Source organism: Dicentrarchus labrax, unplaced genomic scaffold (assembly GCF_905237075.1).
Source record: "Dicentrarchus labrax unplaced genomic scaffold, dlabrax2021, whole genome shotgun sequence".
Lineage (NCBI taxonomy): Eukaryota > Metazoa > Chordata > Actinopteri > Moronidae > Dicentrarchus > Dicentrarchus labrax.
In genome coordinates, this window is record NW_026136703.1 from 10,316,208 (window position 1) to 10,439,276 (window position 123,069).

Below are 123,069 nucleotides of genomic sequence, written 5' to 3' on the forward strand. Positions count from 1 at the left end.
AAAAGCAGCAGATAATCATGCTGATATCCTCATACAAACAGCGGCCTTGTCTGTAAATCTAAGTGATTAAAAGGATCCAAGTCAGTGAGAGGACTCAATTGTTTAACAAGGGGCTTATCACACCAGTTGGGCACAATTTATTTATTTTTTATTTTCAATTCAATAAGGTAATAAAATGAGACTTTTACTGCCTTTTTTCTTGTGGAGGTCATTGGTGTATTTTTTCCAAAGCAAAAAAAAAAAAGACCTTCAGGCAAAGTCATTATTTTGAAACCTTGAGAATGCGCTATAGAGTAGCAAAATGTGAATTTGTTGCACTGTATTATGATTTGTGGATGAAGCAAACTGCAAGCAAAATCACAGATTGGTTGGATGGGTGCAGCAAGGAAAGAAAATCTATTTGTTTCTGTTCATTTGCCCTACCTCCCTTTGAAGTTAGCTCTCAAAGCCTAATTTCAATCTTCCCTCAAACCTTTGGTAAGAGTCCTGATAACAGTATAGTCTAGAATATAAATGGGACTCAACATAATGCACTATTCATAGATTTCACAAAATGCTGGACTGTCCTTTTCTATATTTGACTATTCTATCAGCAGCAAGAATGTGTTAATAAAGTTAATTTGCGTCAAAGAAAAGTGAAAATGGAGCATCTAAGTTAACCTCACAGACCTCACATGAATAACAGTGGCCGTGTTTTTCTCCTTGAGTAATTATTCTGTTCAAACAGCATATATTTCTCTCTAGGCAGAGAGTGCTTGGGCTGAATGGATGCTGCCACTGCATAATGGTCCTCAGACGTTTGTTTCCAAGGCAACGTGGGGAGGGCATGTGGAGAGGGAGGTATAAAAACACTGGCAGCTCCTCTCTGAGTCTTACTCTGAGGTAAATGCACTCACTGTCAACACGGAGAGCCTCGGAGAACTTGCAACACACTTTCTCTCCCTATTTGTCACCTTCTTTCTCAGTTCACTTGAAGGCTCAGCTCCATAAGTAGCTGTTCAAGAATGATGCGACCTAAAGATTTACGCCAGGGCTCTGGCACCAAGACCTTCCTAGATGCCATGCATGGTGGTAAAGTTCATCTGGCACGCTTCATCTTGGATGCCTTAGACGGACGCATCATCAACTCCAAGACAGAAAACGGCCGCACTCCGCTAATGTATGCTGTCTGCCTACAAGACCCCGGGACCAGGTCCAAGTTCACCCGTTTGCTGCTGGAGAAAGGGGCTGACGTCAACTGCCAGGATGAGGACGGTCGCACGGCCCTGAGCCATGCCTGTGAGATGGGTCACCTGGATGTGGTCAAGCTTCTGGTGCAGTTCAATGCTGACCCAGACATCTCTGATGCCTGGGGTAACAGCGCTCTGATGTATGCTGCCTTTTCTGGGCACAGCCAGGTTCTGGAGTTCCTGGTGCGGGCTTTCAAAAGACTGGGATTGAGGCTGGACAGAACCAATAATGCTGGTCACTCCGCCATCGAGGTGGCCAACTTCTTTGGACACAACCAGTGCGTGCAGATTCTGAACTTTCCTTGCAGGAGGGGTGTTAGCACAGATGATTCACTGGCTGATTCAGGTACCAGTGGTGAAGGACAGTGCCGGCTGCCCAACAGGCTCCCCAGGCATGTTTTGGAGAGGTTCTCCAAGCATCTGAAAAGCAATGAAGACCAACTGCCTGGGGTGTTTCAGAGACAGCTGAAGATTGGAGACAGCAGCGGGCTGTGGAACCGCTTCAGGTGTCCCAGGAGCCAGTCTCAAGAGGACAACCATCGCCACAGCTGGGGTCTGCCTCCTCAGATAGAGAAAAGCCAGACTGAGGGAGATCACAGCGTTCTCTTCACTGCCAAACAACTCCAAAACTGCCAGCTTCGGGAGTTAAGAGGGGCTAAAACACTGAACTCTCTGCCTGGGCCAAGCCAGAAAGATGTCAGCCAAGACAGTGGACTTCAAGAGCAAACACCAGTAAGTTTTCCTCTCTGGGGAAAAGCAAAGTCATTTAACCTGGACCTCCTGAACAGCCGAAAGCAGTCCTATCAGGGTGATGTGCGTGACATGAGCCTGTCAGCCAGCAAATTAAAGAGAGCCTCGCTACAGGATGAGAGATGCCTGATAGACAAGATGGAATGTCAAGGGAACACCCGGGGCCTGACAAACGATGCTGACAAAACTGTCTCAGTGCCAAAACCTCTTTTAAACAGCAAGAGTCAGCCTGTGAGAGCGCTTGAGGAGAATGTCAAAACACAAAAAGAAGAGTCTAAGGACATAGCTTCATCAAGCAGAAGAGAGCAGCAGAAGAGGGGAAGCTTTGGCCTGACCAGCAGACACAACAAACTGCTGTTTGCCAGGGAGGAGATAGAGGCGGGGAAGATCCCCAGCCACACGCCTGGGTTCATGGGTCTGGGGACCAGACTGCTGCGTCGATTCACCGCACCAGAGTTCATGAGGATGGTGATAGACTGTTCATCGGGCTCATCAAACGGCCGAGGGCGGATGTCCCGCTCCGAAACCTTCCCTCTCTCGCACACACATCAGCAGGTCAACAGCCAGCCGAGTGTTGACAGCATCAGTGGAGTGAAGTGTGAGTTTGAAAGCTGCTCGTCTCAGTTTGTCCTCAATTAGAATAAGGACAATGTCAAGCGACAGAAATGGCTAGTGGGGAAATTTTTACAGCACTTAAAATTCTGATAATGCTTTATGATATATTCTATTTATTGAAAAGAATCTGTTGCAGTTTTTTCAATAGGTTTTGAGGCTTATTGTTCAGTTGCATACAATTTTGCTATTCTATATTTGAAATAACTAATTATCCATCTGTGAGCTACTTAAAATAATTATTTTTGTTTTACATATTTAAGATTTATATTGTATGGAATTTAATGTATTTGATATTGCTTCTGTGTTAATAAGAAATATTGTATGTATTTTGCTTAAAGATATTCAATTATTGTGCACTGTATGATTCATGCTACCTAATAAATACCTAATAAATAATTTAAAACACCAGCTCTTCAACCTGTATTGATGCGTGCATATGTGTGTGTGAATGAGGAAAATGCAGGATCAAATTAATTCCGCTTCAATATGCATCATTTATTGATTTATACAAAATTAAAATGTGTAATTCTCTTTTTCATGGATGATCCACACAGAGATAGAAATACATGAAACATGTCAACATGTATCCGTGTCAGAATACAAAGACTATGTGCAAAGTGTTTCTCAGCAGGTGGACGTCCTGCAGCATCACATGCCAGGCCTGTGTGCTTTATCTAGGCAAACAAATGCAAATACAGTCATACACATCTTGTTGAGGAGCAACACACACATCTTGTGGTTTTTAAAAAGTTTGTCACAATACAAAGAGGGTTGTATCAGAAGCAAACACTGAGATTTCACCTCACACACACCCATGTGCCCATGTGCTCGCACACACATGCACACGTACATACAACTATACACTCACATTTCAGTAAAGAAAAGTAAAATTTTAAATTCATCTCATATAATTTACTGCAGTAGATCAGCAGGGATAAGGACCTAATATTCAGTATTTTTATTTACATTATTCATTTATCTGCTTATGTTTCAAGTCCATACTTAATAATGAAACCTTATTTGCAACTTCACATCATACAAACAACCCACAACACCTTTTGGAAATAAAGAATAAATATGAAAAAGAGGAATATGGTAATGGTGATTTTCCAATAGCCCAATAGTAGCAGCTGGGCTTTCATCTACCCATTTATTATGCTAATAAAGGAGAATTGTCTTTCACATCCCAGTTTGGTTCATATTCAAGCATTCACATCAGGCCAGGTGTGCCTCCATTTGGCCATGCAAAGAGTCTACTGTCAGTGTTTGTGGCTGTGGAGTGTGCTGACCGGGTTGTTGTCCAGTTTCCACAACAGGGAGTGTGAGTGTGCAGAGGTAACATTATCCTTCCTTAATAATGTCACAATGAGCTACTGTGGTTTGAGCCTAACACCAGCTTTATAAGCTTTACACGGCTAGCAATAATGCCCACTATGAACACTATAAAGGATCTTTAGAGTAACACGTGTTCATTACATATAGTTACATGGAATATTGATTTTTGCTATCAGTTGAAATGCACCATGTTGTGTTGTGTTGAATCCCACTGAATGTTACAGGAAGCCAATCAATATTTGGATCGAACCGAGCTGAGAGGTGAGGAACTGCATGCTGCCTTTAACTCACTCCTAAAGTGCTTCTCTCATGCCCGAGACCATGCGATGTCTGTCATCCAAACTTGCCGTCCTGCCACAATCACTCTGGCAGCAACATGCTGTCTGGGTCTGCTACTCTGGAGCTGATCGCCCGTTGGCTTGGGTGCTAGAGGAGTTGGACCCTGGTGCTGGTCCACGTCCAAGGCCTGGAAAGGTCAGACTGAAGGTGGGAGTTGGGAAGCGGGAGCCCCACGGGGTCAGCAACGGGACATGCGCTTGCGGTACTGCTCCACCAGTGGGACCAGGCACTGAGGTGAGCCGCTCTGCAGCAGGAAGGGGTGCTCTAGCAGGTCAGTGGCACTGGCCCGCTCTAGAGGGTCCCGAGTCAGCATACGGTCCAAGAAGTCTTTTAGAACTGGGGAGATCTGAACCAGAGGTACATGTATTTTAACTTCAAGTCAAATTGATGCAGTACTTATTATTATATTATTATATCTCTAGAGCCACGCTGCTAGCATGGAAAAGAAATCTACACATAGCATCTTTAAGGAAATAATATAATGTGGGCGTATGCGAGTATGTCCGTCTGTTCTCCTACCTGGCTGACATTTCGTACAGTTGGAGCCAGCTCATCCCTCAGTCTCTTCATTGCTGCTACAGGGGTTTCACTGAAGTACGGGGGCTCTCCGTCCACCATCTCCACCACCATGATACCCATTGACCAAACATCCACCTGGCGCATCATCACACAGTGAAATTATGTAACAGATTTTATGGCACAGATTGCCACTATTGGCATTTACCCTACATGTGACTGATCACCACTGTTGCTCAGCATGAGTGGATTTGAATGTGCTGCTCCTCACCTCAGTGCCATATGGTGATTTGGAGATGACCTCAGGAGCCATCCAATAGGGTGTCCCCACTAGAGACTTCCTCTTAGGGATGTCCTTGCTGATCTGAGCACAGAAGCCAAAGTCTGAAAGCTTGACCTGTGCGGAACAAAAGAAAGATCTTAATATCAAGATAGAGAAAGAAAGATAGAACAAAAGAAAGAAAAATAACAACATATCATACCCTTCCATCTAATGTGAGCAGTATAGAGTCACTCTTGATATCTCTGTGGATGACTCCCTGCGAATGGAGATAGGCTAGGGCTTGCAGAACAGCTTCACACACTGTGGCAATCTGCTCTTCACTCAGCCTGCAGGGTAACACACACACACACACACACACACACACACACACACACACACACACACACACACACACACACACACACGTTTACACAAACACACAAACAGATTTTACATTAACATTTCACACTTTTCCATTACGAGTTGCAACAAATCAACAGCTGAGAAAGTCAAAATTCATGATTCACTGCACATTAAAGGCAATGATAAAGAGTGCAAGGTTCAAAACAACAACTCCCACACAGCAGAATGACCCGCAAAACATGTTCATTCTACTACAATGTTAATGTAAGTTTGATATTTAAAAAGTGCAACAAAAAGACATAATTTTCAAACAGCAAGCAAGATGCAAACTGAAAACAAACTATAAAACTATATAAGGAAAAAAAATGCAGTTTAGGCAGTTTAGGCAGTTATTTGGCTTCTTAATTTAGAGAGACTTTAATGAGTCTAAAATAAATTAATAAAATAAATAAAATGCTGATAATGATAGTGTTTGACAAACAGTGGCTATGACAGCTGGCTCATTTTACATGTAATCTGGCTTGAGAGAAATTGTTTCATCCCTTTGAGTCAAGTGATCTAACCCTGAGGTCATTCCATGGAGATCGAGCCAGCCATCTGTTAATAATATAAAATACATTGACAGCCTAAAGCAAATACACCCCAACAAAATTCAACTCCCTTCTGCTGGTCGATATGTTTTCCTTATTTTTGAAGCATGTGCCACTAAACAATATGACAGCATCGGGAAATCCAATTTTCAACCAAAATGAACTTTCCACATGGCATCTAAACATGCACATATTCGATTATCTTATTAAATTATTAATTTTCCCTAGAGAAAATCAGTTGGCTTGGAGTGAGAGAGGGGGCTGAATGAGTCTTTGTGAGTCTTTGTGCTGCTGGCATCAACACTGATCACTCACCAGTCAATACCACACTACCCCCTTGTGGTTGATTCAGTTATTAAAGATGATATCATAACTTAACAGAATGCACCAATGCAGGAACCGAGATGATCTCTCGGTGGTGCTCATACCTGGTCTCAGACACAATGTTGGTCAGTGCTCCACCCTGCAGGTACTCCATGATAACCCACAGTTCCTCCTCTACCAGGGCTGACTTAAACATCTCCACCACATTCCTGTGCTGATAGTCCCTCATGATGACCACCTACAGCACAAAACATTCATGTTAGAACCCAAATGTTTGGAGACATAACCAATAATGTGGACACATTTTGGTTGTCCGATATTAAAAAGATACTCAAGCAATTTAATGTAGCATTTCCATAAAGTTAGGGAACTTGTGAGGGACAGTTTAAAAAATAATAGTCAAAACTGGTGCTGCAGAGGCCAAGATATCCTGACTTTTACTCTTTAGTATGGATCAGGCTCCCAACTACCCAACTCAATAGTGTCTTTCATTAGAGATCCTCCCTGGTAAACACCCATGTCTTTCAATGTCTCCAGGCCTAAGTCAAGGTAACCCTGATTGGGATTAGAGAGTTCCCTCCAGAGCCAAAGAACAAATTATGCATCTGTTTTAGTACTCCTGGCTACCAACGAGCAAACTTAACGTAAAATCATTGGAGTAGCCCTTTAAGTAAGTATTTCATGTTTGTTTCAGTCAGACTGTGAAACAAGCATTTGTAATGATTCATGTAGAATTCACTTTTTGGAAAGCTGTCGAAGGGGTATGTAGCTTGCCCTGATATACATTGTTTGTTTCCCAGATTCTTTACAACGGAGGCAGCGGTTGCAAAGTCAGCATGACCAACAGAGCCACAATAGCCACATTTATGTGAAATATGGCAGGTTGAACTGGAATTATCCTTTAAAGACTGCAACGAATAGCACACCTGAATCCTCAAATTTGTTGCTGTAACCTTAAATACATTGTCATGGTGATTTGTGTTGCGATTGTTTGTGGTAATAACTTTGTACCTAGTTGGACACCGTACCTCGTTAAAGAGCAGCTCTCTCCTCTGTTGCCGCCGCAGGTCCATCATCTTCACCGCCACCTGCCTGCCGCTGTGCTTTTCTGTAGCAATACACACCACCCCCGTCGAGCCCTCCCCAATCTTCACAAAGTTCTCTAGGTAAGACCGTGGATCACCCTTGTCTACCACCATCTGCAGAGCCGCCTTGAACTGTTCATGGGTCACTTTGGGTGGGTCTGGTGGTGGTCTGGGGGAAGGATGTTGTGGGGGTCTAAAGGCAGGGGAGCAGGTGCCTGGAGGACTGGTGGCTAGTGAGCCTGTAGGGGAGGGCCGAGGTTGGGAAGGGCTGTCTTGCCGGGGGTAGGGAGGATTGGGGCATCCAGAGTGTCTGAGGAAGGGGTCAGGCCCATTGGGCCTCAGTCCCATGTTAGGAGACAGGCCCAGCGTGTAGCTAGCTGAGGAGCGTACAGTCCTCTGAGGTCTGATGCCGCCCACAAGAGGACTGCTGTTGCCAGTGGGCAAGAAGCTGGAGTGGTACCTCACTGCAGACTCTGCCTGCACGATAAGAGAAAAAGGGAGAGGGACATTAAGAGAGAGAGCAGAAAGAGAGTTGGCCACCTGCCTGGGGTTCAAGACCCGCTTTAAAAGTGAATGTAAATCAAGTCCTCCACTCTCACTCTGAATCCACTTCACCTGATATGACCCATGTAAAGATGTTGCTATATGGACCCAAGTGTCCCACTGAGATCTTGCCAAACACACCATTTTTAAACTTTTACAACCCCACTGGCACTTCGAACCCACATTTCATATTTTAATACTAGAATTAAATAAAATATTCAACCCCAGAACTTTAATCACCTTTAGTGTAAAGCCAATCAATATGCTGCCTCGCCAAAAGTTTCCACAACCTAAGCATGAAAATGATCCCCTATGATTTCTTGACAACAAACTTGTATTTAATGGATTCAGAGCTTGTGGAAAAACATGCCGAGTACTAATAATAATATGTACATACACTTAGCAGGAATATGCATATATTATGTATACTGTGAATAATGTATTATTAGTGCACTTAATGGCCACAAAGATGTGCAAAGAAGCTGCACATGTAATGTCTGTCTCAGGCTTACTTTCAGGTCATAGGAGGAGAACGGCCTCCCAGGGCTGTTCGGGGGGTGCATGTACATTGGTAGGTTGGGCCGGAGCTCCGTGGTGACTGTCGCTTGATCTCCATGGGGCTGCTGGACAGTCATAGCTGGGCTGTAAAAACAAGCTATAGGTCTCTGACTTGGTGGCATTCCCCTGGGCAGCTGGAATTCTCTCTTCCATATCACTCTCTCCTGAGGGCTGCCCACATCGCCACTCATATAAGCCCCGTGACTTAACATTGGGATGTTCTGGGACTGAGCTGGTTGCGAGGGTCCCTCCAGGGAGCTGACGCTGACTTCGTAGGTGGACTTTGCCTTTGGCAAGATCCCATTGGGCTGCAGAGTGATGCTCTTCTTCATGCCCAAGTAGGGGGTGTTAGTCTCACTGTGGATGTTCCTGGCCTTCTCCCTCCACTGTTCTTGACCGGCATCCTCGTTGTCTTCATCATCTTGGGTCAGGCCCTCGTACTGGTAAGTGTCCCCCTCGTTCACCTCGCCCAGCCTTCCCAGAGACTGGGCCCTTTTCCTGGCTGAGGGGCTGCTCTTCCTCAAAGAGTTAGAACTGGTCACAGACAGACGGTTCATATCATTGATCATGGCTGTGATGTAGTCCCCGTGACCGATCATGCTCCCACGCACAATGGTCTGAAAGAGGAGAGGAGAGTTTATCTTTATCACATTGCGCATGCCGTGATCACATTATAGAAAGATTTCAGACTGAAAAGAATAATGAGGGTGACATAATCATTGCTCAGAGGCGAGTTAAATTTAGGCTTCAGAATCTGTAAAGGACATCTTTGTAATTCTTCAAAGACTGTGACTTAAATCATCTCCCCAGTGGCTTATTCTGACAATACACTGACAAATATACCAAGCAACTGTTTCAAGAGACACATTACAAGACAGAGCCTCTACAATATTCATATGTTGCAAAATTACAGATAACTATGACTTTTCAAATGGTATGCATAGTTAGCAGGCATGCAAAGGCAAAGGGCCTAAACTTGCCCTGACAGAAAATGTTCAAACTTTTATCTTTTGCCAGTGTAGCATTACTGTTGCAACTGTAAGAGAGAGTGCGTGGTGGCTCATTAGTCACTCTCAGGGAAGAGTCATGTTCAGTTCACAGCCAGTCAACAGCCTCTCCTGTTTCTCTGGTTCGGTGCCATTACATCTGCACAGGGGGTAGAGGTCAGATGACATTTCACCTACTGCAGCACCTCTAAGAGAGGAGAGAATGGCAGGTGATAATGGCCTTGGTGACATATCCTATTTTAGAAGATGCTGTAAGAATAGTTTGAAATTGACTTATTTTTCAGATATCAAATCACATTTTCCTCTTTTCCTCCTCAGAGCAATAATCTGGAATGCACTGTTTTCATCCATATGTTTTTTGTATTGTGAGGTTCCTGTGGGTAACACCACACTCATCTTGATGACGCTATTAAAAACAAGAACCTGACCTAAATGCTGACATGATGGTTCTCATATTGATCAGCACAAATCACATTAATGAAATGTTGGTGTTTTCTATATTTTTCTTTCTGGAGGGTCACAAAAAGCATCGACAGTACGCTCCTTGTAGCGTGGAAATCCTTATATTTGCAGCCTTTATCACTCACTGGCATTTCCTTTGCTGTACCTGCACTTTTTATCCCTTCTGCTTGACATCTGTGAGAAGGCACCATGGACTGTTATTAATTGCCTGCATGGAGTAATAAATCTTGTGGCCCCTCTGAGTATTCAACATTGTATAGTCAGTGTACACAGCAGGGTCATTAGCCAAGCCCCACGATAGATAAGAAAGCAAAAAGATGGGGAGGGGAGCAGGCCCGCTTTCTATGTTGTCATCAGAGGATTATGGCATTTTCTGATACAGCAGGATCTCTCTGCAGCACTGAAGGACTCTTCAGCATCAATAAAACTAGCAGCATATGTTTATGTATCAGTCTCTCCCAGATTAGAAAGCTAAACATTTAGAATGACAGCTCATCGTGATAGCTTAATGAGGGCCCGGTTGAGTGGTGACATTAGTGATCAGTTCAAGGTAAGGTTAGAGGATCAATAAAGAGTTGAATGGAAGGTGTGGTGTACCTTCTTTGGCCTCAGCTCCACCTCTGTGATCCGGGAAGGGTCCACCATGGGTTTGGGCCTGCGCAGGTTCTCTATCAGGCTTTGCCATTGTGTCGGCAGGCCCACAAAGCAGCCATGCTTGGCGTCAAATGAGGTGTGGACGCGGTGCTCAAAGTTCCTGGGAGCTGATATCTCAGGCCTCTTCTTTTTCTTCTTGCGAAACATCCTCAGGTCCACGAGGGCAACAGCTTGCCCGCTTCAAAATGTCCCTGTGGAGAAGAGTATTCCTTTAATAAACTGCACTCAGCATTTCATACAGCACATGTTCAAATAACTGTAATCTTGACATTTGAATATAAGCAAATCTTTTCTGCCCCGGTAATCAAAAAGATGCTGCCACTGACTAACCACTCTCCTTTACTATCTATTCTCTGACCAGGTGTATTAAAATGAAATCAGACGTCAGATGGTCTCTCCACGTGGGACAAAATATTCAAACAGTGCATCTAAAAAATGTTCCATGTCTGAGATGTGTGTGTCTCACGCTGCCTTGCTGGCTGTCACGAGCTTGTGCCTCTGAGAATGGCTCCAAGGAGAGTGGATGGATTTCTAAGCACATGTGTAATGAAGAATATCTGGTCAATTAAGGCTTATTCATTCTCTGTGCCATTTTACTGATGAGCACGTGGCCGGGCTGGCCTGCGCCCACAGGCTTTCAGTGCATTAGCAGGACAAGGAGTACAACACACAGACACAAACACACACTAATGCACACAAACACAAACATACTATGGCAGGCTATCCTTCATAAACCCTCTATAACCCTTTCATATCCCATCCTAATTAGTAGCTTGTGTGCCTTTGATTGGAGGGAGGGTAACCACTTAATCCATGGATGGTCTTGCGTTTGGCGAGCCACTGACTCGGGTTATGTTAAGCTTTATTTTCCATCCAAGTGTAGAGAAATAATTAAATACATACATCTCATATCCTCATCTGCACAGCTGTACTGGGAGATAATCACTCAAATATAAGTCTCATGATTAGTATTAGTACTGTTTCATGTAGTTCGCAGTATGGAGGACGTTCTGACTAGCCATGGTTGCAGAGTGGCTCTAGGGATGTCAGTGCTGGTCTGTTGGTATGTCTGTCGGTCGTTCCACCACAGGACATGAGAAGAGACGCCCAGTGACGTAATAAGTTGAATTCAGTGACATGGAATAACACGTTGCTGCCATGCATATTTCATGCTAGTGGTCTGATACATCATGCACGACAAAGTGCTTAGAATACAAGGAAGCTTAGAGAGCGGCACACATCTACTCCCTCTACTCTCTAAAGCCAGCCATTGTGCAAATGTGGCTATAGCTGTGAGCACAGTTTTGCTTTTTAGCCCCGCTAGTAGCTAGTGATGGTAATGGTGGTCAGTCGATTCATCACTTTGCTCCAGACCGAAATATCGTCAAGTATAGTATATTGACAAGTATGGGATAAAATACTAATAAAGATGATACATTACTTTGGTGAGCCTCTGTTTTTTCCTCTATTGCCAACAGCAGATTAAAGTTTTCACTTTTTATATGAAATATCTCAACACCTACTTCAAAGGACTTTGGTGATCCACTGACTTTTCCTCTAGTGCCACAATAAGATTGACCCTTTTTTTTATTATTGAAATACCTTGACAACTATAGGATGGATTGTTAAAAAATTTGGAACGGACATTCATGGTCCCCAGAGGATTTATTGTAATAACTTCCTCTTTTCTTTTATCTGTTGCCATCATCAGGTCACATTTTAATTTGGTCCAATACTTCCATTTTTGACCAAATACCTGCAAAACTAAGGGCATTTCCATCCAAGAAAAAAGTGTTCTTTTTTACAGTTTTCAATGTCAGAGACAGCCTTCTTAATTGTGCAATAGTCATCAAGTAGCCACCTGTAGTCAGAGGCATCTGGCTAATAAGCAAATGATAGCATGCTAACAATTGAATTCACCGCTGTGCCTAAGTACAGCCTCACATAGCCACTAGCATTATTTTAACAGACTGCAGCACTTAAAGGCCCTGATCTATGTGACCAATGCAAGATGCCCCAAGAATATCAGATACAATCTCCCATTATGCACTGTGAAATGGTGGGAGTTGAGTAAATGAGTTTTGCAGTCGCTCGCTGCTCAGCAGGCGATCACGCTGGCAGCATCTCCTCTCTCCACCTCCGTCCTCAGGCCAGCCCGGTTCTAATCAGCATCAACGACGCCTGGTTACGAGCTGTATCAGTGACTACCACACACCACTTGCCCCGCCGCATCACCAGAGGGTAGAAGGAGGTCAGGTCCACTGGTCCTATCAGCTAATTTCAGGAAGGTAGGGTAAGGACAGGGGGAGCGGGGAATAATTCAATCACAAGGCTAATATGCTAAGTGTTGCATAAGTGCATCACTCTGTGCTCTCCCTATGTACATGATGTGGTGCTGTGAAGGACTTAATTCTATCTGACAGCGACATTATGGTGTGAGGCCTCTCAGGAGGTGGGGAGAGAGGAGTTTGGGCCCGAGATTACAGTCAGACCTGGATGTATTAGACAGACAGGGATCTAGTTTTGTCCCCTTAGACACAGAAAGGCTTTCTAACCACCAATTGTGGCTGCTTTTTAAATAACGAAAGCCTGGGAAAACAAGCTGCAAAACAGAAGATTGTGATCTCTGTTGTTTTTTTTCTTCCGCTGCCTAGAAAAGCTGTTCAACGTGCAGATGTTGGCACCGACTGAACAAATATTTACACATGGCGCTCATGTATCCTTTTAGAAGCAGATTAATCAATATTTACTCATGAGTCAAATGCAAACTGCTGCAGTCCTCCACTGCCAGCAATAATGGGGTGATGCAAGCTCAAATAGGATGGCTGCTTTGTATAGTACTTTATCAAGGTTCATCAGTTCAAAGCAACAGAGAGCAGAACATATCACAATATTATTCATTATTCACAACACTGTTCCCATTTGAAGACTCTGGAAATAACTACTGTGATATTAGGGGCAAGTAGATAACACACACACACACACACACACACATAAACTTTGTTGATTCATGCCTGGGCAAAACAAATTGAAAAGTTGATTCAGTTATTGATTTACAAGCTTTAATCACATGCAACTGGCCTTATGTTGACCTCTCTGACTCCGCCAAGCTTATGACTGTCTTGATAACAATATGCTATTGATTTCTAAGCCCATCGTATAATACATATGCACAGAGCTGAACTTGCACAGTGAATAATCACGCTTTCTTGTCACATCCCTCTAAACTGCAGGGACTTGACCCTATGCCTCAGTGGCTTGTCTTGAATCTATCAAAGTGCTGAGGCAAAACTAAGCCAGCTGCTGTCAGGGATATGAAGAGCTAAAGAGGATGAGGTCATTCCAAAATTGTGCTACATTATGTATTTTCATTTCTATAACTGTGCGCAGGAGCAAAAAAAAATTAAATAGATCCAAATGCATGACCTGAAAATCCACAAATCACATCACTGAGAAATAAAGTCTCACTCACCGAAAATCACATGAGCATAAAGCTGTTTGTGACAAGTCTGCTTGTGAAGTCTGACTCAACACAAAGCTTTAAAAAAAGATGACGGAGCACACAAATTGTGTAAAAAATGCAAATAGATCCCATTTTCTCTGCAAAATCACCACTTAATCACAGCAGGACATCCCTTATGCCATGCAGAAATGCAACCAGGCAATCCATATGTTTCCCACAGACAACATACCAGAAGAGGAGAGGGCATGCTTGCATTCCTCTCATGTTCAAATCACCCTGAGCAGGAGTTGTGGATGAGTGGGAGGGGGATCGAGAGATAAGAGAGATATTGGATTTGCTCAATGTTGGTGCTCCGAGCTCTGTTGAATGATTTTTTTCTATTTGCCCTGATTTCTGCTTCTATCTTTTTTGTTGGCATGCATGCAGAAATGTAGCGAGTGTTCAGGTGACTGTGCTCGCAGGATTAGTATGGTGTTCAGTCCTTCACTGATCTAATTTTAGGACACATCATGCCCCCCCCTCTAGCACCAGACGCATGTTTATTTTGTACAGGATTCATGTCAAATAGTGAGGTGAGGGTGGAGATGAGGTAATCCTCTTTTTGCGTTTGTCAATGCATGTAGAGGCTTATACTGAATTACAGGGAGCTACATCTATTTCATAGCGGCATAGATACCATCAAGGTCTTAACTGCTGTTTTTGGACTCTGCAGTGCAGTGTGGGGGGCTTAGAGATTGCTCTTCTATCAGCTTCATTATGATGACCGTTCTGCCCTTTGAGTATAATGAGAATGCCTCACTGGGGGCGTGGGGTGGGGGGTGGGGTGTCTTGGTTGGTCATATCTTCCTTGTGCTTTGTAAAACACACACATGCACGTACACACGCCATCTGAGGACATGAAGAAGGTACCCAGGCACTGGACGTGACTGGACAGTACAACAGCTGTGTTTATGGTTTAAGTTGATGTCTGCTTTCTCTTTGAAGTCACCTCTGGAGACATGGAAGGATTGTCAATAGGAGACGACAAGTGATGTAATGAGCTGCATTCAATGACATGGAATAACACGTTTCTTCCATGCATATTTCACGCCAGTGGTCTGATCCACCATGCACGACAAAGCACTTGGAATACAAGGAGGCTGGGAGAATGGCACACATCTACTAAATACCCATTGTGCAAACGTGGCTACAGCTGTGAGCACAGTTTTGCTTTCTTATTCATGCTAGTGACCAGGTATGGCAATTTCAGTTAGTTGGTCGGTTGGTTTATTGGTTTACCCCTTTGGTCCAGACTGAATTGCCATGACATTTTGTATGAAATTCATGGTCCCCGGAGGATGAATCTTACTGACTTTGGTGATCCCCTGACATTCCCTCTAGCACCACCAACTTTATGTCCCCCTCAGGATAAAATGTTATCATTTTGGTGACCTCTCAATTTTTCATGTAGTGTCACCATCAAGTCCAAATTTCAGTTTGCCCTAAATTTAGGTTTATGACCAAACACATACAAAAACATTGAGATTCCCATCAGCCTCAGCTGCGTTTTCTGTTATCTGTTCATTAGCAAATATTATCATACTAACATGCTAAATGAAGACTGTGGTCATAATAAACATTATACCTGCTTAGCATCAGCGTGTTAGCATTGGGGTGTTATTATTTAGCTCAAAGCACTGCTGTACAGCCTCACAGAGCCGCCAGCATGACTGTAAACTTTTAGTCTTGTTTGAAAAACTACTGTAAAAGTAATCAATCTCAATATAAGGATGTAAATATAGGATGGGCCGGAAACTGAACAGGCTATTCAGAATCACTGGAGGTGAGGTTAGGAGAAAAGACGGGTGATGTGTGCCATTTTTTTCGGACAGTAGTTTCAGTCCTCAATGTATTTGTATCTCTAATAAAAGCTCAACTCAGGGGTAAGGACACAATGTAGAGCATACCCAAGGGCATGTGCAGTGAATGGACTAGTTTCAGTATATAGTTTGTGAAAAGTTAAGCGCCAAAGCAGGTAAAGGTTCAGAGGGAGTGTGAAGGATGACAGAAATTGTTTGAGGCAAATAATATTGAATGAAATAGCCAGTTATATCCATATTCTGCATTTACATTTCGTAAAATAGGACATTAGGCAGGGATGACCCATATTCACACAGAGAGTTCATTGATAGTGACATATCTTGGGGTATTTCAAATGTCACATAACTCCCAGCAATGCGTCATGTGTAGGCTTTCACTCAAACCTATGTATGAAGTAGTGCAAGTTGGAAATCACAGAGCACTGCGATTTTGAGAAAGTAAAAAATCAAAGATCTTGTCTGTCATTTTATCTCTGCGCCGAATGAGTAAGAAAAGGCCCCAGGATTGGAAGTGTATGGTGAAACATGATGTCCATGCCCAACAATGCGGGCTGTCAGTTCTTCAAGGGCAGACATCTGCGCAGGAGTGCAGTCTTGTGTTAATATTGACAGGAGGAAACAAGAAATGAGAGGTCGAGACAGGAGGAGAAAGAGCGGGGGAGGAAAGGAGAGTCTGGACACTCAGATGTAGTGACAGAAAAAGAGATGGAGAAGATGAAAGGCAAGAAAGTGAGAGGGCAGATATGAAAAGAATAAAGCAGCTGAATAGATGGACGTAGATTTAAAATGTCAGTGCCCTGAAAATGACTGTTCTCATGTTTTTTGGTCTAACGCAGTGGCACAGTGCTGTGGATATTAGCCTTCTGAGGACGTGACCTCTTTTCTCCATCATCTTGGGCAGCTTTGTTTGCAGTATCCATGCCACAGCAAAGGGGATTTGAGGACAGGCCAGTTGCATCAACCGAGCGCATACATCATTCTGTCACCTGACATATTGGCACTGATTCTCCCGGATGGGAAAGTGGACAAGAAAACTAGTTTGTCCTGCCCTGAAGCGAGGAGCGTGGACATAAATGCACAGTAAAAGCTATAGTCTCTATCTACTCCAAACACCTTAACATAATGACATTGTAAAAACAACACCTCTAGTGTCCTGGGGCTTTTATGGGATGTTCTATTGATGCTGACACATCACTAGAAAAACACACTCTTAACTCAGGAAGTATGCCCATCTATGCAGTGTAACAATATGTATACTAAGGGCTAGAGTCAGGAGAGTAGGGAAATGCAGCACTGACCAACACTCTGTTTAATTAAAGATCCTCTTGGCTCTCACAAGTGCTTTGAACAATTTGACGCTGTGCTGATAGAGACGTATGCTCAGCCTGGACCAATGGTACGAGCCCAACTCTTCTCTCTTGGGTCTAATTTATTGATGCGCTGAGCCTCGGTGCAAGCTTTACTGTACGCGCATGTGCTTATGAAAGCTCTGATTTATATTTTTTTAGCCCAGGCCTCAGCGTGTCTCTCCCAGGGACAAAGCGCCAACCATTTTTAACCTCAGATTCCTTTATGATATCAATCTGCACTGACTCTGCTGCCCTCCTCTGTCACCCAGCATGGGTGCTGTTTCAGCCCAGAGAGGGGAATCGTGGCATGCTGTCCTAATTTGGGCTCAGAGCCTGTTTTAATCCTTGGTGCTTGATGTCTCATGGCCTGTGGCGAGGCTAAGCTGGTAATGCACACTGTCCCCTCCGTCAGCTGACATGAACATGACACGAGCATTCCTGAAAACAATCACAAACACAGCAGGCAGCGTGACAATGATGTACCGCCTACACCTGCGTGCTGCATTTATGGAGTCCCGATCACTTCCTGTCCTGTCAGTGTACATGTACAAGAGTGCACCGTGAGCCTGTAAGAGCACGAAAGCAAGATGGGCGACATGAGACGGCCTCCAAAACTAACGTCCTCAAAAGTCGCCGGAGTGTACACATCATCCTCACTAAAGCAGATGTCCAGCTGTGTGTGTGTGTGTGTGTGTGTGTGTGTGTGTGTGTGTGTGTGTGTGTTCATGCACCAAAGAGACCTTCTCTGTCACCTCTTCTACCCTTTCCCTCCTCCTCCTTCTTGAATATCAATGAGTAACTTGAGACACAAACACATGGTCGTTTAAGAATTGCGGAGCCTCAGTTATATCATCATCAGACTTATGAAACAAATGATTGAAAACACTAACACAGAGAATGCAGCTTGAGTCAAAAGTCCTGTTGATCTGATATAAGTCCTTTGTGTTGATCATTTACAGTATATGTCTGGATAACATCAGGTGCAGTCACCACTCTTAAGCAAGTGCATAAATGTTGTGATTCTGCAATGGCGATAATAAAGCACTAGACTAAAACTAAAATCTATACACTTCTTTAAAACACCTTAGCCTTGAATTGATTCTCACTGTGGATTTAGCATCCAGAGAGACTTCTCAACAATACGGAGCAGATTTCTTGCTTCTTGGTGTTTAAGTCAAACAGAGCACAGTTCAAACATCGCCTCCCACACTTATGCAAGCTCTCATACAACAGGTTTGCTAATGATTACATTCACCGATTGAACGTAACAAAAATATGTCACATGTCAGTCTCTCCTGTGCCTGTTTTCCCACAGCATCAATCTACTTGAATCCTCATGCACTGGTAGGACCAGAAAGATCACCTCAGAACTCAGCCTACACACACACACACACACACACACACACACACACTACACAATGGTAAAAACAGGAAGCCTCTGTCCACAGTGCCCATGGCAATGGCACGGTCTGTATTTGTCAAGTGTGGTCCATCTCAAGAAAGACATTTCAGGGATTGTTCCTTGAAATAGAGGTTGAGGACAGAAGCGACAGAGACACCGACAGGGGGGATTTTGATGAGGAGAGGTGAGCAGAAGGTGAAGGCTCCTTATTCATCATCACTGAATACATCCAGCACCCCTCTGTTGTCTTCCCTTATTCTCCCTGTCTCCCCCACATCAGCACCTGGCTGCACTGCATTCTGCTTACAGCCTCTCCACCTCCTTCTTCTCTCCCTCCACCCGGCTGATGCCCACCGACGGTATACACTAGCCTGCTCTTTATCAATGACGTTAAGCTCCCCCCCCCCCACCCCACTCTCCTCACCGTGGAGAGCGGAAACGGGGCTCTGGTAGAGATAAATCATTGTTAGAAGAGGGGGGGGGGAAATCAGTCATCCCCCTTACCTTGCCGTCTAGTGAAGAGGAGAGCCTCTCTCCTCCAGGAAGGATTGGAAGCCAGGAGTGCGCACACACACGCTCACATACACTATTGTACACCGCTCACTCACATTCACACACACATGCACTCACACACGGACATACACGCTCTCTCTCATACACACTACGACGAGGAGGGCTGGCTCTCAAGCAAGCGCACACTGCAGGCTGCCGCTTGCCTGGGAAAGCCTGATGCGTTCCTCCCTCCAGGCAGAAGCACACACTGCCATCTCAAAGGCTCTTTGTTGGGGCTGATTCATCCCCGGCTCCGTGGCTGAGTGCTGGTCCGCTTAGCCGTGCCTGCTCCTGGGGACACAGGGTGACGGTACAAAGGAGGGACAAAGCCATGAAGAGGAAAGGCAGCATCCAGGAGGAGAGAATATCACGGCCCCATACAGCTCCTTCCATCCCCCCCCTCTCCCTCTCCTTCTCTGGCTCGCTGTCTCTCTCTCTCTCTCACACACACACGCTCCCTCCTCCCTTTCCGTCTCTCTCTCTCTCGCTCTCTCTCTCTCTCTCCCTCTCTCTTTATCACTTCCCTCCTTCTCCGCCTCCTCCCACTCCCTCATTGGGCTGCAAAAGAATTGATAGCAGCGTGTCCATGTGTCTGTGTGTGTGTCAGTGTGTGTGTGTGTGTGTGTGTGTGTGTGTGTGTGTGTTTTAAGCTGGTTTCCAGTGACTGTAAGGAGAGGAGAGGCTCCACTACACCTCATCACCTGGGATACCTTTCATCCACCTCCCTGCCCTCCATCTCTCCCTCTGTCTCCTTTACACGCAATGTGGGTGACATGAGAACACGAGGGTGCTGTATTCACCCAGTGTGCTGCTGTTCAGTCAAATGCATTATCCAGGGAATGACAGGGTCAGGGATGGCAGATGGCAGGAGGGGTTGTTGTATCTGTGTAAAAAACACATTGTGAAGCTATTTCTGTTAAGGGTGCAATCCTCATCCTCACAATCTCTTTTGAGTCCAATGTGAAACAAAAATCTTGAGGGCACAAAAAACTGAAGTTACAACACTGCCCCAGTCTAGCATCCTTATTATTTGACTGAAAAATTCCCCTCTCTTTTCACCACAATCATTTCCTGAATAATTCATACAGCAGCTAAGACCAGACACAAAGCAGGAAAATGTATTAGGGTCAAGTCGTGCAGAAATTGCTTGCAGAGTGAGCCAGATTTGGGGCATACATGTAGTACATGGCGTTTTGATATGAGAGAAGCATGCAATGGCACTATAATAGGCTTAAATAATGATGTTCCTCCTCACATCAAATAAACTCAAGTGAAAAAGGCACCACTGAAGCAATCTGCATAACAATGACAGATTTGCCTGTTGGGGGTATAGCAGACATGACCCCTCCCTCTCTTTCACTCGTAGTTGTCAGCATTACTGTCACAGATACTTATTGGCTTGGCTATATTTTACTGCCTTGCATGACTGATTCTCCCGATTTTCTTTGGGTTAAGAGCTGTGAACACCAATAAAATGCTCTAGTAATGGGTGTCTTTATATGCTAAAAATTGGCCTGTTTTCTCGGGCTATCTGCTGAGGCATTTATGTATATATTATTATATAAAGACTCATATCTCTGCTCGGCCAGTATGAGGGGAAACTGGAAGGGTCAAAAGGTCAATTCAACAAATCTAGCACATAATATTCAATACAGTGGGTAAAGAAGAGTATATTTATTTATTTATAAGTTTGACTTTTGCGCTTTTTCCTTTGTTAATCAGGAAGCTTTCTATTTTTATGGGCATGATTGCAAATATGTAAGGGAAATTGTGTCATACATAAATAATTTAGTTATGAACTGGTAGTATATAGTCTCTTTAATCAGATGTTTATTTTTTAGTATTTTTTTTGTATGTCACTATGGATAGACATTATAATAAGAACTAAGAGTTCTTTTAAATCAGATGAGACTAAAAGGGTTTATTCAAATTCATTTGTCAGCTTTACTGTCAGACTTAATGACCTTGCTAAAGCAGCTCCTGAAACATTGACCCCCCATTTGGATAAATAGTGGAAAATGGTTTGTAATGTAAAAAGGGCTTACAGTGACAAGAGAAGGTCTTAAATCACTGTCATTAAAATGAAAGCCCGGGGGCCATATAAGTGATACTGCCTTAATTGTTTGCATTTCAATTCATTCTATTGTTTAGGATGAATCTGTGAGGATTACACAAGGGGTTATCAGGGTTCATCATATACAGCTAAAGCAAATGTAATTTCTTGTCAAAATCCACTGACATTTCCAGATGACCTATAAATCCATTTTAATTCTGTAAGAGTGCGGCAACTACAGTAGAAACTAAGACAAAGCTTGTCTTTTTCTCCTGATTGCCCACCTATTGTGTTTTTACATGGAAGCTAATTTCTGCCCCGAAAAGTGAAAAAAAGTTATAATAGAAACAAATATGTCAGAATTACAAGATATAAAGTGATTTTTTAAAATTATCTTTATTTTATTTTACAATTTTGATTTATTAAGTAAAAAACTATGAGATAGTAGATCAAAGTTATGGGACAGAAATTCAAAATTAAGAAATAGCAATTCACAATTATAATATCGTAGGTAATAATTATTAAACAATAAGCCGGTTCTGAGAGTGACATTTTTATAATCATGACTTTTCATCTTTCTTTTTTTTTCTTGGTTGAAATGATCTTCCATACAATTTTCTTTTCCTAAGAAATTGTTCTCATGATTTGCTGCTGCACTTTGCGAGGCTCTTCCCTCACCATGCACGGCTGGCCATGTGTAATTCACCTCGATGCAAAATCTATTCTGACTTCTAAGGGAAGGTACTGTAAAGACTCGGGAAGAGAACTTTCAGTGAACTGGTGCATGTAAATAAACCGCATAAATAGGTTAAGAGCTCTGTCTGCAAAACATGGCCCATACAGAGCCTGAGTGTTTCTTGTCTATCAGAGCAACAGCGGTGGACAAAAGCTCTTCTCTGAGGGCCTGTCCAAAGCACATTAAGGAAAAGGTAGCTTGCTTGTCCACTGCAGTGAGAGAGAAAACTATAGATTTTGTGTCTGAGGCGCTATCGGAGTCACTGGCTGCTTGCTTCCACGGGATGAGCTTCTAATATCCTGCCAAACAGCGAGCCATAGAGGATGCATTATGATGTGGTTATGCTGTGTTATTATGATGGGAGTGCATCATATTGCCTATCATTTATCACTGAATTTCAGCTGCTCTCAATGCTAAGCCAAAAATGTAATGCAGACAGTTTTGGGAACTCACCAGTTGAGAGGATCTTGGCTGGTAGTGTCATATTTCCAATATGAGATTAAAGTCTGTTCCTCCAGTGCTCCGTGCGCATGTTGAAAGCAGCAACACTGTGCGCCATAGTACATCAAGATACTGACCTCTTGGGGATAATCGAGGCTTGTGCTGCCCACCACTGCAACAGGGTGGATTTCACTTGCTAATGAGCCGACCACCTATCTTCCAGCCATTCATCAAAGTCTGCCCTGCGAGCTGCCTGTGTGAAGTACATGCCATCATCACAGTAGATTAGGTTTACTCCCACCACTTTAGTCAGCGGGCTTCTGGGTAACCTCTACTGGACAATGATTAACATTCAGGCCAGCTGGATGCATGATTTGCGAGTAAGAGTCTGGCAGATATTGGGGGTTCTTTAAAAAGTACAAGGATTTTCCTTCAGTGAGGTGGTTAAATTAAGTCTCTTCATTAGAATAAGTAGCAATAATGATGGCATTCATGACTATTTAAATGCTGTTTCTGATTTTACTCATGCCCACTCTATAAACTGCAGCAACAGATTACAGTCAACACTAAATTGTTGTAGTGCCCCATTAGTAATCCAAATACATTACAAAGAATACATTCCATGCTTTACCTTGCATGCCCCCTGCTGACAGTGCAATACTATAACCACCTCCATCTTAAAATAACACACAAAAAAATCCAATAGACATCAGCCAGACATTAAGTTTAATGAACCTCAATGACACATGGCCTAGAAGGGACATTTTACTCAGACATAAAACCCAGTTGAATCACCTCACTGAAGCCATCTTTCAACTGTGTTGGAATGAAACACCCATTCAAGAAATACTGAACTTAAAAAGCACACATAAGAGAAAACCCCAAAACAAAAAACAGAAAAATAGACAAGAGTAGAAAATCAGAGTAGTGAGTGTGAGTAGTATTTCATCTGCAGAGACATTAGCTGTGGTAGACTAATGTGTTTAGTATTTACAAAGAGTGGACAGTACACATAACATAGATACAATCCAGCAGCCCTTCAATACTGCTGTGAAGCCCGATGTTGTTTTTGTTGAAATTGTGCAGATGTTTATTCCCATGTTTTTTTTTTTATCAGTTTGGTATTTTCTACTGAATTGAAATGCCCCTTGTCTTTTTTTTTTACCTTTTTAAGATAACTGGATCTCTATGAACAAAATATTTACAGTAATGACATGATACTTGTGGATACAATCTCATCTAAATGAAGATAAAAAAAGATACAATTCTCAGTCTTCTAAGATGCATCAGTTTGAAGCACTGGCACTAGGTTGATCCTTTTGACCTCCGACCTCATGTGATTTCGGTACCATCTTTTTAAAGTAGCGTTCAGCGCGCAGTTCCTCAAAGCAGAACTCTGTGGCGCCACTGAGCAGCAGCTCTTTACAGTACATGCTCTGCTCCTGTAGTTTTCCTGATTCTGCTTCCTTCTGTTGCTGACGGTGCTCCTGCAGTCTCTTTAGAGGGGTTTCCTCTCTGCCCGGCTTACGCGATGATAAAACTGTGTTCACTGCCGGGTTGATCTTACATGGAGTCCTGAGGATGAGAAGGAAGATACCAAAGAAAATCTAAGAAATCTTACAAACATAGCCCAAGAAGTATTAACTTAAACTCATGAATAGGACTTGAATAATCCATTCATTATTCAATTGTATGTATTAATTGTGTCTATTACAAAGGCCAAAACTAGTAATAACGGTTAAATGACCGCAAACCAACACATGGTTTGGTTTGTTTTGCTATTATCCTTTAAGAATGATCGATTTTTAGTTAACTTATAATTATATGAAACAAGAAAAGTAGCAATTTATTTAATTTAAAGGTTGCGCTTTACTTAAAGGTCCAGTGTGTAACATTTAGGAGAATCTATTGGCAGAAATGGAATATAATAATCATAGGTCGATTTTCATTTGTGACTGATCACCTGAAAATAAGAAGTGTTGGTTTTTGCCTTAGAATGAGCCATTTCTATTATCTACAGAGGGAGTCGGTCCTCCTGTAGAGTCCAGCATGTTGAACTGCCATGTTTCTACAGTGGCCCAGACCGGATAAACCAAACACCGGCTCTACATAGGAACTTTCGCAGCCATGGTAGTTTCTCCTACCCTCTTGGAATGGCAACGTGAGGCGGGGGTGTTGCAATCACCAACTACACTGCTAAATGCCACTAAAGGCAACACTGTGGTGTTTTAATTTTCAAAATTGTTGATTGATTCACTTCAGTGCTCACTTCATCAATTTCAGGTATATTTTGTTTCTTCACAAACCTGAATGTGATGTAAATGAAATATTCAGCAAATAAAAGTAAGTAATAAAAGTTACGATTCTTGTAGTCACTCACATTGTAGGAGGCTGGTCTGACTCCTCAACAAATGGTTGGAAGCTGGGTTTGGGAGGTGGTGGGGCCATAACAGTATGCCCGAATTTGTTCTTCTGGGGCATCTAAGGTACACACATATTACATTTATATCACTTGGTTAAATTCCATTTCAATCAACAAACACAATTTGCTACTTGTCGCGTACCTTTACGTCACACCATCTTTCAGGCCTCTGCTCATTCTCCTTTGCCCTGGAAGTTGGAGGGGCCAGCCATGACTCTAATTTATGCTCTGAAGGGCCAGCACTTTCAATGTTGTTCTCATCAAAGATCACCATCCGACTGTTTGAAGCATTGCCAAGAACGGGGGTGCTGCGTGACTGCAGGCCTCCAGAAATACCTGTTCACAAAACCCATCAAACATCACATAATGCTGATATTTAAAGGTGCTGGTAATATCAGCTTAAAATAGTAGTAATTATTTGTATATTTATGTACTTACTTCTGATTGCAGGCCCAGCTCTGTTGATCGGGGCAATGGCCTTCTTCTTCCCTCTATGTTTGAGGTCAGCTAGAGAAACTCTCTCAGCTTGTCTAGCCTCTTCATCACTATCGTCTTCCTCGACCTCCATCATCACCTGTCGGGACACACGTGCCTGCAAAGCCCTACCAATAACAATACAAAAAAAAAAATGTGATTATACCAATATTTAACATTTTCAAACTAAATCTCAAACTTTACTGGAAGACCACGTACTTGTGAAACTGCAGGAGCTTATCATGTGGCTCAGCAAACTTCTTGAATCCCTCTTGGTACACCAGGTCTGCTTTGCGACAGTTGCCCTGATTCTCATATTCCTCAGACCAAGCGATGTAAAGAGATGCCTGTGTCACTCCAATTCCCTGCACTTGCATGTACCTGTATATGTCCAAGGGCTCGGGACAGTTCTCTGCCTGAGGACACACAATACACACATATGGCAAAAGTTATTACTGCTGCATTAGTCTGTCAAAGCAGCAAAAAAGGTCAGGTTAAAATATTACACGTACAAATTTGATCCAGATATCAACATAACGAGGGTCGTTGTGATATTTCTTTTCCTCCGTGAATTTAGTTGCGACTTGTTCCAACAGCGTGGCGAGGTTGCTCTCCTTTCCTCCCTGAGGGAAGGTTTGCTCTGTCCACTTGATATACCTGTGAAAGACAGAACCATGTGAGGATTAAACGTAAAACCTCTCAGATTTAGGAGCAGCACATATAAATACGCTGTTTACAAATTTGACTCACCGATCCCAAACATTAAGTGGATCATCTCCGTCATACATTCGCAGTTCAGACTCAAAGGCCCTGGAGACACAAAAAGAAACAAAACCTCTGTCATTGTGTGAAAACTGCAAAGAAAAGTGTTCAGCAGAAATTTCTGTCACCCAATCCGGGTGCAATGTTTGAAAGATCATACTGTCTCTGCTGGTGGATGGCAGAGCTGAGTCCATCCTGTTGTTGACTGAGTGCCTGATGTAAGGCTGATATGGCTCTGCCTCGCCGCAGTGGCTGGATGTTTTCTTTGCTCAGCTCCCATTCTACATCTCCTCCTTCTGCCATTGTGACAACTAGGTGCCTACAGAACAACAGACACACATAAACACATAAGATATCAGTTAAGTTTTAGATTTTTTTGCTTATAATGATGATCTTTTCACTGAACATTATTTTTGGTAGAGCACACACTCCCTCTGACTTCTACCTTTGATAATGGATTAGTCATAAAAGCCATTTATCAGGGAAACATATGGCATTCTGTGGTTCCAGATTTCCGTGGTTTGTCTGTTTTATATAACAATATTAATTAATAATATGAAAACTGAGTATCTTTGGATTTTGGACAGTTTGGAAAAAAGATGAATTGATAATAACATTAGTCATAATCTAGACTAAATTGTCACCGTACACCTTAGTCTAACCCCCTATATATTCAAATGCTTATGAAGTATCATAATTATTCAACCAGAGAGTTTTTGGGAAAGCCTTATGAGTTAACATACTATTAAATGTATTTTGCGTTATAGTTCATCCTGTGCTTGGACTTCTAGCTTCTTATGAGGGCACTCCACCACGTAGCTAATACACTTTAAATTGTACATATAGATATAATTCATTATACTCATTACTGTAATAATTACTATCTTTATTTAGGGCGTAAATTATTGTTTGAGTATTTAAGCTGAAATAGAAACCAAGGGCAATACAAGTGACAGATTATTGGAGTAAGGGGATGTAATAATATAACTACACATATTGTACATGAACATGGTTTAACAACTAATGAATAGCGTTAGCTATATCACTATTTACTGTAATTATCATCATCCATCCATCTATCTATGACTGAAGGACAGCTGTGGTGTCTCCAGTGTCCTAGCTTTGCTAACTGTCTTACGTTAATGAGTGCACGACGTGGGGGAGCTAACGCACTAGCTAGCTCACATTCGCTTTAGCTCAGTCGCTCCTTGTTCGCTATATTAGCGAAATGTAGCTGTCACGTATTACAATAAAACTGTCGATCTACAAAATGGTGAGTTTTCATACCGCTTTCAAGCCTCCTTTTGTCCTTTTTCCAGATTTCTACGGCGACAACGTTTTCAGCCAGAACGAGGTTCAGCGGTCGCCTCTGTGTTTGAACAAGGACCGCGAGAGGATTTGGAGAAAGCTGATTGGACGAACCAGACACAGGATAACGCAAATCGACGTCACACTGCCTCTTCCGGGATGGTTCCTGTTTTGATTGTAGCAACGTTGAAAGGTTGAAATAGGTAGCTAGCTGCCAAATCATTGTTCTTACAGTCGGTTTTATTTTTAATATTTACCAGCTAGAGCAATATTAGCCAATTATAATTCCCTGGCTCATGACTCTCTACACGTGTCGACATGGACAACCGATGTTATTGTTGTGCATCAAAGTTCAGCCTCTTCAAGAAGGAGGTAAGACCATGCTGGCTAATATCTGTCACATAGCTATACACACTGGACGTTTTAAGGAAAGTAAACGATGTAATTTACGTTTCTATATCCTCACAGCTGGGCTGTAAGAGCTGCGGCCGCTCCTTCTGCTCCAGCTGTTTGACTTCCAGTGCTGTGGTGCCTCGCTGTGGCAACACCCAGCAGAAGGTCTGCAAACAGTGCCATGCTAATCTGACCAGGTAAAGGTCAAACAATGCAAATTAATATAATTGTGGTTATTAATTAGTATTAATAAGAATTCTTGCTCATTTGCATGTCTCCATTTTTAGTGGGGAACCTCCGAACAGTGCTGGAAAATGGTCTCCTCCTGAAAATTACAAAAAGTCAGTATAGGATCAAATTAGAAAAAAACGACACTTTGCCAACACAGCAGTTTCAGGATATCTAAAGTTCATGTTTCTTCCATAGACGGGTCGCTGCACTTGAGGCCAAACAGCAGGCACAGTCGACGCAGCCTTTTGCACATGGAGGCAATAGAAACAGCAAAGCAGGCCATCTACCAACCAAAGGCCTGAGTAAAGAAGATCAGGCTATTGCAGAAAGACTTCAAAAGCTGAAGGAGGACACTGCGCCAAGTAATGAAATTAGATTAGTAACAGCTACCATTTTGATTTAATCTGACAAATACAGCAAGGATATCTTTTTCTCTTGGCAAAAGCCATTGTAACCTTTTTACCCCTTCTCCAGAGTCTATCCCATCTGAGAAAGAGCTTGAGTCTCGTCTTGCTGCTCTGAAAGCTCCCAGCCGGCCAGTGCCTTCTACAGGGGAGATGGAGGACCGTCTGGCAGTTCTACGGGGTCAGCTTCCACCATCTCAAGCTCCTCCACCTGTGAGCAAAACTCCTCCCTACTTATTTGTATCGTCTTACAATGTAGGGCCTTATAATGTGGCTCATGGACCACTTAAAGTAGTTAAGGCTATTTATAAGGCACTGTATGCTAAATAGCTGTTCATCTGTACAGGTGCACCAGCCTCCAGATAACAGGACTCAGACTGAACAAGCCAATGATCTGATTACTCAGATGACTGAGGAAGTTGCCATAGACAACCAACAATCAAATCCTGAATGCAGTAAGATGTTACTCGTCTCCTTGATTTCTCCCACATTCAATTAATAATTAATGATGCACTCATATCACAGTCTTATATAATCGTAATAATATATCACAACTGCATTTGACACCAAAATATGACTTTGTTCAGCTTTTTTAAGAATATCCTAAATATACTCAAACCTATTAATCCCTCTGCAGGTGTGGATGGCCGTATGAATGATCTCAACAAGGGGGAGGGGGGAGCATTGGATGAGAATTTGGAGGAGAACCAGGAGTCGGTCAAGCAGCTGGAGACAGAGAAGGCCCATCTGCTGGAGGAGGCCATGGAAGAGCTGAGGAAGGAGCACCATTCCCAGGATCAAGTCCTCCACATGGCCAAGAGGCTGGCGCAGCTGAAGGGGCAGGACCCAGACAAAGGTACATCATACACAAAAAGCTTGGTGGATCACTTCATTAAACTAGTCTGTTATCCTTAATTTCACATCAGGAAGGCAGAAAATATGATGACTGTAAACATTGTGGACATAACAGTGTAAATGTCTTAGAGAAATCTGTCATTGTTGTATTTGTCATGTCACTTCTAGTCACTATGGAGGACTTTCAGCATCCTGACAGTGATGAGGAGACTGAGGAGGAAGCTGTGATGAGAGTGTTAAAACAGGTCTGTGGCTGAATGCAAAATTAAGTTCATACTTTAATGTAGTAGAAAATCCATTACTCCTGACTGCATATCACACCCATAAAGATTGCTTGTGAACTAATCTGGACCAGTGCGAGAGGCCACAAGGGGCTGCTATTTTGCCGTTTTAATAATTTGTATTGTGCATTGGAGGACGTGTTCTGAAAAATCTCGTATTTCTTATTTTTGTTCCAGCTGTCTGAAGAGGCTGCTTTGGACGAAGCCAGTGGCTACAACATACCATTAGAACAGAGTGGACCCAAGAACACAGAAAAGAAAAAAACATCTAAGAAACCGGTACTAATCAACAGCCAAGAATACAAATTCATACATACTTCAAGCTAGTAGAGAGAATAACGTGACATGTAATCCCTTGTTGATATGGTGTGTGACCCAGGCTCCAAAGAGTAGGATTTCACCGGCTGCTGTTGCACATCAGCCATCAGATAGTGATGAAGAAGAGCTTCCGTGGTGCTGCATCTGTAACCAAGACGCCACCCTTCGTTGTCACACCTGTGATGGAGACCTATACTGCAACCGCTGCTTCAGGTAGCCTAACATACACTCTTTATAATAAGTGCAATCAGAATTCTTGTTTTTGTCTCACAGTAGAGCTTTGCATGGGAATCTTTTCTCTGATGCTCAACAAAGATGGTTGTGATTTGGAATGCATACCATGGCCCAGATAAATTGTAGGCAGGCTGCTGCCATACTGTTAAGCAGCATGAATATAAAGTATTTAGTGTGATGAATTATCAATCCACTCTCCATTATCTCCCCAGGGAAGGCCATGATAAATATGACAGGATGGAGCATCGCACCACTAACTACACTGCACCAAAGAAGAAGAGGAAGACATGATAGTGAGACTATGCTGTAGGTGTTTGCCTTATCAGGCTCTGGTCAGTCCTTGCTGTTAGACTTGTGCTTTAGACTTAAGTGACCTATTATTGTTATTAAAACAGTGTCTCAAAGGATTTAAACACTACCTATTATCTAAAGAAAGCCAGAACCCTTAATCTTAACCTCACCTTAGCCAATTTGCCCAAAGTGGCTACAAAAATGCATCTAAGTAGACCACAGGAGGAGCAGCATCTGCTTTCTGTAACTGCTAACAGGGCTTTAGATGAACTGAACAAATCAAAAACAATCTGTAACATTTATGGCAAAGCAAAGACTAAAAATAGACATACACCTTAATGTAAATGTAATACAACTTGTATAATATGAAAAACATAGCTCCTATTTTTTCTGTAATGTATAAACTAGATGTAAGTAAATCTCGCAGAGGCTGCTAAACAGTGTTGGTATTTGGTAAAACACAGCACAGCTTCTGCACACAGAAAAGTTTTAAACTGTCCCATGAATAAGAAACTGTAAGGTTTTTTTTATGTCACTTGTCCTACTTCCCAAAGGCAACAAAGGCTAATCTTAGATGCACTTCACACTTTTTTTTTAATTTTGACATCACGTACAGAAAGCAGACACATCATGAGCTCATCTGGGATGATGTACAATCCCAGACTGCTGTCAGCTCTGGACTGAAGAAGTACAGAGGAGTCAGTATAAAAGGATTACTGAGGGCTTTGTTTTCTTTTGGCAGGCACTGCAGTCACTCTTGTAATCTATGTTTGGCTGCAAGTCCAACACGAGTATTGCCTTTCTCGTCCTTGTGTGTAATTTTATTATAAAGGATGCAAAAGTGTTAGGCACTATGTCATGTCTTTAGGGAACGCTGCATTTCTTTTTAGTTATATTTTTAACACTAAAGCCTTTTTTTGATCACTTAAATGAAATCACTGAAATGTCCCCGGCTGGCAGGTCTTGTCAAAAGCGTAGTCTTACAATATGGATGTCCTCTGCGTAAGAGAAGCAAACGTGCAAGTGGGGGGTAAACCAAGCAAATTACTGTAATGGAACATTCGGCTGAAAGACCCTATATATGTGACAGACGGAAGGCCAGAGTGCAGTTTCATCAGTGTGCATTACTGTCAGCTAACTGAGGAGAAGCCATAATTACACTCCTTTGGGGGCTCGCTCCATTAAGGTTTGCATTGAGGCCGTTACTGTGTTTGCCTTTTCTGGCCATGTCAGACACGCACCACAGACAGGAAATGGATGAGGATAATGGATGCATACTTAATGGACCTTCCTGCTGCTGATTTCACTGTGTTTACTCCTAGACCAGACATGTCAACGTCTCCTTTGTTTCCATCACGCTGTTGAAAAATGTACACCAGAAAACAGAAGCTTGTATTCTGGGAATGATGTGCTGACAGCTGTGCTACAGTAAGGCCTTGTAGTTGTCTCTGGACAGTAGGACATAATCATTCTTTAAGGGTGTTTTAGAGCAGTAATAAAGGACAATTGTGGTAACATGATAGTTTAAATGGATAGGTGTAATGGACATGTCAATATTTATTTGTATGTGTTTAATGAATAATACCCGATGATACGGTACTGTTGGTCACTTTGTTGGAAATCAGGTGTCACCATTTTTTTTATAATTCATGAACAGCCTTGTCTTGAAAATGTTCAATTTTATTTGGACATACAACACTGTTATCAGAACAAAAAAATATTTATGTACATAAATAGGCAACCGAAAATGTACAGTCGTACACAAACAAAACAGTCCATCTGAGTAATAGTCAGTACAGCTTTTATCACATGTGCATTATTGGTATGTTTATGGGAGACAAAATGTTATAGCAGTCCATAAATTAAAATGAAATAATAAAAATAAAAAAAATCCATTCAAAACCCGACTGCTGTGTTGTTAGAATGTTGCTGCCCCCAGGAGGGGGCAGAGGGCAGACAGAAAGTCCCACAGACGTGTGAACCGCACATACAGGCATCCAAACAGATAACGGATGGGAGGATAAGAGGCTCCACATTCTCTCAATTCTTTATTGACCTATAATTATTTCTTCAAGGGACCTGACATTTTGCGTAGACCCTTTATCCTGTAGAGCAGCCCATTGATAAAATCCTGTGGGGAAGATGGAAACAATTGATTTTTTTTTTTTTTTTGCATGTAACTTTTACAGGCTTAGACAAGACAACAGTAACAGCAAACAAGTATTTTCTTTTCTGTCAAATATTGAAAACGCTATATGCTTGTGTGTAGTCTCATGTAAGTATATATTTTTTGTCTCACCTCTTTTGGCTTTCCACATTCCTGCAACAACTCCTAACAAAGAGAACAAACAGGTTGGCTCACTAACAACATTGGACATTGCTTTTTCACTGCAAACATTGCAACACTGGATTCCAGCAAGGGTCGAGTGCTTGTTAAGCTATTACCCAGCATTGCAAATAGTTAGCTATGTATTCAGGTGTCAATTGGGAACAAGGTGTTAAAAGGTTCAAATTTTGCCTGAATGTTGGACTCCTGGGACTCAGGTTGTCCTTTGAAAAACAGTTCCATTAAGCAATAAATTACTGAGTATATAATGCAGTGTGAATAATGTTATTGTTTTTAAGCTAACTTGCACAATATTACCTGCAGCCGGGTTCTCTGCCCCTCGTCTGTCAGCTCCAGGAGCTCATCTATGTCAATCTCTAACTCTGGAATCTCTTCCTCCTGTAAAAGCATTAAGAAACAAAAGTTAGGCTCTATGGTTAATATTTCTCTATTATTATATTGCCCACACTTGTATTTCTGCATGCTACAAAGGCTCTTGTATAATGTGGGCTTCTTGCCATCCTTTCACACACAGTGGTAAGACTATCCACACCACTGAGCAAAGTCATTCAGAAGGAAAAGAAAGTGTAAGATATGATCCATAATGTGATGCAACATGGCAGGGGTTTCATTTCAGCACAGTAATGAAATTGTTGCCGCTGTAGTACTGTATAGAGGCTGTTGAATTGTCAAGAGTTGACACTGTACTTTTATCAGTAGGCAATTATCTGATTTTATAGTGTTGGCTGTATTGTTGGAATAAGAATAAACACTTCCTTAATAATTTCCCATAACAATGATGTGATTGATGAAGTGCTGTACACATAAGCAAAGCTGAAGAGCACCGAGGCATGAAGGCAAAAAGGCTCCCAGGCTCACTTGCCTCGTGCCATCATCAGATTTCATGGATGGTTTAGCCAGATAGTATTTAGCTCAGCTATAACTGAGAGATTATTTCCTGTTGAAATGTTTTCTAAAGAATATATTCCTCTAGGCTAGGTTGTCCCACAATGTATATATACCTGAATTAAAATACATATACACGAACTGGACCTCTTATTAAATCCATGCAAACCCTTAACCCCTTAAAACCCCCCTTAACCAGCTGGCAGCACAATGAAAGACTTTTTTCCAAACTAATGTAAAGACTGTAAAAAAGGGCACAGAGTCTCCAGTTATAAAAAGCAAATACAGCAGAGTAATCAATTCATATCCCAAGCTCTTATCCACACCATTTAGCTACATTTTCACAGGGAATGAACGGTGCTCACTGGAGGAACCCTGAACACTAAGATATCTAGAGTCAGCAGGTGTACACTCATATTTGACAAGTGGGGCCTCTTTTTAAGAGGAATATTTTCCGGTTGGGGAGTTTTCATGGCTGGTGAAGATGGGGCTCGCACAGCTTTCTGGATGAGGAGAGAGCTAATCAATGTGGAAGTGCTGAGTGGCGGAATAGATGGGCCCACCTTCAGTCCCTTGTGCCCCCTCTAATTGATACATGCTGCCAGTTTGGACCCCTGTGTGATTTTGCTGATGTCTGCAGGACAACATGCAGGGCTTTGTCCAGGCTGTGCGTTTGTGTGCTGTGTGGGCTTCACTTTACCAGCTCGGCTGTGGGTGGTTGTGTTGTGCTTTTTGGTTTATATTTTGTGCGTCACTTGGTTAGGCCAAATACTTCAAACTCTTTGTCTTAGTATACTCTATATAAGGTTATATTTTTGTAGTAACCATTGTTTTCTTTTTTCCCTTTACATGCGGCTTTAGCTTGCATCTACAGTCTGCCAGTAGTGCAGAGCTAACATGATGCTAGAGCAGCCCACCTAATGAATGTGAGTAGTTATTTCAAAGCTTTATTGTCATGTCTGCTGGGAAATAAGTTGTATTCTCTTTACCCTATTAGCCTCCAACTATACATTTTGTTACTAACCAGAGTTGCTATATAATATTGCTATAATAGGCCGATATATACAATAATGTTTGGTTGATCTTAGAAGCATTTACTTGCAATAAACAAGGATTAAAGATATATTCACAATATTGCCTGGAACCTTAAAGGACTATCTAGTGACATGTTCAGTAGGTAAAGGATGAATGTGAAAATGAAACCTTCCTGAGTACTGCATTAGTGATGAGTATGAACAAGGATATACCTTTTGAGCTTAAATCAGAGCACAGCTGAACATAAATGAGAGAAACGTGTGCATTTACATGAAGAAATGCCATGACCCTTCCAGTACCTTTTTAGTATTTCATATACGCAGTCGCAATTTTCAGCTTGTTGAGAGTTACCTTCATTGTCAGAGGAAAATGGCATTTTAATGAGGCCTCTGGGCAGAAATGTCTCAGCAGCACTTTTTGAAGTTAAAAGCAATAGACTGAAGCTAAAATGAATGTTGGCACTAATACTGGAGTTCATGAATATCAAAGTGGTTCTCAGAGGATTACAGTTTTAGACAGGCAATACAGATGCAGTCTAAATAGCAGTTGGATTTTGTCAAGATAAGGTGACCTCCACTGGATTGTATAATTCTGAATCAGGAAAGTTTCATCAGTGTTATGAGGTGACCTCGTTTTTCCTGTCAGGTTGTCTCAGTAGCAGCCTGATCATTTGAATGTTTATTCATCCTTTTTTACATATTTTATTTATTTTGATTACCACAAGTACTTAGTACATAGTTATTTGTCTTTTTGCAATTCTTGAGTGGTACTGTTTCATTTAATCCCTTTTGTTTAGGGTTGTGCTTTATAAATGAAGGTCACTAAAATTGCTTTTGACCAGAGGGAGATTTGCTACAAGCAAGGTTGTCATGAAATGGAGTATTGATATTAATGGCCCCCAGTGAATGGGTCCTAAAGATTTTGTTGACCCCCTGACCTGTCATCCAGGGCAACCCTCAGGTCAAAATGTGTGCTTGACCTTTGCAAGGTATATTGAAAAAAAGGATATACTGGATATTCATGAGCGAGGACCATGGGGGTCCACTACCAGGACAACATTTCCAGTGCAAAGTCCAGAACAAACTCTTATGAGCAGGTTGAGCCTGATATTTACTCAGGGTGTTTAAGCTCCTCAGAGGATGGACTGTAGTGACCCATTGACCTTTACTCTATCACCTCACATCGGGCTCCACTTAGTATATAGTAAATAATAATGGACGGATTATCATGAAGTTTACTGAACACACTTCCCTATGAAAGGATGCCAGTTCATCTGGTCATTATATAACCTGTAGCCCCACCCTTAGGTCAATGTACCAACTTTTAAAACAAGACATCTAAAAGCCATATTACCATAAAATTGGCTGTAGACGTTCATGTAAGACACTTGCTTTTGACTTTTATGATTCCGTGTTGTTGGGCCATGTTGGTTTGTTTTTCTGTTTAACTCTTCTTTAATATTGTGGTTATTGTGGTTTTAGCCTTACATTCTGGGACATAAGCTCATATATGAACACCAAATATGCTAATATACATAATATATACACCCAGCAGCCAGTTAACTTAACTTAGCATAAAACCTGAAACAGGTTATAAACTAGATATAACATGAGCTTTAGAGATGTTAGTAGACAGATTTTGTTGCCTTTTTTTTTTTTTGGCCTTTTATTACCTTTATTTGATAGATACAACTGAAGATAGACAGGAAAGGGGGGCAGAGAGAGAGGGGATGACATGCAGCAAAGGGCCGCAGGTCAGATTCGAACCCTGGCCTCGGTACATGGGTCGCCAGCTCTACCCACTGAGCTAACTGGGTGCCCAATTTTGTTGCCTTTTAACAGAGCCAGGCTAGCTGTTTCCCTCGTTACCACCCTGTTATGCTAAGCTAAGCTTACAAGCTTCTGAATGTGGCTTCATATTGATAGACAGATATGATTGGTCGATTTTGGACCAGGAGGCTAATAAGTATATTTTACAAAAATGTGGAACTATTCCTTTAAAGGTTTTTGTTGCACCGCTTACAGCTAGATTACTGTACTTTTCTACATGATTACAACAAAACAAGAAATGATTACAACAAAACATCAACATTAACACAGTATGGTTTACACACACTATGTGTTTGCTGTTATACTGTGAAGGAAACCATGCCCAGGAAGTCCAGCTATTCTGAGAAGACGTCGGCATGTGTTAACTTATCAGACCCTTCCCTTTTCCTTTCAGAGGCACGAGCTGCCCGCAGATCAGAATGTGCATGACACAGTTTAAAGAGGGCAAACAGAGTTTAAAGATCCTCTTGTTCAGTTATATAAGAGCAGGACAATTACTAAATAAGAACTTGTGGAAACATAATGTACAATATATCAAGTTGTAAACAAATTAACCCTTTGTCAGTGGAAATTTTTCATTACTGTAGTCTATAAATTAAAATAAAACTGACATTTGCTGAAAAGAAGCCTCAACATTGCTCAACAAGTCTATCTGAGAGCTGTTTTCACACCTTTTTAAAGTTTATTATTTCTCAAAAGGTGTGAAGTTTGCAACGAAGGCGGACACTCCAGACCGAGGCAGCACTTGTATGAATTAGAAATGTGGCTAAATAATTCAGGTGGTGACACAGGGGACTGATGGTAAATGCTTCCACGCGGAAGACTCGGAGAACCAACAGAGTAACCTTCCCCCGAGCCCATGCAAAATTCATTACACTGGCCAGTGCACATGGACAGGCCACGACTAATTCCACATAAGTAGCTAATGCAAATATCCAGTCCTTCCCACCTGGAAAGGAAAGCCTTTATTTTCATATGGGAAGGACGTAGACTATTCTTAGGAAAATTTGATAGAAGAAGAGCTTAGTTTAACAATGGTTAATGGTGTCAGGCACTATCATGATTGAATCAGACATTTCTAGTGTTATTGCGTTCTGTCATTGTCTCATCAGATACAGAGACCACATCATTAAGTTTGTTGGGGAACATGCACATCCACTGTCTGTGCTGCACATTTATTCTTACGTTGGATTATGTTAGAACCAGAACATAAAGGGCAAGTCCTGCAAACGGGAAATAATTGTATGTTTCTGGGACAAGATCAAAAGAGTACACAGAGGAAGTCTGTTTCTGTTATCCACGTGTCCTGGTTTCCACTAATGTGATTTATTCCACCCTCAGCTTTACAAGCATATTATCATATATTACCACAGGGAAGAAGGCTTGGGATGTGAATGGAATGAAGCTCATAAAATAAGTATTGTGATGAGCACAATGTTCCTAGCGCTCAGCTCTGACTGAAGGGTTTTAAAATGAAACTAACCGCGGTTAACCCTTCCTATTTACTGGTGTAGAAAAAGATGAGGAGAGATAACTGGAGATGCTAGTTGGCTATCACTAGATTTGCTGTAAAGAACTCCCTGCCCCATCTGCCAGCCAGTCAGATGGATGTGGATGCATGCTCACGTTCTGCAGCATTAGTACATGCCATTATGCAAAGGGATCCCTGGCAGTGTACGGGGATGCCAGACAGAGAGGTGGCTACAGGCCGTCTGGAGCCAAGGGTCTCCGTGTGGTTCGAAAATTAAATAAGAAACAGTTTGTCTCTGCCTTCTCCAGCAGGAAACGGAGGCGGTGTTGTCATCTGATCTGCATCGTCATTAGGAAGCTTGTGCTCCCAAACAGACACCCCTAATTCCACTGTGCCATGCTGCCTCATGTGGGCGATGAGACATCTGTTGCCATGGTTTCCCCTCAGAGAATGCCAAGCAAATCAATATGGAGCCTCTGACATAATTGGATTGTATCCCGCAGTACAGGAGTGGAGTTATGAAGGTTGCTGTGCGTGTGTGTGTGTGTGTGTGTGTGTGTGTGTGTGTGTGTGTGTGTGTGAGAGAGAGAGAGAGAGCTGGCTGATGTCTCAGTATAATATCCTGTATATATTAGACATTACCTTCTATGCAATGAAGCCATAAATTAGGCACACTATGGAAATAATGAGCACACCTTTCCTCATTACACTTTTTTACAACACGTATTGTGTTCATGTAAACTGCAGATCTTGGATGGAGAGCAATATATAGGGGCTATCTAAGTGTATAGTTTTTATGATGCATAGTTAAAAAGTGAATGTGTCCAGAAGAATGTGAGAGAGACAGAGCTAGGGGGCACCCACAGACAGTAAAATGATGACATAATGTCCTAGATGACACCATAATAGCAGGACATAAAAACAGTATATCCAGGCCAATAACTTGTTTTCATTACTTTATCTGGTACTTCTTTATTGCTTTATCAGTTATTTACAGGAATATTGTTTTGGTGCATCCTCTTCATGTTCTGCAGTCAGGTTGATGACACACATGAGAGCTTGTGTGCCTGAAATTGCAGCCATGAAGCAAAAGCTAGTTGCCTCCCCACCCAGTCTTTCAGATCGCTGTAATCTCTCACACATGATGGATAGCCCACCACTATGAGCAGCTCAATGCCTCCCTTGCTCCTTCCCCTCATATCCCCCTCAGCGTGCGTCTGAGTGTGTGTGTGTGTGTGTGTGTGTCTGTCTGTGTGAGCAAGCCCTACCCTACCTCACAGTCAAACAGCAGGTGCAGCTGCCCGTCGATCCACTCTTCGATATCCAGCCTCCTCTGCAGGTCCTTGCGGTTGTATTTGACTGTCAGCTTCCCCAGCTTGCGGTGCGCCGGCTCCTCTGTTTTGTCCGCCGCCTGGAACATCACCCTGGACTGGGTGCTAGGCTCTGACGCCATGGCTGCCACGGCCTCAGGAGAACCGTGGAAACACACTGAGCTCACACACGCACTCCCACAGACAGACCCACAGGCTCTGACACGTTGGTTTTGTGCACACCGGCTCCCCTGCTCTGTCTCTATCTTTGCCTTTCCTGTGGGCTGCTGTTCCCACGCGTATCTTCTGTTATCTTGTTGAGTGTTCGTGCTCTCCCTCTCTCTATAACACTGGCTCTGCTCCGCCTGTCCTTGTCCTCTCTCTCTCTCTCTCTCTCTCTAAAGCTCACTGTCTTGCTCTCCTTCCCTCCTCCTCTTGCAACACCCACTGGCTGCACTATCAGGAGGATGGTAATGAGATATGCCTCTGTGCGTGTGTGTGTTTGTGTGCATGTCTGTGTGTGCGCATTTGTGTGTGCGCACATGCCTTATAGGGTGTATGTTTGCTTTTTGCTCTCTTCTGTGTTATGTTATAACAGGTGGAAGAGCATAGGTCAATTACTGCGATAAAAACTGGTGAATGGGTGAGGAGGCAACCACAGCAATCAAGTTAGGACTATAACTGTGGCTCAAAATATGCCGTATACGTGTCTTACTGCCATGACAAAATACAGAAATAAGTTTGTTTTTAACTCTGATCATGATTTGTCATCAGAAACATACCAACCAACAGATATTTTCCTTATATTCACTCAGTTAGAGTATCTAAAGTATTTATCTGCACACAAAGTCAAAGGGATTTGACATGCTAAGGGCTCTTGTGTTCACAAACACGTCCAACAATAGCTGGGTCCCCCTGACAGGTGAGCCAGGGTTCCTCTAGTGTGATAGCTGCCTTGTCCTTTATAACAGGCATTATCAGGTGTACGTTTAATAAGCCTTGAAGTCAAATTGGCATCCTCAGTTACGCACCCATAAATAATGGATGAATAGGGAAGCACTGTTTATGGCTGTTTAGAAGTCAAATGTCAAATAAAAGTCTTGAAACCAACCAATGTTTGCGAAGCCAAATATCAACAGTGGCACATAACCCAAGGTCAAAAATTCATAGTTGTACCTCCCGGTGCCAAATTATTACAGTTGAGACAACAGAGACAACAGAGCTGCAGAGTTTCCACAGATCCTATTACGATATGAATAATGGGGTTCAGTTTTTTGTTTTGGCAGGGACTATCAATCAGCCATAGCTGCGCGTGTTCACCCACTGATGCACCGTCTGTTACAAACACTGAATTATTGAGTGCCTTCAGCAGCTCACCTTTCCGGGCAAACAAATTCATTCATCTCGTCTTATGTTGCTTGGTTGGGCACCGTCAGGTTGTCAAAGAAAAAAGAAAAAAGAAAAAAGGGGGGGGACGTTGACCGGAGACCTGTGTAAGGCCTTCTCACCTCGGACCTGGCTAGGTGACGCTTTCTAGGTAGAGGCAGTAAAATTAGCTTTATCTTCAATGTTGGATTAAGATGTAAGCTCTCATTGTCAGGAAACTAGTTTGTGGAAACTTTTTTGTTTTTCTAAAACTCAATTAACCACTGGCCTCATTTGGTTGAAATTATGATTCAGTCTAAATCACCAAACCAATTCATATAAATTGCATAATTTGAGCGACCACTTCCTGCCTCACACCTTGTTGAGAACTTCATGTGAGGCTTCATGACTCATCGCATACTGTAACTAGATGACTCAACACTTCACAATCATCTCAGTATCACTACAGTTGTGAAAAGAGGGTTTGGAGTCCCATGAGTTTAAATGGTAAGTAATGTTTATGACGATACAGTATGCGAGAATGAATGAGCCAAACACACGTTTCACAATGTTTAACAAAAAAATGAACCTATACTGCTGACCCTGAGCTGCTGTAGATGGGATCATACTGCCACCTTCTGGACTGAAGCTTGCATGTGAATTTGAAAGATGAACCTTACCCACTCTTTATTTCTTGACATATTTGTTTCTATGATACAGTTCTGTTACATTACTACCAGATGTTATGTGTGTTGTTTATGTGCCAGATTTGTAAAACTATTTTATTTTTATTTTTTACCTTATTGATGATTTTGGTCTTTTTATGATGTTCCGCTATATATATATATATATATATATATAGAGAGAGAGAGAGCTTTATATGCATTTCTTTAGCCATATATCTATTTCTGTCTTTCTCTAAACTGTTTTGTGCAACACTGAGAGCAACTTAAAAACCAGAGTCACATTCCTTATATGTGTACACATACTTGGCCAGTAATGCTGATTCTGACGTATCCTATATAATAAAAGATTCTCATTGTCCTCTAGTAGCTGTATACCTCTTTGTTGTGTTATTTGCTCAGGACTCGTAGACAGGATGATGTTTTCATGGGGAAATCCAAATTAGGAGAAATCATTGCTCCTAGAGGTTGGTAAAGCACTGTTGTTACAGGGGCACACAACAAGAGTTATCTCAAAATCTCACCAAAATAAAAGAGATAGTATTGTTAAAATGTTTTCTTTTGAACTTTGATAAAAAAAATATGTTTCTTAGTCTAAGTAGGCTTATTTATATAGCCTAACATTTTCCAAAATCAGGGTTCTTAAATGCTTCATACAGAAAAACCACCGCAAAAAGCATACACACTCTGGCCGACATATTCTGAATGTATGAAGCTGAAAAGACGGAGAATAAAAGAGAAGAATTTGAAAGCAGCTAACTCTATTAAATCTCACATTTCCTGTCACAACATGAGACCACTTCACTATTATACATGTCCCAGTGGATGAACAGTGATGCTCTTACATTCAGACATAAACAAAGCTCCGTCCTCGGTGTGTTTGCAGTCATGTAACAGCCAGAAGGGAGTGGCATCTCAGGGGTGGAAATTCACTTCCTGTATCTCTCAGGTGAGTCACCTGGGCAATGTCGTCGTTTGCTCGGGTTTTTGTCGACATCAAACGGCTAAATCTCTTGTGAGAGTTTCGGAGTTGCGTCTGGGACCTTTGTGGTTTTTTTTTTTTTAACCATTTCTGGATGCGCAGCAGGAAGTCAGGAGCTACTTTATGTCATTGGTACTGAAGGCTGACTTGTGAGAAGAAGCATACTGTTGTTTTGCCCCTTTTGCGGCCTAAACACTCCTTGAAGAAGTCCACTTTTTTTAAAATAAAAAGCGGTATTTTACCAAATTTACCGTTACAGGGGATATTTAGATTTTTATTTTGCTGTAAATATATATTTACACAGGACTTTTAGGGGGAAAATGAACTCACTCCTTAAAGGACATTTGGGAGCGTTGGCGGTCCTGCTCCTGATGTCTCTGCTGGACTCCAGTCGCTGCCAGGTCGGGCAGGAATGCTTAGCCCAGTTCCGGGAAGGTCGGGAGGATTTCATCCTCGATGCAGATGAGTCTGTGAAAGACGGAGCGACGTTCATTTCGTCGCCAAAATTGGGTCGTTACAGGGACTGCGTGGCAGCCTGCTGTAAAGAGCCGAAGTGCAATGTCGCCTTCATGGAAAGAGGAGCCGAGGAAGGCTCGGTGAACTCCTGCTTTCTGTTTGATTGTCTGTACAAGAAGAAGTACGTGTGCCGCTTTGTCAGGAAGAAGGGATACATCAATTACATCCTGGACTCGGTTTATGACAGTTATCTGGATGAACCCCCAAGTAAGACCAAAACTCTTCTAACATATTCTTAAAGTCAGGAATACATTTGCAGTTAACCCAAGAGCTCCATGTGACGATGCAGATCACAGTTTGGGCCCTCTGTTGATAGGATCTGCATAGTGTCGCAGTGGTTACTTTTGTTATGTTTCTAAAGAACTGAAGGTGTTACAGGTGGGGAATTTGAATAACTGTTAAAGTGTAAGTTTCCCCTTCTCAGGATACCACTAAACTAAGGGTCTTTGTGGACATAGAAGTTTAAATACATGATTTTTGGCTCATTTAGTAGGAGAAACTCTAATTTTGTGTGCTTAAATTGTAACATATAACACAATTTAACATAATATTTTAGTGGTTTCTGGTAAAACACTGATTGTAGTCAGGATATTTAAGGCCACAGATTTAGGGCAGAAACCTTCAATTCAACATGTTCACACACGCCATGCCATTATGGCCCCTGGTTCAGGTTTCTGTTCCAACAGTCTTGGACCTGAAATATTTTTTCCCACCTATCTACAAATAACTGTCTATAAACTGATACCACGGTCTCTCTCCAGAGGAATCTGACCGTCCTCCAGTGGCCAATGGAGGCCCGGACCGGGTGGTCCAGCCTCAAGACACGGTGACACTGAATGGCATAGAGAGCAATGATGACAATGGGATTGCATCCTTCAAATGGCAGATGCTCACCAAATATCCTTATGCTGTCATTGAGGTGAGTAAAAGAGACAATGTGAACCTGATCCAAATCCAGTTTGGGGAAATAAAATAAAAGAATCCTCCTGAAGTATTTGTAATACTGCGTGTGCCTGATATTCCTATTAAATGTCTGCTCTAATGTTTTTTATCTGTGCCTGTCACTTAATTAAAAATAAAAAAATCTAGCGGCACAAGTCACATTTGTGGGTAATGAGATAACTTTTTTGCCCGGCCTTGTAGAAAACCAACTTTGAAGACCAGATTGTCGTGTCCAATCTGACATCTGGAGTGTACAAGTTCCAGCTGACCGTCATAGACACCATTGGTCAGTCCGACTCAGTCAAGATCACCGTCCTGGTCCTTACTCCTGAGGAGTCTGAGCGTGAGTATCTAGACTGAAGTTAATCCTGAAGCCTCTGAACATATTCATTTACACAGGACATTATTTTCATCCTGTAGGCCAAAAGTTGCACATTATATCCCATTGCAAACCTCAGCTTGTAAATTAAATCTAATATCAAAATTGGCCGCTGCCGTTTCGTTCGTTTCTCTGCAAATAGAGACTCAAGGGGGTATCTGGCATGAGTCATGTGTACACTATTTGTTGACATTTCCTTTGGCTTATTCAGCGTCACCTGCCTTGTGTTTAATGTTAGGACACAGGTAAAAAAAAAAAAGGATGATGTGCTTTGGTCCTCATGTCTGGTCCTGAAATCTGTCCCTTTTATTCAAGTTATCAGTATTTCAGGGTTTTTTCACATTTAAACCTCAAAATATAAATGTCCCAACAGGCTGCAACAGGTGTGCTGTTTCAAGAAGAATTGCAGAAGTTTTCCTTTTTTTTTTAAACCTATTGTTTGGCATTTGTCACAAGCCGTTCCATGTTAGTTATGATCAAACCTGTCAAGGCATGCTCGCCTAATTCCTGGGGACTGAATGACGAAACAGTATGAAGATAAAGAGGAGGAAGAGAGATAAAAGCTCATGTTATAAGAAGATTAAACTGGATTCGGCTTTTGTACAGGGGAAACGGCTCTGAAATATGGAACTAGTTATTTCTTTATCGTGGAAAGGCGGTTTGTTAAATATTATCCCTGGCATCCCTCACATCAAGTATCGCTTCAACGTCCCTTTCCTTCAAACACAACATAGAAAGCCGCAGGATGCCGCAGTGAAGTGTTCTTGGCACTACATATTTGTACAATCAGTTTGTAGTTTCTTGCGAAAACGGAAGTGAGGAGTGCAGTTGGCGTGGATTTTACTGCTTACCTGTTACCGTCCCACTCTCTCCACCCCCGACTCAATGAAACCTGTCAGTCTGGTTTCAGCTTGAGTTACACAAACAAGAAGACTCTGATCCTCTTGATTAAAAGTGATTATGTTGTATAGCTTTCTTTTCCCCATGGCTGTGTTTGAAGGTTGTTGGTTGATTGAATACTTAAAGGACAAGAAAAGACTTTTAACCATTCAGTGATTCAGTCACTTATTAACTTAGCTTGTGTCCTGAATTTTGTTAGGAATGTGCTTCAGTGGAAAGGGCATGGCAGTTACTCTACATGTCAATGCTGCCACATTTACACTACAACAATGAATGGATTGAATAGCATCTAAACCCATTGTGATATGATAGCATTGGTAATGAAAGTGTAGCTTACAGTTGTAGCCGGTGAACTTCTTTGTTATGTCTTGAAATAGCTGTGCTGTACATGAGCGGTCTGGTGATACTGCATCAGCATTCAGTAACCACATGCACTCTCTATGGAAACACACTGTCTTTTTTATTTGCATTTCTTTATTTCTCTATATTCGGGACAGCCTCTTAGAAGTATGCGTCTGACTACTCATGAGATAGACACTGAAAGTAGGAAGTTAGGACAAACGACAAAAGAAAATCCCACCACTTCTTGTTTCACATATAGGACAAAACTATTAATGATTAGTCAAACTGGTTTATGAATTTGAAATTTGAAGGGTCTAGTGAGGACAACTGGTTCACATTAAGACAGTATTCAGCAGCCTTTGGGAGTGATGACTTCTGAGGGAGATTAGTGTGTTGAGTACTTAAGACAACTCTTCATCCCTGATGGGATGTAAGGCTTGGAGGATCTGCCTCCACATCAAGACCTATCTTGTGCCGCATGCTGTTCCTCACCCCATGTTAGGTGCATCTCCTCTAACTCAGCTGTGACAGTTCGCCACCAAGTTGTTTTGGGCCGACCTTGCTTCCAATTCCGTGCTATAGGCCATCCTAATGCAACCGATCGATCCTGGCCCATTGGAAGACATGCCCTAGATATCGGATTCAGCTGTGTTTGATCTCCAGCACCACGCTGTTGCCCTTTGTCATCTTGTATAGCAGTTCATTTGAGATCTTCTTGGGCCAGAAAATTTGGCAGATTTCTCATCACGCGTTGTTGTATAGTCAGACCTTTGTTTTTTAGGCTATACTGCTCTGGCTTCCAGATTAACAACAGCAATGCAAGCCTTCCCAAGCCTTGCTCTGATATCCTTTTGTGCTGCATTGTCTTTAATGACAAGATACTCCACAGCATAGTCAGGAGTGATTGGTGCATCTGGACTTTACATGTCAATGCTGCCACATTTACACCACAATAACGAATGGTTCGACTAGCAACTAAACTCATTGTGATATGATTGGTAATGAAAGTGTGGCTCACAGATCCATGTATAATGGAGGGAGACTGTACTGTACATGAGCGCTCTGGTGAGGTGTTGCTTAGAACATGCCAACAGCTCACACCATCTTCTTTAACCTCACTGTCTATCAAAACTCACCATCTTTTTCTCAGTTGCATTTCTCTATACAGGAAAACCTCATGTGTAATTATATGTCTTGTCTACTCACACGACAGACACCGAAAGCAGGAAGCTGGTTAGCTGCAAAAGAAAACCCCACTACTTCTGGGTCAAATATATGAAAAGTTATGAAAAAGTGTCTAGTGAGGCCATCTGGATCCCAAGTCAGTATTATGTGTCTGTCTACTCATGAGACAGACACCTATAGTAGGAAGTTGAGACAATGTACAAAAGAAAAGCCCACTACTTATGGTGTCTAGATATGAGACAGAGCTATTAATAGTTTGTCAAACTGGTTTATGAATTGGAAACAGCAAGTGTTACATTGTTAAGTGTCTAGTTAGATCATCTGGTAAACATTAAGTCAGTATTTCCAGCCTTTGGAGTGATGGATTCTGAGGAAGATTAGTGTGTTGAGTACATAAGACAACGTTGATCATTTATAACTAGATGTTACCATCAGTAAGCCTTGGTGAGAGTGTTGGTGCTATTTGCCACCTCACTGTAGGGGAAAGAAATGTAACCATTAACTCTAAAACTTCTCACAGTGCTGGAAGCACATGAATATTTAATAGATTCATGTCAGTGAAAAATAACTGTTATTTCCACTGTGATAATATTACTAGTGAGATTTGATATAATACTTTTGTGAAGTAACCCCAGTGAGTATAGTAAAATGACTATTGTTAATTGTGAATCGAACCTGATCCTTTATTTTGTGCCACTAGATCACTGTATGGCTCCAAAGAAGATTGGGCCATGTCGCGGTGCCTTTCCTCGCTGGCATTACAATGCTGCCTCAGAAAAGTGCGAGGAGTTCATGTTTGGGGGCTGCAGGGAGAATCTCAACAACTATCTCTCCAAGGAGGAGTGCACCAACGCCTGCTATGGCTCAGGTATCTGCTCTGTGCTTTTATACATGAATTTACTATGGTGTCACGTTATTTTTTTCTTTTCCTTTTTTGGGGGTGGGGGGGTTTGCAGCGTGTGTATACACATATACACTTATATATCATAATAAGGTATATGTATAGTTTTTGAAATGTTTTTAATTGAAGGGTTTATGTTAGAAACATACAGGTCATCACTGTGACCCTGTATATTAAGGTTGCATGGTTAACTTGTAGCTTTAGCACCTTTTCCTAGTTACATAAGTTTTACTTTGTTGAGAAATGATGCAATCATGGTGTAATCATGGCTCTATCTGAAGATAACATGTCTCTATACCAGCACATCTAAAACTCACTGATGAACATAATATATCTTCTTTGCTTAATCTGTCTAAAAACAACATCATTTTGATTTTATGATCTGCTGTGTCCCAAATTACCTACCTCTTTGCGTGGCCAGTGACTTACTGGAGTGTCCACTGTTTGCCTGATAAATGTGTCATTTAATTTAAATTTTTTAATTTTAATCTTTTGTTTGTTGTTTTTCTTTCAGAAAAAACTTCTATAGCCGGTAGGGGTCTGCCAGTTCCCGGGCCACAAGGTAGGTGAATTTTACTATGTATTTTAACTTCTAACTCAATTTCCTTTACTCCGTTAAAAAGTTAATACAGTCATATTTTTTTGTATAAGTAGAAAGCAAAATATACTTTTGCAAAGGAGGCCTTTTTAGGTGGATCACTTCGAGCGACCCCTTTCACACTGTCATTTGGTACAGTGTTATGAAAATATCAATATAGGTGCTTCAAAGCAACCGTTTTAGTGCAGTACCTCAGATAACAATTTCCTCTGTGTTTGTGTGTCTCAGGAGAAAAATGTGGCACTGTGTGTACCACAGAGCAGTTCACCTGTGCAAATGGCTGCTGTTTGGATCCGGGCCTGGAGTGTGACTCAAGCTCACAATGTAGTGACGGCTCAGATGAGCAGAAATGTGACGAGTGTGAGCAGTGACTATGCAAACTAGGCTTCATTTCCATACAGGCTCATGGAATTATAAATGCGGCAATGATAAGACACTGATAAGATGTTTCCTTGAAAGACATGCTAACTCTTATATTCTGTATGCCTTTTAGTGAACAACGAGTTTCGTATTCTGCTGCAGATTCCAGTGAACGAACAAAAAGGTGATTTGAACTTTTAGTCTTTTTCTTTTTGTTGATTTGTGCTTTCCAAACCTTTTCCAAACCTTTGGGCATGATGATTTTTGTCACTAAGAATTAGTTGTAATTGTAAAACATACTCTTGCTCTATGTTAAAACTCTACTACCTGCAATCTGACCCTGCCTGCTCATTTATTGTCGTTCACAGTGCGTTGCACAGAGATTCCTGACACAGGCAACTGCAGGCACAGTGTCACAAAGTGGTACTACAACCCCATCCAACAGGACTGCTTCCGCTTCAACTATGGTGGCTGCCTAGGAAATGACAACAGATTTGACTCTAAGGACTACTGTATTAAAGTTTGCCGTGGGGTAACAGGTTAGTTGATATTACTGTTCAGTGGACATTTTACGTAAATTTGCATCCTGGAAAATGTACATCCCATCTTTCCCACAGACACATTGATGAGAGGCATCAGATGGGTCGAGTGAAGATGGTTGCATTTTCCATTTTAATTTAATTTGAATTTCCACATGAATTTGTTTTATGTTGTTTTATTATTGTTGATGTATTGTTTTTGTTTGTCGGCATTCTCGTCTGCTGCTGCACACAAAGTGGTGCCAGCACTTTTTCACAGCCTCTAGCTGTTTTCTCAGATTGTTTTGTAACCACCTATCACCTGTGCTAGCCCACAGGCAGTTGACAACTTGGACAAAAAACTGTGGTTAGGGTGAAAATTAATTTAATGCTTTAATGTCCTGATATGATTGATGATGATGATCTGATACTTTTTCTTTTTTATATGTATGAAGTAGAAAAAAACTTTAAGAGACATTGCTCCAAGTAGCTGATATGGCAAAAGCAATGTAATAAGTAATATGCAATACTTAAACTGTTTAATCAGTTTTTACTACATGGAATTGGGTTTGAGTTGCTTGTAGTGAGAAATCCACAGAAAATTAAAACCCAGCACTGCAGTTTGCATTGGCAGTTTTGGTATCTTTTAGCTCCTTTTTTGGTTCTGTATCCTGACTCCAAATTCAGGCTTACGCCACTCTGTGACTGTTGGATGTGTAAATAGGCAGCTGTTGGCCAACAAGTTCAACCCATCAACTTAACTCCCCCAATTCTGCAGGTCTTGGGGTGTACTACTACTCAAAAAGAAACTACTAGTGAAAAAAGTTGTATGAATCCTTTTCTGGCTCCAGAACTTTGTAAAGTCTTCAGCCCCCTTTATAAATAAAAGCCTTTTAAAAATCATTAAAACTCTAAATATTTTGCTCTGCTGCATCAATTCTGATACTTCTGCAGTATAATGTTAAATTATTAAATTATTAATTAAAAGGCCAAAATTGTTACTGCAGGTTTAATTTTCCTTCATAGCGGAGCGCAGACTGTTGCTCTTTGCATGTTTTGTATGTCATGTACCACATAAAAATGCTCAACCTACATCATGTCGCTTTCTTTTCAGAAAAGGACGTTTTTGCAAGAAAGGAGATATTTGAAGAAGTGTCTCAAGCCGAGACAGGTATAGTACTCTTCATTTTTTTTAGCTTTTTAACTGAATAAAATTCAAATCTACCAACAAAAAACAACTCTGCAGCTCCATCAGCTTTGACTTCCAGTTCTTTGAAGGTGAAGTAATGTTGTCAAAGCTTCATTCTCCTCCACCACACTTTTCCAGTTCACTGAGTTGCTGAGAGCAGCATTTGATTTTGTGATCTGCTCGCTCTGCTTTGCTGCCTTTCGTGTAGTTTCTTCAAACGACCAACCACCAAGTTAACTTGTGCTTTAATTCATTTAACAGGTACTATAGCAGTAGCTGCCCTCCTGGGTGTAGCTATCCTCATCCTACTAGGCCTCCTGGTGTTCTGCCTCATGAAGGGAAGGAAGAAGTCTTCACAACACCAACGTGTGCCTGTTAACACCGCCCCGGTCACCTTGGAGGACAGAGAGCGCCTGGTCTACAACAGCACCACCAAGCCCATCTGACCCCTCAGTCCTCACCTTTGACCCCGCCCTGAAATGACACTGGTTGCCAGAGCTGTGTCGTATCACTGAACAAACTCAGATTGATGAGAGAGGAAACTATGGCTGAGTTTGAATGATGGAGGGGATCTGTTTTTAGTTTGTCGTGATGTGGATGTATTTTATTAAGTGATGTACGCAGAAGGCACAACGTCTTCAGTGATTTAATGTGATGTCTAATGATATGACTTTTAGCTTCATTTTGATGCAGTGGCCTGTTGAAATGAGTTGTTGGATATCAGTTTGTACTCAGGTTAAAAGGGAAGTATTTTCATTAGTGCGGAGGTAGATTTATGCTATATATCATCCCATGAGACCAGTTAAATTTCATAAATATTTTCTACTTTGTTGTACTTGCTTTTTCTTGTAAATGAACAGCAGACCCTTTTTTGTCAATAAGTACACGTTGTTCTGATCAGTATATAATTTCCTTGTCTTTTAAAACTGAGCTCTGGGAATCTCTGTGGATATGTAATGTTATGTGATGATTCCTCCAACTCTCTGAACTCCTGCCACACCAGCTTCTTCACTCTGTCAGATTTATTTTCATCCTGTTCATACACCATTGTTACAATGGGTTACACATGCATACGTGACGTTGTACATAATCTTAGAGTTTTGCAAAAAGGTATATTTTATGTGAGAAGGTTATTTTGTCAATTCATTTTCAAGTGTCTTTAGAACAAGCATAGTGCATATTTTAAATAATGCTTATTGATGCCTTTATAAAGCAGCTTTGTTGATTAGTCAACATTTGAAACTTTGTACATATGACCTGATATAGATTTCTGTGGCAGTATCTTGATGTTTATACTAAATAAAAATATCAAGACTTACAAAATAAGCCTACTTTGAACATCAGTTTTTATTGACCTCCGTGTGAGTGGTGACTCACTCAGCTGTTAATCTTCTGCATTTTTTTGCTGTGGAGCTGTGAGCTGACTGTGTTTCAGGCTGCTAACACCGCTGTCTGCAGAAAAAAAGAGACTTGCGCTCTCTTGAATGCAATTCCCGGTTGTCCTTAGTTTGTTATTTAATACAGTTTCCTCATGTTGACATATTTTTGGTATTTACGAGTCTCGTTTCTCAACTTTATGTATACTTTCACATTTGAGACAGACAAACAAGTGCCTGTATGTCTGCTAAACATGTTAAAAACAAACCAGAGATATAAAACATAAGCAAACAGTTTAATTTTATTTTACTTTCTAGCAATCTGTCTCAGAAGCTAATTCCCTTTTTAACTGTAACACATCCTCCTCATAAATCATGTAAATACAGGTTGTCGTTTTAACTTTAGGGTATACTTAAAGGATTTCAGGTGTAGCTTTTCCAGTATACACGTGTTTTTCAAACCTCCACACTACACACTGGTGTGACTAACCAGTACAAATAGTCTAATCTAAAGTTTACTGGTAAATTATATCACTATTAAAAATCCCCATATCACACCCAGAGAAAGAAAGAATTTAGAAATACCACTATAACAGTCTATAGGAACAATGTGGGCTGCATGTTTTATCATTGATGGTCTAGTTGCAGTTTTAATTCTATACATTTTATTTTATCCCTATACAATAATAATAATAAATAACAATAACTTGCCTACATTACCTGCAGGTACTGGACTTGATTGACACATATTACAATATTATATGCAACATGCTTGTTATTGTGTTGCCTTTATAAGATATGACACATGGTGAAAGACTTTATGCTGTAGAAATATCCCCTTGTACAGAATCCTCTGCACATATAGAGCATGTCCAAAGCAGGTTTAAGTTAAGCTTGAGATACAGTGACATCTAATGGCTATAGCTGCAGGGTACAGCAGCTGGGTTTAGACTGTACCCTAGGTGAAGTTTAAACTGGACACAACAGTGGGGTCTTATATTAGTTTATTCTTGACAAACAAAGGTTTAACCTGTATTAAAAGTTAAACTGCGGTCCCATAGTGATCCACTGTGGTCTATTATTTAGTTTTACAACAATACAACATATCTATTTATCATATATTTAGAGTTTTACTATTTCTAAATAAGTAATACACTTTTTTTCTTCAAGTTTCTCTTTCAAATACTGATCAGATACATGCAGTTGCAGTGCCACTCTTCTCTGGAATATTATCTTCATCAGAAACATCTTTGTAACGTTGTTTCAGACACAGCTTCCTTCACATTGGACTGATGCGTTGTCCTTTATCACCAGCAGATGGCGACATTGTTTCATTAGACATCCAACTCAGCCGTATTGTGAAGCTAAATCAGATCAATATGGGCCACACAAACAATTTCTTGATTCTAAAATATTGGTCTTACTCAGATTCGTTAAGATTGATTGCTTTGTAACATATATTTAAGGCAATCGAGCTGCACAACGAACTGGATGGAGCAAGTTCAGTCTATAAGACTCCTTTTTAATAACAATAAGAGCTTCATGTTCATGAGTTGACTCTTTCAGTAAAGCATATAGTCGTTCGTCCAGCATATTGTTTTCTCACAGCCAGGAGGGGGGGGGGGTTGAAAAAAAAACCCCCCCCCCCTTTTAAAAAAAACCAAAAAAAAATTCCCCCCCCCCCAATTAATTCACCCCCCCCCTTTCAAACCCCCCCCCCCCCTCCCCCTATTTTAAATAAAAAAAAAAAAACAGAAATACAAATTGGGGAGATGTTCAGATGTGGGACACCTCTGCAGAAGGGCGTAAAAAAGGGGTTTTTACATCCTTTCCCTTGTAATTGACTCTTAACACCAGTAGCCTTTCATCTAGTTTTTTTCTTTTTTCAAAAAAAAAATTTAAAAAAAGTATATAAAAACTTAAAAAAAATTAATTTTTTTTTTTTTTTTTTTTTTTTTTTGGGGGTTTAAAAAAAAAAAAAAAAACCACCAAAAAAAAAAAGGGGCTTTTACCATCTCCGGGCGAGATAAGTCGGAACCAGAAGAGATTCACATCCTTGCTGTGCTCAATTGCGTTCACTGACAATTCGTAGCCGCTATATTTCCGACAGGCTTTGAACGCAGCAGCAGTTCTTCGCAGGTCTTCAGAGATGCAGCAGTCACACAGTGTTTGGTGTTTGGACTCAGTGCGAGCTGATGACCTGCTCTGGGATGTGAGTGTGCGTGTGTGTGTATGTGTGTTTGTGTGTGTGTGTGTCTGAGCGGGTTCTTATAACATGTGAAAAGAAGAAACGGACGGAGTAACTTAAGACTTTCACCAACAGACGACAGAGAAAGGTTTTACTGAGGACAATAGTCGTTGGAAGCAAAAGAAGTTGGCGAATTCGGTACGTGAACTGCTTTTTGACAACTTTAACGTTAAATCTTAGCTACCGTGAAGTTAGTGAAGATAACAGTTGAGCTAAGTTAACCTAACATGTGGAAAGGGTTTATATCCTGTGGTTATTCTGTCGATATTGCAAGTGTGTGTGTGTGTTTGAGGGATGTTAAAAACATTTAATTTGCTTTGTCAGGATCGTCTTGAGTGGTTAAAAAAAAAAACGAATAAGGGATTAGCTAAATTTACCAGTTTACTACTGCCCAATTTTACTAAAACACATGATAACATTAGTTAATTAAAGTTTACAAAACATCTGTATGTGTGTATTTCTGCTCATGAATTCAGCTCTTTGGAGTAATGTACCCATGTAAGACACTTCCACTCATTCTTTATGAGGAGCTCCTCCGCTTTTCACGCTGCATTACTTGCAGATATTGCTTAACTTTACAGTTTTTAGGTGCATTTGTTTTTATAATTGCACAACCTCCCAGCTATAAGCCCCAGAAGGTGCAGGAGTTTCAGTCAGATAAGAAATGTTTGTCTTTGAAACAAAACACTCTCAGTTGAGTGAACTTTGATCAGCTGGTGGAGCATTTTTTTTTTTTTTTTAGGAGGGATGAGATTTTTCCCTTAAGCATTGATGTCACACTTGACTTGTGAGACAAACTAAACTCCATGCTGCTGTTGAATCATTTGCCATTTCCTCTTTCCCTGCATCCCATTCCCACCCCCTATGGTGCCCGTACTTTGTGCCTGCAAACCTAATTGTTTTTTTCTAATGAGCACCCCAGTGTGGTTTTAAATGCGAGGCTCTTCATAGGTCAATGACTTTCCCCACCAGCTGTTGAAGAAGAATGGGACAAAATCAATCAGTTACCAGTGAAAAGTTCCATTTTCTACTCCTTTGACCTCACTTGACCTTTCAGACAATAACGTCTCAACTTCATTTCAGATAAATGTTGCCTCAATGCGATAAACAGCGCTCTCTTCCAGGTGGTCCAGACAGGAAACTGCCCAAGTGTATCTTGGATCTCAGAGTTGGCACTTTATTCCTGCTTCCCGAGTCTTGGTATGCTGCAGCTGTGATAAAATTACCACAGCTGCAGAATGCAAGGGTGGTTTCATCTATGGAGACCATATAACTTTAGAAACCGGCGTCTGGGCTTTTCATAAATCACCTTCTTTGTTATTTAGTGTTACCTGGATCTCACAAGACCGTAAAGTTCCTGCTTTTGCCATCCACAGATAGGATTGCACTGTGAGAGTTAAAGGTCAGCTTTAAACAAGACCTGACAACTTTTTGTTTGGTACAAAGTTAAGAGTGTGTGACGGTGCCATACATGATTTAGCATTCCAGACACCCAAGGGAGGTCCGACTCTGTTTTTGTTGTTATGAAGACACGAGGGAGCTGTTTGCCTGCAGATGTGGTGTAATGCACCTTTAAATGGGCACACTCCAATTTCTATTTGAGGGGTTGACGTGTAATTTTACCCAGCAGCCCTCTACTCTCCCCTCCAAACGCTGTAGGACATTATGTAGGACTACTTACCCAACTACTGGTTCTCTGCAATCTATAATGTTAAATAACTGGAAGTCTTCACTTGTCTTTTGCCAATTGAGATGGCATTTGCCAACTTCTTTTGCCAGGTATGCATTCTGTGGTTATAGGCCATTGATGAGGAGGTGAAAATTGCTATTTCTCTTTTTCAGCACAGCATGGAATGATTATTCTCCCATTAAGGGCTATTTTGGCTGGAGTGTACGTGCACCATATGGACAAAACTCCTCACAGTGCCCTGTGGGTGTTCATTGGGATGGATCACTTATCGCCACATCTAAGCAGCATGCTCAAAACGGCAGTGGACTGAAATAAGAGGCTCATATGTTTGGTGTCTGTGGGAAGTCATGGGTTCAGACAGCGCTTTTGTGGAAGCTGTGGATTTGATTGAGATGAAGAGGGAGCGTAAGGCTTTATTGTTTTCCCCTGTGAATGAAAAGCTGTTCGTCTCTAAAGGCCTGTGTGTCAGGAGACAAACTGCAGGAGTAATGTGGGAAAGAGGGCACTCACAGAAAGGCTGTTTGTCAGGGGATATTTTCTGCCGGGTTAGAGGGTGAGAGAGAGGTCTTGCAAGATAAACATGGCACCAATGCTAAAATAATAAAGACTCTCTGTCTCAGTTAGCCCTGTAGGACCTCGGACCCCTGCCTGCCATGCTAGGTTGGATTTTTATTTGTTCTGAACGTAAACATCCGTCCTGACTGATGGTGTCTTCAAGAAATCCGCACCACCGTGTCTGAGAAATCCCAGGGGCCTTATGTCATACTTTTAGATCCCCGCGGGCCTTGTTGGGGCAGACAGTGAATGCAACGTGATGCGGTAGGTCTCCGACTGTGAGAGAGAAGTGCCGCAGGAATTCTCTGGACTATTTTTAGCTTCCCCTCCTATCAACTTTTTGTGCATGAAGAAACCCCCAATTTGTTTCCTTAATTGTGGCACAAAAGGCTGATTAAGTTCTCGTTTTGGATTCAGACGCTGGATCCAATCTGTATGTAACTTTGTGAGCATCATCAATGGGCAGTAGGGCATTTGGTAGATGGGTATTTTCTTTGGCGACTGCCCTGTTAGAATAACACACCAGGATTTAAATGCAGCCCATTAATTGGCAGCGATCTTGGCATCCAATAAAGCTTCTATTTTTTTTTTTTTTTTTTGGTTAAGTATCAAATGTCTGTACCCCTGTAACTCTTCATGAAGAGACAGAGAAAGTGGCACTTCTCCCCCCAAGAGACTTGTCTTGTTTTCCTTTGGCTTCCTCTGTAGACATGTTCAGTGGTTTCACTTCTCTCATAACCTTGACAGACTGTCACTAGTGAATAATGCTCCAGATAGTCATCACCCCCCCAGGACCCTTTTCCTTGAACATGTTAGGCTGAGGTCCTGGTTCAAGGTATGTTTGTCTGTGCATTATTATCTCAGTGTGACTTTTAACACATTTTCTCCTTATTTGCACGAGCGCTGTATCTTGCCAGCATCTGTCCCCTTTAATCATCTGTTTGTTGTGTTTTAAAGAAAGGAATTCAGGCTTTGACTGCCTGGATCAGTGTAAAGCCTGGCGATTAGAGGAACAAGGAAGTTTATCAGCCCATCTGAAGAAGTGATCCATTGCAGGTCTTTCTTTTAATAACCATCAGATTGGCTCTTGTAGCATCTGTCTTCAATTAAGGGGCAAGTTCCAGATTCCCATGCGGGAGGTTCATGCTGCGGGTAATTCAGTCATCAGCTGTGGGAACCAAATGCTCTCCATTTGTGTGAAATGGCAGCTAGTTCAAGCACAGGTGGCCAGCTTGGCATCAATGTTGGTCTGTATGAAGTGTTTTCTTTAGGATTTAAGATTTGGTCATGCCCCCTCCCTAGGAAAACAGGGATTTGGAATCGCCATATGTCAGCAAACAGGAGATGAAAGTTAATGAGTTACGATTGTTGAATTCTGTCCAGATGTGTTAAGATTGTGGGTTACACTGCTTTACCAAGTACTGCTGGACATTATCAAACGTTTTTCACTTTCTCCGCCCAAACTTTTTCTACACATACTAAAAGCCTTTGGTAAGACATTGGAAAAACATTTTTAAGACCCAGACGTCTATAGTATATCCAAGTTTTGAGCCTTTTCTTCCTAATCTAGCCTCTCATTGACCAAAGACAGATTAGCATAGTTTTGGTCTGGTCATTAAGTGGGGTTAGCTCATAGGTCAAGGTAGGTGGGATTATCAGAGGGTTTTATTAGTTCACTGTTTACTGAGACAAGTTCAAAGCCTGCCCCTCGACATGAATACTACTCCTGCAGGTTACACAAACTAACCTGCCACTTGAAAATCAATTGGCCAAGCTTGATCAAAGACTGTTTGAGGAGGCTTCATCCTTGCAGAATGTTATTGTAGCAGTGCTGCATTGACTTAGCATAAATCTGCTTTATTTTTTACAGCATTTGTTATACACTCTGTTGGTTGTTGAATATTGTTGATTTCAGTCGGATCCATGTTTAAGGCTACGCAACAGATTAAAATGGTGACGTTGACTGGATTGTTCAAATTTTGATTATAAGAATATTAAAAACTGAAATACTAACATTTTTGTAAATTTGTGTTTTTTATTAAAATATTTTCTAATCTGAATATGTTCATTACAGTTGCATGAAAGGTTCCCTGTGTAGGTTATTTGACCAAATTGCGCTGTGTGTACCTAGGAAACTGAATGGGGTTCCTTCCTCATTAAACATTTGAAACACTGATATTTTATATTTTCAAACCTGCATTGTTTAGTCATCTTCTTCTTTACCTTTGTTGGCCTCTTGTTAGATTACTTGTTCTGTTACTGCTGCCAGTTGGAAATCAGTGGAATATCATGAAACAACAGAAATAAATGTGTATCCAGTGTATTTAGTGCGCCTGCAGGCTTGCATGTGTGCCCTTGTGCGTGTGCATGAAACACAAACAGACGGGGACCTACTTGTAAAAACAGTGCTCTGCAGTTCTGCTAATGGTCAAAAACCCCACAGGGTATCTTTTAAGTAAATAAATCAAACATAGTTGGCTCCCAAAAAGGACCTACATTTCATTTTGACAGGATGAAGAAGATGGTTCCTCTAGTCGCTTGTTCTGCTTTGCTGTAGAATGAACACAAATTATATAATAGTTTTTTGATTTTTTCTTGTCCAGTAAACAAGCTCTACTTCAGGTCAGGCTGCAGCTGCAGGGACGCTACAGTGAAGCAGTGATCTTAATGTGTGGATCTAGCTCTGTGACTTTTCTTCTTGCATTCCTGCACATCTTAATTGGCGAACCTCCTGGCAGTGGGCTCGCTTTGGCCTCGGCTGGCCTGGCTGTCAGCTCGGCACAGTGGCCAGCAAACGCACTAGGAACAATGCCCATCCTAATCCCTGAAGAATTCCTGCTCCTCTGATCTAGCTGGCCCAAGAATGTGATGTTTAAAAGGCCGGAGGCTCACCAGGAATCACACGGAGACAAGTTCTCATGCACAGTCTTCCATGTTAATTTGTTGTAAGGAGCTAGAGAGGCAGTGATGTGAGAAACTGGCATCACAGTGGCTCCGAAAGGGACACACCTCATCATTAACAACACTACAGCCTGGCATGAGGGATTAGAAAAATACATGCCACCAGGGGTGAACCTGTAATCTCACGGGACAGTTACACTGATAATGAGATAACTTGTTTTGATGTGACATGGATTTATTTGTAACACTTACTAAACACATTTATGAAAACAAGGCGAGTTTATATAAAATGTATTTGTTTATGTTGGGTTTAGCTGTTTCTTATGCCAGTAATTTTATGTAGAAGGCGTTATATAGCTCAAATGGCAAATCCTTTAACATTTACATTGTAGCTGCTAAATCTCTTGAGTGTACATTCATGTTAAGTTAGACTGATTTCATTCCAACCTCCTCCTGCCCTTTCTCTAGTGATTAGCATGAGCTCATATCACAGTTTCCTCTACTGTGCATACCTCAGGCCCGGCTTTGCTATATATTAGCAAGTGGCTGGCATGAGCCAACGCAGAGCAGAGAGCAGGGGAATGGGAAGAATTTCCTTTTTATATAAGACCTGAATAGACTGAAGCTTGTTTGCCTTCTGTGGGCTAGGCCAGTAGAGAAAGCATGGCTTACTTAACCAAAGAAGAACTTAACATTAAGTAAAGATGTGATGTTTTTTAATGAGAGCCCACCAAAAATGATGATCATTGCCATGCTGTATGTACTGTAAGCCCTGACATTAAGTGCCTGGATTCTGTTTGACCCTTCATGTTTTGTTTTGTCAGCTCCAGAGGCCTGAGTGCCATGCCAGAGGGGTCCCATTCTGTTCTCCACCAGGGCCCAATGGGGGAAGGTAAGATCAAATGCAATTATATTCAGTACGACCCATGCCCTGGTAATTGCTGCCTATGAATTGACCAGTCTTATAACAAGGAGTTTCTATAAGTTGGGTTTCCTAATGGGTCTATCTGCTCACCCAAGACAGTGTACTAACATAACACAGAAATACAGCAGAGGTGAATGGAAAAATGCTTGAATGGGGGAATAGAGGAAATGTCGAGGCTTTGAGAGGCAGAGCTGAGAGAGAAATGAACTTCCCTCCTACAGTCCAGACTGGCAGAGAGGCTCTTTGTGTGGCTGTGGAGCTTGGTCAAACCCCTTTCATACAGCCGAAACCCCTGAACACTCGAACATCAAACCAGAATGCGTCTGAGTCCCAGACAGCCAAGATGGTTGGTGTAGCCAGCGGTGCTGACCTTGTATGCTGGGGGCCACTCAAATTACATATTATTTTAGTGTTCATTATCTTCAGTCACAGAGCCACAGCATTAACACAAGGCCTCTTTGTATCTGTTTGCCTGCTCTGTCCCTCAACCCCCCCTTCCACTGCCCCCACGCCTCCTCTCTTCTCTACTGAACACATTTGGCGCTGGGCTTCCACTTTGGCTGAAGAATACCAGTGTGTCAATGGTTCCCTTTTTCCTCTGCGCCTGTCCCTTTGGTTCAGCTTTGGCCAGAGGAGGCTTTTGGCTGGGGGAGACGTGTGCCGCCCTCATGAATATTTGTGTCTCTATTTCCTCAAAAGGCCACTCTGCACCGACTACACGTTCTCACAGCTCATTTTGTGGCTCAAATGTCCACTGCAAAATCCCCTTGGCATGACAGAACACCCACTTGCAGTTGAAACATTTTCAGACTGATTTTGTTTGCGGGCCAGTTGGAGTTAAAGTGTGACTGGCCGAGCTCCCCTGCTGTGGATGGATGGATGGTAATTAAGGGGTAGGGCTGCTGGTAATGCGTTATCTGTGTGTGAGGTGATGATTGTATGTGGTTTACAGGCAGGGGGAATGCACATGGTGAAAGGAAGCCCCCTGTCTGGTCGGGGTAAACAATAAAAAGGTTGTGATGACAAACCAGCTCCGATTCATCTGAATAATCAAAGAGTTTTGAAGTGAAAAGAAGCTGTGTTGATATTTTTTCACCAGTAACAGGCTGTGGCACCCCGCATCATTGGACAAAACCAGCATAAAGGAAAATATTTCAGCTCTGCTCCAAGATGTACCCAGATGTTCTTTTCAGCTGTTGAAAGGGTTTTTTGATTTTCTGCACTCTGAATTCCCTTTTCCAGAAGAACTGGGTGATGGGAACCTACATAAGACCCCTCATAATTTTCAAGCTCAACTTTCATCACTATGGTAGAATGTTAACCAGCATGATAACAATCCTTGTATACCACATTTGAAATATATCAGATTAAAAAGCAAATGTACATGCTGTCAATCCAGTGACAGTGGCTCAGCCAGGCTTCAACAGACCTGAGGCAGCACGAAGCATCTCTTTCAAAGATAAGGGTTCCCTCTGACCTACTTAACCCCAGGCAGGAATGTAGCTGTGTGTGCAGAATGTACAGCTTTAAAGGGGTTTTGGGGGGGACGGACGGATCATCTCCATTCACTGCAGCTTTTCCAGACCAGTGGGCATAGATATATGATGGCAGGGGATGGCTGTGTGTCCGAGTGAGCTCGTCAGTGGAGCTCCTGGACAGGTGAGCTTGGAGTAACTCCTGCTCAGCAAAGTTCACGCCATGCACCCACACTCACTGAAACTCCTGACAGGCCCTTATCCTGTACGTGCACAACATCTTACAGGAGTTGCATACCTTTATGTAAATCATTATATAACATAGCTACTATTGTGATAGAATTCCGCATTCACTGTATTTCATTTCATTGTTTGGGTCAGATTCACGTACTGCCCACAAAAGAATTTATTTCCTGTATTTCATTTCTTTGTTTGGGTCAAATTCACGTACTGCCCACAAAAGAATTTATTTCAATGTAAATTATTTTACTGCCTCCTACAATGGCATTCCTCCTATAGAGCTCTTCCGGTGGATTACCCACATTAGTTACAGGCGCCCTGCTTTGGGTGTTCCTGTTAGATGGCCTCTTAGAAACTCATTTGAATCAATAAAACTCTTTATCAGCTTCCTCCAAAACACTTAACATTCAGTCGGCGTTCTGTAATCAGACATGCAGTGCGTTTAGAATATTTTAGTGACACAGAAGACAGTAAACACAATAATGGCTTAGTAATGTTAATTAGATGTTATTGTGAAGTATGATTTATCTAAAAAACATTTTTGTTCTGTGTTTAGTAAAGTACACAAAAGAGAAGTAAGTAAGTGCCAAAGCAAGCTGTCAAATTCCTCATTTGACTGCTGTGTACGATAAGTGTAATTAAGGTCTAGAGGATAAACCACATTGCACTCTTTATCACGCCGCATGTGCTAAATGGCTTGATGTGACGTACATGAAGTGCCCCTCCCTAACCTTCTCCCCTCCACACTAAACACAGCTGTCCTGCAACCAGCCTGTAGGGATTCTGCAGAGAGGCGCTAACAGGACAGCAGTTTGGTTGTAGACTATCAAATGGGTGGTAAAGTTTACAATGGACTCACACCTCAGGGCCCAGATGGTGTGTCATGTCCAGAGGAAATGTGAGTTTTGAATTGATCCAAAGCTGTGTGTGCTAGTGCCTGAAGGGCTCTTAGAGGGGGGGCCTGTTGATGGAGGAGTTTCCTAAGTGGATCATCACATGCCTATGCACTGAGGTTAGCTGGCACAGCTGGATCCTTTAATAGCAGAGGGGAGGTTTAAAAGATTAAATTAGCTTTTGAAGAGTTTTGTCGTTTTGATACTTTGAGAATCTTTCCTCTCCGAAACATGTCACCCTTCAATGCTGGTGAAGTGACACTGTCCTTCCTCCCATCCTGTATTTACAAACATGTAAATATTGATTCTTTCATTATGCATTAGCATTTCTGAATATTTCTCTATAGTAGCATGTTTTACTATAACTGTTGTACAAGAATACATTTTTCATGTGTTTCAAGAATCTAAAAAAATCTAACAAAAGCATCTTGATGTTGAACTATGCTAAGCAAAGTTAGTTTCACTTTTAAGCACTAGAATTCCCCCAAAACTTCCCAGCAAAACGTTTCGACCTTGACCGTCTGTGTGGAATGCAGGTTCAGTTTGTGAGTGTGTACTCAGCCTCTGTTGACCACGGCGGTTTATTTGCCAACCTTCAGGCTAATTATTAACACAGCATTAAAAACTCCTTGTGATGACAAAGGCTGGTGTAAATCAAACCATCTTGTACATATGAAGGACAGTTTAAATTTGTGACCTAAATTCTTTCCTCAATCAAGGGATAAGAAATAAATCCAGGCCATTGGTCTCAGTGTCTAATCCCCAGTGTTCTGACTCATGCTGCTTGATAATGGTCTGTGAAGACTCAGGGCCTAATCCCCGGAGGCACCCTTTATGCCTGTGCCTCCTGCCCTCCTGCCCTCCTGAGGGGCAGTCATTCACCGTTACCAGGTAGGGAGGAGTTTTTCCCAAGGGGATCAGTGCAAAGCTACCTCCATGTCTCCCAACAGCAACTGGGGGAGGAGTTGAGTGCCAGAGGTTGTGGAGGGGTGTTGAAGATGGAGGTTCAGAGTGGATCTTGAGGGGCGGAAGGGCTTTATTGAGATGTACTGCAAAACATGATTCTCCCTTTATCCCCCCAGGAAAATGGGGTCACACACGTTGCCCTTGGCTCTGAAAGAGTTAGCAGATTAGCAGTCGCCTCAAGAGCCGGTTTAAAGTTGTTGTTTTTTTTTTCTTCCTTGTGAGTGCACATACTAATCAGCCAATTAGGAACTAAGATTTTCCACCTTGTTACATGCTTTAATGTGGGAGGTGAAAGTTCTCTTTATGGCCAGTGGGAATCTCTACCAAACTGTTACTCTGTGCTAGCACTGTGAAGAAAACCGGTGAAAGAATGTGACGGCAAGAATGTGCTTTGAATATGTTCTTTGTCAAGGAAGATAAGGGTATGTTGTAAGAACAGCTGTAAACTTTACTGAGGAGACTGAAGTTGGTGTAGGTGACTCACAAATTACCAGCAACTGTGCCCAAAGGGGATTGTAATAATATAAAAAAAAACCACACACACCCAAAACAATTTCTTCCCCCATGATCCTCCCAGATGACTCAACGTGATGAATCTGAGCACTGAAATTACCAATATTTTACAGTTCCCTGGTTCTGCAGTTGCAGTTATGATCAACCTATAGTGTCTAAAGGGATATCGCAAGTCGATGATGTGATTCATTGTTTCGATACGTGAGTCAGTGTGAATCAAGCAGGAGCAGCCGTGTGTTACTAACAGAGCAGGCAGGGGCTTGTTCTTTTCAGTGGGATGTTCGGTCCACAGTGCTGTCATTCTTACTCTTTTCTGTTTTTCTGTTTTCTATGCTCAGAAAAATGCTTAACATTGAAGCAAATGACAGACAAAATATTTAGAGGAGCTTCAGTGTTGCCTATGTTATCTGCTGTCAGTTTTCCTGTGGAGTTTTCTGAGGCTAGTAACTTCTGCAGCTTTAGGATAAGTATTTGCATGCTGAACATAGATACAGGCTATGTTGTTCCTGTTTCTTTGCCCCTGATTTGGTTAGAAAACAAAAGGCCACAAGCCAGACAGAATAGCACAGGAGGAACTTTAGCACAAACTCTGGGTTATTTTTGGAGCGTCAGGCAAATTTAGTTTGAATTTGGGTTCTAGTGAGGTCACCTGAAATAGTCATAAAGGTATGTCTTCCTCAAAGACAGCTGTCTGTGTAGCGCTCACTCATCATTCATCATATTAAAAGTCTGGCCACAGGAGTAGAGGGTTTGGAGATTAAGATTTGGCTCATTCAGGACCTTTAAACCCTGTTTTTTCTGGTTTCTTGCTTTGGAGGATGAATCTCATGACTGCTGTCTTTAAGGTAATGTGAAGATTGCCACATTATAACATATTCTAATTACAACAATCAGTGCATTTATATATAGTTTTGCTCTATAGAAATATTTTAAACATATAATCAGTTCAACTCCACAGGGATTATTATTATCTGTTGTTATTGTTGACACGTAACAATTTCCATCGTGCACCATCATTTTTCGACTGCCGTTGTTATTACCCTTGTTTGTGTCTAGTTTGTTTCCTAATACCCTGAGTCAAGTAGGCATTGTGTTATGCAATGCACTTGTATACAAAAAAATGTTTTACTGTCATCCTGTCGTGAGTGCAGAACAGAAGTTGGATAAGCCACGGTAGGTGGACAGGGCAGTTTTAGCTGTTGGTGAAAAGAAAACTAGCTTATCCTTGCTATGTCCTAGAATTTGCATGGAGGCTGGTTTGCATGAACTCATGTGAAAATGCGAGTCACCTCGTCAAAGAGTTTTGCAACCAACAACTAACGTCATAGCTGCATGCTGTGGCTTATCATATTCTCAGAGAAGGTAGTAGTGTTTGACTGGAAAAATAATGATATACCCTGATATATGCCAGATCTTGTCAGTGGAAGTTATGCTAGGAACATTAGTGACTGTTTCTCAGATCCATCCATCATCGCCCAAGCATGTTATGATTGTTTTTTTACGCAATCCAGAGAATATTTTTTAAAGGAATGCTTTGTGTCCCATAGACAGAACAACTTCAGACAAATGTAGATTATCTCTGTCGTACACGTGTCTGTAGCCTTTTAGAAAAGTTAATAACCAGGTGCTTGGGTATTCATTTCAGTGTTTCTATTCACCTCTGGCACCACCTTATTAAGCCCTGCATGTCATTCATATAAGCATGATGTCAGAGGCGGACGAGTTTATGAACTGTCTGCATTGTTACCTGCATGAGAAGCTCAGGCTGAAATGGAAACGAGTGTAGACTTTACATTATTAGTTCTAGACTGATTAGTCATCGAGCCCCCTGAGTGGGGGAATGTCCTGTCTGCTTCCAGCGATGAAACATACTGAAGCATTTATCCTAAATCACCTATCATATCCCCGATACTTGTTTCTTTATCATCCACCCCCCCACTTACCGGTTTTATCATCCAGCAAAGGGTCCCGGACTGGGAAGAATCACTTTACAGCTATTTGGTTACAGGTTGTATTAGCGTACGCCAGCACTGCATTAACATGAGCCACTGTCCAGGGGATTTGGATTCAGGGAAGCAACAAAAGAGAAGGGAAGGTCATGCTTGTAGCATTAACACACCTTTGTCTGTAAATGTTAACCTCGGCTTAACAGCCAGGAAACTGGAATTTAAAGAATTACAATGAGGGGTTTTCTTTTTCTGGAATTCCAACCATTTGTCCTTTTATCAACATTATGTGTTCACACACAAGCAGCTGATATAATCCATTAAGAACCACACAGTCTCTCTACTGACTCACTCTCTTGATGTTGACTTTGTTGAGACTAAATGGACTAAAAACTGCTGTGAGTTTTTGAGGTTAAGAGGCTGTCTGAAATGTAGTCCAAATACTATACTATCTCTCTAGCCTTGATTTGGTTAATGGTTATGTCTGTGAGTTAACAACTGTATTGATGCAGTACTGAAACAAAGGAGAGTGTTTTGTTGAGGTAGTATACTTTGTGAAATTGTGGTGTGTGTGAATGTGAAAATCCATGGCTTGGCTGAAATGGAAATTTTGTTCTGGACCATATACTTAACTGTGCAACCATTGTGTGTAAGTTATGATTGGACAGGTCTGTCCACTGAGCTGTTGAGAGTGGTCAGGGGTTTTTTTTGTAAGTCGATATAAATATGCTCCAAATTACTATTCAAAATGGTTTTAAACTATGTAGATTATGTTGGCTAAATTAGTCTAAAAAGTGTTTAAAGAACAGTTGTCACTTATATTAACAATAATTTAACGCTGACAGGTAAATTGAAAAAACGTGTTCAAAAGTTTATGTGCAGATGTTATATGTAATTGTCGTAGCCAATTTTGTAGAAAACAGATGGTTTGAACTAGTGTGCGCTACTCACTGCCCCTGTTACGGTGGTTTCTTTTTATAGACCTTTCCCTGCAGTTATTGCCAAAACATCATTGGCATTTAGGCTTTAAAGAATGAATTCCTAGAACTATTTTTCCTACCAGTAAAGGTAATGGTAACAAATTTGGTCTTAACACAGCCAGAGAGCTGTGCTTATCTTTGGTCAGTCTCAGTCGCTGAAGGGGAAATTGCTTGAATGTGAGTTTAGTATGTTTGTATGTATATTCATGTTTCTATTGTTAACTGTCAAGGCAATGGCTGTTAGCTATGCAGAAGCATCAACAATTGTATAGCCAACAAATGCAAACAAACCATAATGCAGCTGACACACAGAAATGCACACTATATATACACTACATATATATACTTCTTGTCAATATACTGAACAATAAGCATCCACTATCATGCAGACAGTGTAAAAGCAGAGTGTCTGGTCTTGCTCGGTGCCACAGAGTCTCTTCAGCATCTGCTAACATTTATCACTAATCTCAGAGGGATGTGTAGCCACATTGGCAGAGCCGTGCCCATTGCTGTGCCACCCTGGTGTCAGATGTAAAGTGTCTGGTATCATATTTAGCCTTTTAAAACCATACAGGTTTTCACTTAAAGAAAGCATCATTAGGCTGATTTTTACCTGCTATATTCTTTATATACAGTTACAGAGATGATTGATATTGCAGATGCTGAAGAGACACCAAGCAAGACCAGGACCAGACACTGTCTGCATGATAGTGGTTGTTTATTGTTTAGTATATTGACAAGAAACGCATCATAACGGGTGACAACAATGACATAGATGTTTATACTTCGCTGTCTGTACATGCTTGATGAAGGGGGGGGCGCAGAATGGAAACACTTTGCACTACATCGCACAGGACCTGGCACTCAGCTTATCTTAGTCCTGCATGTTGACCAGATCATTTGCATTCCTCTGCACGGCCTGTTTCAACAAAGTCAGTAGTGGTCCACAAGCGCTGTTTTCCCCAAAAACTTGTGGTGTGTGGTATCGGCCACAGATAATGGCTGCCTGGAGAGTCAGTGTCTGAAGTGGTCAATCAAAGCCGTGGTAGGGCCTGAGCTGGTCCTGAGTCAAGTGCGTGCTTAAGTCTAAGATAAGTCAGATAGTATTCCTACACTACCCCTGTCTACTGTTTCAGTACAGTTTAGTCTTGTTTTGGCAATTAGGACAGGCATAAGGAGATATAGCTTATGATTCTGAGCGATTATATATTAACTGGAAGTGTGGAAACTGTGCAAACATGCTGTTGATTTGTGCTGTTCCTCCTACCTCTTTAAGTTGGAATGGACTGCAATCTGCAGCAGCAGCTTTATTACAGAGGGATGTTGGGTGTGAGGAAGAGAAGGAAGGAGGAAGGGAGTTTCACATGCCAGAGAAGCCAAATCTGAAAACCAAATGTAAAGACAGAGGAAAGGAAGTGGATGCCTCGTTCTAATTCGTATTGGTGTAGTGAGTGTAATAGCTCACCACTACACTCCCTTTACACCATCAACCCTGTGATTTGTCACAGAACGTAAACAGAGTTTTCTCTCGTGGTCAGCTCCTGCTTGCCAGCTCATCCGTTTCTCCCAGTGAGGTTTAATATGGGAACTGTTTTGTTGGAACTGCTCGGTGTGGATTGTGGAGCAAGTTGTGAACGAGGCTCTCATGAGCTCAGTACTGACTCATGGAAAGTTTGAGGATGCCAAAAGGTGTGTGCGTGTGTGTGTGTGTGTTGGTGTGCAAGAGACTGAAAGTGAAAGGCAGTTTGATTCTTCTTGTGAAGCAGATCATCCAGCTGCATGTCCGACTTATTTCAGGGCGTTATAAATCACTAACTTTGGGCACTTCCCATGCTCACATGTGAAATATTTGTCCCGTTAAAGCCGTAAAAGGCATGTTCTCTATAAAAATGTATATGAGAGATAAGTCAAGGGAGTGTGCTTATGAATCAGTTTGGTTGCAGCCTCTTCCAGATTGACAAAATACCTTTTCCTATAAACATCAGGTTTGTGTTATCAGCTGTTGGCTGCTGACCAATGGTGCACATCTAATGACGAACATATTTAGGTTACGAGCTTGTCAACACTGGTGAAAGAGGATGTATTTCAGGCACGTGACAAGCTACATCTGTGGGCTATCAACATCAAATTATGCTCTCCATCCGCACTTGGCAATATCACTTACTTGAGTCATTTCACTTTATGCATTGCTTAATGATGGTTTGTGCCTTGTAGATCCATTTATTAGCCCAAAGTGAAATTACACGACAAAGCTTCCTTTCTTTAGCTGGGCAAAACAGTTTTGACCCTTTTCCCCTGAAAATATTTAAGGAAATGGAGCTCTCTGCACAGTGGCCACTCAGTGCTCCATTCTCATACCGCCATGACTTCATATATTTAGGAAACGTTTGTGAGGAAAATTCCCCATTTGGCCAGGAAGGATGTGAAACTGGATATGGATTTCATTTCTCTTAAATTCAAATGTAGCTCAATGAAGATATATAAACAAAACTCCTGGTCCCCTTCCCTGTTTTTTTCTTCCCATCAGTTTCCCCCCCTCTCTCTGTTTTTCCAAGGTTCAACCTTCAGCAGTCAGGAGAACAAGAGGAAATGGCTGGGTTTTCCACAGAATACGCAGTGTTTTAATTCAGGCCTTGTCAGTAATGATTTGAGCGAGGCCTTTTACTGTAAACCACTCCCATGTCTCAGTCTGGGCATAGAAACACAGAGCTTTGAGCTGTCTTTTATTGATTTCTGGATAGAAGTCTGTTCAATGTAGCTAGAATTACATTTGTCTGAGGTTGTTGTTTTAATGCTGTCAAAGCCTTGCTGTTATGTACTTTTAAGGCTTGAAAGGTGGCTGTAATGAGCTAATACTGGCTTTAAATAGACTGTTTACTGTTTAACTCTCAAATCCTGACACTTACCTTCCGTCTGTGTTCCTCTTACCTGTCTCAGAATCTCCTCAGTTGTCCTCGCCCCTCTCCACCAGCGAACATGACCAGGCTAACGTTGACTTGAGCCCAGACTGTTACAGCCGGCTATGTGTGGAGCCACTGGATGGAGAGGGTGACCGTCCAGTGAGCCTGGTGTCCACCCTGTCCTCTGGTTCATCCCGTGATAGTCGCAGCCTTTTTGGGAGCACCGTAGCCCTTCCTTCCTCCACCACCCCACCCATACAGAGCGAGGAGGACATAGACTTGGAGCTGAGCCCAGCCGAAGGCACCGGTGAGCAGGCAGGGGACCGGAGTCCCACCCTTATAGGCTCCAGGGGCCGCTGGCGGGAGCGGCTGGAGCCCAGGGTGATCAGCAACCAGTGGAACAACAACAACGCAACCTCCAACAGGAAGTCAAGCAGTGAAATACCTCACATCCTCGCCTCGCCTGTCATCACGGACGCCATGGCGCCCAACCCAAAGCTGACCTATGTGGACCGCGTTGTCATGGAGATCATTGAGACAGAGCGCATGTACGTCAAGGACCTGCGCAGCATCGTGGAGGTGAGTGGATGTCAGGGTTTTGCTGACTGTGCTCAAATTGAACTTTCCGTTAGAGTTGGTGTTTTTCACTTTGAGCCAAGCATTCACTGCGAGCCAACCATCTGATATTATAGAGAGTAAATCATCAGTATTCTGTGCATTTAAAGCACATGTTTGACTTGGATTAATATGCAGCTATGACTTCATGTCTGTATAACTATTTGGAGGTGATTTACTGAATTTGGCCCGCAAGGAGCCAAAATAGGGAAATTGGACTCAACGGCTGTTGAGAGCAAATAATGTCTTCTGTGTTCCAAGCAGCTGTTTGTGGCCACAAATGAGTCTGGTACTTGTAAAACATCCAGTAGATTTTTCTTTTTCTTTTCATTACCATGATCCTTTCTGACTTCTTGATTTCTAAACAAATCAGTCAGTTGACAAAAATGTAGACCTGACATCTGGCAATTGTGTGCTTTTGTTTATAGATTCAGTTCTTAGAGATGAAGGCTGTGGAGCCATTTATGATCTGTTCCTAGTGTTGTATATAAACCATTCTGTATATTTACAGTGCAGTGAAAGTTTACAGCTTGAAGCCTAAGATTATGGACTCCACTCAAATCTGGAGTTCAAACACACAGTCAAAACTGGGACACAGTGCAGGTCTATCACAGCCAAAATCTTGGGCTTTGTGATCTTTGTCGGTGATAGTAGAAACCTCATCTCAGAGATGTGAAGAATGGAAAATGGGCCAGGGATGATTTAACCACTCAACAGACTACTTACAGCTTATCACATCTTCTACCTTTTGTAGTCTGGAAACAACTTCCAGACTAAGAAACCTCTGTGGCCTCCCAGTCTTTCCTGGGTCTAGCATAGAAACAGGAGCACTCTGCTGTCAAGCAATCTCCACTGAACTGATGGTAATGTCTTTAACACGTGAGGCATTTCTGAGACCGGCTGGCAGTAAACCAGCTAGCACCTCTCCTCACCTTGTCTCCGACTGTGCTGGCGTCTGGCAGTTGCTGTGGGAGGGAGTGCTTCCCTCGTCGCAGCTTGAGTAATGACTTGCTCCTGACAAACACTTCCAGGACTTCTAACTATTTCAGTTGACGGGAGCAGCGGCCCAGCCTGGTCTGGCCCCAGACACACAGACCCTGCAGCCTAGCCTGAGCTCTCAGGCCCTCCTGGCCAACACAAACACCTCCATCGTCGCACCAACTGGAGGAATAACACAGATGAAAGGAGACGGATTAGTTTTTCGCAAGGGTACAGTACAGTGTGGGAATACAGTCTAGTACAGCTGTATCCTTTATCTTTTTATGATTACAGTATGGCTTCGATCAAACTGATGCCACGCAGCTCATTTAATTTCACACCAAGCCTTATATCTGACAGAGATGTGTGATACTCTTCCTTCATTTCCGCATTGTTTCCTCAGCAAACTAATCCAAAGCTTCCACTTGATATTGACACAGAATTCATGAGCAGCTGTTGAAGCTATGTTCACTCTGTCTTTAGATCTGGTTTATCACTGACCTCTCAACTGTCTATCCATGAAAGAAAGGTTTGAGAACAGCTGTTTGACTCAGCTGGTCTCACATGTCCAAATACATCCCCAACACCTGGCGTGAACACTCCCTGAATAATCATACTCAGCATTGTTGAAGTAAGAATGTGGTCAGTGCTTATGGGAATCCTACAAACCTGGTCAAACATATTACTCAGTATTATTCTTATTAGAATTTTTGATTTTATCCATAACATTTTCAAAGGACAAACAGCCCTGCTTATTCTTAAAAAAACACGTTGTAGCACTATAAACTAAGACTATGCATGAAATCTCTCATACTATGCTAAAGGTCACGTGTTTATAGTGTTAACAGTAGTGGTGAGTTTTTCTATTGGAGGCTATGAGACGCCCTGCTGACTGCAAGTCAGCATTGCTCTCATTGCGCTGGAATTCTGCATCCATGACCGGCTGCAGTTCATTCAGTAGTGCGATGTGATGACTCTACTCTTAATCTGGGCTGCCTGGCAGGCCTGCAAAGTGTGTGTGTGTGTGTGTGTGTGTATTTGCACCACATTGTCTGGGAGGCTGGGTGTGTGTACAAGCTGTTTACTGGTATGCTCTTTATTTAGTTTCTGCGTGTGTGCGTGTTTGTCCCTCGTCAACTTACTCCTCCACTTGTTTGGAGCTGTTTGTATGCCACATGAGTGTGGAAGGAGGTTTATCATCCAGATGTTGGCATATATGGCTACTGTGTTTTTTAGATATTTTTATCCACTTCTGAATACTCCTGAGGTCCAGAGGGAATGGGGTCTTTTGGAGGGGAACAGGCTGTGCTGATGTTTACTGTTTGAGTACAACAGAACCTCTTCCAGACAGTCACACTGGCTTCTAGTCAATGGAACAAATCCTTAAAAGGACCCTTTAAAGTTCACATCAACTGTATGTGAGTTCCTGTAAGGATCCTGTTATTTAAACTAGAACAGCCTTGAAATCACAATGCCACACTTCTCTATTTATGTACAAATGTCATATGACAACAGAAAACACATCATAAAGGATATAAAAAAAGTGTGTTTCTTTATATGTATGCTCCCTCTGCTGGTAAGACTTTGGAAGTGCCTGTAAGACTCTAAATATTGATATGACCTTTTGTATATAACTCCATCTTCTATGTATAACTCCATCTGTGCTGTCTTTCCAGGACTACTTGGCTCACATTATCGATATGAGTAACCTTCCCATACGGCCAGAGCAGGTGTGTGCCCTGTTTGGAAACATAGAGGACATCTATGAGTTCAACAGGTAGGTGACACCCACTAATACAAACACACTGAGAAGCAATTTTTCTATTCTAGATATTTAAAATAATGCCACAACTATAATCTCCATCCCTTCTTATGAATGTTCTGTACTTCAGTAAATATTACTGAAAATGGAGTCAAAACTAAAGGATAAACATCAGCCAAGAGTCTGTAATCAGTCATAGGGCTAATTGCTGCATTTGTGTATCCATGATTTAATGTAGGAATGTTTTCATATACTTTCATATGTACAGTATGTAATGTGATATTCCATAGTAAGATAATGGAAGAATGAGGAATGCTAAGAATGCACAACACGCGACTACTTTAATTTCACTAGCTGCAGATTTTTCTTTAACTGAAACAAAACAGATGCAATGAGAAACAAAGGAGCGACACTTTCTACAGTAATCATGCTTTTTCAAATATCTGAAAGCCGGTGAGATAGTGGAGCAGCTAGCTTTACATTTAATCATGTCAACCAGTGCTCACTGCTGACCACACTGCTTGCCAAAACACACATTAACACATTAACATTCCTCTTTCCTCTCACAGCAAGGAGCCTCCCTGCTAATGTCAAGGCTATCGTACAGCTCTGAACCACAAATGGGGATGATTTGATTCTGATTACATTCTAATGAAATTCTAACCAGCATTACAAGAGAGGTTTTGACAGATTCTGGATCCAGAGGGCCACATGTTGCCCTTTTCTGTGAGATTAGGCTTTTCTCCTTGTCAAATTGCACTGGGAGGCCATGTTTTCTTTAAGTTAGCAATGAAAATAGTGATACTATCTTTTATAGCAGTATTGTTAAGGTTGAGAAATGCTTGTGTCAGCCTGTGAACAGGTGCCACATGTTATTATGGAATGTATTGCAACAGACTTGCTGTGGGGAGGCAGCCCAGAGGGAAAAAAATAGATTTTTGTTGCAAGAGAGATTAGCCTTCTTTACAGTGTATCTTTAGGGGCATTCAAAAACTAAATGGTTATTTACCCTACAAGGATCACTGAAAAGGACAGACCATTTACTATACATACTATACACTACAGTACAGTAAATATGTTGACAGCAGTTACTTGTAATTCAAACCCTTGGTTGGTTGGCATAGTTGTCTGCAAATGTGTCATGGCCTAGGAGCCGGGTTATGACGCCATCTCAAGAGTTCTCAGTAATCTGTGTCACATTTGACTTGAACATGAATTGATTCATTGATAAACGTCCTTTCTTTTATCCAGGAATTTGTATTTCTTTGTAACAACCCTCTTAAACGTTAAATATTGTTGAAAAGCTAATCATGCTGTATGAACAAATATTGACACTGTGTCCGAAACAAATCTCAAGATTTTGTCATCGTTCCCTCGAACATGTTGACACATTCAGTCTTTGATGTAAGTTATGGAATGATGTGTGATGAAATTGGAAAAATACAACTGTACCAAAAAACCTAAAACATACCCAGTGACCCTTCCTTCATCTATCCTATTTCAGTTACGCACATTTTATTGAGGTGATGTCACACCATGTAAACAATTAAAATACCGTGCAACTCTCAGGGTTCCCAAGCTCTAAATAAAGCTTGTTTTTGATGGGACTGTGGGCATGGAGAATTCCAAGGCAAATGCATGTTATTTCATGCTCAGTCTGAACATGCAACAAGGTTCATGTTTAAAGGTGTATGCTGCCCTCTAGTGGCGATATTGGATATAGAGTCAAATCTTAGTCCTGGCAGAAAGACAGAAAAAGTATTGATATTGATTTATTGTACTTTGCCACTCACCATTATTCCATCCATTGTTTCTTTCTCCCTTTGCGGTCAAGTTCTGTTTCTGTATTGCTCCATAGACAAAGAAATTAGGTTAGTCCATTAACACTCAATTTCCTCTCTGTTGTTGTCCTCTGCATTTCAGTGAACTGCTGCAGTCCTTGGACACGTGTAAGAACGACCCTGTGGCCATCGCTCAATGCTTTGTAGATAAGGTAAGAGGGACCATCTTCCTCATACTGACTCACAGTGATATCAGTTCCTCTAGAAATTACATACTAGTGATAACTTTGTCTGACTTGTGTTTCCGCAGAGTGAATACTTTGAAATATACACTCAGTATTGCACCAACTATCCCAAGTAAGTAGCTACAATATATTCATTTTAATTAGACTTTTGCTGGCGAGACCATATGTATCTTGCAGAGTTAAATGTGATATGATTAATATAATTGTCTGCTGTTCTCCAGCTCAGTGGCAGCACTGACTGATTGCATGAGGAGTAAAACTTTGGCCAAGTTCTTCAGAGATCGACAGGCTGCCCTAAAGCGCTCCCTCCCTTTGGGCTCCTATCTGTTAAAGCCGGTCCAGAGGATCCTAAAATACCACCTTCTGCTTCAGGTACAGAAAGTCTTTAGTGGTTTGTTTGAACAGTGTTCTTCAAAATGCAGCCTGCATGCTTTTGTAGACTCATGGTTCTGTTATTTATCACTACGGAGTGATTTTCTCTTTTGTGGTTCTTTGACTTGATGAATCATTAAAGGCCTAGAGACTACAAGCCCTTTAGTATTCTACAAGGTAAAAGCAACAGCAACAGAAAAATCACAAAAAAATGACTTGGACACACAGCTTTCTTTGTTTGTGAATGATTTAACTGTAGGTGTGACCTTGTCAGAAATAGTCCCAAATCTCTTTTAAAGGAAATCGCAAGGCACTTTGACCCAGATGAGGAGGGCTATGAGGTTATTCAGGAGGCCATAGACACCATGACCGGAGTGGCCTGGTACATCAACGATATGAAGAGGAAACACGAACACGCTGTCAGAGTGCAGGTGAGATGGGACCACCACACATGCATGCCAACATCCTTTTTAGAAAGGTGTATTTATGTCTTACATACACTACAGTACATACTCAGCTTTATTCCACATATTTGCTTTTCTTAACAAGCCATGTGTTCTATCTCTTGCATTAATATGTACTTTAAAGCTCCAAATGTCCAGGTATTTCCAAGCAGATATTGTCTGAGGTAAATCCATGAACCTTCAAAGTTTGGTCATTGACCTATCCCCCCTTTCTGAAGTCTAGTTGAGTGTTAAAGTGAGGGCTAAAGCTTTTTAATGATTTCCCTTGGTTTGAGTCATTGACCGAGTGGCCGGTTTACCTTCTTAGTTTTCTTTGTACAAGTGTTTTATAAGAATTACAAACGAAAGCTGACAGTTGGCTGACATTTATTTTCTTTCATGCTGAAGAAACAAGACTGAGTGCGTGTGGGGGGTATTTGTTCTTTCATGTGCATCTGCAGGAGATACAGTCTCTTTTGATCAACTGGAAGGGTCCTGACCTGACCACCTATGGAGAGCTGGTGCTGGAGGGCAACTTTCATGTCCTGAGGGCGAAGAACACCCGTACGCTCTTTCTCTTTGAAAGGATGCTCCTCATTACCAAGAGAAGAGGGGAACACTATGTCTACAAGATCCACATCTCAGTATGGGTTTTGACATTTTTTTTATTGATTAGTGATTTAATAATTTTAAAAAAAGTGGATAAGGATGGCCGTGCAGCAGAAAGCTATATTAAATTACACGTATTTTATTAAGAAGGTAGCAAATCGACAGATGTAACCAACTCAATTGGGGGAAACTACATCACTACATTCATTGTGATTGCAGTGCTCCACCCTGATGCTACTTGACAGCGCCAAGGATCCCCTGCTCTTCAGTGTCATCCATTTCAAGCATCCCAAGCAACCCCACACAGTGCAGGTGAAAGTGAACACCAGTGTCAACCTTTTCAACACATAATATTGCATTTCAAACAGTTGTTCATGAGTATCACAAAACACCCAGTGTGGCCTGATTAAAATGTTTTAACGAGGCTTATCTTTGTACTCTTAATTACATTTATTATAATGATTTAGATAAGCAAAGAAAATACAGGAATTAGATTTTTCTAGAGCCAGTGGTTTGCCCTTTTATTATGTCTCTGTCCTGTAAGCATGGACGTATCTGCTGCATCTTTATTAAATGTCACCGACTCTTTCTAAATAACATGCTTGTTGTTACAGGCCAAGTCAGTAGAGGAGAAGCGTCTCTGGGCCCATCACATTAAGAGGCTCATTCTTGAGAACCACAACACCATTGTCCCACAGAAGGTAAACAACACCGTCCTTCAGTCCTTTCTTCTCAGATACCGGAGAATTGTGTTTAAACGCGCTGTCTTTTTCTTTCAAGGCAAAAGGAGCCATCCTGGACAATTCAAACTGTAAGTGTAACGTCTGTTATGCTAGGACCAATTCAGCTGTTTCCGTAGCAACCAAAGATGCTGCTCACAAAAGAGGATGGTGGTTAATTTTCAGTGGAAAATGTGGAATGCTGTTTAATTTACCAGGAAGGCCATAACCATCTATCAATGTAGAGAAAATTGTTTTTGTAACTGTGGTTCTGAGTGTAATGATGGATCCTTCTGCTGCTCAGATCCAGGGAAGTACTACTATAGTCCTGAGAGGGTGAAGAAAACAGAGTACTACCAAGCTGACGACTTCCATGTTGGAGGGCGAAATGGGAGAAGGAGATCAGGTTAAAGACCCCTATTCCATCTATCTATTTGTGTCTTTTTTTTATGCATTATTGCTGATGAGTGTTGTTTACACCATTTGTGTATTATATCGTTTCAATTCTGTCTTTTTAGAGCCTGCAAAACAAATCATAAGGAGCACAAAAGGTTGGTACACTGTGAGGTTGCCGTTTATGTCACTGTATGTTCACTAAGGTTTTGGCAGCCAAAAGAGAAGATTTATTAACAGAGGGTCAGTTTGATCCACGTCCTGGTTGCTATTTAGTGGCCGAGCAGCCTACCAAGGTTATTTTATGTCTTTCTAATAAAAGCTGTCCATATCTCCATGACACTTCTGCTTTGTTCTCCCTCAAAGACACCTGGAAAACAGATCAAAAGACACTTACTCCTACTCCACTGGCCTGACCCATAATGAAGTTAATTATATGCCACATTGGTCGAGGGCTTTGTCACACACAAGCTCTTTTCAATAGTCAAATTCAGCCTTGCCTTCAGATCTTCTTGCTCTCATTTATTCTAATTTGCCATTATGAAAGAGAAAACCTCTGTATTCTTGTCCCCAGTTTTTCTCTGCTCCCAGTCCAGATCAATTTTTCGACCAGTGTAATGAAGAAGCAATTTTCATGTCAACCTTCCCATCTCGGTGAGGGAGTAGGTCATCACATCCTGGCTAATTGCATCATGTCCAGTTTGAGCCTCTGAGAGGAAGATGTTTCTAATTGGTATTTATCTAATCACAAGGCCTCCCTTAAGTCTGGGTTAGACTAACTACTGCCTCACTCGTCTGATTTTGGAGGCAGAGATTATGTCCTGACCATAATTGTACAAGATGCATGTGGTATTCAGATTATTTTGTCATGTAATATTTGACTTGAGCAGGCTTTTTTTCCATACTTATTGACAACCTTATTTGTTTATTTCTCCTCCTCCCTCTCTTTGTCTTTGTTCTACATGCAGCTGTTTTGAAGGTAAGCATCTGATCTCCGAATGTCTGTCTGTCTATCTTATTACACCCTCATAAGCCTTTTTTTATTCTGTTATTTCAAAGCTTTTTTTAGGTCATTATGCATTGGTGAGATATGGTTTAGCCAGTTTTGACTGAGCAGTTTAAATTCTAATTGCAAAAGAACTCAAACCAAATATGAGAAAGTGCAAACCTAATCTTCACAGAATATACTTGGATTACAAAAAATCATATCTCACCCAAAGCAGAAAGCAGCTTAATGACGACTCCATCCCATTTACAACCTTGCAATCACGTCATGGCTCTAGCACTGGCCTTGCAATAACAAACCACATATCTATGACCTTACGCTACAGCATGCAGACAGTGAGGGTGCACTGCTGGGGGAGAGGTGCTCCCTTCAGCCAGCCACTAGTGCCAGTACGCTGACCTCCAGTCTAGACGAGCCCCAGGCTGAGAGGCCATGTGTGGAGGATCTTATTCCCAGAAGGGACTCTCTGGAGCAGCTAAGTCCTACTGACAGTGACCCAAAACTGGGATCGTCACCCAGTGAGGGGGGGCTGGAGCTGCAGGAGACAAAGGAGGAGGAGGAGGATGAGGAGGAGAGGTACAAGGAAGATATACTGATGGGAGACGACCAGGTAGCCGACTTTGCCAGCTCAGTGCTGGAAGCCATCTCCTGCTGGCACTATAAAGCCAGGGCTTTGCTTTCTACTCACTTCACAACGGTGAGGGTTTCTGCCACCCACGGGTTTCCCATTTCCTGCTCCATTCCGCTGGCTTACCAGTACTTTCTGCCACTCTTTCTCCCACGCTGGCTCTCGTCCCTCTGCCTCTTTTTATCCTTTCATAAACCGAACCAACTAACACCTGCTACCATTTGCTCTGTGCACATTGAATGCCCCAGGTTGAATTCATGATATTAAAGTGCATGGACTGAAGTTCTCCCAATCTGCTAACAGTGGACTCTAAAACATAGTCAAACTTGGTGCATGTCTTTGCTTGCATTGTTTTTGTTTTGGAGTTGAAGGTCATCCCACTGTGCATGCATGTTCTCCTTTGATTGTATGTTTTCCCCATCTGTGTAGTTACAGTGTGCTGTGTTTCATAATTGTGTTCATGGGATATGTTTGATGCTGAAGCTTATGCTGTTGAAACCATGCTTGCATTTGTATTAGAGCCAGTGGCTTAATGTTCCCTGTTAAATGTTGTTTGACTTCAAAGGTTAATGTAGCCATCTAATTAAATTATCATTATAATAGCAAGAGCTTGGCTCTTTGGTAATCATATTTCCTAATCATATTTCCTCTCTGAATTTTCATAATTAGAAACTCTTTGTTAGGGTTAATTGTTATACTAGCATTGTTTCTGAATTAATACTTGTCATTTAAATTGAAAGACTTTTATTATGACCATTGTAGTGGATTTTCCGAGGCTGACCTGAAAACACATTAAGTGTCTAGGACGTGTTGCCTGCTGTGACAGATTATTTTGCTTCATGCTGCCTCACAGTGTGATCTCTAGGATGATTGAAGATACAAATTCTCAGTTTAATGTTGTTTTTTTGCTCTTTCAGGATGACCAGAACAGAGATCCGACTGAACTGAAAACGACGCAGAGCGAGGAGGTAGAAACTCACAAGTGGAAGGAAAAACATGTAGATGTGGCTGTGAAAGAAACTCTCGCCACACAGGTAATTACTAAAGCATTGAATACATGTATACTCACAGCCATTCATTTCCACACATCTCTGAATTGTGTGACGTTCATTCACTGTGTCAGAGAGTGGCCATCTATCCTCATCTGCCCTTTGTGTCACACGGTTGGTTGTTAAGCCTATTTTCTAACACATTTTCTGGGTATTTGCTGTTGTTATATAATCTAAATGAGAACAAGCTGATTCAGTACTACATTAGACTTTCAACTAAGTTTTCTATCTAATAGGTGCCCTTTGCCACAAGCACCTCATTTCTCGAAGGCCAATTTGAATCACTCCTGGAGCTATATTAGTGCCCGGAAATTAAAATGCCTGGCACACACACACACACACACACACACACCCTGCTGTTCTGTGGTCGGCACTCCCACTGAGAAAGGCAGCATTGTATTTCAAAGCCAGGTGCAGTTCTTACCTGTTTCACTTTGTGAAACGGCTCGTCGTCTGAGCGGAGTGGAGGTTGTTATTCTCGCCAACCTTATCTCCACCACGCAGCTTCAAGCTGCACTTTTTTGCAATTGCAGGCACTCCAAAAGAGCGGGCACCACCTGGAAACAGATTTAGATTTATGGCTGACTAGGGAGACATCAGCACTATGAACACTGTACGAGCCACAGACATGGCAGCGATCATCGTTTAATTCGCTATGGGTAACGAAAATGGCCCAATAAGGAGACGTTAGCATCCAAGCTGCAAATGTGATCACAACGTCTACTTTACCACACTTTGATATTTCACATAGAAATAGGTCAGTGTAATAAAACTCAAGCAAAGATAAAAGACATGCATCATAAATCATGGATGCTTTAGATTAAACCGTCTAGTTGATTTTGAAAAGGTCCATTAAGTGAATGGGAAATGGAGAGTGCTTGCCATCATAATGTCTCTTTTGCTCATTACATGCCACTTTGCAAACACTGCTCTCATGTTTCAGGTCAGCGTGGAGGAGCTGTGCCCTCTAGACTGTGTCCCTCAAGAAAAGAAGAAGAGCGATCAGCTGGAGGTGTATTACCCCCAATACCCCGAGTCTCCCATCTCTCCTTTGCAACAAGAAACCAACACACCAGAACCTCAGGATACCTCAAGAGAAACTGGAGAGGAAGAAGGCGGCGAGAGTGATTCCTCTGGTCTCCAAGTGGAGGAGACGAGTGTACTGACAAACGGGGAGCTCTCGGAGGAGGAAGAGGAGGTGCTTTCAGACAATAAAAGTATCCTACCTTCCTCTGTATTGGACCAGGCAAGCTTGATAGCTGAGCGTTTCATCAGCAGCCTGTCCAGACGGAGCAGTCTGGTTTCAGAGGACTTGGGTTCCCTCGCCTGCCCCTCACCCTCAATAGATAATGACGCCTTCAAAAGCCCCTCGGCTAGCACAGACTTAGAGAAACAGAGCCAAATTTTGGCCACCTCTTCCCCAGAGCCACAGGTGAACTCAGCTGATCTGTCAACACCTGCTCATGAACCTGCACTGAGCACCCTCATTGAAGGGGAACGCAGGTCTACTCTCTCTAAACAAGATCGGCTCCTCATCCACAAGATCAGAAGATACTACGAACACGCTGAGGACCAGGATGCTAACTTTAGCATCAAGCGCAGGGAAAGCCTCTCCTATATCCCAGCGGGTCTGGTCCGGCACCTGAGCCGGCAGCTCAACAGTGGTCCTCAGGAGCAGGCCGTCCCAGTCCACAGGAAAGGCCTCTCTCAGAACCGCCCCACTTCCTGGTCTGTGTTTGACCTTCCTGGCTTAGAGAAGAGTCAAAACACCAACACTCATCAAAAAATTGAACTGCAGAGGCCAGTCGAAGCCAAGGTTAAATCTCCGAGTCTGGCAGATGTTTCTACCACAGAAGAAGAGTTCAGACCCTCATCAGACATGCTCAGTGTTTGGCAAGACATGGAAATGGAGAAGGGGAACCAGGAAGTCCAGCAGACTGCAGAGGAGAAACTAAATGACTCAAGATTAGAAGCAGCACAGGATATCAGCTCACACACTTCAGATGATGAAAAAAGGAAGCAACCGCCTCCGATTGTAGAAGAGTCTGAGACGAGCACTGTCTCCGATGACTCCTCTATCTCATCACCCACCGCAACCTTTCCAGCAGTGGAGGGGGGATCCTGTCAGGACTCTAAGACATGCAGGTCTCCCTCGCCTCAAGAGAAAAGCCATGTCAACCACGGCCAACTACCCAAGATCATTAACTTCCGAACAAGTATGGACGAGGACCAGATCCTACAAGACATGGGAAAGATGAAAAACAAGGTGTTCCAGCTGGCACGTCAGTACAGTCAGCGCATCAAAAATAACAGACCAATAGTCTGGCAGAGGAACCGAGAAACAGCAAATCAGGGCTTCAAGAATATGCCTGCTGTCCAGGAGGAGAAGATGCAATTAAGGAAAAAGGGTAAATAGGATGCAAATGATGCCATGTTGCTTTCTTTTGCAGTAGCCTACCTGTTAAGCTCATTTATGGAGAAAACTGAAAAGCATTTTTTGTATGTTTTGTCTGTTTTCTGTGTATGTATGCAGGTAAACCCAACCTAAGATTGCCATCGAACGCTTGCGATCAGACGCTCATCCAAGAAGAGCATTCTTCAAGCTCAGTCCAGAGCCCCAGCTCTGGAGCCACGTCCCAGAGCCCACTAACCTGCCCACAAAGCCCTCACTCCACAGACACCTCCCACTGGCCTGACGTACAGGAGCTGCGCACCAAATACACAAAGACCTCCCACTTCTCAAAAGTAACCCGCAGCTGCACTGTGCCAAACGGGATGCTGGAGCGCTGTACAAACAGGTGTAATGGCTGCTCACACAAGTACAGTAGCTCCTCTGACCTTCACAAACCTCTGGCAGACTGTCCTAGGACAACAGTAGACAAGGAAAGGGGTCCTGTGGTGGAGGACTGGTCCCAGCACAACCCCCTGCTGTGCAGATGGAGCTCCTTGGACCACATGCTTGGGTCTCTTCCCCTCCATGAAGTGCAGAACCTTCAGGAGCCTGTAAGGACCTGCTACACAGCCAGTCAGGCGTCTCTGATAACAAGAGAAACTGGCAAACTAAGAGACGAGGACAAAGCTCTCCAGGAGGAATCAGACTGTGCCGCAACGTCTGCTGCCCTGAAGATGACAGAAAGTAATCTAGTGAAAAGCTTACGTGAGAAGTTCCAGAGTTTAAGCACAAGCTCTTAAATTATGTACATTTTTAATATGACAGACTATCAAATGGAAACTTTAACTGCCTGTTACCTGATGCTACCTTCCTGATTTCCCCCCAAAAAATCTGCACATTGTTTTCAGTATAGGGGTCACCGTGGTGATGTTGAAACCAGTGAAACAAAAAAGGGATATTATTGGTCACTGGCGAGGGTGAGGGTGGGGTGAGGGTGTATTGCAATATTTGTACATAGGGTATTTGTCTGCACTGTACAATACACGTTTATGTAAAAATACATATATAGTCTCCCGTATGAAACTGAAGATTAGGTTCTACTTTATTATTATATGCATCCTTTTGGTTCCCTTCCACTGTTGGTGATTCTTGCCATAATCACTTTATTATCATTTAACCATGTAAACTGTAAGCTGGAGTTTCAGGGGAAAGCAAAAAAGGAGCTAAAGTCTCGAGAGAGAAGTCTCTGAGCGTACACCAAAGAGTTTCCTTTTAACATTTGTTGACTTTTAATGCATGTGGGCACAGCAGTAATTTGCTTCCACGTCTACTGTAGCTGCTTTTAAAACTGTTTTCACACACTGTATCACTGGAGCTTTATTTTTTCTCAACAAGTTGTCTATTTTCTTTAATATTATTTATGAAACTGTACATTTGGGAGAGATTGGCCTCATGTAAATACTGGCAAGCAGCAACCTTTTTTTCATTTCCATTCCAGAAAATATATTGTTTCATACTTGAAATTTCCCATATTTTCAATAAAAACAGAAATGGTAATTGTCCACATCGGGTCCCTCTTCACCCTGTCGTGCATCTCAAGTACACTACTTTTAGATTAGATCATTTAGAAAAGGTTTTTCTGCTTATCTTTTGTATGTGCACTTAGAGTGGTCGGTCTGTGGTGGAGTGAGGGCTGTCCGCCCGGAACCAGGACCCATCTTGTCCTCCTGGCTTGGCTCGTCAAATGTTTTGGTTTCATTTTTCCGTCTCAATGCACCTCAAACGATGTCTATCTGACTCTAGTGAGAGACCACAAACTCTCACTGAAGGTACCCAGAATTGACGGTTTCACTCCACGTGCAAGATTTATTTGCATCAACACAGGATACAAGCAAACCGAGTTGTCTCGAGAATCAACTGACTAGAACAAAGAAAATTACTCTATTATATGCCTCTTTCCCAAGGATATCTATTGGTGACGTCTAATGTCTGATAAGCAGTAGTCATAACACATCTGATGCCCTACTCTACAGGAGACAGCCTTGGTCTTTGGAATGTGCTTAGCTCATGTCACAATGAATAACACCCCTCCTAACTAGTGTGAGACAACCAGAATGTGAATACATGAGGATGAACATAAAATATTATACTCTAAACCTGTAAAACTAAACATAGAATAACACAACATAATATAGTTTGCTTCATGTTCACAGAACCTTATCCCTGAATGCATTGTCCCACTACAATCCATCTGTGGTTTAAGTGAGTCAGTCTAGTTATATCTACAACTTCCATGAGCAGCTGGTGAAATGGACACTTCCATATTTGTACAAGACTGAGACAGTATTTCTGGAGAGTTGAGACTATTTCATCAGTGTTGTGTACATAACATGTGAGAAGGGTCAAGGACCAAGCAGCACCACGACACTAATGATAAAAGGACACCATGCAATGAGCATGATGTTATTAATACATCAATACGACAAAAAGTGAACCTTCACATTCTGTTGGGGGTCTGGAGACCCCGCCACTCAAAAAACACACTTCATATTGTCTTTTCAGCTTGGTAAATCCTGATGAATTTAAGTGAGAACTGCCTTTAAATATGATTTTTAACTTAATGACAAGTTTCAGAAGTCTGCTAGGGGAAATTACACATTAGTATTTGCCTATATAACGTAGTGAGTATTTCTTGTGTGTGTGTGTGTGTGTGTGTGTGTGTGTGTGTGTGTGTGTGTGTGCCTTTATCAAATGTCATCAAAAGTCCAGTTTGTGCAAAATAGGGTTACCATTTTTGTACAGATTGGGTTTGATTAAGGTCAGAAGTAATGGGGGGAAATAATTTAACAACTATTAGTATTATTTTTACACATACAGCACTGAGCTCTGTGCGACCCCAAACAATTAGGATGTGAAGCCAATATCCATAAAATGGACCTATCTGAGTAATCTGATCAGTGTATTTTAATCAGAAACCGTCAGGAACAGCTAGTGGCAGTATAATAAGGTGTGTGTGTGTGTGTGTGTGTGTGTGTGTGTGTGTGTGTGTGTGTGTGTGTGTGTGTGTGTGTGTGTGTGTGTGTGTGTGTGTGTCTTCATTAATGTGTTTTAGATATATTTTATTTAAAGTGACTGCACAGCCCATCCTTTGTGCCCCAGGTTACCAACGCACCGTCTCCCTCTTTACTGAACCATCGCCTTTGAAAGCTGCGTCAAGGCAGCCACAAACACACCGGAAGTCAACAGGGCCCTCCTTCAACATAAAAGCTTAATTACGACTCAATATATGCGCATCGTGGAGGGTTTTTATTTTGAACCAATGACCAGAATTTGCATCCTGTCGGCCCGTTTGCTAACTTGACACTGATTCGTGAGCCCAACAGAGGAGAGGAGTTCAGGACGCAACTGGAGTCGCGCACTTCAACCACATGCCAACAACATCAGATTTCCTCTGGCACAAAATCAATTAACCCTTGTGTTTTTTGTCCCCCTCTTGGATTCGCGCAAAAAACATCATCGGCTATTTCTTTTTTTTTTATATGAAGAATGGGCTGCGCAATATCAGGTCTGGCAGCAAAAGCAGAGTTTGGAGAGAGGAACACAGAGGATGCTGCTGTTGCTGCTGCGTATCCCAGAGAGGATCAGATCCAGATGATCAAGGAGTCGTGGAAAGTTATCCGGGACGATATAGCCAAAGTTGGGATTATTATGTTCGTCAGGTAAGCTGCTCGAGACTCGCCGGTACTTTTCCAGATGTCAAATTACTCAAAAGTGAAGACATGATTCATCTAGGTGGCTGATTAGAAGTGTAGGAGATAATGTAAAGCTGCGGTATGTCAGCCCATCTGATATATACTACTCACTTAATGACATCAATAATAAATGGTAAAATGCATGGCAAAAATATACATATACAATATACATACAAATTTCACACATGATGTGTCTTATGAAGAGGAGCCAAACTCCCCCCTGGCTCCCCTGTAGTTCCCTAATTATGTGTAGTATTATCAGGTTATATTGAGTATCCTTTATAAACACTGATTCTCTGTGGATATGTTATATTTTTTCACTTTAAGACAGGATTCTGTGGAAGTGGTGTGGCAGTAATTTACAGCCAAATAGGTTCCAACTTTTTCCTCAATGGCATTTCCCCATACCATGTGTGTTTAAAGGGCCAGCAGATGTTGACTTTTCAGGTTAACCTTATCAGACAGCTTAGTGAAACCTCTGCACTGCGTTGTGACCTGCTGGCCCAAGACTAAGACGTCTGCAGAAGGTCTACCCCGATCCATTGTGACGATGACATGGTGCCTGACCTTTTCATACAAGTCAGAGAGTGAACATCCATCTTCCCTCTGCTGCGCTGAGACCTCGGAGCAGAACGCCCCTCCTCCCGTCTTATCACTTCATATCACATCTTGACAACATTACGTAATAACACACGGCTCCAGGTCTGCCACACTACAATTAAAGGCATCAGCCAGCAGGAAAATGCAATTTATCAATTATGATGATGACCAGCGTCCGGGAAATCGTCTTTGGCCCTTGGCAGGGAAATAAAACAAATGACAGAATACGATGCTAAAGAGTGGCGGACATACAGGCTGCAGCTGCTGGATCTGGAGTAAAAGGACTACTGGGCAACTGGATGGTAGCCCAGTTAAGGCCATGTGTCCCCCGGGTGACCCCAACAGTTGAAAAGATTGACCTTATCGGGTTAGCCTGGAAATACATGGGCCTCTTTCAGGCCAGGCCGGGGCCCCCAGGCTGTCCAGGCCTGTATCTCATTACTGAACACTAATTGTTACAGTAAGACAGCAAATGGGGATCACCTGTCTTCTATTGTGTGCTTCCTGGGAATTTAACAAACCTTATTTCATGGCAAGGGGGTGTTCTTCTGTCAAATTTAGGTAAAATAAGATTCTTGTAGGATCTGTTCATGAGAAATGAGTTATGAATACAACCTCTGAATAGCGCCAATTAAAATTCCACATGAGCAATTTAGTGCAGAATTGTCTGCATATGTATCGCACCCATGTCCACAAGGAGGACACACAAACAATGGAGCAAAATAACCAGCTCTCTGCGTGTTTCCGCTGTGTTGGTGGAAAACAAAGAGCAGCTGATTTCCTCTTTTCTCACATCAGTAAAGCTGTTAGGCAGGAAGCATGAACAGTGAGGGAGTAAATTTCAATTTAAGATAAAACAGGCAGACATGAGAATTAAATACAGCAATAGAGATATGAAAATGTGTTTCTTAGTCAGGGCACTCTCAACCCTACAGGGGCCTGGATGCAAAGACACTCACTCACATTTTGTCTTTACCCAGAGCTCGGAGGCCACGTCAACACATTGCATTTCAATAGACGTCTCTGCATTATCATCTGCTTGTCAAAGGGCGCAGTGCTACTCATGTTTTGCACAGCTGCCATTAGAGAGACCATCACTTCTCTAATACCTCTCCCAGCACCTCTATTCATTTATCTATCAAGAGGGCCACATGTTATAGACATCTAATGCATTTATTCATGAGGGCTGTGCTCTGTTTTTCTGGTGTAAAAACACATTGTGTGGAACAACCAGAACAAAAAACTGAAAATAGAATAACTCCTCTTTGACCTGCCACACCCACATGTATTTTAATTTATTATTTATTATTAATGCTTAGCTCAGTGTTACTTTACCATTAAAAACAACTTTGAGCTCAAGTCCCTTAATGACAAAGCTGAATGCTCATGTTCCACCTCACAACCTCTGATGCCCCTCATTGTCCTTTTTTTCCCTTTCATGTTCCCTTTGACACCAAGCTCATGCAGAAAAAGCAGCATTACAACCAACCTTGCATCTCACTGTGAGCACAACACAACTCACATCCAGAGGAGGCAACTGTGTATTCTAGTAGAATAACTTATCACAAGTACCTTAGCTGGAGTCAGGAAGGCTCTCTGATTGGATGGCAGCGTGCTTAAGGAAATAGATTGCGGTTAAATCTGTAAAAGAACAACTCTAGCAGGAGCGTAAGACTGAGGCTCTGACCCTGCTCTTGAAGAGGCTCATCACAGTTGGAAATAAGGGTATGGGTGTCCTGGCTAACAAACCCGCAGATCCACCTGGGCCTGCCGCTGATTGCAGCTGCTGGGTGTAAAAAGCCGGAGCAGAGGGCAGTGATGATAAGAAGAACCAGAATAAGATCAGGAAGGCACAATCAGATCTCTATTCAATGTTTGGGGTGCAGAGAAGCCTCTAATCCCCATGTTGATTAGCTGCACATTCACACTTAGCACCACAAAAAATTATTTTTATGTCATCTTAGTTGGGAAACCCAGGGGGAGGTTTGTTTGTCTGTGTCGGGGATGAATATGACAGGCTGCTCCTCACGAGCGGCTCTCTGAGGCTCATGGATGGCTGCGTGCTGCTGTTGTTGTCTTGGTAACAGGCTGTTTGAGACCCATCCCGAATGCAAGGACGTCTTCTTCCTGTTCCGAGACGTGGAGGACCTGGAGAGGTTGCGAAGCAGCCGGGAGCTCAGGGCACACGGTCTACGGTCAGTCACACACATTAGTATCAACCAGAACAGAACAAGTACTGCATGGTGTACACTGGGCAGGAGAGCATATTTATATCCAGCACCCTTTAGTCTTGCTTACACTAAAAGGTCAAAGTATTTCAGCTCGGGGCGCCTGTATATCTCACCTGGTACTGTATGTGCCGGGGCTGGGTTCAACTCCGACCTGAGACCCTTTGCTGTGTGTCATCCCCCCCCCCCTCTCTCTCCCCCTTTCCTGTCACTTTTCAGCTGTCACTATCAATTAAAGGCAATATAAGCCCCAACAAATGTTTTAAGAAACAAATATTTGCAAGCTCATTAATTGGCCTCTGTCATAATGACCATCCCTGTTACTGTGCAAAAAAAGGACATGGCCGAAATCATGAGGTATTTTCTTATTGTCAACAAATGTGTTGATTTGTGTTTGGTAGGCACTGTAGTTTTTAGAAAATGTTCCTCAAACAGGAGTAAATTGTGCATTTTGGTGGACTATTTCCAGCTGTGGATGAATACACATTTGGTGATCTTGTGCAGTGATTCCTAACCTGTCATATTCCATATGTGTTAATTAGAACTGAACTGGATATTAGTTATCAATATGAATTATATAAAAGCGGATCTTGTTACATTGAAATTCTTGATACTACGGTTTGGGCAGTTTTTTTGTGAGACACCAGTTTATAATCCTGACTGTATTTTCCTCCTAAACACAAATATATGGATTCAAGCTTTTGCTACAGGCAGTAGTTGTTCGTTTTCTCATTAGAAAAATATAGAATATCACCAGACTCATCTTTTAGGGTCATTTATTTTTCTCTAGCTTCCACCTTTCATTTAGATTTGTGTAACCACATTACGTGATCAAACCCCATGTTGCACACAGTACAGTGGAAGACATAAATCATAAGATCAGAGGGAGAGCCAAACACCTCAGGTGGTCATTATAATAATCATTATAACGCTGCTTACCGCCCTGCTGCAGACAGATCTTGTAGCATCTATCAAAGCCACTTGTCTGTTGTTTCCCAGGGTGCATCAGGCAGCTCTGTGTTCCTCTACACACAAGGCCAAAGCAGCCAATTACTGCCTGAGGACCTGAAGGTACAGAGGCTGGCGTGGCATCGCAGCAGCAACACACAAAATGTGTTACACGTCACAGCGTGAACAGGCTGCTCTCAAATTCTGTGATAAGGCCAAATGGCCCTTCAGCCGCACACTCAGGGACATTAGTACAAATGTCCACTGTGGCAGCGAGACAGAGAGAAGAGAGAGCTAAACATCTCAAATCCTTTGTTACCTATTCATCTTCAAAACTGTCACGCACACACTCCGCAGAGATGGCAGACACACATACAAAGCAACAAAGGAAATTGATCTTGTTATGTTTTGTGCAGGAAAAATATGTTTTTAGGAGGTTTAAGTATTGTGCAATCAGTTGGTTTTGCCTCAAGTGTGAACCAGATTGATAGATTTACAATCAATTGTGTTTATTTTTCTTGGCATTTGAGTTTATGAAATGTCACCATGCAACCGTTCAACACAGAAGAGTGTCACACTATCAGTTATTCTCTGCCTGCTACTAATTCATGATTAACGGGAGGATCAATCAGGCTGGGTGGCTAATCCTGAGTCTTTTATTTCCCATCTCTTTCAGGGTGATGTCTTTTATCGAGAAAAGCGTGGCTCGACTGGACCAGCTGGAGAGACTGGAAGCTCTGGCTCTGGAGCTGGGAAAAAGCCATTATCATTACAACGCCCCACCTAAGTACTACAGTGTAAGACCCCAGTGCTCCCAACGGTGCTGAACACAGCCTGTTTTTGTGATGCTGCTTTGTCTACAGACGAGCGAACATATTCTAATTTGAGCGGATAGCTGTAGCTCTTTATCAGACTCACTCATTACTCCGAGACCCTTAAAATCACAGCAGCTGAATGAATTGATGCACTCCTAAAATGGAAACACACCTACTGTTGCAAACACTAACAATTCAGTGACACACCAACTGGATGCTAGCCTAGTTTCCAAGGCACAAGCACGTCACTGAGTATCTCACATAATTATTTTCCAGTACGTAGGAGCAGAGTTCATCTGTGCCGTGCAGCCCATCCTGAAGGAGAGGTGGACAGCCGAGCTGGAGGAGGCATGGAAGGTAAGGAGTGTCATTGTGTCTCCTTATGTGGGTGTTTATCAGAGACCTTTGCAGAGATCCATTCTGGGTAAAAAAAAAAAAAGGGCTTGATGTGTGCAACCAGTGAGCAGCGGTGATGGTTTGTGTCCAGCTCGCATCAGCTCTGAACGTCTCTTTTAATGCACCATGTAACATGTCAAGATGGAAACCAGTGCAACACAAGCTTGACTGATGTGAAATGTTCATCTCACTGAACCATACATGAGCACAGTGAGAAAATAGAACATGGCTCTGTCACATCATGTTATGTCACTTCAAGATCCCTCGTGTTATTAATACAGAGACGCTCGAATACTCCTGCTGCTACACAAGATAGATACGTCTCTTTAATTCCGTGAATTTAGTTTTAGTGTTGAGCTTTCTGGCAGTGGACTAAATTAGGGGGGTTTAAGACATTATTTACTTCTGGCAAAACAGATATATAAGAGAAAAAAAAGATTAAATATATTTTCTTAAGCAATTATAGGCACTTTTTAGAGATAGTATGTTGTGTTATATTTCAGTGATTATGAAAATATCCTGAGAAGAATAATGTTAAATTTAAAGTTACAATGTGTATCTTTGTTCATCTGCTCCAATGAAAGGCCTCTACTGTCCTCTAGTGGGTTGAATCAGGAGTCCCCAAACTGTTTCATGTCAAGGACGGCTGTAATAGATGCATATTAGACCACAGGCCCAGAATTTGAGAGGTTTTTGTCTCAAGGAATCTCCTCTGAGTAATTGTTTTTTGTTTATTTTTTAAAGTTTGAAGATAATAAAATCTTCACAGTTGATTAAACAAGGATCACTAAATAACAATTAATCAAAATGACCAACCCTATTTCTTCCAGCTTCCAAAATCGAAATTGAACGATTTTATTTATTATTATACACTCCAGCTTTGGTGCGTATTTGTGGACACCCAAACAATATCTTATAGCACCGTTTTTAGTACTAACTCACACACTTTATTTCCAAGGCCCTGGCTGAATGATTAATCACAGGACACAAAAGCTTCAAAAATATGAGCATAAAATGAATTATTTTAGTTTTCTTTTATCAATACACAGTCAGTTATGAGTGTAGGAGAACAGTTCCAGCATTTGTTGGTGATACTAAGAGCACACAAGAGAATATTTATCATTTTCCTCCCACACAATTCAAAGCTTGGTTAATAGAATGTCTTTCACCTATAAGGGACCCTGACCCCCAGTTGAATGTGTGTTGTGTTCGTGATGCAGACCATGTTCCAGTATGTGACCAGCCTCATGAAGCAGGGATACCAGGAGGAGAGCAGCCGACAGCGCCACCTAGCGCTCTCCCCAAAGGAGAGACCGGACAAGAGGAACACAGCGCTATAGGATGCTTCTTCTCTCAACCACAACTCAAGACTGTTTTTACCAGTTCAGCACAGAGATGTGTTTGTGTATATAGTGTATTTACTGTCTCCTTTTCTACATCGCTCGTCTACCACCGTCATTGTTTTGCTAATTTATCACAAAGGCCAAAACAAATACATGCAGTGACTTTTAACAAAGCACTTTATTTCTGAACTTAAATTGTGCGGCAGGACTCAGGAGAATGACAAGACAATACAAATGCTTGACAAAACATACTGGCTGTAGTTTAACCTGCCTTGTAATTGTGATCAACAGAAATGTCATTATTAGAATTACAGCCGATACTTTGTCTCTGTATTCATAACTCAAACTCAATGCCTTTCAGTAAATCTACAACTTTTAACGTTTTGGGCTATTTAACTCATTCAGAACAGGTATTCACATTTCAATTAACCACATTAACTGAAGCCATACAGTACATGGTTTAACAATTCAACGGCCAGTTCGACAGCCTCGTACAGGACTGTGGTTCAAAACAAGGGGGCATAATGATATTCATTGTACTTCAAAACAAACTAAAAACATAGAATAAAGTTAATTAAAAAAAAGTTTAATACTGTAAAATTGGTTAAACGTACATCAAATCTGATCTGATTGAGTTCTGTATTTCTAAGCAACTTAACAGTAATTTCAATGATTTTTAATAACAAAAACAAAATTCCAATGATTGGAATATTAAATGTTCTTCTCAAGACGCAGTCAAATTTAAACATGGCAGCACAGCTCACGGGTTAGCCGTAAATATAACATAAATAGGGACTCTAACAATTAAATAGTTTGAAAGGCAGATAATCATTGGGCTCCATGGATTTAGCTCCAGGGGTGCCACAGATGTTGAAGACTTGGCTCCGAAGCAGAAATGGTGGAGATTCAATGAAGTTGACTTGCTTCGTCCTGTGTGAGTTTACAAGAAATCCTCAGGTTTTCTGTTCCAGATCACCGGATGGCACTGACCAGGCAAAGATGAGATATTACCATGCAAACAATGGCATAATATAAAAGCAGTCACCAGGTGGATGAACAGTGATTCTGAGGCCTCGGGTGAATGGGAAGTAAGCCAGGTGGGGCGACAGACCGAGAGGAGGCCTTTCCCATTCCCTCAGATAGTACAGGCCAGTTTAGGTACCCATGGTTATGTTAAAGAGTCTGTTGCTCATTGGGTGGCTTTGGTTTTCTTGCTTTTGCTTTTCTTATCTTTCTTCTTAAGTCCATCCATGTGAGCTCTGAGGAGGTTGGAGTATGCCTGAAAAGAAAGTATTTGATTGAGTGTTAACAGCTCATTCATTGAAGACAGACTATTATGAAAACAAAAGATAATGTTTAACAAGTCTGTTAATATCAAGGAGAGCTAGTCAAGAAAATACGCATGCAGTGACCCAGGGCAATAGCTTCCAATCAACCTACCATTTGAAACTTGATTACTTCTTTGGTGCTGACCTGTAAAGGGCAAGAAATGAGAATTGAGCATTTAAAGCAAAAGATCAAAGATTCAAAGTACCAAACACAAAACCAGTAAACTCACCACTGTGCTAATCTTCTTCTTGCCTTCAGACGCTCTGATGAGACATTTGTTGTCTGCTGGATCAAAGGACTCTGTGTGGCCCTTTCTGGGGACTGGCTTGGTCCTCCCATCATCTGAAAAGAAGAAACACATTTAGATGTTGAAAGGGGAAAACACACACTTCCTGTCTGTGCCTGATAATGGTGATATTGGCGGAAACTCAACAGGGATCCACTTACATTTCTTTAGCGTGATGACAACACTGCCAGATGTTCTGCACTTCTGGAACAGCCTTGTGAGCTCTGTGAGGAACTGGACAATAAAGCAAAAAGAAATATTAATGCCCCGGCAAACTATATTTTACCAGTCCTGGAGAAATGATCAATAACTGCCAGCACAAGTACATCTAGACTAAACTAATAGCAATCGTGTTTCAAACTGTTAAAGGAAGGCCATTTTGGAAGTTAGCGGTGTTGTTGAATTGTATTCTTTCATATTTAAAAAGGTGTTTCAGGTTTTTAGCCTACCTTCATTAATATAAAAGAGGAGAGCCATTTAAGACCCATTTCATCAAAGCATGAGTCATCTAATAAACATTCAAGTGTGTATGGGTTGTTAAAGGACCTGTTAGGTAACACACATTTCGGCTAAATTAAAAAGCCACATTTTTTTACTTTAGTCCGCCTTAAGTTAGTTCTGTCCTCAAATATTTCGTTACAAAGTGCTCACTTTAGTTTCAACGTTGCAGTCCAAGTTTGACTATTTATTTTACTACATTAAGTTTAGCGTCAAGCAGGACACTCAACCAGTGACACAGGGCTCCGTGCAACTCTCAACATGTTAGAAAATATAATAAGATAAGTAGAGAACGACACATTTTCCCAGTTTAACGCAAAACCAGTGTTAGCTTCAACCTAACGTTAGCAAGCAGGCTAGCTAGCTAATGAGTCTGTGTGCCGACTAGCTATCTTGTCTACCGTTGAGGCTGACCGCTGGTTAGCAGTCAGACAGCTACAGGACACCGTCTGTAATCAACATCGTCCAGAAATTAAGTTATTCACAATATTTTTTGTTCTTACCGCGTCATTTTCAAGCAGCACCATGACTCTCACTTCACTTCAGCTGTAGTGTTAGCTCACTTGGCCACAAGCTAACTGCTGGGAAGCACACGTACTACTACACAAGCCGGAGCCCCGCCCTGCAGCCTCAACGTGGGGACGGCAGGTGTGTCACTGCGCCCTCTACTGGCAGGGAGGGGAACGACACACACAGATCCACTTAGTCATGAAGACAAAAGAAGTTTGGAAGGAAACATCTGGACAATGATCTTTTCCAATGATTTGGAGTTAGTTTACCATTAAAAATATAGACACAAGGCTTTCATCAACTGGAAACCACTGAGACTTATAATGATCATCCAACCAGGAAAGGTTGAATCAGGCTGTTGCAGTGATTATGGCTGTAACTGCAGCTGGGATCCTAAAAGAAATCCTTATTTATTTATAGAAATAAACTATATAATATATATATAATTAGTTACACTACTATTAAAACTACTTTTCTGCTACTCTCCACTAAATTGTGTCCCTTTCCCCCAAAATTCAGACTTGCGACAATTAAAATCCAGTTTTGTTTGTAAAAATCAAAGTTTTTTGTCTTCCAAGCTAGTTTTCTCTACAATTAGAAAAATATATTCAAGAATGTGATTGGATTGCTGGGTTTCAAGTAGGGGGTGACATCAAAAGAAAGATCGTAACAAATTATTTTTTGGGGTGGTGACTGTAATATTAGAACTGAAATGTGTAAGTAATTAGTTACACTACTAGTTACTGGAGAAAGTAGTATAAAAACTGTAATATTATTACTAGAAATTAGTTACTGCCCAACACTGGATATCAGTTATGAATTGTGCATAAGGACAAAGCCAAAACACTTTAACACTATAATAGAGTTTTTGGGTGACACAAAAATTACAGTCTGTGTCGTTCTTATAGTTGCAGCTGATATTCTGACTGGCTGTTATAATTACCAAGGCTGTGACACAGGGGTTGTACAGGTGCAGTGAATTGCCACGGTTGTACCTGTGGTGTACAGTCCCATTACATCTGTGCTCTCTGATCGGAGTACCAGGTTACAATCCTCTGGTTTCACAAGGCTGTCTCAGTCAACGTTACTGTTTATGGCGCTGTAAAGAGTAACCACAGTCACAACAACCACAGCTACTGATGTAATCACTCACTGAAATAGTCACAAATAGTGTTTCACAATTCAACACATATCCAGGGACAGCAAAGTGGTCGACAGCCAGTGACTGACTCTGAACACACATATTATTTAGTTTACAAATCTCATGGATATTGACATATATTTAATATTAATGATACAGCATATACAGTATTCATGCATTCAACAATTAGTTCAGCAAAAAACACCCACTAAATCTTCCAAAAACATCAATGATAATGCTCAATAAATTTTATTTGTAGGTAGAGGTGCATTACATTATAGTTAATGAACCGAGAATGATACAGCTGGTTTACTTTAAACGTCTGAAGTCAGGGTTTCATTTATAAAAATGTCCACTTTATCCTCACTTTCAGAGCACATTCACTTTAAAGAGTATGGTTTATATTGTTTTAAGCATGGATATCATAGAAAACTCTACCAAAACTGCATATTTTGACAAATATAACATAAAAAAAACAGCAACACTATGGTGTTAATATGGCCTTGAGAATAAAATGTATTTATGTGTAACTTTTATAAAGGCGTTTCTGTCATCTTGACAGTGCACAGTCTGGGTGGTGTCCCAGGTCAGCGAGGTGTACAGCAAACTCAGAGTGCCAGTCTCTGTCAAAGACCGCTCTGAGCTGGCTCTGCAGGGCCTCAGTCTTTGATACAGGGTGAGGAGCATGCTGGGAAATCACAAGACCCACTCCAGCTGTGTTCAGAAAGTAGTCACCTGACCAGTTGGAGGTACCTGGGGGACAACACAACATTATCTGGTCAATTATTAATTTGTTTACATGCAACAACAAATGGGCTCCTCAACACATGAATGAAGTGAAGTGAGTTTAAACTAAACTTTACATGTGTGGAAATAATAATCCTGAAGGTAATCTGTTACTCACCAATGTAGGCTACTTCATCAGTCACCATGTATTTGTTGTGGTTGACTCTAGAATATGGAATATCAGACTGGTTTCCCACAGGCACAATGTACAGTTTCTGGAAAGAGAGATTATTTGCACAAAAAATAAGGAGAAAAGAAAATTCAGTGGCAAAAATACGTGTTTACAGCAGGTGCATTTATTTCATGTTGTGTCTTACTATTTGGATGCTGATATTCTGGTGAGTGCTGTCCATTGAGGCTAGAGACTTAAGGAAGGGCAGCATGGCTGGATCAGAGTCCTCCCCACAGCTGATCAGCATCCGGATCTTAACCTTCCTCTCGAATGCGGCCGTCCTGATGGCATCATCAATGATTGGCCAGTATCTGTTCAATGACAGAATCCAAAGTAAAGCAAAAAGAGATGAATAGTTTGATGGAAACAAACAGTTCCTTTTGTGGGGCAGGTTCACCTCTGAGGCTTTTCAAAGCGTGTGGTGGGGAAGTACTCCATGACAGCTACATCAACAAAGTGTCGGGCCTCTGAGATGATGGAGGTAATAGCCTCCAGGTCTTGAGTCCTGGACGGAGGACAGAATGATGGTGGAGAACCCTGCGGAAACGCAAACAAGGAGTATTAATACCACCAAAAACAACCAAAAAGTTAGATTTTTAAAACCTGACTGCCACATGGTTACAGTTTGAAGGCTGGAAGTTGTCCGGGTTAAATTTATAATACGCACACTTATCCGTAAAAAGACACACCAGTCCTTTCTCCATCAAAATAACAGTGTCCTGTAAAAAGGAACTGAAACCTAAAAGGAACTCACTGTAAGGTAAAGCATGCTGGAGACATTATCAGTTTTAACCAGCAGAGGGTGATGTTTGTTGATGTCAGTGTCATACTTTGCAGGCCAGGGCTGTGGCAGGGAGCTGTTGGATTGTCCCATCACCCAGTAGGACTGGAAAATCTTATGGAGGTCCTTTGCCAGACTGGAGCAGTTGTAGATAACTACTCCCAGTTCCTTCACCTGCAGGAAAAAGTGAATTATGAAACTGTCAGGCAGTGTTTGAAGGGTTAAAATAAATCTGTATATCTGCATATTTTTGGTGGTTACCTGTGTGAGAGCCCTCCAGTCCATGTTGGCGCTTCCAATAAACACGTGTTTTCTATCAACAATCCAGAACTTGCTGTGGAGGACGCCCCCCGTCAAGCGCCCAAAGTTTACGTTCCTCACCTGAACTCCTTCAGACAGGAGGAGGCCAGATAAAGGAAGGAGGCTGGTACAACGCATTGCAAATCAGAACATACTGCAGTGAATGAAGAGAACAAGAACACCAAACCTTTCTGTTTCAAGATCTTTAAATCTGTGGAGTTTGTCCTAACGCTCGGAACACTGGTCACCACTCGGACAGATACATTCCTGGAGGGCAACTCTTCAAGTTCTTTCAGGATATCCCTTCCCTGTCGAGGACAGACTCACAGAATTTTCTAGAAACACAACAACACCGTCCGACAGTGTTTTATTGGTGTTTTAGTCAATAACTCACAGGTATGTCAGAGGAAGAGTTAACATTGATGTCTTCCCCAGTTAAAGTCCAGTAGAAAGAGGCCACATCCACTTGGTCCATTGCCATGGAGATAAGATCTTTCCAGGCTTTCTCCAGAGGCACCCCAAGCGTTACATTGGCTTTATATTTCATATGCTGAGGGATGCTCTCCACCAGAACCATACTAAGACAAAAACAAAGACATCTGCTGAGGGAATTCTTTGTAAACTGAACTGCAGAAAGTTATAATGTAAAGAGACAATTTAGAGAATCGTTAATCATTAAGTCAATACATGTAGATACACGGTGTGTGTTTTGTGATTTCACTTTGAAATTCTTGCTAAAAACTTCATGCCACAAAATTAGAAGAAAATGGACGAAAGCGATCCTATAAAGAGAGAAAATGGTTATTTATAATCATACTACATAGAATACTCAGTATTTAACCTTATGTATGATACCTGATGAATCATCACATCTAAAAAATTAAATAATCATTACTATCATTAAAGTTAACTATCACTTATGATTCCTGAATATACATATCAATCAGGTAATTCTGACAGATATATATGTATATATACAAATATCCTTTGATCCACAGCTGTTCAGATTGTAGAAAAAAATAAAGCTACAGTAATTCAGCCATCAACTAATACTTATGTAACTATGACTATATACACTTGTCTATATGTATATGTGCAAATTAAACTCTATAGAAGCAACCTAAATGGCACATTCAGACCACTCAAGACCTGTCTGAAATGATAGATTCCAGAATAAAAATATATGACTCTTGCACTTAAATCATCATAGCTATTATGAAACCTACTTATTCTTCACTACTACAGTATTAAGCCCACTCAACAGTTTTATTACATCATAACAGCGGTGAACCTGTTCAGCCTATCTGTCCCCGGTGGGCTCTGAAAGGCACGGCGGTGTTTACAGACAGCGAGCCGCTGCAGTGGGGTTATTACCGGCACTCGTCCGTAGAGAAACTGCTCCCACCGGTTCCCTCAGGAAGTGTCTCATGCTCTTTTGGAGGTGGTGGTCTTTCCAGCACGACGATGGCGAGCAGGATCCCCAGGACCGTCAGACAACCCAAAACCACCGCTAATGTCACACAGCTGGTCGACCTCTAAACAGCATGTAGTTTGGGAGGAAAACATGTCCAACAATAAGAACAATGTGTCACACCAAACTGATTGAATAACTTGGTGAATATTTAATGTCCTACCCCTTTGTTTGAAACATAACTGTCGTGAAGGCTTGTATACATGGAGGACATTTTTCCTTTAAAGAGCTCCTCCTATTAAAATTAAAAAGCAGATAATGTGATCTCAATCAGACAATAAAGACTTTGAATCTTTCTGACCACACTAATGGCAGAACTCATACTTTTACAGTTTAAATGGTTAAAATCTCTGAACAAAAAGCAACTTACACCAAGCAGATGCAGATTCTTTTAGCTCAAAAAACTTGATTCTTCCCCTCCAGCATTCACTAGAAACAGAACTGAAGGGATATTTCTGCTGCTCAATATATCACAGCACAGTTCCTGTTTTTACTTTCATTTCAGGCTGAGACATTTGATCGGGATTAAAAAAACAAAAAGTGTAGTGAGTAAATAGAAGTCATGAAACAAAACAAGTTTTGCTTATCAAATTTATTTGAAAAACCTGAAATCATCAGCTAACAAATTACACAAATAACTGAACATAAATACCAGCTAACAAGACAGCAAGATTACATCCAAATCATCCTGGGTGGAAGGAGGGGGAAGCATGAGTTGAATATCAAAACAAGGGGACACAAATTTGACAAACAAGAATTACTTTTCAGCTCTCAAACGTGCTGAAGCTTTGACTTAGGTGGAGTAAAGCAACGGGGAAAAACTATCCCATAGAAGAAGAATAGCAGCAATAATTTGAGCAAGAGGATAAACATTCAATTTTTGCTCGAGTTTGTAAACAACCACTGAAACATCATCCCACACAGCTCTGTGGCACTTACAGGTACTTCCCAGTCACAAGTCACATGTACAGTCGGGACTGGGAAGAGGGGAAAGTTGCTGGTGCACTGGGTCGCTTTGTTTCCTGCTTCAAGCAACCACAGCATCAAATGTTTACAATCTTTCGCAGGAGAGTAAAAGCTTTCAGTTTGCAGCGTATCAGGTTGACGCGATAATGTTTTACTACATTAGTGCAAAAGACAAGATTGAGAGGTAATTTGTAGGACATAGAAATATCTCTAGATATTTACATACTGAACAACAGAATGTGACAAACTAATGATCAGGTTTACAGTTTCACACCACCGACAGCTTTAACCGCTGAAATTACAATGCCTCTCTTGTACTGTGAGGACCCATCAGAAGGGATCTTGTGACTCGAGAGATTGAGGAAATAACACATCGTACACAGTGCTCTGATTAAGCATATAGAGGTTTAAGTGTAGTGTGATGGTACAAACACAGATGATGTTATTTGTGATTGTCTTCTGGCCACCAACCATAGAGCTAACTGTGCTCTTCAGACGTGGAAAACAAAAACCAAGTTTCAAACCTCCCGCTGTAATAAATAAAAACACACTTTTCAGAAAGTACAAAGGAATGCTGGAAAACTCTTGTTTTATAGCCACTTGAGTTTGTGGTTGCTAGGTGACTAAACTATGGGCTGAGCCCCTCCTACCAGTCGGACCACACATTCCTGAGGGATTTTCATCTCCACTTGGACAAAATATAGTGTTCATCTACTGAGAGGAGCATAGACTGAGTCGCTCCACTGGGAAATGTTACCAGAATAAATACAAAAGAAACTGTGTGGTAGCAACGGTGTAATATAACATTAATTGGTCTGGCAAAGTCATGTTGTCTTGGTTACAGCGTCTCACAAAAGACCCCCAATAAATACTTTTTACATTCTTCGATAAATCTGGTCCACAAACATAAAAGTGGCTAAAAAGACAAAAACATGGAAAGATATATAAGGAAATGCAGTGGGTTCACTGAGGATACAAGTACACAGTACATTAAGATCTGCAAGGTCACTGCAGTTCTTTCTACTCAAAACAAATATCAATTATATCAATTTGCCACTATTAAAGATAGAGATCTTCCCTGAGATGGTAACGCTCAGGTCAAGTAATTACAAAGAGCTTTCAAAATCAGCAATGTTGGCCGTATCATTGGCAAATAAAGAGGCCGTCCTCTTAACACAAACAGGATCAAGTATAGTGTTGAGGCCTGTCAGAGGTGAATGGGAGATTTATTGAAGTATTTTGGTACTTCCCTAAATCATCGCCTCATATGTCAGCCTCCCACGAGCGTGGTTTAAGGGCGTTTAGTGCAGGCTCCTCTGTCTAGGTGCTCATAGTGCAGTAGTGTTTATGTTTGGATCTACAGAAGGCTACAGTTCAGTTCTGCATATTACTTCCTCCTTTCTCGGTTTCATGGGGTTTTTGGGGGTTTCAGCAGATGTTCAGCCGCTTATGGAACCTGCGTGTTTGTGTCACACCTCAAACCAAATATCCCTGTCTGAGATCGTCTGGTGTCACAGCTGCTCTCCTGACACTCTCACTGGGCCTCGGGCCGCCGCCACGCTTGGACACAGAGTGGACTGTTCTAAAGTCTCTTGAGGAAGGAGGTCTGGAGGGCCGAACTCCAGATGATGAGGAGGCTGACGCCTTGGATGCTTCAGGCTGCCCACTGGGCTCAATGACTGTGTTAATCACTGGGGGTAAAAAGTAAATGTAGTTTTTAATTGATAATATTGATATTGATATTATTATAATGATTACTCATGCTATTCATATTATTTGAAGTTATGTTTTTAATAAATGGTCAGGTCGACTCACACTCAAGCTGTCGTTGAACTCTCCTGAGTTCTTTCAGGATAGATGTGATTTCCTGAAATACAGATGTCCAACTTAGTTCAAACAAACAGCATTAACTGACATACATTTACCTTGAAGCTTGAAAAATCACCGACCTTGTTGGAGGTTTTGACGACAGGAACATCATTGTCAGAATTAACCTTGGCCTCAATGTCTTGCCAGATATCCATCCTGTCCTGGAACAGGACCCTGTGTGCACAATATCAAAATTTAGAAGTTACAAAGTGGGCTTCTTACACTTCTAATCCAGATTTCTATGTCCAAAACATTGTTGATTTAGTTTCTTTAAGCTTTTTAAATTGTAGTGACTCAGAAGACCTAAATTCAAGGTAAACTAAAACACATTTTTCTTCTTTGATATCTTGTTCTGTTTTTTATTATTAAATACATTTTGGAAAACTGTGGTGACACCTCACAATGGAAACGTTTTTTCTGCCTCTAATCTACGGAGAAGACTACATGTCAGTCCTCAGTCCCATGTCATGTGCTGACTCACTCAGTCAGTCACACGAAATTAATAAGATTATTGGCTCAGTGCAGTCTGGTCGTCAAACAGGATCAATAACGTTTTTTATCAAACAGATTAAGCATGAGAATAAAGCATGTTTCTTCAAGTGTGTGTGATGTAGGTTTTCTTAACATCTTACTTAATTTTGTCAGCAAGTTGCTCAGTGTTTTCTCTGATGGCCATGATTATCTGAGACACAGGATTCAGCATCAGATTGTCCACCATCACCTAAAGACAAAGACACTAAATATTTTATAATGAGCCCCAGTGCTTCACAGAGGTTTCAAAATGGGGTGAAGTGGCAGATTGTTTCAGACCTCGTCTCTGCTCCGAGCTCGCGGCCTTGAGGGCTGTTCATGGTCACTCGAACTCTGGTCAGGTTCCCTTGTGGATGCAGAACTGGGTGGGACTCTCTGGTAGTTTAATCCAGCCTCTGGAATATGATGAATCAGCTGCAAGAGAATCAGACTTTAGAAATTAGTGTTATGGTATAAAACAGGCAGAGAGAGGGAGGCAAATGGACAGAAAAAGAGAATAGTCATCTTCAGTTCCAGTCAGTTGAGCAATTAGAGATTCAGTGTGGTAGATTAACAGCCCTACGAGCCCTAAGAGTAACATCTGATACCTCTTCGTGAGTGGTCACTGTGGAGATGGGTGCACTGGTCTCCAGTCCAGAGTTTTGTGGATCACCATCACCTGCCACGTCATGGATCTCTCTGGCCAAGATAGCTAGGTCTTTAGCCAGGTCTTGACTCAACCTAGCAGGGAAAGAACACTTGTTAAAAAGATGGCTGAAGTCCTCTGTTTAGAAAATTATAAACTATGTACACATAAAGGATCCTGGTCTTCTTATTTGTGTCATTGAAATAATTTAACTAATTCAAGATTGAGTAATTATATTAAACTGAAATTACTACTTGAATGTGGCATTGGCTCAATTCAAAATTTGGAAATCGAATCAGCATCTACACCAGAAATACTTGTTGGTAATATTCCTTACCGTGCAATCTCAGCACTGTGGTTGGACCAGTTGTGGAGGGCGTCTCCTTCATGATTCTCGTCCTCAGAATCTCTGCTGCGGGCTTTCTGTTGCAGGGCGACCACCGGCCGAGGCCGTGGCTGACTGCGTGGGCTATGGGAAGCTGAGGAAGGTTGGGAGCGTTTGTGTTTAGGAGTGCTCTGGTTTGAGTCGTACTCCTCATCTGAGGTAGAGGTATAGTCAGAGCCTTTCTGTCGTCTCCTGGAGCCTTGGCGTCATGAATTGGTTTGAGTAATGGATGATGAGGATAGAAAAGGCGGGAAAGCAGGAGAGAAAAAGAGATACCATCAAAGAATACAGGCGAGAAAAACACCACCATGTATTTAAGATGCTGCCACCAAAACTCCTCCCCAGAACATCAGATGGAAAAGCTGCAGTGGAAGTGCTCATTTCTACAGCTGAATTTGATCAGAAAGATGACTCAGGTTTTTTGATCATTCAAAATAATTTACAAATTGAAAAGAGTATGACTTCCACTGTACAGCAGCTGAGTACCAGACAAGTACCATATAGAGACCCTGTTCTGTTAGCATAGAGCATTTTGTACATGGTTAGTGTTGTAACCTTCATCATGTCACAGAATCCTTTTAAATTACCATAAACCGCATGGGAACACTGCAGATGAAGGAAAAACTAATTTGATCTAAATGCATTGTAATATATGAGGGCTTTTTTTTTTAACACAAGCAAAACGACAAAGACAAGGCGGTAGGTCATGGGCTGACGGACTATGTAGGCATCTCCTATTCAAATCTGTGCAGCAGCACAAAGTGCAAAAGGGCTGGCTGAAGGTGATTACAGATTATAGATTAATAAACACTTTCTCAGCCAATCCAATCACTGGTCTCGTTGCTCTCAAAAAACTGTACCAATCACAATGACGCATGACAACTACTGCTCAACAAAGTTCTCCAGGAAATCATGTTGTTGTCAGATTGCGGCGATGGTGATAGGAATAAATAATAACAAAATAGTTTGTTTTCTATGATTGCATTGAACCACCCTCCTGTTTGCTTCGCTGCTCCTATCTATGAAATGTGAATTGTCACAAAAATACCCACATAGACAGGCAAGGGAAATTGCAAGGTGAGGAAAATACCAAACTGTGACAGCGGTGTTTGCGTTGCCACAAAAATATGTCCTTAAATGTTAGTGTTATTGATGTAGGTGAGTAACTTCAGAGTCAATTCCCTTCCCAAATGTCATTTTTAGGAAAAAAAAGCTGCAAGTATAGAACCCAGGGGTTATTTTTTGAAACTTAACAGTATAAAAACTTAGGGCTATGAATGTGTCAAACCAATTCACCACTGTAGTTGAGTAACAGACCATATAATGCTTCCAATCCAATTTTTTGTAAAAAGTTTTTCAACAATACAGAAATAAATGGTCTCACAGGTCAAGACATTTGAAACTCAATGAAAGTTATATGCCAATGTGCATTATACTCACTTGCAGTGCTGCTGGCATATTTGGCACTGCTTGAACGTCCACGAGTGATTGGTGTCTTGTTGAGCGCTGCTTTCTGTGGCCTTTCTACAGGCTTCGGGCCCGGAGCAGAGGCCCTTCGAACTGAGCTGCCGCAAGACTCTGTGCTGCGGTTGGAGAATCCTGTGCTCCTGCCCGTCCCCTGTGGGGTGCAGGAGGCCTCTGTGTCGCTGGGTGTGTTGAATGAGCTTGTCCGCTTACGAGGCATCGCCAGCATATCCAGCCTGGAGAGTTGTTTCTTGGTTTCCTGGGGTTGCTTTGCCGAGCCGCTGCCTGCCTCCTGGGACAGCCTGTCGGTCTCCGTGCCCTCGTTGTCCGAAGCTTCTCCCAGGCGAGCCCGTCGGAGCATGGATGCTCTGGTGGGTCTTGGGGCCGACAAGCTGTTGGCACGAGTTAAGGCCTGGGACACTCTGGATGTCTTGCCGTCTTCCTTCTGTAAGGGTACTGAGTACTTTTTGCGGGTTTGGTGGTTGTTAGACTCCTGATCAGAGTAAGGTAAGCTCTGCGGGTCATCACTTAGGTCTGTGGAGCCACATTTCCCAACACTACGTCTCAGCCCAACAGGTCTCCTGACAGACTCAGTCTTACTGTTGCTGTCTGGTCCCTTAGAGCGCCACTTTTCTGATGTACTGGACAGGTGAACGGAATCTTGACTAGCTATACTGGCGGAGGACCTCTCCCTATGAAGGCCACTAACTGAAGTTTTTTTAGTCAGTGTGTTTGGCCTTGTCTTACTGCTATGTTGGCTGACTGTGCTGGAGGTATCCACATCAGACTCTCCAGAAAGCGAGTCCATTATTGGCGACGGTGTTGTTTCTAATTGTCCTGCTTGGAGTTTGGCCTCCAGAACAGCCAGAACATTCTCCGTCTCTTTGAGGTAAGAATGAGTGTCCCCTCCCTGGAATGACTCGGGGTCTGGGTCTTTTTGAACACGCTGGCTAGAGATGTTGGGCAATCTGGCATTGCTAGGCCGCTCCTTGGTGAAACTCTCCTGTCTGATTAATGGGGATGTGGTGCCCTCTTTGGACTCTGGACTCTGTCTGCCCTGGCCCAGGACAGGAGCAGACATATTGGGCTTGACTTTTCCAGAGTCTTGGTTAAGTCTAGGTTTGGTCAGGGTGGCTGTAGAGAAAGGTTTGGTTCCATGTTTTCTTTCAGTCTTAGGAGTGCTTGGTTTTGAGTCTTCGTTGTCAGCTTTGGACGGAGCCTCCTCTGACCCGATGTAGAATGATGTAGACTTGGCTGGGAGTCGGAGTTTGTCCTCATTTTTCTTCTTCTCTTCTGTGTCTGACAGCGGTCTCCTCCTTTGCTCTATGATAGAACCATCATCTGACCTGCTGGCGTCGCTCAAGCTGTCAGGCTCTACGTCGTCCTGCACTGACAATCTGTGATGGCTATCCAGAGACTTGGGGGTCACCAGGCTATTTTCTCCTACATCAAATGTTGAGTGCAGGTCATAATGAACATGAATGCTGGGAGTTGGAATGTCACTCTTCTCCCCCACAGGTACCTGGGGCAGGACGCGCCGAGCTCTTGAACCATCAGAGTTGCCGCTGTCGTGCTGTTGACTGAGGGTGGCCTTGTGGATGATTGTGCCTCGTGCTGAAGAAAAACAGTTTTAATGCATATTAACCACACATGCTGAAACTGAATATCATTCATATTCATCAGGGTGTCTCATTATCATTTCAAATAGACTCATGCCTCGTCAGGTGGCTTACCCCCTCCTGACAGCTCCATCTGGGAAGGAACGTCAAAGAGGCCAGACGCAGGGCCAGATTCTGTGTAGCTGTCTGCCAAGCTGGCCCAGCAAGACATCCACTTAGGAGCCCCCTGTAACATTGCACCTGCTGGTTGAACCTGCGTGAGATAACATATAACTTATTCAATATCTTATGTAAAAGAAGATGAAATATACTAAAGAAAGCAGTTTTTAATGATATGATTTCCTTAGTAGAAAACATCGTTAATATGAAAAACAACAGAACATATCATACATCAGTCTGTTTAATGAGTAAGTATGTAGTACGACTGATATAAAAACTGATTTTTTTCCTTGTATTTGGTTAGAAAGAAAAACCAAAACGAGGAAGCACCCAGAACCTGTGAGGGAAAAGGAGGCAAATCTAGAAATCAATGGAGAGTTACACCATAAAGAAAAGAAATCCCAAGAAGGCAAATCAAGACAGCAACAGAAACTGATTTGTGCGTTTTAACATTAGATGGTTTACTGATCCAACACAATAGTTAACTGACTTTAGAAGTGGCAATAAAATCATTTGTTATTCCACCAAATCATTGATTCCACCCTGAGCAGGAAGTTTTACCTTCACCAGACTCTGTCCCTGTTCTGGAGCTGGCCTCACCTCCCCACCGCTACTCTGTCTATGCTGCTCCCTGCTCTGAACAATAACAGGCCTAAATGCTGATGATGTTTCTGCTTCACTCTGGTTGGTTCGCTCTGGGCTCTCAAAAACACCAAACACCTGTCAGGAAAAAGCAGTGCAAGTGGATAAGTGCAGGAATGGAGAAAGTGGGACTGCCAATGTCCATGGTTCATTCTGAGATGGACTTACACCCAAGAGACAGAGGACGCTGATGATTGCAAAGCCAATTTATTTCCTTTAAGTAACATGTTGTAATTATTAGCCCTACAGCGTACAGACTTTATTTAAATTAAACGGAGAAAGAAACTTGCCTGGTCAATCTTACTCCGTGCCTCTTCTAGCTCTCTATCCTGAATATCCATTTCAATGGTGTAGGTTCCTGCATCACTCAGACTGTCCTCCTCTTCGTGTTTGAGGCCGACATGGGGGCTCTTGACTTCCACACTCTGAGACGCCAGGGGCATCACAGGGGCCTTAAGGGGAACAGGCTGGTGGATAGGAGAGGATGTCTGTTGCTTTTGGGGAGAGTTAGATGGAGTTTGGGAATCTACCACTGTCTCTGTTTTAGCTGCTGTAGGGGGACAAGATGTGTTTTTCTCCCAGCTGGCAGAAGAGGACTGCTTTGATTGTTTGAGGAATTCAGCAGTGAATTCCTGGGCAAGTTTGGATCTCCGGCCCACACTGCTGAAGGGCCTTACAGACACAGATGATGAAGAGCGAGAGGAAAAGCTGGTGCTGATCCGGTCCTCCGTCTTCTCCCTCCGTAGAGAGCCAGCTCTTTGAGGCCCTGTGGAAGCAGGGCCCTTCAGGGGGACGGTGTATCGTTGGGTTGGGGGAGTGGTGGAGGCTGGAGACGGGACTTGTCTCTCCCCAGTTGGGCTTGCGCTTTTCCTTGCCTTCTCCAGCTGGACCTTGAGGGCTGAGGGTTCAGGTGGGCATGTGTTATTGGTGAAGGACTGGGAGCGCTTTTTTCTGGGGTTATCATCAAAGAATTCAATGACAAAGGCTTGGTGAGGCTCAGCCTTGCCAAGGCTGGATAGAGACTGAGACTCGGGTGGAGAGTAGGACGTGGGCTCCTCAGAGTTGGGGGAGGCATAGCGTTGTGGCGGGGATGCTCTCAGGGGTTGTGGAGACACCTGCGACCCAGTCTGAGGTTGCGATTGGAGAAAATCATTTCCATTGATCTCAACATCTCTTGAATCACTGTGAGTGCCATCGTCAGGGCCTGATGATAGAAAAACCACAAGTTAGCACAATAATGCAGTCAACGGTACTGTTGGTAAACATAAAACCGACTTCATAAAAGTGTCTCACCCCTGGTGATATTAAGTGATGGGTCACTGTTTGTGCTATACATGTCTTCAGCCTGTGACCTCCTCCTCATCATGCTAGCATTGCTTTGGACCAGCCAATCAGCTACTTTGCTTTCCGCTGACATCACCTCAGTAGGTGTAGTGACAGCCTCTGTGGAAGGCAGCTTGCGCTGCTGGCGGAAAGAAAACTTGGTCACGTGGTCCTTAATCTTCATTTTACCTGGCGTGCATTCATCAAATTCGATGGTGAAGGAGGCATGGCTTTGGACCACAGGAGGTGTTGGGGTGGAGGACACACATTGACTGGGATCTGGAGTGTCCTTTGTGGGAACCTCGTGAACCTCGTGAACCTGCGACTCAGGTTTCTTGGCAGGTCGCGGCTGGGATTCCTTTGTTGGGATCTCAAAGTAGCTTGGCTCCCGGCGGTAGGAGAAAATAGACTTGGCCTGACTGTCGGACAGAGAACCATTGACCTCATATGTGGACACATCTTTAGCAGGCTCTGTTAGCAATGAAGAGTGGTGAGGATGCAAACACAGATGCACAGCAAGCATTAGTGATGATTCTACATTGTCATCCACAAAGGGAATCATTTACAATAGGAAGAATATTATTTTGGCATTAATAATAGAAACATATGTATGCGATATGCTCTTCTTTTTGAACTCACAATTACAGCTAGGTAATTCAAACTTTAGAGATACACACAGCTAAAGCAACAGATTGAGATGACTGGGATGACACTGGGATGACACTGTCGCACAATCTCTGAAACTGGAAGCCTCAAATCACACAAAGATTCCAGCTGTTAGACTGAGGAAACAAATCCGCCAGTTGGCATTTGGATGTGGCAAAATATCACTTTAGGAGCTCAGATTCTAGCAGAGGGTAGCTGAGCTGGAATAATCTGTTACAGCCCGGGAAACATGAGGCCTCCCCCCTCCAGCAGCTTTGAGGGTCATAATCCATCACGAGGCAGACAGGCACTGCCCACTGCCTTGGCATGGTATGGCCTGGCTAACAGTCCACAACTGGCGGCCAGAGACCTGCCTTGGGCTCAACACCATCCATCTCTCAGTGACCCACAAAGGGCATCAGATAGCAGTGCCATAGAAAAACATGTCATTAGGAATTAGGGTCTTATTCACAGATGTGGGAAGATCTAATACAATTACACTACACGTTAGTAAAAACACATTTTCTGACCTGGAGACTCCTCTCCTGGCGATTTTCCACCTCTGTTCTCCTTTCTGTTGGCTGGGTCCTCATCCTCCCCCCACCAGGACGGCTGGCCATAGAGAGGAGTAGGCTTGGATATCGGAGAATCTGTGGCAGCTAACAGACAAACACACAAATACAAGCACAAACACAGACAAACACACATCATTAGGCACATTGATATACTCAGGCGTAGGGAGAAAGGGGAGAAAATAAGAAATAACCAAACAAAGAGCTGAATATATAACGGCTCTTGTACTTATAAGGCAACGGATTTACATTAGTCACATGATAACACAATGTTGTGTCTGGGTTTGGTCTTGCAAAACAAAATGTTACACAACACTGGAGTTCAGAGAGACATAGTGTTACAATACTTGTAGCCGATGGGTTTTTTGCAATTCCAGCAAATTCCCATGACAGAGAGAGCAGTGAGGCCTGTGTGATACAAATTGTAACACACAGCCACCAAAACATAATCCTTCTCGTGCAGATCGGGACAAAGCTAATCCTAATCTTCAAAGAAAAAAAACAATATAATAATACAGAATAACAACATCTAAAGTGAGGCTTCTTGCAGACAGTGACACTCATTGTTTGCACACTGACCTCTGCTCCCTATACAGGTGCAACCTGGGCAATGAGGGTTAATTTCCCTAACGCCGTATCTGAACTGCTGTTTAGCCACCGACAGTCCACACATACCAGCCGGCCTATATGCCACTAATCAGATCATCTAGATACTATTTGTTGGCCTGATACATAGGCTAAACAATCTCTCTGGAGTTTAATTTGGAGGCTTCACAATCCTGAGCATCAACAGCACTTCACCACTGTTGCCTTGGACACACACAATAAGACATCAACACAGTGACGGGAGAAACAGAGGGGCATGTTACTAATTCCTTTCCCCTTAGCCAACCCTCTCCTTTTAGCTAAGGAAAACATGGGGGAGTGTCACAACTAAAGTGGACTGAGCACAGTTCTGAATATGTGGCTTCATGAAAAGTTTGAACTACTGGAAGTTAAATTAAACTAATTTCCATGATCTTGTTCAGGTTAGTTCATCTAGAGACTAGGGACATTTTAAATCACGTAGCTGTTGTGTACTGTATCAATGAACAACTATCCATTTCATGCCCCTTTAGAAAATACTAAATTGTCTGGGAATAAAGTAGGCTTGACTGAGTCACACACTGTGCAAGTGAAGTGTCCTGCCCTGCAGACAGCTGGAGGATTGGACATACTCCACATCCTGTACAGCTGCAGGGGAAAACAAGCAAGAGCACACAGAAAGAGATACACACAACTCTCTCAGCAGTCTTTAAGCGACAGAATTGTACATGATTTGTGTGATTCAAAAAAATTACAACAAACTTTAACAAAACCAAAATGAAACATCCAATCTAGAGTAATCATAAGAAACTATATCAAGGCCTCCAGTCAAACAAATTCAGCCAAAGAGAATCAATTTGCATTAAGTCAACAGAGGTATGCAGACCCAGTTTGGTTGTGTAACTAAGTGCAGGTCTTTTTATCTCTCACTGTGAGGAAAATGGCAGCAGAATTTTTTCTACATGTGTTTATCTAAGTGCAGCTTTATTCATATTTTCTGTAACATACAATTAAATACTATCCTTATCTTCTTGTGACTCAACATTTAGCGAGAGAGCGGAGCATGTTTTAATTATCTCATTGGTGGACTGGGTCACGACAACACAGGGAAGGCTGCTGTCACAGTGCACGCCCCCTCCCAAACGTGGCTTCAGTGAGCACGTTTGACAAAGAGTGTGCAGTCACAGGTTTACAGGATCACTGCGGTTAGCTTATTGCTGCAGGAGATACAACCACAATCACATTCTAGTAAGAGACTTCTTACAACAAGGCTCACTAAATGTTTTCCAAAGTTCTGCAGTTCAATGACTTATCTGTAAGGCACTCTGAGGGATATGAGCCTACTGCTGGAAAATCCTATTTTAAGCACCCGTTGCAGTTTTCCCTCTAAGCTCACAGGGGCGATTATGGAGCAGAAAGCACGAGAATTGCTAAATAAACAACAGCTGGAATAGGTTTTGTCAGTGTGAATGAGCTTCATTCACAAAGTGCTTCTCTTGAACTAACAATGGCATGACAGCAACTGAAAATATAACCGGCAACAAATACACCACCGGCTGCATAGACCAAAGTGCCAACTTGGAACCAAAAGCCTAGACACCTTTCTAATTATCTACGACACGTGTTGAAGCATCATCGGCATGTCTGGCAGCACCCCACCTCTTGTCAGCGGTCAGGCATGGCTGACAGAGATAAGACTGCTTGTCCTTAACTCTTCACCCCTCAGCTCATCTGGCAAGCTCTTACTCGTGTACGCTCATTCTGCTAACCTCCGGGATGTCAAGATCTATTTCTTTACTGACACTATAGGATTGCAGCCTCAGCCTCTCAAGCTCACATGGCAGCCTAATCTCACACCAGGGGAGCTCTTAATAAAAGAAGCCACAACCACTTTATCAAGTGATCTATAGCCATAGTCCTGCAGCACATGGAGACTGGAGAATGGACACTTCCTCTTACTCGTGTGTGTGTGTATGAACACGGTATTCAAATCCACTTCAGTTAGAACAGTTCCTCACAGGCAACAATAACAATTGAACTGCTTCTGTTATCATACAACCTGCTCCCTTCCTGCTAATCTGCTATGATGGAGTATGATGGACAGGGTTAGGGGGGTTGTTTACCTGTGAGTGAGTGGGCTCTTCTCTCAGCCTTGTCTTGCAGTTTGACATTGGAAACAGAAACTTTGCTCTTCTCTGAGCTCTGGAGCTGCTGTTTTTCCTTTGCCTTGGCCTCCAGGGCTTTTATACTAAGCTGCAGCTGGCTGGTGTACTTCTCATGCTGCACAAAGAGACAGGAGGGAAGCAGGATGTGAGAAACCTTCTGCCAACAATCAGTACAGATGTAACTGTCCTCAGACATATACAGTGTAAGGATGAATATCCATCAAGGACTTCTGCTTAGTCTTATTGTTAGCAGGGTTGTGGTTATTATCGTGAGGCTAAAACGCTGCATATGGGAAGAAAACATTTGACACAGCGCGGTGAGGACACAAAACCAAAGCATTAAAATATTCAAGATAAGCAAAGTGACTTTAAGTGGGGAGTAAACCAGATCTAGTCCAACACTAGTTATCCAATTTGTTTCAACATACCAAGCTCATAATGATGAGTGACAACAGTTGGCACAGGAACCTGACTAAAGTCACGCACACTACATCACATTTCATGCCTCTAACTTAGAAGTTGCATATTGTTTATTTTAGTCCTTTATTCAATTAGTCAATAGACAGGAAATTGACCAACAGAAATATACTACTCATTTAATGTTGTTATCAGTAAAATGTTTTGGGAAAGCCTCTTATAGGTGCTTGCTTTTCTGTTTGTTCCTTGTCAACTAAAGCCCTAGTGTTCTTTATTTACTTTTTGCCAGACAAAGAAAGAACATTTTTAAAGAAAGTGAGCAATTATGATGAGATTTAGTAACTTGCAACGTGCATTTGTAATCATTTCTGGTATTTCAGGGGCGAATTTGAAAAAAATAATCAAATAATCCAAATAATAGAAGAGCACTGCCGTTTATCAACAAGGATCTATAGCAAACATTTCTCCCTACCCTGAAAAAAAAAAGGCACACTGTGCCAGTATTACTTACTTTTAGAGCTTCCTCTGGGACTTTGTGTTGACTCTTCTCGAGGATATAAACATGAGCATGTGCAGGAGGAGTTAAAGTATACAGACATACCTTCAATTTTGGAAAACAATGTAATAATATGTTTATTTATATAATCAGTTTAGTGTCTGATCAGTAAGTGGCACAGGGAGTTCAGTGTATGCAAATCTGCTACCTAAAGTCTGGTAAGTGTGCAGTCAGTGCTCTCTAACTGAATTTCCATTTCATGCCTAGTTTTCACCTTGTCTCCTAAGGAGGTCAAAGTACCTTATTCTACTGCTTACAAGAAGGAAGAAAACAGATAAGCAGCAGAAACCTACTGCAATTCAAACAAATTCATATCTTCAGCGACCCACTCCTTGAAAAATCACATGCCACATACTAGCCACAAACATTCCTAAATGTTTCTGTACTCTCCAGAGCTTTCCCCCGCTGTTATCTTAAGTAAGTTTCACCATTCATGAGTTTTCTGCTCTGGGGGTCAAAGGGTGCAGGAGATTTTCTATCCACAGTTGACCATAATCTAAAACCCCTGACTGAAAAACCACAGGGGATTAACATGCCAATGGAGTGAAAGACCACAGAGGGAAAATAAAATGTAAAAAATTAGTTTAAGTCACCAACTTAAACTGTTCCAACTGAGGAACACAACAACTGTATTTCATGAATCACACACAGTTGAGCCAAACATGTGACTAAAATTTAAGTAAGTCATATGAAAAAGGATATCATAGCCAAAACGAATGACATCAGAGAGCTTGAGGGTGATGTACGTCTGGTCTGGGATTCTTAAGTCGTTCACAAATGTCTGCAAAACAGAGAAAAATAACATCAAGTTCAAATAATTTTCACTGGTCATTAATGAAGTGATGTGTTGACTCGCAGGTGACAGGCTCTCTAATTCCTTATATCACGCACCCACATACTGTAAGGTGCTTTGCAATTGGCCGTTTTCCCACTGAAAGTTAATCCACCAGCACATTAAAACTCTGATGAGATTATCTTGTTATGCAATGGCCGTCTCAGCTTTTGTGGAATGCTTAATGGCCAGGTGGAGGTAAACATATGCAACAATGCTTAGTTTGTTGATCAATTAAGCTATCTTTTGCCTAAACTAACAACTGGTGAGACTAATCATCAGGTTGTTAAATGTAAAACAAAGCTCATGCTGGCAGTGTGCAGAGCAGAGAATGGGAGAGCAGATCTTGTTCTATACGAACTAAATGAAGATAATTGGGGAAAAACTGAGCCATGTTGAATTTCAGTTACAGGTCCTTGCACTGTTCTGCTCTGATTAGTTTGGCTGCAGTTACCAAGGCCAAAAGAAACACTCGCTGAGAACAATGAACGGTTTCTCCCACTGCTCAACTCTGTATTTCATTGGGATAATGGTGCAATGAAGTGGCAACAGAGCAGTGAAGGGAGGGAGGAGGGCTGCAGAGTGAGATAGAAAGAATGGGAAGGGGGAAAAAAAAGGGGAGTCCAGGCCAGCAGGAAAATCGAGTCTCCTGATTACAACTGTTCTACCAACCGTCCGCGTCTCTGGCACACAGAGAGGGGTATTTTGTGCTCTGGGGTTTGTTGTGGACTTGAGCCTTCAGGGAGTCCAGTGGCTGGCTCCTTTATCACTCTGGGTTGAGGCAGGTAGTCTGACACTAGAGATAGACTCACTCACCCCGTTCAAGCTGCCCAGGTCCTTCACCATGTGCTCGTCTGTGTTTGTGTCGTAGTTGATCACCGCGTGCTGTTTGTCCACGCTGCGAGACTGCAACAAAAGCAAAGCAAAGGTCATAATAAAATTAAAGCTGCAAGCAGCGTTGGGCGGGACCTCGCACTCCACGCAACTCGGGGCATGCTGCCACAACACGAAAATTTCACGTAAATCAGCTCAAAATCGCCACGCAGCGCTTACCACCTGTTGCCGGAAGGTGGCGCTATCACTATGTCTTAATATTGTCATGTAGACAAGTTCAGGGCGGGACTGTTGTATCACACGTGAAGTTTCATTGAGATTGGACCACGTACGCTGAAGTTATGAGGACATGTTCAGGGCGAGACTGTTACAGAATATATGAAGTTCACTGGAGATTGGACATTGCACACTGAAGTTATGAGTGGCATTTCATGGCGAATCCGCTGAATTTGACAAGTCGTCACTGGCACGGTCATTTCACGTAACGCAGCACAAAATCGCCATGCAGCGCTTACCACCTGTTGCCAGAAGGTGGCGCTATCACAATGTCTGAATATTGTCATGTAGACAAGTTCAGGTCGGGACTGTTGTAACACACCTTAAGTTTCATTGAGATTGGATCATGTACACTGAAGTTGAGTACTATCTGTTTATGGTGAATGGTCGAAATTCAACGCAACGCCACGGGTACGCCGTTTGACGGAATGTCGTAAATAGCACAACTTTTAATCATGAATGTCTTTAGATTGCGCTGATTAAATTTGAAGTAGATCCGATAAATTCCCTAGGAGGAGTTCGTTCAAATACAACGCGAAAAATCACAGAAAATGACCAAAAAAATCTAAATGGCTGACTTTGATGCCACGCCACGGACTCGCCCTTCAACGTACATGCACAAATAGCACAACCTTTAATCAGCACCATTTTTGGACTGTACTCACAAATTTTGAAGCATATCTGATAAATTCCCTAGGAGGAGTTCGTTCAAATAAAACGCGAAAAGTTTGCTGAAAGTGAAAATGAAAATGAAAATGGCCGACTTCCTGTGGGGTTTGGGGTATGGGTCCAAGAGGCTTTTTTGTACGTCCCCGCATGTTACACGTGCCTACCGAGTTTCGTACATATCGGTGAAACGTGGCGCCGGGGCTTCTGTTTTTTATCCTGTAGGGGGCGCTACACACATGACGAACACGATTTTTGGTATGTGAGCTTCAGGCACTACTCTACACATGCCCTGTGAATTTCATATTAATAACTATTACGGTATTCGCACAGTGATTTACCATGCCAAAGAGCGCCACCTAGTGGCGTATTTTGTTTTTCCTTTTTAAGGGAGCCTCAGGGAGCCAGGGGGAAGCATCATACCAAGTTTCATCTTAATCACACATACCGTTGTAGAGATATAGACTTCTTCATTTTAAAGAGCGCCACCTAGTGGCAATGGCCTGAAAATGTGCACGATGCTTAAGGAAGACATGTGGAACTATGGACCCAAGTTTGGTGTCAATCGGACATACCAATGTGGAGAAATGGTCCACTTCCTTTTTTGACGAAAAATCTACAGGAAGTTGGAATTTTATAGCGTGCTTATTTTTTTAAATTTCAAAAATGTTCAAATTAGCCTTTTTGCCAGGGCGGTCCCCAGGTAGTAGGTGAAAAATTTCGTGTGAATCGGAAAAGCGTGTAGGAGGAACACTTAAAAGTAGTTTATGGACATTTTGCGCTCTAGAAAAAAAAGTTCTAGGCGGAAGTGGGCGGGGCTTATATGGGGAGATTCAGCTCCATTCACCGAACACGTGGATGTAAGTTTTTTGAATGTGCGACAAAGTATGCAGAAGTTATTAGCCTAAACGTATTTTTTATGATAGTAGCGCCACCTAGTGGCAGACCCGAAAGCGACGCATGTAATATCCCCATTTTCACCAGGCCTGATCACTTTGCCAAATAAAATTGGCAAAAATGCAGTCAATGGGGGCTAAAAATAATAATAGGTAAGAAGAAGAAATCGAGCAAAAACAATAGGGACCTCCAGCGGTCGCTGAGGTCCCTAATGATTAGTCAGTCCACAGAAAATAGCAATTATTTTGATAAATGATTGTTTATGTCATATGCAAAAACAAAACACATTCTCTGTTTCTTCTCTCTTTTTTACCACTGCGAACTGAACATTTTGAGTTCTGAAACAAGACATTTAAAGCCATCACCTGGTTTCTGGGAAACTGTGTGGCCATTTTTTGTTACATTCCATGGACTAAATGTCTAATTGAGCAAAGAATCCATAGATTAAATTGATAAAAGAAAATATTGTTATTTGCAGCCCTAAACCTAATCATCATTCCTATAGAAGGATCCTAAATGTCTAAAAGACATTTGAGCAGAGTCAGACTGACCTGTCCCTGCAAAACATACATAAAAGCCTTAAATGTAACACTAATAGCTGGCCCTCATGTACCAAACTCTGCCTGCATAGCTCAGAATCAGACAAAATATGTGTTTACTTCTAAATATGCTTTCACCAATTAAGCGCACTGCAACTGTACAAGTGATTCAGACTGACTCACTCGTTCTTCTCTGCTCATTAGGCACTCTGGGCCTCCTCGTCACAAAAATCACAAAGACTGAAGACTGACTGCCAAACTCATTTGCAAAATTACCACCATCCTCGTATGGTCCATTTACAGGGTTGTCACACACTCTTCCACATCAGCTACTAACTGGGCTAAACAACGTTCAGAGGCTGTATGTACCATCTGTGTTGACCTATTCACTCAGTGGACTTCTTAATAACTTGTAAATACGATACTAAGTAAATGTTTAGCAATTAGTTTACCAACTTGATGACGTTGACTATGCTGCAGCACTAAGAATTCAACGTTCCTAATTCAATGACCCCTACTTTCACTTTGTCCCCCTTTATCGCAGAGAAAATGTTAGCTCTGGCATTAGGAAACAATGACTATACTACTGAACGTGACATAATGCAGTCACTATTATTGCAGGGGGCATATGGTCCAATTACTTTTCATGGAGATACAGACATTGATCAGACACGAGTCGTCATGGAAAGTACAAACATTCAAGTGGAGGCCCCGGGCTTTGCTACTCGATCTGACTTCACTTACACTCTTTTACATGCTTTTCATGCCAAACAGGATTCTCACGTTACAGACATTCAACTGTGGTTTGAATGGGAAAAAAATACACTGAGCTACAAACTGAAAAAACAAAAGATTAAAGGGTTAAAGACAGTTTGGAGTAGAGACTGACTTGTGTGCCAAGCCAGGAAGCAGTCCTGAGCACTTAAACAGAGCAACAGTAAAGTCTGCATCATTTCAGACTGGGAGAAGCTGAGGTTTTTTCCTTGAGCAGGCGACGCCTAAATGCGGACACAAGCAACTTTTCAATCTAACCGACCTCTGTGGTTGGCACGGCTTTTCTGAGCATAACGCTAAGGAAAGTATAAACAACTGCTCCTAAGGCAACATTCCTCTTTCACTGGTCTAAATACACAGTGAGGAGAAAATGGGAGGGAGAGTATTATACAAAAAACCCACAAAGAAATTGTATTTATGACAGACGGTGGATGGAAAAACAACACAGTGGAATGTTTTAGCTTTTAGTTCATTGTTTGAAAGGCTGTCAGGGGCAACATTGTGCGAAGGCAATGTCACCAGGTTGCACACACACGAAGCATGCAAGGAGCCTCCCTCGGGTGTTTCACATATTCACGTGACTAGCCGTCCTGTCAGACATCAGTGAAGAGCAAGAAAACTTTTTGACAGATTACAGTGAAGAGACCAGTTAGGGTTCATGTGACACGTACGCGAGCACACACATTATCCTTCAGGTGTGCTCTTAAAACACACAAAGTCACACACACACACACACACACCTGCAGCATTAGCTCGCAATCGTCCCGGCCAACAAAGATCATCTCCCGTGGCAACCGGTGGCGTGTGCCAGAGCTGCTGACCAGGAACCATGATGTCACACTCATATTGGGGCCACGAGTCAGGATCTTCTTAGCATCCTAGGGGAAAAAAAGACACAAATATTCAGAGAGAACATGGCCAGGAGGGCATATCAGTCAAAGAAACCAGAGGGCTGAAATGCTTGAACAATTGTCATTCAGGAGGCATGATCAAAATTCAATACCTGTGTCCCTGAACAATGCTAGGTGTCCTACAAAAGCAGCTGTTGTGAAAGCATGCTTTAGAGTAGAGATTACTGAGGGGAAGTTACCATATCACCTAGCTAAGTTAGACCTGTTTGTCCAACCAGCTCCGGTCTGGCTATGTTACTATTGAGATAATGCAATTAAATAACCACTCTGAACACTTTTTCTGTGTTGGTGAGTCAGCCAGGTTAGGGACAGACAGGTTTTCCATGCGTCAGTAGAGGAAGATGTGTTCACGAACCTCACAAACGCAGAGCTCTTTATTAAATGAAGCAGATTTTAAACAGTATCTGTTTAATTACTCATGCTGGCAAACCTGTTGCAAAGTGGCGCGTGTGAGTAACGTTAGCTAACAACTCAAACGTCCAGCGCTCACGTTTTTACTTCCTGTAACCTTGGCTACGTTAACATTACAGCCAAAGAAATATTAGACAATAATAACCTCTATATCTCAACTTACTAACGTTACCTAATAATTGTCTCGAAATGGCAGCTCTGATACTATTCACCACGGACTGTTTTAAGTGTCGGTGACGGTGTGGTTGTTTGTAGCTAACGTTGCTGAGCCTCCGGGGGCGACCGAAACAAGCTTTTTCCAACGATTCTGCACCCAACAAGGACGTAACGTTACCTTCAGTGCCTTCTCCGTCTTACTCCTGAGTGAAGCCAGTGTTTGACGTCCTACGGCAGAGGATATTCGACGACCGACATGTACGACAAGGGCGCCAGGTAACACCGGACAGGTAAATTTCGATCACACCCTCTTCTTCCTTTGGGAATGACAACCGGGCGAAACTCTCCAACGCCTCTCCTGCCGACACGGTGACGTCGCCTGACAAGTCCCATCAACCGCTTTGAGTTTGAGCTGAGAGGTGGAGGGAAGTAAGAGCTCTCACTCTGTGGGGTTTCCGGGTGCAGACAAAAGAAATACCCTCAGGGTTAGGGGGAGAAAAGATTGGCACGCCGTCTAGTAGATATTAATTTTTAGTATAATTAAATATAGGTTTACTATGAGTATTGTTTAGCATATTCAAAAATAAAAAAATCAATATGTTTGTATGTTACGAATTGTTTTTGGGGCCTTTTTTTCTCCCCCCTTTTTGCTTAAGTTAAAAATAGAACCGATTATTAACACGTAAGCAGCATTTTAACGTTGTAATAAGTCAAGGGATATCTATTATTAACTTATTGCAGATATAGCTGCCTGTATCAATTAAATGTTGGCCGATATGTAACCAGAAACTGAGGCACAGAAAATGCCCAAATATATTTGAGGTAATTTAGAAATATTAACTCCATTACATAGTCAGTCTAGCAGAGAGCACAAGTTGATGTTTTTTGTCCAAAGGATCCATATCAACATCATGTGTTTATATTGTTAATTATTATTTTTTTAATTATATATTATTATCAGATATTTAAACTCTCAAATATTAATATCGGTATTAGCCTAAAAAATACAGTATCAGCTGAAGATATGGGGATCTATGAGCAGTACTGGTACTAGGGAGATGGGTTTTAAAATGTATGCCGATATATTTTTACATAAACTTCTTTGTGTGGGCTCCAGAAGGAATTTATGCCATTGCTTGGTAAAATAAAATCGCAGATGTAACGCGCATGCGTAGGGATTAGAGGTAATAATAGTTTTAACCTCACGGTGACTCATCTTCTTTTTTGACGATCTTCGCCTCTTTGGCACGACATCACTTTGTTTATCTTGTTTCACGTTTGTAGCTCCAACGGGACAATAGAAAGGAGAATATATCAGTTCAAAGTAAAATAAAAGGATTGCTTTCCTGTGGCAACGAGCTAAAATATAAGTAATAACTGCTTTCTCGGGTTAACAGAGATTTAAATAATGTTAACTTATTGTTGTAAAAAGTGTGTAAAGCGCATGGATCACCAATAAGAACATCCCATTAAAATATCATACCCCAATATAAATTCAACTTGCAGTATGCTGTTTATTCAATCATTTGCTCTTTAGTAATTTGATGTGTGGATACGGAATATTAATCCAACAGAAATACTTTTTACATAAGTGTAATATACGCTAGGTGGCGCTCTAGTTCCAATTTACCGCATTGATCTCCAGCAAAACTTGCATTTTTGCCACAAGGTTAATTCAGGATGTTAAGGGCAATTTAAATGAAGTCACAATGTCTCCTTGTGTTCATATTAGGTATAAAATGTCATCATTCATTCAAAACACACTGGTATTTTGCTCTCAGTGTGTTTGTAGTAGCAGAGGTGGAAGAAGTACTCAGATCTTTTACTTAAAGTAAAGCAGCCAAACCACAATGTAGAAATACAAGTCCTGCATTCAAAATGTTACCTAAGTACAAACATGAGCTTCAAAATATACTTAAATTACAAAAAATAAAATGAGTCATTATGCAGAATATCTCTTTTCAGAATAATGTATATTATTGGATTAAAATTATTGATGCATTTACATTACTTTAAGGTTTCAGCTGGTAAAGGTGGGATTTATTTTTTACGATACAGACTGCAGGTCGTTTGTGAATTTCACCAATGGATCAATAT

At 42.0% G+C, this 123,069-nt stretch overlaps 11 protein-coding genes across 19 annotated transcripts; 5 read left to right on the forward strand and 6 right to left on the reverse strand.

The window, feature by feature from the left end:
• The first annotated feature begins 859 nt into the window (after window positions 1-859).
• LOC127356353 (inversin-A) lies at window positions 860-3,011 on the forward strand. Its single transcript, XM_051388032.1, has one exon. The coding sequence runs from the start codon at window positions 1,005-1,007 to the stop codon at window positions 2,616-2,618; it is 1,614 nt and encodes a 537-aa protein (XP_051243992.1). The 5' UTR covers window positions 860-1,004; the 3' UTR covers window positions 2,619-3,011.
• Window positions 3,012-3,068: 57 nt separating this feature from the next.
• On the reverse strand, window positions 3,069-19,701 carry LOC127356307 (serine/threonine-protein kinase PAK 6). 3 transcript variants are annotated; one of them, XM_051387957.1, is made up of 9 exons: window positions 19,422-19,701; window positions 10,576-10,823; window positions 8,464-9,126; window positions 7,352-7,885; window positions 6,428-6,561; window positions 5,267-5,393; window positions 5,056-5,181; window positions 4,788-4,922; window positions 3,069-4,614 (listed from the first exon to the last, which is right to left on the reverse strand). In XM_051387957.1, the coding sequence occupies exons 2-9, from the start codon at window positions 10,777-10,779 to the stop codon at window positions 4,447-4,449; spliced, it is 2,091 nt and encodes a 696-aa protein (XP_051243917.1). In that variant the 5' UTR covers window positions 10,780-10,823; window positions 19,422-19,701; the 3' UTR covers window positions 3,069-4,446. The 3 variants fall into 3 exon arrangements, with proteins under 3 accessions (XP_051243917.1, XP_051243909.1, XP_051243926.1); XM_051387949.1 differs by having other exon boundaries at window positions 19,210-19,700; XM_051387966.1 differs by lacking the exon at window positions 19,422-19,701 and adding an exon at window positions 9,538-9,703 and having other exon boundaries at window positions 10,576-10,658.
• A 3,491-nt stretch (window positions 19,702-23,192) lies between these two features.
• bub1bb (BUB1 mitotic checkpoint serine/threonine kinase Bb) lies at window positions 23,193-27,541 on the reverse strand. Its single transcript, XM_051388070.1, has 9 exons — window positions 27,433-27,541; window positions 26,306-26,464; window positions 26,134-26,193; window positions 25,896-26,040; window positions 25,603-25,799; window positions 25,348-25,511; window positions 25,052-25,245; window positions 24,868-24,968; window positions 23,193-24,062 (listed from the first exon to the last, which is right to left on the reverse strand). The coding sequence occupies exons 2-9, from the start codon at window positions 26,446-26,448 to the stop codon at window positions 23,774-23,776; spliced, it is 1,293 nt and encodes a 430-aa protein (XP_051244030.1). The 5' UTR covers window positions 26,449-26,464; window positions 27,433-27,541; the 3' UTR covers window positions 23,193-23,773.
• An 89-nt stretch (window positions 27,542-27,630) lies between these two features.
• zfyve19 (zinc finger, FYVE domain containing 19) lies at window positions 27,631-33,583 on the forward strand. Its single transcript, XM_051388083.1, has 11 exons — window positions 27,631-27,825; window positions 27,922-28,043; window positions 28,134-28,187; window positions 28,273-28,439; window positions 28,552-28,694; window positions 28,828-28,936; window positions 29,119-29,337; window positions 29,505-29,581; window positions 29,795-29,896; window positions 29,997-30,148; window positions 30,382-33,583. The coding sequence occupies exons 1-11, from the start codon at window positions 27,772-27,774 to the stop codon at window positions 30,458-30,460; spliced, it is 1,278 nt and encodes a 425-aa protein (XP_051244043.1). The 5' UTR covers window positions 27,631-27,771; the 3' UTR covers window positions 30,461-33,583.
• Window positions 32,120-40,084, reverse strand: ppp1r14d (protein phosphatase 1 regulatory inhibitor subunit 14D). The gene is made up of 4 exons (XM_051388095.1): window positions 39,301-40,084; window positions 33,105-33,185; window positions 32,760-32,792; window positions 32,120-32,591 (listed from the first exon to the last, which is right to left on the reverse strand). The coding sequence occupies exons 1-4, from the start codon at window positions 39,478-39,480 to the stop codon at window positions 32,523-32,525; spliced, it is 363 nt and encodes a 120-aa protein (XP_051244055.1). The 5' UTR covers window positions 39,481-40,084; the 3' UTR covers window positions 32,120-32,522.
• A 2,216-nt stretch (window positions 40,085-42,300) lies between these two features.
• spint1a (serine peptidase inhibitor, Kunitz type 1 a) lies at window positions 42,301-51,523 on the forward strand. The gene is made up of 10 exons (XM_051388058.1): window positions 42,301-43,090; window positions 43,645-43,802; window positions 44,027-44,168; window positions 47,332-47,499; window positions 48,047-48,094; window positions 48,359-48,490; window positions 48,624-48,674; window positions 48,859-49,029; window positions 50,123-50,179; window positions 50,459-51,523. The coding sequence occupies exons 1-10, from the start codon at window positions 42,688-42,690 to the stop codon at window positions 50,641-50,643; spliced, it is 1,515 nt and encodes a 504-aa protein (XP_051244018.1). The 5' UTR covers window positions 42,301-42,687; the 3' UTR covers window positions 50,644-51,523.
• Window positions 51,524-53,705: 2,182 nt separating this feature from the next.
• LOC127355415 (pleckstrin homology domain-containing family G member 3) lies at window positions 53,706-84,359 on the forward strand. Of its 3 annotated transcripts, none has more exons than XM_051386282.1 (19): window positions 53,706-53,959; window positions 59,792-59,859; window positions 69,843-70,384; window positions 73,075-73,175; window positions 75,084-75,153; window positions 75,252-75,298; window positions 75,408-75,558; window positions 75,858-75,989; window positions 76,463-76,645; window positions 76,830-76,922; window positions 77,225-77,311; window positions 77,391-77,421; window positions 77,634-77,735; window positions 77,848-77,880; window positions 78,691-78,701; window positions 79,054-79,425; window positions 80,274-80,390; window positions 81,349-82,813; window positions 82,939-84,359. In XM_051386282.1, exons 2-19 carry the CDS (start codon window positions 59,811-59,813, stop codon window positions 83,595-83,597), a joined length of 4,245 nt encoding a protein of 1,414 aa, XP_051242242.1. In that variant the 5' UTR covers window positions 53,706-53,959; window positions 59,792-59,810; the 3' UTR covers window positions 83,598-84,359. The 3 variants fall into 3 exon arrangements, with proteins under 3 accessions (XP_051242242.1, XP_051242222.1, XP_051242233.1); XM_051386262.1 differs by lacking the exon at window positions 53,706-53,959 and adding an exon at window positions 55,512-55,600; XM_051386273.1 differs by lacking the exon at window positions 53,706-53,959 and adding an exon at window positions 55,512-55,600 and having other exon boundaries at window positions 79,054-79,338.
• Window positions 84,360-86,177: 1,818 nt separating this feature from the next.
• xgb (x globin) lies at window positions 86,178-93,258 on the forward strand. Its single transcript, XM_051386563.1, has 5 exons — window positions 86,178-86,516; window positions 89,237-89,344; window positions 91,002-91,122; window positions 91,417-91,497; window positions 92,757-93,258. Exons 1-5 carry the CDS (start codon window positions 86,344-86,346, stop codon window positions 92,874-92,876), a joined length of 603 nt encoding a protein of 200 aa, XP_051242523.1. The 5' UTR covers window positions 86,178-86,343; the 3' UTR covers window positions 92,877-93,258.
• srp14 (signal recognition particle 14) lies at window positions 93,039-95,632 on the reverse strand. Its single transcript, XM_051386636.1, has 5 exons — window positions 95,496-95,632; window positions 94,656-94,728; window positions 94,438-94,550; window positions 94,320-94,352; window positions 93,039-94,158 (listed from the first exon to the last, which is right to left on the reverse strand). Exons 1-5 carry the CDS (start codon window positions 95,517-95,519, stop codon window positions 94,069-94,071), a joined length of 333 nt encoding a protein of 110 aa, XP_051242596.1. The 5' UTR covers window positions 95,520-95,632; the 3' UTR covers window positions 93,039-94,068.
• A 1,132-nt stretch (window positions 95,633-96,764) lies between these two features.
• LOC127355505 (5'-3' exonuclease PLD4) lies at window positions 96,765-100,645 on the reverse strand. Its single transcript, XM_051386461.1, has 11 exons — window positions 100,524-100,645; window positions 100,317-100,388; window positions 100,057-100,217; window positions 99,077-99,260; window positions 98,870-98,990; window positions 98,644-98,771; window positions 98,356-98,556; window positions 97,999-98,138; window positions 97,747-97,912; window positions 97,548-97,644; window positions 96,765-97,396 (listed from the first exon to the last, which is right to left on the reverse strand). Exons 2-11 carry the CDS (start codon window positions 100,365-100,367, stop codon window positions 97,194-97,196), a joined length of 1,452 nt encoding a protein of 483 aa, XP_051242421.1. The 5' UTR covers window positions 100,368-100,388; window positions 100,524-100,645; the 3' UTR covers window positions 96,765-97,193.
• Window positions 100,646-100,726: 81 nt separating this feature from the next.
• cep170ba (centrosomal protein 170Ba) lies at window positions 100,727-121,375 on the reverse strand. 5 transcript variants are annotated; one of them, XM_051386219.1, is made up of 19 exons: window positions 121,151-121,374; window positions 120,235-120,372; window positions 116,325-116,414; window positions 115,377-115,457; window positions 114,632-114,688; window positions 113,662-113,818; window positions 110,912-111,040; window positions 109,707-110,207; window positions 108,704-109,617; window positions 108,372-108,491; window positions 107,727-107,865; window positions 105,970-107,607; window positions 104,482-104,728; window positions 104,107-104,239; window positions 103,799-103,933; window positions 103,621-103,709; window positions 103,069-103,162; window positions 102,935-102,986; window positions 100,727-102,810 (listed from the first exon to the last, which is right to left on the reverse strand). In XM_051386219.1, the coding sequence occupies exons 2-19, from the start codon at window positions 120,337-120,339 to the stop codon at window positions 102,596-102,598; spliced, it is 4,896 nt and encodes a 1,631-aa protein (XP_051242179.1). In that variant the 5' UTR covers window positions 120,340-120,372; window positions 121,151-121,374; the 3' UTR covers window positions 100,727-102,595. The 5 variants fall into 5 exon arrangements, with proteins under 5 accessions (XP_051242179.1, XP_051242189.1, XP_051242171.1 ...); XM_051386229.1 differs by having other exon boundaries at window positions 104,482-104,623; window positions 108,333-108,491; XM_051386211.1 differs by having other exon boundaries at window positions 108,333-108,491.
• Window positions 121,376-123,069: the final 1,694 nt, after the last annotated feature.

Coding starts and splice junctions, on each gene's coding strand:
- zfyve19 (XM_051388083.1), top strand. CDS start 27,772: ATGGACAACCGATGTTATTGTTGTGCATCAAAGTTCAGCCTCTTCAAG. Junction 28,188..28,272: donor CCTCCTGAAAATTACAAAAA/GTCAGTATAGGA, acceptor TTTCTTCCATAG/ACGGGTCGCTGCACTTGAGG. Junction 29,338..29,504: donor GGGGCAGGACCCAGACAAAG/GTACATCATACA, acceptor TGTCACTTCTAG/TCACTATGGAGGACTTTCAG.
- LOC127355505 (XM_051386461.1), bottom strand. CDS start 100,367: ATGTCCTCCATGTATACAAGCCTTCACGACAGTTATGTTTCAAACAAA. Junction 100,218..100,316: donor GTTATGTTTCAAACAAAGGG/GTAGGACATTAA, acceptor CATGCTGTTTAG/AGGTCGACCAGCTGTGTGAC. Junction 98,991..99,076: donor ACTCTTCCTCTGACATACCT/GTGAGTTATTGA, acceptor TGTCCTCGACAG/GGAAGGGATATCCTGAAAGA.
- bub1bb (XM_051388070.1), bottom strand. CDS start 26,448: ATGGCAGAAGGAGGAGATGTAGAATGGGAGCTGAGCAAAGAAAACATC. Junction 25,512..25,602: donor AAGCTCCTGCAGTTTCACAA/GTACGTGGTCTT, acceptor TGTTATTGGTAG/GGCTTTGCAGGCACGTGTGT. Junction 25,246..25,347: donor AGCTGGGCCTGCAATCAGAA/GTAAGTACATAA, acceptor TTTTGTGAACAG/GTATTTCTGGAGGCCTGCAG.
- cep170ba (XM_051386211.1), bottom strand. CDS start 120,339: ATGAGTGTGACATCATGGTTCCTGGTCAGCAGCTCTGGCACACGCCAC. Junction 111,041..113,661: donor AAGAGCCCACTCACTCACAG/GTAAACAACCCC, acceptor TTTGTCTGTTAG/CTGCCACAGATTCTCCGATA. Junction 109,618..109,706: donor ATCACTTAATATCACCAGGG/GTGAGACACTTT, acceptor TTCTATCATCAG/GCCCTGACGATGGCACTCAC.
- xgb (XM_051386563.1), top strand. CDS start 86,344: ATGGGCTGCGCAATATCAGGTCTGGCAGCAAAAGCAGAGTTTGGAGAG. Junction 91,123..91,416: donor CCCCACCTAAGTACTACAGT/GTAAGACCCCAG, acceptor ATTATTTTCCAG/TACGTAGGAGCAGAGTTCAT. Junction 91,498..92,756: donor AGCTGGAGGAGGCATGGAAG/GTAAGGAGTGTC, acceptor TTCGTGATGCAG/ACCATGTTCCAGTATGTGAC.
- LOC127355415 (XM_051386262.1), top strand. CDS start 55,530: ATGTTAAATAACTGGAAGTCTTCACTTGTCTTTTGCCAATTGAGATGG. Junction 75,154..75,251: donor CTCAATGCTTTGTAGATAAG/GTAAGAGGGACC, acceptor GTGTTTCCGCAG/AGTGAATACTTTGAAATATA. Junction 77,736..77,847: donor AAATGGGAGAAGGAGATCAG/GTTAAAGACCCC, acceptor CTGTCTTTTTAG/AGCCTGCAAAACAAATCATA.
- spint1a (XM_051388058.1), top strand. CDS start 42,688: ATGAACTCACTCCTTAAAGGACATTTGGGAGCGTTGGCGGTCCTGCTC. Junction 48,095..48,358: donor GCCAGTTCCCGGGCCACAAG/GTAGGTGAATTT, acceptor TGTGTGTCTCAG/GAGAAAAATGTGGCACTGTG. Junction 48,491..48,623: donor TGAGCAGAAATGTGACGAGT/GTGAGCAGTGAC, acceptor TATGCCTTTTAG/TGAACAACGAGTTTCGTATT.
- srp14 (XM_051386636.1), bottom strand. CDS start 95,519: ATGGTGCTGCTTGAAAATGACGCG. Junction 94,729..95,495: donor TGCTGCTTGAAAATGACGCG/GTAAGAACAAAA, acceptor TTTATTGTCCAG/TTCCTCACAGAGCTCACAAG. Junction 94,551..94,655: donor TGTCATCACGCTAAAGAAAT/GTAAGTGGATCC, acceptor TCTTCTTTTCAG/ATGATGGGAGGACCAAGCCA.
- ppp1r14d (XM_051388095.1), bottom strand. CDS start 39,480: ATGGCGTCAGAGCCTAGCACCCAGTCCAGGGTGATGTTCCAGGCGGCG. Junction 33,186..39,300: donor ACCTGCTGTTTGACTGTGAG/GTAGGGTAGGGC, acceptor ATGCTTTTACAG/GAGGAAGAGATTCCAGAGTT. Junction 32,793..33,104: donor GGCAGAGAACCCGGCTGCAG/GTAATATTGTGC, acceptor TCTCTTTGTTAG/GAGTTGTTGCAGGAATGTGG.
- LOC127356353 (XM_051388032.1), top strand. CDS start 1,005: ATGATGCGACCTAAAGATTTACGCCAGGGCTCTGGCACCAAGACCTTC.
- LOC127356307 (XM_051387957.1), bottom strand. CDS start 10,779: ATGTTTCGCAAGAAGAAAAAGAAGAGGCCTGAGATATCAGCTCCCAGG. Junction 9,127..10,575: donor TGGAGCTGAGGCCAAAGAAG/GTACACCACACC, acceptor CTCCTCTTTCAG/ACCATTGTGCGTGGGAGCAT. Junction 4,923..5,055: donor AATCACCATATGGCACTGAG/GTGAGGAGCAGC, acceptor ATGATGCGCCAG/GTGGATGTTTGGTCAATGGG.